Source organism: Arvicanthis niloticus, chromosome 14 (assembly GCF_011762505.2).
Source record: "Arvicanthis niloticus isolate mArvNil1 chromosome 14, mArvNil1.pat.X, whole genome shotgun sequence".
Lineage (NCBI taxonomy): Eukaryota > Metazoa > Chordata > Mammalia > Rodentia > Muridae > Arvicanthis > Arvicanthis niloticus.
Window position 1 is genome coordinate 26855394 of NC_047671.1, and position 143975 is coordinate 26999368.

Consider the following 143975-nt stretch of genomic DNA (forward strand, 5'->3'; position numbering starts at 1 on the left):
CTCTTTCCTGATGTTCTTCCTTGCCTTCAAGAAGTCTTGCCCTGCCCTCCGTCCATGAGGCAGCCTAGAAGCTCCCATCCATATGTATCAACATGATGTTCTGTGCACCAAATTCATCTGCAGAAAGGAGTAATAACTAGTCCTACCTCATGGGGTAGTTATAATAATTAACTGAGTTAGCATGGGTAAATCCCTTGCTTCGAACCTGCTAGACTTGCTATTATTACTTGCAGCCCTTGGTGGTAAGGCGTCTATCAGCAAGGACTATGATCACACAGAAGCACCATGGAATGTTCAGATATGGAGACTGCACATTAACTTTATCACCCACTGCCCCACCCCGGCCAGGTGTGATGTTTTCTCAACAGACAGGTAAACTCTTTCTATTGAAAGTGTATGCTTTGTGAAGTGGCATCTCTGGTACTCCTTGAGTCCATTCAGACAGACCTTCCTGGCTTCCATTCTCTAGGACTGGGAATGCAAATGGATTGCATCAACAAGGCTAGCCTATCTGTCTTTCGTTGCTGGTGATTCTGTGCACTTATTCTTCCAGTTAATATTTATTGTGGGCCTACTGTGATTCAGACAACATGCTACAGACATAGTAACAATCAAGAAACACCAGGCTCAGCCCTGGGGAGTTTGTCCTCTAGGGGAGTATGGATAGAATCCAATAGAAAAGAAAGATTCACAGGAGCTGATGTGGGAAGATGGAACGGCAACCAAGACACAGAAGTGAGATGCAATTTCTTCAGAGCTGGCTTTCAAAGACAAGCAAGGTTGTGACCTCAAGGCATGACAGGGATTAAGGGAATGATATGTACATACATATTTATCTAAGAGGTTCCAAGGACATTGCTGTTTGCAATTGTTTCTATTAATTTACTCCTGCAAGGACATACACTACTCTTTTGGCAACCAACATTTTCTTAAATAAGCTCTCTTATAAACAATTATTATAGGAACATTTGGCATAAGCACATGACTGATGTTAGCATTAATCTTCTCCTCATGATTAATAGGCCAGAGTCTTGTTATGCAGGACTTTTCATTCTGGGAAGTGAATTTGAAAGAAACAATAATTTCATTTAGAAAACATTGGCCTTGACTTTTAATCCTCAGGAAAAAACTAACAACTGAAGAAGTCCCAAGCCATAACCTTAGGTCTTTATTGATTGGGCTTCTCTTTCTAAAGCACTTTCCTTCTTCCTGAAGCAGAGGCTCCGGCAGCCACAACTGTCTGTATAGGACAGAAATACAATGTGAGATGTGACCTGCGGACTTAACATGTTCAGGAAGCACTTCTATTTATATTAATAACTTCCTCACTTTGTTTCTTTCTTTTCCTTGCCCCGAAGCATACTGAAATAAGAGTTGTTGGATCATCTCCATGGTTCCTGTCTGTTTCGTTTGAAGATGGAAAGACAACTATCTAGTGGTGGCTTTACAATACTCTTGGGACCACAGTATCACAATCTCTGCAAAGTCCATTCAGACAAGCAGCCTTCCCTGAGCTGGCCTAAAACCCCCAAGTGAGCCACTTGTCACTTGTCTCCTTCCAGACGCCTTGTTCTACCCCCAGGCATCTAAGAACTTGGAGTGTGTTCTGATAGACCCCCAGGCATCTCCCAACCCCACCCTTCTTCCCACTCTCCCACCTCTTTCCACTCCACATCCTCTTTCCACTCTTATCCAAAGCAGTAGTTTCCATCCCTGCTGTTTTCTCAAATCTGAATCCACGTGCTACCTTCGTGGCTTTAGGTTGGTTTAGAATCTATATGCATTGGGAAATTCTGTACCTATCAAAAGATCGGAGAGGGGTTGGAGAGATGGCTGAGTGACTGAGAGCAGGTTGCTGCTCTCATAGAGGACCTGAGTTCAGTCCAACATCTCTATCAGGTAGCTCACAACTGACTGTAACTCCACCCCTAAGATATCCATCAGCATCTTCTGGAATCCATGGTCACCTGCATTCCCACAAGCACAAACCCATACGCAAACATACACATATAATTAAAAATAAATATTTTTTAAAGACCATGAAAATAAATGCCCCATAGGAGATAGAATGACCCATAGGGATATTTTCAGTATGAAAACTAAATTTAATATGGTATGTAATATTTCACTTTAAAAAACTTCTGCATGATACATAGTGATAAATGTTCAAAAATACTTTCCATTTTTACTATTAACCTCATTTCTTTCTTCCCTCTGACTTATCCTCTCTTCTCCATTCCCTTCCTCTCTTCTTCATCCTCTCTCTCTTTTGCTGCATTCCTCCCAGCTCCTTCACTCACCCACATCTCCTTTGCCTCTCTCCCCATCCTTACCCAGACTCTTCCTCCCTACCCTCCCTACCCTCCCTACCCTCCCTACCCTCCCTACCCTCCCTACCCTCCCTACCCTCCCTGCAGCTGCTCCAGCATCGAGCCCGTGGGAGTTTGCTCCCACATTTGGTCACTGTTCCTACCAGAGCCAGCATCTGACAGATGGAGCCAATGCCAACCAGGTACTTGACTTTAGGGTACTTCTAGATCTTGAATGTACATTTGTCCAGCCACTAGCCAAACATTTTTGAAGACTGTAAGAGATCCAAAGTCCCTGAGGACTAGGAAAAGATAAATGTCCTACTGACCATCTTTGCTAAAAGGAGAAAAAGATTGACTGTAGACAAGTTAAGCTGTTCTTTTAATATCTGGGCAACTCTCCACCGCATTCTCTCATGGTCTTCATGTACCAGGCCTCAGCACAACCCAAGTCCCTCCCATCCATTTTTTGCTCCTCATTTCTTTCCCAGTCTGGATTTGGCACCACACCCTGACACTCACTTTCTCTCCCCTGTGCTGGTCTCTGAGCTCATACAGAGTACAGACTGGCTCTCAGTCCCATACCTCATAACAACTCCATGACACAGGGCCAAAAACAGAGGATTTAGATTCAGACAGAAGCAGGACTCACTTCTCTGCTGGCGGCCACTTTGCTTTTGTGATTTTATGAGGTTTGTACTTTCTCTGTGTCCATTTGCCAGTTCACCAATTTAACAAATATCCATTGAACACTCACTGTTTTTCAGGTACTGAAGAGGAGTTCAGGATGGAGACGTGAAACCTTTACCCACAAACAGCTTAGAATATGAGTGACTACTAACAACTGAAATCAAAAGAAAACATATGAAACCGAAGAGACAATGAGTCCTGTGAATAGGACACTCAGGAGCTCAGGTGAGTGACAGTAAGCTGAAGAAGTCAGAACAATCACGCATGTCCACACAGGGATGGCTTTAACTGTATTTCTCACCCTTAGTGCCTCTGCCATGGTAGGACCAGTATTACTTGGTGTTGGGATGGGCTGTCCTGTGCATTGTATGTTCAACAGCATCCCTGGTCTCTGCCCCCACCCAACCCCACTGTGACAACCCAAACATCCACAAATACTGTTAATGTGCTCTGGAAGAGCGGGTAAGGGGGCAGGATCACCCCAGTTGAGAACTGTTGCTTCAGAGTTGACATGCTTGAGGCTGTGTCTCTGCTCTGCCCCTTTACTTCCGGTGGTGATTTTTATTAGGAAACCGCAGTTCCTGAGCTTCTGCTTCCTCCTGGGTACAGAGAGAGATCATCAGCAACATCTTATGGTGTCTTTACAAGGAAGGAATAGATAAGAAAATAACCAGACCATAGCAACCATTGTCACCAATCCGTCTTGCCAAAAAGCTACTGGCTCATTGGGGACAGGAAAGACCTGTCACGTAGACACCTCTTGCAGCCCTCACCAAAGACTCCTTCAAATTTGTTTATCCTCTGAAGTCAAAGGAAAAGAGAAAATCTAAGAAATCTCTATCACGTATTAACCAAAGGAGACAAGAGTTACCAAATGAATGGCTGTTGACTCTGACTTGGTCCCAAAGTCTTCTAGTCCAGTCAAAGTTACCATCTGATTACAAGCTTTTGATGGAGAAAGAGACAGCCTTTCACTGCAAGCTCGGAGAAGCGTAGGAAAGTTCATCTCCCCCACAGGGAGTGGCTGATGAAAGATGATATTGCCTTCGTCTTCCTCTTCAACTCTGAACAATTGAAGGGGCCTTTCCTTTTCCTGTTTGGCTTGTTTGAAGCCCCCAATTCTCGTTGGCAATCAGATCTTACCTCCCTGTTGCCTTTGAGGCCCAGCCAATGACTGAAGGACATTCCTTTTCAACCGTCTGCTGGAGGGGGTGGGGGGAAGCGGGGAGAAAGCTGGTACACTTTGCCTCCGTGGTGCTTCCTAAGCCTCATAGAGGAATAGATTTTATACCTGGACCTGAATGGCAGTGTCATCAGCCCATGATTTGTCTTTCTCCCTGTCCATCTCTACCTCATCCCTCTTAAGGTCTTAAAGATCTGATAGTCCCAGACTAACTTATCTTTATAGAGCTCTGAGTAATTCCTCCCTGGAATAGATTTTTTTAAAAAATCCAGAAGGGTATCTACCATGTTAGTTTCATTTCCTAAAAAAATCATTTCCAGTACCTTCTCAGACCTTATTTTCCCTGTTTCTGGAATACTTGCTTGATTTTCCCCTCTGCTTCCAGATCCTGTGTTGAGTATTTTTGGCCAGAGTAAGATAAGTTTTGATTTAATACAAATTTAAAAAAAATAGTATTTCCTGAGAAATTGCATGCAAGTATGAAATTCTAGTCTAGGTACCTTGAAGGATACGACACAAAACAAGGCACACATGTCTGGGAGTGCCTGTATCACTTACACAAAAGCATCCATTTAAATGTGTATTGGAGGTGGACATGTACCAGACGTACAGGTGCTAGGACAGCCACCTGCCAGTCATCTGCCACATACAAGGCTCTTACTAGATACTCTAGGTGCAACAGTGAACAGACCATAATCCTGTGCACACACTGAGGCCAAGTGCAGACAGGAGAGTTCTGTCCACAGAAGACTTGATGTCATTTGACAAGGTAGAAAGAGTGTTCTGCTGATGCAGTGGGGGAGTATCTGCCCCTCCTGGAGCAACTGGGCATGGCTAACATGTCAAGACTGTAGCCAGTGGTGGAGGAAGAGCGAACACATATGACCCTAAGAATGACTGGGCCACACTGACCCTCTACAGTGACAGTAAGGTCCCGCCAGGTTGTCTGAGAGCCCATCAGGCTTGCTATGTGTTCTTACTCCTTCCTGTCCTGCATCCTTTTCCTTTTATAAGTATTGAGCACTAAAAACATCCTACAGCCCCAGCCCCATTTCTGTGTCTGCTTCTAATCCTGCCTACACCAGCATTGGAGACCAACCTGCAGGCCTGACTATGTTCCAACATGTTTCAATCATTTCCCTTCACAATACGACCATTCCTGAGGTAGTGTGTCCAGATTCTAGCAATCTTCAGTACCATACAGGCTTCCCACATGGTAGACTGAACAGTCCAAAGAGAACTGGATAAAACCAATTCTGTTTTTCTTCCCTCCATCCCCAGATCATTGTGGCCCAGCCATTTCTAATGTCATATGCCCCAGGCACTGCAGGGATTCAGGGAACATCAGGCAGATCTCTACAGCTGTGTAGACATGGTGGAGCCAGCAGCTCGGTAGGTCCTCTGTGTCCACCGTGCAGGCTCTTCAGAGAGAGACTTTCTACAGCTTGCAGATGTTTCTACATGGAAGAAACTCACCAGGATGCATTAGGGAAGTACTTGATGTCTTTCTCTCAATAGTCCTCCTCAGAGGAGAAAGAGACCTTATTGATTGGTCAGCTTAGGAGAGGAGGTTCCAGCCTTACCTTCTCTTCTCCAAGGATGGGCTACCAGAACAAAGGAGGCCACTTCCTGGCTTATGTTCATCAGAGCTATGCTGACCAGTTCTGACCTCCTCTGATGTTTTTGCCTTCCAGAAGTGGATTAGAAGCATTTGCAAGCCATTTGGCTCCACACTAGGCAGCTTTAATCAGTAATTATTCGGACATGTTGACCTTCAACTGACTCCTCTCGCTCCTGTTAGTGCTAAATTTGGACAAGGAGAAGGGATGTTACATCTCAGATCCTCTGAAGTACTTTAATAGCCTTAACAGTCCTTAACATACCAACTTCTCTACTCAAAACATTAGAAATTACTGTTAAATAAATAACTGGTCCAGGAAAGGCATATTGCTTTGCCTAAAAGACATAACCCCACTAACAGGAACTATATCTATATAATTTTATACAGTATTGTTTTTACTCAAACTCACACTTAGACAATATGCAAAAGCCTTAGGCATGAATCTGTGGACAGAATTATTGAATGACTGCTTTAAATCTTAGGAAAGACTATGGCCACAGTGGTGAGCCACAGTGGTTTTGTGCAAGGGAGAAGCCAGTGAACTTAACCTCAGAACATCTTACATCAGGAACTTAGCCCAACATTTGGCGCATGAGGGCTGTAAGACTTCTACAAACATTAACAAGACTCTCTCTCTTACGTCAGTTAAGTTGAAAGTTAACAGTGCTGGGGCACTGTAGCTGAAGGAATCCCAGAGCTTGTCACTGGCCCAGTGTACCAATAAGCTGTCTCAATGACCCCATTTAACTCTCTGAGCTTCAGTATTCCCATCTGTCAAATGACTCTAGCACCAGGCCTGCTGTCCAGAGAAGCCTTAGGAGGCCTGTTGTAGCTTGCTTTCTACTGGTGTGGTAAAGACTGTGACCAAAAGTGACTTGGGAGGGAACAGAGTTAATTGCACTGTACAGTTTACAATCCACCTTAAGAGAAGTAGGGGTGGGAACTCAAGATAGGAACATGGGGGTAGGAACTGAAGATGAGGCCATGGCAGAGTGTTGCCTACTGACTGCCTCCCCCCTCCCCTTGCACACATGACCACCTGCCAGGGGCAGCACCCACTCACAGTGATCTGGGTCATCCCACATCAATCATTAATCAAGAAAATACCTCCACAAACTTGCCTATAAGCATCTGGTATAAGCAAATCCTCAGGCAATGTTTTATTGTCCTGCTTGACTTTAGCTTGCATCAAGTTGGCAGTAAAGCTAGCCAGCACATGAACTAAGCATGTTATTTCCCATATCACTTATAGGGATCATGTCCTGGAAGTGGGCTAAGCGTTTTTCATCGTTTTTATACTTCATCTTTCATCTGGGGGTGCTACTGAGTATCCACGTTTAAGGATCAGGAGCCTGAGATTCAGAGAGCTTAGGTAGTGTCCCCAGGTTTCTACAGCTGGTAAAGGTGAGATTGAGCTTCAATGCAGATATCAACCCAACCCACCTACCTCGTGTTTTAACTGTTTTTCTGTCTTAAAGTGATGTCCTAGAGAGGAAAGGATACTGAACTTTAAATGCATCCCTAGCTCTGCTCTCAGATAAGTTATGAATACACATACAAGATCAAACACCACTCAAAAGTAGCTATGCTCTAGGTCTACGACGTTATACATGTTGAAGGAGAATTAAATTGTCAGTTAACTGGCCTTAAGATAGGGAAAGTTGCTTGGATTATCTGTGTGGCTTTTTGTAATCACAGGAACCCTCCAAATTGGAAGAAGGAGCTATAAAAGGAGGGATAGGATACAAGGATTCTGCTATGCTGCTGGCTTCAAAGACAGAAATGCAGCCTTGAGCCTGGAATACTGTAGCCTCTAGAAAGAAATTCAGTTCCAAAATCTTGATGTTAGTCTATTGAGATCTATGACCTACAAAGATGCAACATGTTCATGCCTTTACAAGCCATTAGTTGTCACTAATATGTTACATCAGCAACAGCAGACTAATACACCAGGCACATGGGCTAAAAATTTATTCCTGTGGGTTTTTTTACTTCTATAATAATATATAATTCTTTCTAATGCATTGGATGGTGCAGAGAAATAAATGACAAACTATTTGCCCTGAAATATAACTAGGCGCATAGCCAGATTCTCCATGCATGCCCTATCTTGAGCAGAGCTGTTTCAGTTACCCACAGCTCCAGCCAACAGTCCCTTCTTCCCATCTCCTCTTCCCAGTGGTTTGGAGCCAAAAGCAGACTGTAGTGCTTTGAGCCCAATGGCTCAATCTCTGTAAAGCTGCCTTTCAATGCTGCTTGGCAAACATTGCTCCAAAGCACCCGTTTATTTTAAAACAATAAGAAATTGGAAAAACATAGGAAGCACAGATAGCAAGTCCTAGAGTTTCACCTTCCTCTCCTTCATCTCCTTCTTTCTTCCTCCTCATCATCCCCAACTGCTACCTCACACGCTCTCACTGCATTATAAAACTTCTTGAATCAGAACCTTCCCCAAACACACAAACCTCTGCTGTGTGAATAGTGGCCACACATCACATTTGGGGAGCCATGGAGCCATAAAGGACTATAAAGGACACTGAGGATCAGCAAAGAGACCACGACCTGGAATCAAGTTGTTTGGGTATTTCCCAACTAAGGGGCGAAAGGCATTATATAATCCTTTTGCTTTTCTTTTTCCCCAACTACGTCTTAAGATAGACACCTGGTGCTCCGTGGCGTGCATAGAGTTTCTGAGCAGAGCAGCACAGGAGATATGAGAGCAACTCAGGCGGGAAAGAAATGGGCTTGAAGGTCTTGGCAGGGTAGTTGCTATAGCCTTTGGCACCAGACATGACGGCTAACTAGCACTTGGGTCTCTCATATGGCTCCTCTACTTTGGCCATAAATATAGCCCTCTTTGTCACTCCTTACTTTGAATTTTTCTCTATATGACTTTTTGCTTCAGAAGATTTAAAAAAAAAAAAACTTTATTTTTATTTTATGTATATGAGTACACCATTGCTCTCTTCAGACACACCAGAAGAGGGCATCAGATCCCATTACAGATGGTTGTGAGCCACCATGTGGTTGCTGGGAATTGGACTCAGGACCTCTGGAAGAGCAGTCGGTGCTCTTAACCACTGAGCCATCTCTCCAGCCTCAGGAGATTTTTTTAAAATTACTTTTCCAGTGGCTAAGAGTGATTTAAAGTCTGGATGTAGATTAGACTTCTAGTCTGGATGTCTGGTACTCATCCTTCTCCTCCCTCCTTTCTGTCTGGGTATATCAGAGGATCACACATCCCTAGGCCTTCTGCTCCATGCACTGCCTTGAATCGGGTGGCTCCTTGAATAGCTCTGATGAGTACGCTGTGGGAAGAACTAATGTGTGTCCCTTCTGAAGGCAGAGAACCAGCACTTCTTCCAACACGGAGACAATCCAAGTGGTGATGCTCAAGAATTCCCCTTGAGCCTGCATCACTGCGCCATGAGAAGAGCTACCCATGAGCTGTTTTCTGACAGTGATTTCCAGACCAGCAGCAGGAGCCTCACCGGGGATTCGATCTCTGTTTTTCCCCCAGACCCACAGAGTCAGAAGCTGCAGAGGTGAGGTCTAGCACCCTCTGTATGAAGGAGACCTCCAGGGGATTCAAATAAAAGGGAAGTTTGGCAAGCAATGTCTTAGACTTTCTAAAGCCTATAGGGTTAGATTGACTTCAACACACTTGGCATGGGCAAGAAAAAGTAGGGAGGTTTTATTGAGCTGCTGAAATCACAGCCTCTCTGAGGTGTTACATGCTTGCAAATGCAAGATGAGTGTAGCTTGTCAAAACTGGAAGATAACTATAAGTATGAAATACAGTACAAAAGCAATCACAATGAATTCGCCTAAGCATTATCACCTGCTGGAAGCTTCCAGCATAGGGTCTGCTCCAAGTTTAATAAAAGGGAAGGTGAGCATGTTCTAAAGAATGTTTAAAAGTATTAGCATCAAACTGATTTTATTTTTTGGCTTGATGAAGAACTGGCTTAAATTTGTGGCTGCAACAGAAAGCTTGCCATGTCATTCCCTGAAGCCACCCCACACACCTTTGTGGGGAACACTGATCTTATAGACCCTTTCTTCTGTAATAGAGGAAACCTTTGGCCCTGAAATACGTGTGCCTTTGCCTAAGGCTTCTTGCTGTCTTCATTCACTTCCTACTGCTACAACCGAATAATACAGAGTGGGTAATCTATAAAGGATAGAGACTGGTGTTTATCTATTTTGAGATTTGTTTTGGGTTTAGCTCGTAGTTCTGGAGTTTGGAGTCCAAGAGCACAAGGCCAACATCTGCTCAGCATCTTCTGAGTCCTAGCGTGACACACATCGCCACGCTAGCAAACACACTAGCCTCAGTCTCTCTTCTCCCTACAGAGCCGTGAATGCAACCCAGAGTTAACACCTTCATGGGTTTATCTGATCCCAATCCCTCCCAAAGCCACCATTTCCAAATACCATACTCATGCTGACCTGGATGTCAAGTTTACATAGGCATTGTAAACTGTGTTGGTCATAAGTAAATTGAATTGAACCCCCCTAGCCCAGGTCCCCCACATCCTGTAGTTCTAGGTATTTTTCATGCCTTCTTCATGTCTTTGAGAAGTCTCCAACTTTTCAGGAACCATGCAGCATAGATCTACAACTCAGCTCATGGTCTTCCTCCCCAGATCCTCCCCAGATAGCCTGAAATGGAAGGGGCTAAAGAATGGCCAAATGTACTAGAGTTGGGTTTGTTTTATTTTTCCTTGTAATATTCTTTTAATTTAATGAATCCAAGTATGACTAGTTTAGCCATGTGCCTTTTTCTGGTTCTACTTTTCCTTTTTGCCTTTTTTTTTTTTTTTTTAATTCCAAACAACAAGTTCTCATCCCGGCTCCCAACTCCTCCCAGACCCACTTTCCTTCCCCCTTCCTCAACTTTGTGTCCTGTTTTCTTTCTTTCCACCCGTCAATATACCCATCATCTGTGCTCCCAACTGCCAATGGCTCCTCTGCTAGGGGTGGGACTTCCTGTCCACCTCCTCTCTCCATCCTGGGCTTTGATTTGGCTTGAGCTTGCCTGGGACTTGTGAATGCTATTATAACTACTGTGAGTTTATATGGGCGGACACAACGAATTAATGAAATGAAGAATTGGTTCTTTAAAAAGATTAACAGGACCAACAAATCTCTGGCCAAATTAACCAGAGAAAGAGAGAGGAGCCAAGTTAATAAAATCAGAGATGAGAAGGGAGACATTACAATAGACACTGAAGAAATTCGAACAGTAAACTGGAGAAATCTAAAATAAACAGATAAATTTCTAGATGCATATGGCTTACCAAAGCTAAATCATGATAAAATAAATATTCTAAATAAATTCATATTATCCAACAAGTTAAAAATGGTCGTTTTAAATCTCCCAATTTAAAAGCGCCCAGGGCTAGATGAATTCATTCCAGAATTTGACCAGACCTTCTAAAAAGAACAAACACCAATATTCTTGTACGTATTCAGTAAAATGGAGAGAATACTGCCAGATCTGAGGTTCTATGATCCAAACCCTAAAGCACTGCAAGGACAGGAAAGGAGAAACGGATGAGCCAATCTCCTTTTCTCCCAGACCTTCCTTCTGTGGTCCTAGCTGCCAGTGCAGACCCCTTCCTTCTGGGCCTTGTTCACACAGGTTTGTCCTGGGTCCTCCAGATGATCAGGTACTTGCCCTGTATGTCAGAGTCTATAGATTGCATCATTTTTGTGCAGAATTTCAATCTCTCAATGAGCACACCTGTAATTGACTTAACCAATTGAAGTAGACTGGGCCCTGACTGGTAACCAATGCGTATTGCTGAGTTACTTCTTATGGCAAGCAATTAAAAGTATCCTAAGTAGCATTTCAGCTCTTTGTCACCATGACAAAACATCTGACACAATCTACTTAAAAAGAGGAAAGATTATGAGGACTCATGGTTTCAGAGGCTTCCACTCATCGTTGCTTAGCCCGGCTACTTTGGGTCAGCAGGAGCGCAGGATGTCAGGGTGAGGAGGTTTGTTCACATCATGGAGGCTGGAAAGCAAAAGGAGAGAGTTGACAAGCATGCAAGATCTTCCCCTAGAGCACACCACTCGTGACTCAAGTTCCTCTTACTAGGCCACCTTCTAGGATTCCCACCACCCTCTTAAGGAACAACCCTTCAAAACACAGATTCTTCAAAAACATTCAGGATCCAAACTACGGCAACTGTTCCAGAAACTAATCAGAAAGCCATGCTGCAATTTTAAAAATTAATGTAAGTCCCTATACACTAACATGGAAGCTACTTGAAGGAAAGAAAGTCACTGAGCAAATACTACTAAAAAGTTGAGCTTGTATTTATTAACAAAATCTGTGAATTTTCTAGATGTATATACATTAGCTATGTTTATAATAACCATACATGGGAGCATACACCTATTATCCCAGGACTGTGGAAGCAGGAGGATCAGAATTTCAAGGCCAGGGTTTGCCACTCAGTGAGTTAAGGTTAACCTGGGCTACATAAAACCCCATCTTAAAAAAGAATTTAATGTATGAGTATGTAATTAACAAAAAGATTTATAGTAAGTCATACATTATTAACTCTGAGGAGCAGAATTAGAAATGGAATCGGGGGAGACTACAGTAAAAGGAAACTTTAAATTTCCCACATTATCCCAAGGAAATGTACATGGCTTAGATGATAAAAATTAATTCCACCATACAGTCAAATAACAACTAAAGAAAATAAGCCTAGAAAGTCTATTGAGACTGTCCTTTAAAGCATCAAAACTTCCAGGTTGAAAGTTTGTGCTTTAAGAAAGAAGAAATGTGAGGTGTGTGCACGATCTGATCTAGGCTGCACTGTGTCCTCTTACGGCAGCTGCTGGGATGATCAGACAAGGAGCCATAGAAACCAGTCAGGGAGGTGCACGATCTGCAGCGGGCACTGTGCGAGAGCTGCTGTCCGCTGGCGTTCCCTCGCGCTCCAGCCACGCTGACCTTTCCCATCCTCGGGACTGGCTGTTCCGTGTTTCATGCATACAGTTCTTTATCCCTATTACTTCTTCCGCACCCCTCCCACCTTCACGTTCAACGTGACTGTCACTGCTTCCCTCCGATCTCTGTGCCCTCCACACAGCACACCCTTGGATTTGCTGCTGTTATTGCTGCTGCTGCGACTGTTGTTGTTTTCCAATACTTGTCAGAGAGTATGTCATCAAGTCTGTGAGTCTCTAAACTTCTTCATCTATTTACTGGTTTCCTTCCGTGTTCAAAACTATACAAACTTAACAAAATCAGGGACAGTGTTTATACAGGTCAGTGCTCTTTCCTTTAAAACCAGAAGAATTTCTTGGCACATAGTATAGGGGGAGAAGGACTAGATATAATAATCATAACAGGGACAGCAATAGTTACTGTTTACTGCACACATCTTATGCCCAAACATGTTTTCATGCACTTTTCATGTGTTAACATGCCTAGCCATCCCAAGAACCTTTTAAGTGGATATAATATTACCCACGGTATATGCTGGGTCATAAGAGGGTTGGAAAAAGTTGACCAAGGTCACACCATTGGTAAGTGTCAGAGCTGAGCTTCTACTATTAACACAACATCAACCCTCACTGAAAGATGAATGAACTATTAATGGCTTCTAGTATCCCTGTTGTCCTTGTGCTCAGATTAATCCCATCAATGGTGCAGTTTGTTTTTGGAGAACAGGGAATGATTAGCCTAATTGATGATGCCCCTGGGGAGGCACCAGTTGAGAAGAAGGCAGCTATTCTCTTCTGAGAGGCAGTGAGTGGACTCTAGCAGAGCTGCTGGCAGAGAGTGCTGGCACAGAGGTAGGGACTCACCCGGCTCCAGACCACATTACCTGCTTCTTCAGAGACCTCTCTGTGCCAAGACTCATTATAGCCAGGGCTCCAAGTACACATTCTGGGAGCCACAGAGAACTGGCTGCCCCAGGATGCTCCTAAGAAGTAAGAAAAAAAAACAAAAAACAAAAACCACGGGCCTTGAGACTTAACTCAGGCCTGGAAGATGGTTGTCCAGTCACTGCCTTTACAAACAAGAGCTTCCTGGGAGCCACACTGTAGCCTAGTTCCTTGTGAGATGAGTCCCAGAACTTCTGTGTATGGCTCTGTGTCTACAAGGTTCAGGAGAAAAGTGTACCAGTGCGCCAGCCAGATTCACAGCGTTCCCTCACTCATCTGGCACCGTCTGAGGGACTTTCAGTAGACTGACTCCTGTCATTCTGGCGACAGCCCTGGTGATTTCTTCAACATTGATTCTCTTGACAAATATTTGTTCAGTACTCTGTGAATGAAGTAAGCACTATTTTTAACTCCGTGTTACACGTGAGGAGAAAAAAAAAAAACTCGGAGATTAAATAATTGTCTGAGTGCTTTTCTGATCCTTCCTGCCTGTGTTACCTGCACTGCAGTCTGCCTGGTGCTCACACCTCTGTATCTCTGTTCACAATTGCCTTCTATGTTGGAAACCACCACTTATTTTTGTTGACTGGTGGGCACTGTACTGCAATCACAGCTAGAAATTATTCAATAAGAGAATAGTGCCTGGCCCACAGTAAATGCTCAGTATAGTGTGTGCTGTTCTGTATGATATATATATAATATATATATATATATATATATATATATATATATATATATATATATTACATTTATTTATTCCAGTGGCTAATTTGTACCTATTGGTCAGGCTGCAATACCCAATACACAGATATTTAGTTAAATGTTTCTGGATGAGGTTATGAAGGCATTTTCTCTTAGATAAAATTAAAGTTGAAATCAATTGGTTTCTAATTAAAGTAGAATACTATCTCTGGAGGCAGACTACTATCTATCTAATATGGACAGGCCTCACTAATCAGTTGAAGGCATTAATAGATAGATGATAGATAGATTGATAGATCGAAAGAAAAGAAAGGAAGGAAGGACAAACCCAGATTCCTTAAAGAAAGAAATTCACCAGCAGGCTGCTTTCTGACCCAACCTTTCCCCAGATCTCTAGTCTCTTACACTTTAGATTTTGAATTTGCCAGTTCTACAATAGTGTTAGACATTAAAATTGTGTGTGTATTTGTGTCTCTGGATGTATGTCTATGTGCATGTCTGTATGTATATGTGTATGTGTGTCTCTCTGTGTATATGTGTATGTGTGTGTCTGTATGTATATGTGTGTGTGTCTGTATGTATATGTGTATGTCTGTGTGTCTCTGTAGGCATATGTGTTTCTGTATGTCTATGCATATATGTGTGTATATATGTGTGTGTCTGTGTGTATGTATCTCTATGTGTATGTGTGTGTGTGTCTGTATATGTCTCTATATGTCTGTGTCTATTTGTGTCTCTGTGTATATGACAGTGTATATGTGCATGGCGTTGGATAATGGCAGCTTTCTCTTTTACTGGGGTTGGTCTCTATGAGAAGGAAAGGCTGCAACTCAGAATCATTCTCTAAATCCCAGTCCTGTTAAGGAACTTGGTTTACTTCTGTCACAAACACTTCCATTTTCCTAATTTGGTTAGAAGACTTGGGTTCTTATTTGTTTGGTATTTGGCTTTTGGCTTTTAGAAAGAGAATCTCAGTCATACCCAGGCTGGCCTAGAATTTGCATCTATCCTCCTGCCTCATCCTCCCAAGTAGTGGGATTACAGGTATGAGCCACCACATTGGCAGCCACGTTGTCTTTTGTGGTTTGTTGCTGATGACAAGTTCTCACTATGTAGCCAAAACTTGCCTTTAACTCCCAATCCTCCTTCCTCGGCCTTCAAGGTTCTGGGATTTCAGGCGTGGATCATAATATCTAAATAACTTCATATGCTAACCCCGGTTTTGCCCTTTCTTCTGCCCCTACATATCTCTTTCCAAGGCAAAATGTAAAGATGCAGTAACAACTCAACAAAACCCATGACTTTGTATAATTAATGCACACTAATAATACACTGGCCTACAGAAGACTGTGGATGTGCCCGACATTTGCATTATGAATGGAGATTGGATGGGGAGGCCATCGATGGTCACAGCCCTCCAGGTCTATCCCTTCTCACAGAGCACTATATGAGCCCAGAGTGCTGAGGGCAGAATACCTGTCATGAGTCAGTCCCAGGCACCATTCAGCAGCCTAAGATAGGTCTCATGTCTAGGCTTCAGTTGTATCCTAACAGACTGAGAAAAGGCTGTTAAAAAAAAAAGTCAGAATGAAGCCCAGCACACACTATTATGTTTTAGTTGTTTGTTTTTATTTTAGTCCAGGCTGTTGGGTAAAAAGAAGCATTTTCTGGGCTCTGAGTCAGAATAGGGTCAGCTTTTGGAGCCAGCATGGCTTCGGGTCAGCACTTATGCACCTCCTGGCTACTGAGAGGGAGCCTGGGGATGTGGTAGTCTAAGACTGTGTCTCCTGCTCTTTTAAAATGCTTCTAAAAATCTCCTTTGCTTGGGAGGCTGGGGATGGTCCTGATGCACACACACACACACACACACACACACACACACACACACACACACCAGTACCACCCCTGGTACAGGAGTTAAGGCAGAACCCATTCCAGCTAAAAGTCCTGTCCTCACCCTAGTAAGGTCACAGGCGACCACAGCTTGGCCTTGTGATCCAAGGCCAAGAGAGCAAAATGATATGGGCTTCCTCTGCAGCTGAGCCTCTCACACCACAGTGGGGTCACAGGAGACACAGAAGACAGAAAGGAGAAACTAAGGGAGAAAACAGGAAGTAACAGAGATTGTAATCCTCCCTACTGCGGCAGGGCTGCAAGCTTTTGTCAGCCGTCCTGTCCTCTGGATCCCAAGTGCCATGTGTCACTTTTCCCATTATCCTGGGGCTTAGGGGACAATGAAGTATATTTTCTATGACTAAACTCAGCCACTAACTCACTCTGGGACTGCCAGCCAGGCACTGAGACTTTCTGAGTCTTCATTTTTTTTTTTTTTTTTTTTTTTTTTTTTTTTATTCCACACAATATTGCAAAGCACAAGAGTTCCCCAACTCCACTATTAAGCTTCCAGGCTGGAGACTCTGCCACGTGTGAGTCACCAGCTGCTGTTGTTGACAAAATGCACTTCTCTGAATATATTTATTTCAAAATAAAATTCCCTACTACTCCCTAAATGTAAACAAACAAACAAAAACCCAGCCTTTTGCATTCATAGTTAATACATAGTTAAAATTGAAAAAACTCACAGCCTACAAATTTCCCTTATTATGTGTTCTGGAAAGAGTGGTCCAGATGATCCTTAAAGATTCTCCATTTTGTTGACCTACTGTGAGCACCCTGGTCTCCAGTAGCAAGGCTCACTTTTGAAGTCCCCTGTACTAGACCAGTTCCTTCTATACAATCTCTGTTAGGTTTCTCCGTGAGTCTTGTGAAGTCTGCCTTCCCTGCTGAAGGCAGTGGCTAGGTGTATTGTCCATTGCTAAACTCAAAGATGCCATTATTTCTGCTAGGATTGCATTCAGCCATGTCTCCAGACAGGACCACATCACCTCCTGTGGTGGTTTGAATATGCTTGGCCCAGGGAGTGGCACTATTAGGGGGTGTAGACTTGTTGAAGTAGTGTGGCCTTGTTGGAAGAGGTGTGTCACTGTGGGTGTGGGCTTTAAAACTATTGTCCTAGCTACCTGGAAGCCAGTCTTCTGTTTGTCTATAGAACAGCATGTTGAACTCATAGCTTCTCCTGTGCCATGCTTCCTGGACACTGCCATGCTTCCTGCCTTGATGATAATGGACTGAACCTCTGAACCTGTAAGCCAGCCCCAATTAAGTGTTGTCCTTATAAGAATTGGCTTGATAATGGGTCATGGTGTCTGCTCACAGCAGTAAAACCCCAACTAAGATACTTCCCAAGCCTCAGATCCTTTGTGTACACAGATGGGAAAAAAAATCTTTCTCCAGTAAGAAAAAAAAAATTGACCAAAAAGACAGAGAAAGGGATCTCTGAAAGGTTGGTGTAAAAGAATGGGTCAGCAAGAAGAAGAAAAGAAGCCACCCAAGATGGTTTTTCACATGCTTGTAGTAATGACTGACGCTTATTTAGAGGCTGTGAATACAGTGAATGCCTTTAAGCTTGATGATATTTAATCCTTACAATCATTGCTAGTCTCACATTGCATGCGAAGGAACTGAGACTAAATGTCACGAACCTTTCTCTGCACACACAACTAGGATGTGCTGCACAAGGACTGGAACTGAAGTCTATCTGGCACCAAAGCCCAAGTTCTCATTCCAGACACATGAGGTACCATGGGGACATCGCTATAGACTCAGAACTATCCACTGCCCTCCCCAGGCTCTGTGGCTTGTCCTATGACCAGTGGCACCCGACTCTTGATAAGAGGGTTTTTTTTTACAGCCCAGATCGTATCACCTTTGCAACTGTCAACTCCCTTGAGTTTCCCTTTCTGTATCTTTCCAGTGTTGATCCTTTCTCTGTGTGTGTCACCAGATTAATGACCTCTGGGCCAGGCCTTCATCAGACAGTAGCTCTTCTCCTGCCAAGGAGTCAATAGCTTTGGGTGGCCTGTGCCTCAAGGCAGCAGCAAACTTGGTGGCCTCAACTAGGGTTCATGGTTGAGTCTGAGAGAGACAGAAAGAAAGAGATAGATAGATAGATAGATAGATAGATAGATAGATAGAAACTGTGAGAGAGTGACTTACCTTTGTCTTCTGTTCCTCATGTAAAAAGTCACTAGAACAGGACTGAAAGCAGAAAACTTAATAACTCAACAGCATTAGGTATAGAGAGTGCAGACCTGGGCTTTTTTATGGCCACGCCACTGAGCTCTCCCCAGGCCTCAGTCTCCAGATTAAGGTGTTAGAACAACCAGCCTGCCTTGCAACTGTAATGGGGATCAAAGGAGTGACTGTGGACACAGAGTACATGTGTCAACACAGCCAAGAGCATCAAAGGAACTGTATTAAAAACAACACTTTTCTCTAGCATGTGTTTGTTCGTATATTTATTTTGGAGAGTAGCTCTCTTGTAGCTCAGGTTGGCCTTGAACTCTAGATGTAGTGAAAGAGGGCTTGAATTTCTGGTCTTCCCATCTCCAGCTCCAGGGTACAGGGATCACAAAGACATGTTGCTATGCTCAGTTCTCTCCAGCATTTGTAGCTTCTTTTCCTTTTCTTCCATGGATGACTTTCACTGACCTCCTGTCCCTGTTCATTTTATTGTATCTTTCTGGTCCCTCTGGACACCACCTCCTCCCTCTCCACTGATGTGAATTACATGGAGACTTTAGGCCCTAAATCCGGTTGACTGTCCTCTCTAACCCAGCCGTCTCGGCCATTGATTTGGCATGACTGGAGACATCTGTCGCTTGTTTACCTGGCCTGGTCCTCATTACCCCACCTTCCAGAGTTCTGGCTGGCCTAGAATTGTGAAAGCTGCCTGGAACATCTCCATCATTAATCCCAAACTTTCAAGGGCTATACAAGAGCGGCTGCAGCTCCGAGAGCCTCTACCGTTGGTCCTTCTCTGACTGAGTCCACCTTATACATGGAAAAACTATGTGCAAGTCAGGAGACTGGAACCGAGAGCTCTGAAGGAAGTGATTCCTGTCACAACCCAAGTCACTTCGTGATGCAAGATTGGAATGCATCTCAACCCCATGGGTGTTACTCCCAAACAGAAGCAACAACAGGACCTCAAATTCAAGGGGGTCAAGCTTTGAGCTGCCTTGAGGGGATGCCTGGCTGGTCTCACCTGTCTCAAGTGATCAATGACTATAAATCCAACAACAAATAACGCTTCAGTCTGAGGAGCTTAGTGCTTGGCTTTGGAATTTAATTTGTTTTATCCCCTGCTGCAGATCTTCCCTCTCTCCCCACTTTGTAGAGAGAAAGACTATGAGTCTTCCACAAAGTTGAGTTCTATGAACTTTCAAATGCATTTTTAAATTAAGTTGTCTGCCAGACACAGAGGTAAGCGTGCATTTAGGAAAACTAACACACAGGAAAAAAAAATGCCGTAGACACCAGGAATGGTACTTCTTTAAAGTGAGATCTCAAAGGGCATTTAGGATATGACTTGAGTTACAAGATATTCACCATAACCTCAGGTTTTCTGGAATATACTTAGAGCATGGGAAAAGGGCAATCTGAAGGCTACGTATTGTAAGTCCTTTCCACAAAGGGATGCAAGTCAATGACTGTGTTCTTCATGTCTACTGGAGTCACCTGGAGAGCTCATAATATTCAGACTTCAGGCCTTCCTTCCTCCAGGCCTGCTACTTGACCATTACAGGGAGTGGATAATGCCCCACAATCTACATACTTAATTATCTCCCCAGGTGTGTGTGTGTGTGTGTGTGTGTGTGTGTGTGTGTGTGTGTATGCGCGCATTTTGTTTTTGTCAATTTAATCTAGGAAGAGGGTACCTCAGTTGACAAAATACCTCCATCAGATTATCCTGTAGGCAAGTCTGTGGGGCATTTTCTTGACTGGTGAATGATGTGAGAGGGCCCAGCCCTCTGGAGACAGTGCCATCCCTGAGCTGCTGGTCCTGGGTTGCATACAAAAGCAAACCAGTGAACAGCTTTCCTCCATGGTCTCTGTTTCAGTTCCTGCTCCAAGTTCTTGTCTTGCTTGAGTTCCTGCCTTGCCTTCCCTCAATGATATAGAGTGTTCAGGATACACAAGCCAAATAAGCCCTTTGCTTCCATGTTGCTTTCGGTCACAGTGTCTATCACAGCAATAAGAAGCAAACTAGGACACCAAGTGATTGGGTCTACCAGCACCCACACCATACTTTGGAAATTCCTCTATTAGGTCTTAAAGCTCAAGTATTCCTGATATGCGTAGCACAGACTTACTCTGGAGTTCGGTGAAGCTTGCAGGTTCAATCCTCGCTCCATTGCCCTTCATTCTGAAAAGCCCTTTTTCAGCTTATATTGGGACCCAGACTCCAGTGATGACAAACTGGAAGGCCTGAAACCCCAGCTACCTAAGATCTGTATCTTCTTATCACAAGCTCAGGGTGGAGTTGTATATGTGATTTAAAAGATGGATGAAGAGAAAGCTTGGGAGGAGAAGGACTCGCCCTCAGTATGAGGTACACCAAGTGGGCTTGAGGAGCAGCCCACTGCTTGTGGAGATGCATATGAAATTACAAAGATGGATGAACAGGAAGCCTGGGAGGGGAAGGACTTGCCTTCAGCACCAGATACACCAAGAGAACTTGAGAAACAACCCACTGCTTGTTCCAAAATGGCTTTCTCTAAGAATGAGGTTAATAGAGCAAGTACTCCTATGAGGGCTTGGCCCAGGCTCTGCCCTTTACCCCCATATTTATTCTAGAGTTTATCTAATAAAGCATACTTTTTTTATTATTGTCTTCCTCTAAAGAAAATATGCTATATATAACAGGCACCTGTTCTATGGACCAGAAATTCTAACACCCAGTGTGAAGGATATTGGGTGAAGACTCAGGCAGAAGTCTTGATGATCTCTCCTATGGGATACAAAATAAGGCTATTGAATAAACTACCAAGAGAGTGGGGAAGACTGTGGGACACTCTCATCGGGCCTCAATGCCAGGGTTAAGCTAAACAGACCTGGGCAAGCTTTTCAACCTTTAACAGTCTATACATTTTAAGGTTTTATATAGCCTGACCAAAGAATCACCATCTTGCAAATATAACGGGACTGATGTACCTATAAATGTGACAGCATGTACAAGGCCTGTACAGATTCAAACCAGACAAAACTCCAGCCCTGGGGAAGGAAAGTGGACAGAGAGTCCCATCCCTAACCAAAAGGCTGTTTGTAATTGATCTTTACTGGGCAATCAATTTTCTGCAACAGAGCATCACTAGGTATACTAGTCCCACTCCAAGGCAGGCCCCATGCCCAGAGTAGTTGGCCAACACAGAACAGACTCCATGTTTTTTGTCTATTGTTTCATTTTGGTATTGTTTTGTCTTGATTTTTTTCTTTTTATCTAGTTTTTTTTTTTTTTTATCTTTTTGTTTTTTGGGGTGTTTTGTTTGGGAGTGATGTGTATATGTGTGTGTGTGTGTGTGTGTGTGTGTGTGTGTGTGTGTGTGAGAGAGAGAGAGAGAGAGAGAGAGAGAGAGAGAGAGAGAGAAGGGGAGAAAGGAGAGGAAGAGAGAAAGGGAGGGAGAGAGAGATAGAGGGAGGGAGAGAGGGGGAAAACAACGAAGTTGGGTGGACAGGGAGGTGGGGAGGATCTGGAAGAGTTAGTTGGCAGAGAGAAAACATGATTAAAATATATTTTATAAAAACAAGTACATGTTATCCAGTCTAGATGTGGGCAGTAGAAAGCCAAGGGGACTAGACTTTAGACTTTCACCTCTCCCTAAGGGGTTGGGGGGTCCCTGTAAACCACCCAGCTTTATGGCTGCACATTGCCCTCTAGTGACCAGGCTGTGTCACTATAATTTTATGATGCGTCTTGAAAATTGGAGTTTCTTAAGTTTACAGGTCAGGCTTGTGTGTAATTAATAACAAACACAGACGTCTATTGCCATACTAAACCCACTGAAGTCATGTATCACTTTGACACCTGATAACCTCATAGATAACATATATCCATCTATAGCAGATAAAAGGATATAGCCATGAACCTATACCCTCTGCCTGTAGTGCTTGCATACTTAAGAGGGGATAGGATACTTGGTAACCACACACACACACACACACACACACACACACACACACACACACACACAAATGTTAAAGTCAAACACCACTGTGAGGCTGTGAAGAGTTTGGAGAAGGAAACACACACAGCTAATGTGGAATGTAAAAAATGGTGGCTTCTATTCAGGGGAAAGTCTCCCAAGTGATGTCCCTGGGCAAGCTTGAGTTCTGTGCGCTTGTGGTATTGGGTATCTGGGATAGAGAGAGGTACAAGAAAAAGCTAAAGAGGCTGTCTTAGTTAGGGTTTTATTGCTGTGAACAGATACTAAGACCGAGGCAACTATTATAAGGACAACATGTAATTGGGGCTGGCTTACAGGTTCAGAGATTCAGTCCATTATTATCAAGGCAAGAACATGGCAGCATCCAGGCAGGCATGGTGCAGGAGTAGCTGAGAGTTCTACATATTCATGTGAAGGTTGCAAGGAGAAAACTGACTTCCAGGCAGCTAGAATGGCCAGAGAATGGCCTGTTTCATAGGAAGTAATGGCTAAACCCCTTCTCCTACATCCCCAGTCGGAATGCTGTCTCCTACAGCACTTGAGCTCCTAGGAAGTGCCTTCCACTTGCCCTGGGTTCTCTTAGTCTGTGATGCTTCAGTCACAGGTCCACATCATCACCTTGGAGCTCCATAAGCCACCTGGACAAGCTATGCATACCCCATGTACCTACCCCTGTCCCATGGCTGCCATACTGAGTTTCTACAGATGGTGCCCTCTCTCCCTGTGGAGCCTGACCACTAACAGTTCTCTTGTCTCCTGACTATGTGCAGTTCATCACCCAGCCTCAGCTTGAGCACGTTCTCTTCCAGAAGCCTTCCCTGTCTTTGCCAGGACCACTGAGAATACTGAATGCTGACAGTCTATCTCGCTCAGCGCTAGACTCTAGTGCCCAGAAGCTAAGGACTCGCTACCTCGCTGTCTCCCAGACAGCTTGCACAGTACCCATCACTTAGAAGGTACCCAAATTATCTAATCAATGAAAAGTGAATGAATGAAGATAAGTGGCACTAGCCTAGCTGCCTGTTTTTTACCATCATACCTGTGGTTGTCATTTCTGTGCCCCACCCCCTCTTGCCTCCTGGCCTCTTGATGTCTAACAGGGGCCTGATTACTGTTGTAATCTGGTCCAAGAGAAGGAAAACAGTCTGTTCCAGCCCAGACAGGGATGCATCAAGCTTATTACTTGTGGCAGCCACCGGTATCTCCTCAGCTCTTCATGGGGGTGGGCACAGTAAAGAGCTGTCCACATTTAAGAGTTAGAAATTCTCCTCTCTGGAATTTATTTTCTTCATGAATAAGACTATATCTGAAAGTTGGGTTTTTTTTTGCATGAATTTTTGTAGGGTTCTGAGGCTTGGTTCTCTGGGAAAGTATACAAAGTTACCCCACTCCCCCACCCCCCACCCCCTGCCCCAAGCCAAAATTCTCTACAAGGTATCTTATGCACTGTGAAGGGCTGCACTGTGAAGTAACATATTCTCCATCCCAAAAGCAAGAAGGATTCTGGTGATGCTTGCTAATGGTATGCATTGACCCTGGTGATGCTCACTGATGTATCTATTGAAGAGTTACTATGTCTCAGGCTGTCAGGGGCTTTCCATGTAAATGGTCAGGCTGGTCCCTACCCTTCTCAGAACTAATATTCTAGTATAAAATGCATAGCTGTGAAGGTTATTCGAATTATTCAATGGCAACTGAAATCAAACCAAGGTACAGAAAGTCAGAGAGGCGAGAGAACACAGCATGAGCTGCCTGGCCACACCCAAAAGTCAGAGCAGCCAGCCTCTCTGAATCAAAAGCCTTAAGACCAAGAGCTGAAGAGTAAGTAATGTTAGCTAAAGAGTGCTCATGTGTGCACTGTGTATGCATGTTTTGGAGCATCCATCTGCTACAACTATATTCTGTATGAACACACCTTTGTGTGTATGTGTGTGTACTTGTACACATGTATATAACACAAGTGCTATGTGTATTTTTGCATGCGTATACAATGTATGTGTATTCAAAGACCTTACTGCCACAAGTATATCAGGCAGAAATACATGTGTCTTTACACAAGCATATGTATAAGCATGCGTGTACCTGAGCATGCAGTTTGCAAAGCGCATGTGCATGGGAGGTGTCCCAGTACATGAATGTCTCAGGTAGACAGCCTCAGATCAGCTTCCTCGGCCTTCCAACCTCAGCCATTGCCAAGAATAAGGCAGACTTCATGGTTTCTCCACATGGAGCAGTATTAGCGAACCTCTCTGGTTCATAGATCATTTCAGTAGGAACAGAGATAACTTAAGCTCCCCTGGTTTACTTATGTGACAGTTATCCTGCCAGATATGATGAAGGGTCTCCACTTTCTTCTCCTCCAAACCAGGGAGTATCTATGCTTATTTTGCAGAAGAAACAGATAGGGTGGGGCACACTCTGAGGGTTGCAGCCGTAGCTTGAACAGGTCTGTATGTTCCCCCCAAGCATGTGCTCTGATTCACTGAATTGTTTCCCATTACTAGTGCAAGGGACAAAGCAGGGACCTCTCCATACTCACTACTCCAATAACACCCACAGAGCAGCACTCGCTGAAAAGACTCCTGCGAAGTACCAGCCCTGTTCAGCTGTGGACTCACTGTGTGGGGCTGGGAAAGTCCCCAATGTTTTTTGTTGCCCTGGAAAGTTTCGCAGTCTCTGCCATTCTGCATGGACAGGCTAGCTCCACCACCCACACACTGCAGTCAGCTTACATAATCATGCAAAAGCGGTCTCTTCCTCTCTAAAATGAAGCACACAAGTGGCACACTCCCAACCACTGCAGAGGGATTAACTGAGCTCGTGACCTCCTGGTGCACGCTCCCATGTACATGGCCATCACTGAGGCAGAGAACCAACCAGCTACTGAAAGAGTCAGCTGGGGGAACACTGACTGACAGGCACTCCCATGCCTGCCTGCCTGCCTGCCTTCAACAACAGGGTGACCTTGGCTGAGGTTCACTTAGCTGTCAAACCTCACTCCCTTGTAAAATGGGAATTAAAACCAGGCCTACTTTTTAGGTTTGTTTGAAGAATAAATGAGAAAGTGCCCTAAGCACTCTACCACTGTCTCTATATAGTGAGAGAAATTAGAAACGAAGATTGGTGTATGGTTTTAGTGTATGGTATGGTGTAAGTTCAGAGCGTTGGGGGGAAACATGAAACATCTAGTCTGATCAAGTTTACCAGATATAGAATTACTTGTAAGTTTTTATTCTTAAAAAAAAAAAATAGTTGAGGAAAAACAAACCCACCAAACCTAGTTCCTGGTCAGTGTACAGTCAGCCCCCTTGGTTCTGAGGCCATCAGTTGATCGAATTTATTCTGGTGTTGGCTCACAGTTTGGCTAGGTTTATGGCCGTGACCATGACTAAGTGATTCATTCTTACGAAGAAAAAAATGACAATCATGGTCATATTCTAAATATTTGTACTATAGGAAATCAAACCTGCCTGACCCTCAGGGGTCACAAGGGCCACTTTCTGTCTCTAAGTAACTCATTCATTCCTCTATCTTGGGATTCTTGACCATCCATATCCCGATAGATAACTGGCACCAGCCAGGCTGGAGCTGAGGGATGGGACGAGTTTGTGAGCAGCTACGGCTCATTTAGAAGACACACCAATCAACACCTTGGGGCGGCAGGTATTCTTTCTCTGTGCAGGGTCCTGAAGAGAAGGCAAGCAATATTCTTGGTGCATCTTCCAGGGCACTGTGTCCTCACTAGGAGAGGCCCTAGGTGTTATCTCAGACAGAATACATTTTATAGTTGGGGCACAGGAGACACTGAGGTCACTAAACCCACTCAGCTATCACTGCCTTGACTCAAAAGTCCATGTGTCTCCTGCTAGGCTCATTCCTATTTCCTCCATGACACAGGACTCCATCCACCCCATCCCTGCTCACAGGTAACAGGAGGACCAAGAGGGCAGGCTCACCAACAACATCTGTCAGCTTTCAAGTGATTACTTATGTCAGGAGGGTTTAGTGTCAACACCCCCACTTAATATTCTAAAACAACCTTAGCATACAGGTCTTCATTCTTCATTATCCCGAGTAACAGAAGAGAATACCAATGCTCAGAGAGGGAAAGGAAATTACCCAAGGTAACACAGAAATGGCAAGCTGACCTCAAGCCCAGGCAGTGCAATTTCCTCACATCAGGATAGAAAACACTGTCAACCAGTCTTCCTGGGTTCACTCGAACTGGCCAGGATCTGATACCTGAACCCTAGAGGGAGGAAGCAGGGGGATGCCGAGGAGCCTTGGAGCCTAGTGCTAGAATGGGTACCGAGTAAGGCAAGCTCAAGGGAGAGGAGGGTGGATAGAGGAGAAGAGCTCCCAGTGTTGGCCCTAGAGTCTGTGACAGCACAGTGCCATGTGACATGAAATAAACCATTCTCTCCCTATTAGCGAACACCAAGTTGCCACTGGGCCCAGGGCCTGGGAATCCAGAAATCCCAGGATTACATCGTGGCTCTGCATCATGACAGAATGATTTTTCACGGCAACTGCACAGAGAAAGCACCAGTTTCCTCCCACAGAGAATGAGCAGAATTGCGTGTGTTTCCTTGCACCACTGCAGAAACTAAATTAATTAATACAGGAAAGACTGTCAGAACAGCGCCTCACTTGTAGTGAGCTCTGTGTGTGTGTGTGTGTGTGTGTGTGTGTGTGTGTGTGTGTAAGACAGAGTATTTCTGTGTAGCCCTGGCTATCCTGGAATTCACTCTAGACCAGCTTAGCCTTAAACTCAGAGATCTGCCTGCCTCTCCCTTCTGACTGTGGGACTAAAGGGATGCATGCACCGCTACCACCTGGCTATACACATTTTTTTTTTTTTTAATTATAGAAGCTACAGGTAAAAGAAGGCTGAACATTAAAATTAAAACACAATACCTAACATAAAGTGGCTTTTTGTTCTGTTTTATTTCATTCAGACAAGCTTCCTGTTATGTAACACAGATAGCCTTGACTTCATAAAGCTCTTGTGTCAGCCTCCACAATATTAGGGTTATAGGTCTATGCTACCATTCCCAGCCCCAAAGTGACGTTAATAAACTGTATTAGTTTCTGCCATGTGAATGAAAATGATTCAAGACTGGTGCATATCCCCAGGAGCCTTTCTTTCCCTCTCCCACCATTTGACATATTACCAATGTCTTCCCTTGTAACCCAAGATGGCCGCCACAGTTCCACACACCACACCCCTAACAAAGTTACACCCAGAACCAGAAAGGAGGAAATAAAGAAATCTTTCTTACACCTAAATTGCCATCTTATAAAATAAGAAAATATCTCCCAGAAGCCTCTGAGAAAACTCCTTTTCTGTCAGTAACCAGAGCAGGCTCATGGGACCGCCTTCAGCTACCGTGGAAGGGAAGACTAGAAAAGTAGGGTTCTGGCATTTTCCATCACAATCTAAGGTTGGACTCCTGGGCAGGGGAGGCAGAGGAAAAGGAGTGGGTGGATGGGCAGCCCCTGGCTGCAGGATCTTCCTGAGGAGAAAAATGAGAGCTGAGAGCAGAGCATAGAAGCCCAATGGAAGAGAGCCACCACACAGGTTCCAGACAGCATTCCCCTGAGGGACAACAGGAATAAGTCAGAGCCTGCAGGTCAGACCTAGAGACAGAAAAGCGAAAGACAATAGGCTCGAACAGCCCAGATCTTACTCATGGCTATGGTAGGCAGGCTAGGGGGAAAAAGTACAGTATCTCATGACCCTGACCAGTAACGATGACATTGTGTGACCCGCTGACAACTCAAGGTCTAGAGAGCCAGGACTGCCAATTTTCCCCTCTCATCTTGAAGCTATTTTAATGGATTACAGAGGTAGACGAAAATGTCTGTTTAGAAAATCGCTTAATGTGGCTCGGTCTGGTAGCACAAACCTATAATCCCAGCACTTGGGAGGCAGAGGCAAGAGGATCATGAATCTGAGACCTTGACAGAAAAAAAAAAGGGGGGGGAAGGTCACGGAGGGGAGAGAAGGAATGGGAGAGAGCACGCCTAGTCAGGCTGCTTGACAGTGAAGGGTTAGCTCGTCAGTCATGCTAATTCAAGAGTGTGTGTATGTGTGAGTGTGTGTGAGTATGGTGGAAGTGTGTGAATGTGTGTATGTTATTGTGTGTACATGTGTGTATGAGTGAGCATATGAGTATATGAGAGTGTATGTGAGTTTGTGTGAGAGTGTGAATGAGTGTGTACATGAGTGTGTGAGTGTACACATAAGTGTGTTTGTGTGTGTGTGTGAGTGTGTGAGAGAGTGTGTACATGAGTGTGTGTGAGTATGTGTTTGCATGTGTGTGTGAGTGTGTGGTTATGAGTGTGTGTGAATGTGTTTGAGTATGTAAATGTGTATAAGTATACATGAGAATGTGTGTATGACTATACATGAGTATGTGTGAGTGTGAGTATGTGTGAGAGCATGTATGTGTGAGCTTGAGTGTATGAGTGTTTGAGTATATGTGAGTACATGTGAGTGTGTGTATGTATTTTCCAGTGCACATGTATGTGCATGTATACATACATGTATGCACATGGGTGTGGAGCTTAGAAAAGCATCTCTCAAGTGTCATTCCTTAGTAGGAACTCAGTGTGTGAGTCTACTGTGAACCACCTTATTTTTGAGACAGACTTTCTCACAAGCCTAGAACTTGCCAACAGGGCTAGGCAGCTGGCCAGCAGAGCCCACAGATCTTCCTGTATCACTTCTTCCCCGGTACACAGGATTACAGGCACACACCATGTGCCCAGCTTTTTTTTATATGGCTCCAAAAAATCAAACTCTGGTCCCTGTGCTTGCATGGCAAGTACATGATGGCAAGGAAGGCAGAGGAAAAGGAACGGGTGGATGGTCAGCCCCTGTCTTCTAACCCAATAAAATCAATACTGTCTTTCCATAAAGGTTCAGATGGTAAATATTTTAGGGTAATGGAGTAATATGGCCTCTACCCTCACTGACTCTTAATAGACAGTGGCAGGTGAATGGGCTGGATACAACTCAGTTTTCTGCAAGCAGGTAGGAAGCTGGTTTGCGGCCCTGGGTGGTATTACAGTCCTTGTTCTATACAGCAAGTTACATGAGACAACAGCCTAGGTCAAGGCACTCATATTCCACTGTCTATGGATATTTACTGGGGCCGTTAAGAAGTGAAGTGAGCTGAGGGAGGAGGCTGTGGCATGTGAGGAACTCATGACTCATGGAAAGGAGTCAGTTACAAACACCAGGGTTAGATCCTACCGCTTTTCACGTACAGATGGAATCTCCTGCTTATTGGGCATTTAAGATTTTAAACCCAGGAGCCTGTAGAAATGGCTCAGAGATTAAGAACACTAGCTGCTCTTCCAGAGAACCCATCAGTGTTCAATTCCTAGCACCCACATGATGGCTCACAAGCCTCTAGAATGCCAGTTCCAGGGAATCCAGCATCTTCTTCCAGCCTTCCTGGGCACTGAATGCACATGGTACTCAGACACTGATGAAGACAAGGCTACCATACACATAAAATACAATTAAAGTATTTATAAAAATACTTTAACTCTGGTATAGATCATCTGATGGCCAGGGCAGCTTGGAGGCAGTCAGTCTGTGACCTCTGGCCCAGAAGATCGTTCTTCCTGAGTGACACATCCAAGTACACATGATACATCTGAGTGGCAAGATCCAGGAAACTTAGCACGTTGCTGGTCTGAGCTTTGCTAATGGAATGTCTAACTGCTACCAAGCTGCTTTAAATCCAGGCACAGGAGAGGAGCCATTCGGCTGTGCCTAGGGTGTTCTGCCTCATTCGTCTCTGCTTTTCCACAAGCAGTGGTGCCGTCCTTACCTCAGATTCTGGGCAGCAGCCGTAGCACAAACCTTTGCCTCAGAGAAGCGATGAGATCACTTAATCGGCAACCCATAATACCACAGAGACAACAACTTAACCAGTTTCTGGCTTCCTCAGGCCCAAACACTAATTCCAAGGCTCCAACACTGGGTACAGTCATCCTGTGGGCTGTTGGTTCCCAGCCCAATGACATATAATAAAATCTGCTGATGCTGAAGCCTCTTATATAAAATGTAGTGTTTGCATGTAAGCTACATTCATTCATTCCTTGACATAACTCACATCATCAAAGATGAATTCTAATGCCTCATGCAGTGTAAATGCCAAATGGCTCTATTATTCAGGGAATGGTAAGATACAAGTATTGGTTCATGCTTAGAATAGACCCAATGCCATTTCATGTTTTCACACTGTGTTTGAATCCACAGATGCAGAGCCCATGTGTACTGGCTAGTTTTGTCAGCTTGCCCAAGCTAAAGGCATCTGAGAGGAGAGAAACTTAATTAAGAAATGCAAGCCTGCAGAGCATTTTCTTAATTAGTGATCAATGTGGGAAGGCCCAGCCCACATTGTGCCACACTGGGCCTAGCCAATGTGGGTGGGGTCATCCCTGAGCTGGTGGTCCCGGTTCTATAAGAAAGCAGGTTGAGCAAGACATGAAGAGCAAACCAGTAAGTCGCACCCTTCCATGGCCTCTGCATCAGCTCCTGCCTCCAGGTTCCTGCCCAGTTTGAGTTCCTGTCCTGACGTCCTATAATGTGGAAGAGTAAGCCAAAGAAACCCTTTTCTCCCACAAGATGCTTTGCTCAGGATGTTTTATCATAGCAGTATTAACTCTGACTAAGACACCACGATACAGAGGCTGACTCTGTCTCTACAGAGAGATTAATATTCCCAGCAGCATGAAAGGCAGAGCAAGGCACAAAGCAAAAGGACTCTGGTCAGACATCTTCTGGGAACAAAGATTTTGTAAGCTGTGTCCAACAGCAGACATACCGCCAAGCTGCAAACAGCTCAACCTGTGACACCCTGTCCTTGTCTGTCTCTCAGCCAGTATCTTCACCTATCGGCTGAATTCTTCAACTATCCTACGTATTCTGAGAACTGACAATACCCTGAGTTACTAAGAGTTGACTATAGCTCCTGACTGGGCTCTCTGTGGTTCTACTTTTCCCCTGTTGGCTGTTGAGCTCCTTAGTATAAAAATGAGCTGACCTGCCTCTTTCATTCTTGATAAATATGCCTGCTTTCTGACCCTCCAAACTCTTCTCTCCCTCTCCCTATCTTGTGTTTCAAGGCAGAGTCTAGCTATGTAGCCCAGGCTGGACTTGAGCTCTGATTCTCCTCCCTTAGTATCCAGAGTGTTGGGATTTATAGGTGCCCATACAGGTATAGGACAACGTCTAATCTTTCACTCTGAAATTAGACAGTGAAATACTTCCCAAAGCTGTCATAGAGTCTTGCTTGGTGCAGACCTTTGGGGCTGCCTCCCAAAACCCCCTAAAATATACAGAAACATCTGTCTCACCATTCAAGTTCAAGTTTCTCCCATGTGGTCTCTAGGTTTCTCCAAGAGATTGTCTTGTGGTACAGGCTGGAGCTGAAGATGAGGACAGTATAGGGGAGAGGCGTTTACCTTAGAGTACAGGGACATTCTGCATCAGCCTGGCTCAGTTTGAACCAGTACTGTGCCCTGCTGTAGACACAGCCAACAGACAGTAGATGGGGCAGGGCAGGGGGGTTTGAAGCGTCAACACTGACCAATTTCAAAGAAGCTAGAAAAGAACTGATGAGATAATCTAGAATCCTCAGTATCAAAACTTCCTGGAATGATGCCCATAGGCTCCTATACTATGCAAATGGTCAAGTTCATAGGCCTTGAAGTCAGACACACCAAAACTGGCAGGGTCACACAAAGACTCTAGCTAAAAGGCAGTTTACTGTGATAAAGAGAGAGTTACATGGGACCACGCATAAATGGGAAGAAGAAGCTCAGTGCATGCTGGAAGCTGACTGCCACAGAAGCTGCTGAGAGTCTGGCCCTAACACCAGAAGGGCAGTCGCTATGTGTTGAGGCTTTCTTCTGCTCTTGCTTGAGAAGCCGAAGATTTCCTAGTGCAAAGAGAACAATTCTAACTGAGCCTTCACTTATATTCTCTGGGAGGAGAAAGTTCCAGGCACCACAGAAGAAAGGGTTGGAATCCTGGTTCCTCTGCTCCTTCACAGAGAAAGATCCCCTCTAGAACACGCCTGCAGAAGCAATACTGAGGCTGTTTCCTGTGGAATCAATGCCTGGAATTGGGACAGCATCCTCTGGGAGATTCAGGAGTTTTACTAGTTCTCTTTGAAGCTCTGCCACCAGGGGATCCAGCAGCAAATACCTGGAGCTGATCCCAAGAAGGATATTGCACAAAGTCTACTCACGTCTCTATACAGCAGAGACAGTCTCTAGTGCACTCTATAAAAGCAATCACCTGTCCTTAAAAAGTTATTCACTAGTGAGCTAGAGGAATAATTAGAAGGCAGGACATCTGGCAAAGAGAGAGAGAGAGAGAGAGAGAGAGAGAGAGAGAGAGAGAGAGAGAGAGAGAGAAATTCTGGGTTCGAGTCAGGCAAGGGAAGATTCATCCAGACATAAAGGAAGATGGTTGCATAAAACTGAGAACCAGATAACCAGGATAATTGAGTTACAAGCTGGGTGAAACATACCAAAGCTATTGGCCTTGACATTTATTCATATATAAGAAGTCTCAAGAGTTGTGTTAGGGAACTTATGTGCAGGTGGGGAAAACCTCAGCTACCTATACCAACATCCTCAGTGCTGTCCTCTCTGACCCCAGCAGACTGGGTAATTTTAGGTCCTGGCACTCGCACTCACTCACACATTTTGATCAGGAGAGGGTTGGAGGTGCCCAGTCTCAGACACTTTTACCTCCTCTTCATATTTCTACTAGGTTCAGATCAATGTCCTTAAACCCTCATGCCAAACTCCAGACCATATCCCAAAGAGGGCACAGGGAAGGATGTACACTCCATCACCCCCAGTTGGTAGCGTCTTTGCTGCTCTGAAAAAGTCAGGGTCTAAAGGCATGTGTGCTTCTCTTGAGGCACTTTTGAACTTCTGAAGCAATGATGCAGAGAGGCTATTGGAAAGTTGATGGACAACGGTCTCCCCAGTCAACTCCACCATACCTTAAAGAACATCCCTAGACTGATGGAGAACAAGTCTAACACAAGGTCTCCGCACTCTTTTTTACCTCCATTTTGATATCATTGCTTAAGAGCACTCGTCTTCCACTTGGACACTTCTAGCCCCTCCCTATAAAGTGGTCACTTTGGCCATACACTCATCGACACCCATATACTGAGACCCACCGTGATCCAGTTTCTAGCTTAAATAGTAGAAGGACTGCTTTCAGCGGCGCACATTGTCTTGATTCATCACCGCAGTGGATCTGTCACATGTCTCTTTAAAATAACCGTGTATGCTGCCAAGCCACTAGAAACGGGAAAGCCTGTCTCTGTGTTTGTTGCACAGGGTTCAGCTTCCAATTCACATTTCCTGGGATTATGCTTTGTTCTCAGAAAACTTAATTAGTTGGTCTAGAGTGTTCCCAGCATGTGTGGTGTTTATTTGTAGAGATGCTATAAGCATGTGTAAAGTCAAGTGAAATATTTAAATTCTGGGCATAGAAAAAAGTATCCTTTGGTCTGGCTAGGGTTATATATCTCAGATTGTAATAATTTCCTCTTTGTTTTCAGCATTTGGGGAAGCAGCTAAATGTGCTGTTCTTTCCTTCTGTGAAAATACTGAAAGTTAGCTTTTCTTATCTACTGCTTCTGTGACCCCACCCGACCTCCAAAAGAAACATTAACAATGACCCAACAGCTGGGATAGAAGAAGAGGCAGAGACTTTAAGTGAAAAATGCTCATAAGCCCCGTCTCCTTCCCCCATCCAAAGGCAAGGCTGGTCCTTGAACATGAGGTAAAGGGATGAGAAACCCAATTTCTACCTCTCTGTCCCCTAACTCCAGTTCCAAAGGCAACAGCTCTCCATTACTACTAGAAATCGGAGCCAACCAGGGCCAGTGGGGAGAGGAAAGAGAACACAGACGCATCTCACTGAGAGTCAGTGATGCTCCAACCTGAGAAGACCACAGGCCCCTCACAGACTTCCAAGCCAAGAAAGCTCAACGGACCATTGTTACTGGGAAATCTTTTCATCAAGAAGGCCCCCTGCAGGACCAGCTGTTTGGCTGTGCTTAAACTGTCATTTAGCCAAGACAGCTTGGTGGCACGCCCGGCGCCAAAATCTGTTTAAAACATTTGAACCCAACAGCCAGTCAGTTTAAAAATACTCCGAACCCAAAGCCAGTAAGATTTGAAAAAAAGAGAAACTGACAATCAAACGGTGAACACGGTCATTGATTTGCTCATCTGCTTATAATTCAAAGCCCGCCTTTTCCCAGAGAGGAAACTGTTATAACACAGTATGTTCCACCGAGTCATGCAGGCACTGACACCCATCAGAATCATGGATTGAGCTCCAGGTAGGCCACCCACTACAGCAGACATTTCAGATGTACAGGTTTACGTTGCAAACAACTTGGTGACATCCAGCGAGTGCTGTGGACTCAGATAAGGACACTTGTCCTTCCAGGTGTTCACAGCTGGAAGGAGAGTGAGCAGAGGCCACTTGACCCTGGTTTTCTGAAAGCCCATCTGTCCCTGGATACTACCCCCACTATTTTTGTCACATGTTGATAGCATATTCATGTATTCCTTTGAATGTTCTCACCCATACAAACGCATTTGTTGTATGAGAAAACGTTACACGACTCCCATAACTTCACTGCTTGTAAGTAAAAGGCAACCTATAAAGAGAAATACTGTACCACAAAAACAAAGCAGGTCACGTTTTCCCTTAGCTTGATGCTTGCAGCTCCAGGAGACCCTGAGACCGAAGATCATAGTTACTTTGCAACAAGCATGGTGCATGATAGCTCAATTAATAAAGCACTTGCTAAGCACAAGTATGAGGAACTGAGTGTGAATCCCTAGCACCCTTGTAGAGAGCCAAGTGTGATCATACACACCTGTAATACCAGTACTGAGGACGTGGAGACAGGACGAACCCTAAAGTTTGATAGCCATACAGTCTAATAGGCAAGCCCCAGATCTAATGAAAGGCCTTATCTGAAAAAAAAATTGGGGGGATGGGGAGGGTGGTGATCAAGAAAGACATCTGACATCAAGCTATGGCCTCCCCATACAAAAAAAAAAAAAAAAAAAAAAAAAAAAAAAAAAAAAACCATCCTCGCAAACGTAAGGTGGTGACTGCATCAGCTCCGCACAGGCTGTCTCCTAAATTGGGAGCATTGAAGAGTTTAGCCAACAGGTATAACCTTCTACAGCATGATTCAGTGTTTTTAATACACGACAAACATCATGGGGCTAAAACCCCATTGTTCAAATCCCCTCATTATGCAAAAGTTGCTGGAGCCCAGAGGCACACAGCTCTGGATCAAGGTCATGTGCCAATGTGAACAGCAGAAAAAAAAAAGTTTTTGGTGTTTCTAGACCAACACATCCTGCTACACGTGGCTGCAAATCACCCAAATAATATCTGAATACAATTTTTGCTTGCCCTTTTCTTTACCACTAGTCTTGACTCATTCTACTTTCTAATAAAAGCCCTAATCCAAACTGGAAGAGGTAAGGGTGCATCTTGGTAATAAAGAAGGGAAATGTTTATTTCTTCCGTCTACTCACATGCCCTGTGCCGTAGTCCTTACAAGAGAAGCAGCCACTGAGATGCTAAGAAAAGTACAGCTTGTAGAGGCTAAACCCACACTGTAAGCAGGATGCCCAGGTAACTTGGTACAGTAGAGCGGGGGCTGGGACTCGTGGTCCCCTGAAGCCCCTCATTCGTTTAGCAGGTTCAGCATCTTCACCACCAGTCATCCACGTCTCTAAACCAAGCTTGGCAGATAACGAAGGGACCTCCTTTCCTACATAAGAGGGTCTCCTACAGTTTGCATGCTCAAATGTACCTCAGTCATGGTTTCCAGGGAAACAAATGAATGTCAGGTTACATACAGCCCCCAGCCTGAAAAGGTAGCAATGCCCTGGTGAAGAGCTGAGTCAGGTTTTCTGTGCTCCTCTTCCAGGTCAAGGGAAGGGAACAGATGAAGGCAGTAAATGAAACCTGGCCACTCTATCTCTTTTCTTTGGAGTTGGTACAGGAGAATCACAGGACTCTTTAGAGAGTCTAAAATCCACATGTTCTAAGGGTGACTCCAGTTCTCCCAGCCTCCAAGTAGGATGCCTGCTTGGCCTCCCAGGCTAGACTGCACTGCCCTAACTTATTTGAGCATCAGGATACTCCCAGGCTGGTGCCCACAAACACCCATGAGCAAAGAGAAGGGGCTCTTGTTCCCAATGTGGAACAGGCAGTACTTCCTCCCATGCAGCTGGCGTTTCCGCAAATAGAACAGGATTTGAGCAAACGGCTTTCACTGGGCCTGAGCTGGCAGGAAAAGTTGAGTGTGGCTCAAGGTTTCATTAGAGTTGATGACTCAGACCCTCACTCTCGCTTCCTCATCCTTTGTGGCTCCAACTCTTTCCCAGTTGTCATGCTCAACTGTCAGATTCCCTCTGCCAGGACCTGTTTTGCCAATGTCTGGTATCCTAGCAGCTCAGTCTCGCTTGGGAAAGGCCACGCCCCGTCCTCCTTTCCTCTTAGGTCACCTGCACTCTGCTCCAGATTCTATTTTGAAATTGATTAGGTCTTGATCGACAATGAACACGGGCCCATTTCCAGAACACCTCCTGCCCGCCTCTGCCTTCATTTGGGAGAGCTGAACACTGATGTTGACCTGAACCAGAGGCAGGGTGTCTTCTGACACTGTTTGCAACTTTGTGGACTGATGCTAAGTTGCTCTCAGAATCAGTTGGAGGAAAGTGTGTTCTGAGGGCTGCTGATTCAGCAAAGATTTCCTGAGACAGGCTGCATTCAACTGGCTCCATTCCCCAAATCTTCATCTCTACCACCAACAACTCTTTGGAAACATTTATTAATTATTTGTCTGGGTGCATGCACGTGCACACAAGCCAGAGAACTTAGGTTGAGGTCAAAGAATGAGCTGGGGGAGCCCATTTCCTCTTTCCACCATTTGAGTCCCAGGGACCAATTCAGGTCACTCATCTTGGCAGCAAGCACTTTGCACACTGAGACATCTTGCCAGCGTCCTCTGGCCATCATTGAGGAAGCCAAGAACTGTACTTGGGCTGCAGATACAGAAAGTTCAATTCATCCCAGGGTGGAAAGGACCACAACTGAGTTTTTCTTAGGCACTGATGGAATCTCAGAGAGAGAAGTGAGCCCTTGATTGAGCTCCTGCCCCACCCCCAGCTTCTTCACTGAGCTAGATAGCACTGCCCATCAACTGCTAAAGGTCTTCCCCAATCACCTAGCCCCTCCATCTATAGACTCTATAGTCCCATAGACTCTCCATCTATATCCCAGCAGGACTTATTATATAGCCTTTCCTCCCAAGAAGCAAAACCTCACCATCTGGCATGTCTTCATTATTTGGTTGTGTGTTACATGTTGCCTGGTTCACCAAAGCAAAATATAATCTGTACATGTAAGGTCTTTGGATCTGTGTCCACCACTGAAGCCTCAATATGTAAAGTGTGTATGTGGTGGCTGGGGTGGGAGTGGATAGCATTCATGGAGAAATGGCATAGACTCCATAAGGATGTAGCTTTAAGAAGCACAAAGGTGAACAATTAACAGGTGAGCATTGTTCATACAAAAGCAGAAAGTGTTAAGGAGCAGTTGGAGAGTGAATTGAAGGGTTGAGGGCTTCAGTGGAAGCTAGACAGGCCCTGGTGGAGATTTTCGGGCAGTAACTTTGACAGTTTCTTCTTTCCTACATAACTCTTATTGAAACCTAATCCCTTAATTTGCATGCTGATGGTATTTGGGGGTGGTGCCCTCAGGAGGCAATTAGGATTAGACCGGGTTAGTGGGTGGGGTTCTTTGTGATGGGACTGGCAATGTCGTAAGAAGAAGAAGGACTTGGGCTGGCACCCCCTTGCTGCCTTGCCATGTGATACCTTCGGTCACATTTTGGTTGAGGCCAAGGTCTTCACCAGATGTTAAGCAGATGCTGCCTTAGACCCCCTAGTCTCCAGAACTATGAGATAAGTGAGCAGCAATTCTTAACAAATTGCCTAGTCTCCTGTAGTTAATTATGGCCGAAAAAAATCAGACTAAGATTAGCAGTGACAAGATCATCAGCTAAACCCAAAGGAGATCGCAATCTTGTTTCACAAGAGATCCTCTGCCTACATAATGAGGGAACAGGGGAACTGCTGGGCCGCCTCCTAGGCTCAAGGGCAACACCCTTATTAATACCATCCTGACTGCTTAGTGATCAACACGGGGCAAGCATTTCACAAGTACCATCTCGTTTGACCTTCACGTTTTTAGATCTCTTATCTCCCTTGCTTGGCAGATGAAGTCGTGCAGACATAAAGAAGCAAATTATTTGCTTGGAATCTGCTAAATGGAATTTAAACTTCAAAGGTCCATCTTTACAGCCTCCAAATCCAAGACTGAAGAGAGTTTTCTGATGGTTCACGAAAAGATACCCACGATGGAATGTTCTGGATACTTTGCTATGCCTTATTATCCCACATGAGCCCATAGGGAGGCCCGCTACAGAATACCATCCTGCCTGGATAAGATGTGGTGTTTGCTTCCTATTCTCTGATACCTCCATTCTGGAGACATTCCTTGCAAAGGTGTATGTGGCGGTCCCCAATTAACTTCCTTGGGTCTCAATTTAATGCCTTGAGTATCATTTTATCCAGTGACTGATCTCTGTCTTCAAGGTTATTCCAGAAAAGTAGGAAAATAAGAAAAGTACCAAAGGCAGACTGGAATCTATGCTAAGGAGTTTCTATACAAAACATCTGCCAGTCCCTCCGCTGGCTGGACAGTATCCTTAGAGTAAAGACGATCTGGGTTCTCCCAGATCATCCTTCATATCCCCTGAGTGGCTTCAGAGACGTTTCTTTTTTATGTCAAATTTCTCTCCATTGGGCTCCCAAAGCAACCCCACCTCTTTCATATTCTCTCTCTCTCTCTCTCTCTCTCTCTCTCTCTCTCTCTCTCTCTCTCTCTCGGCTCACACCCCAGCAGCACTCTCTTATTTATATGGGTGATTATCTGCTTAACATCTGGCTTCCTCGATAGAAAGCAGGCTCCTTGAAGAGAGGACATGTCTGCTTTTCCTCAGCATGGCAGTCTCAAGGCTCAGTGCAGTGCATGTTCAGACCAGCTGTCTGGCAAACGGAGGCTGAGTGAATAAACACTGAGGTAGAGTCAGGAGGCGGTTACTGAAGAAGGACGGGGACGGCTATTTAATCCCTTTAATATCCTCGTGTACAATTTGTGTGACATCTGTTTTATGTCCTCTTTGCAAGACCATGAAATAAAACTAAGTGCTTTGTAAATCATTAAAGGCTATACCAATTGTTTCTAATAAGGATCCAGAGGCTGACTGAGTCTGTCCCTAGGACTTCTAGCACTTTCCAGAAAGCCAAGATCCAGATCTGAAGCTGATGTGATCAAGAAGGATTTTATGTGCTCTCCGTGTTTGAGTTCAGTGGCCATAGTAACCTGAAAATTTGGTCACTACCTTGTTACCAAGGACAGCCACCTCCTGGAGAAGCCATAACTAAACTGGAGTGTGGGCTGTGATCTTTGCAATTAAGCCTAAGGGCTCATGATTATTGTCAGAACAGATAGTCTGCATGAGTTCATGATCTGGAAAGGAAAAGTTAGACACCAAGAGGCACATCTGAGTCTCAGCCTCTGAGGAAGGGGATGCTCTGATGAGTGACTAGCTCCTGATATAGTAATGTAGCTGCCAGAGTAAACTTATCAACTTCCCAGGGAACTTTATCAACCAACTCCACCTATATTCAATTAGTGTCAGGCAGTGTCATTAGCAACCTTCTCTACTGACTGAGCCAACCCCTGATTTCCATAGACCTGGTAGGAAGAACCCCAGATTTTAAGAAGGAAAGCTGGATGCGAATTCTGAAAACAAGCTACCAAGAGTTAAGTACATGCTTTGTGTCAAGTACATGATACCACAGTGTCCTGCACTGCCTGAGCAGTCTTTGAAGAGAAGCCACTCCCTTTTTATAAATAAGGATGGAAGTCCACATACCCACCTAGTGTGACACAACTCAAATGTAAGCTAAGTTCTGCCCACCTGTCCTCAAAATGTAAAACAAACAAACAAACAAAAAAAACCACTAATAGGGTAACCATGGAGATCAAATCTAGACAGGGGTCATTGTCATGCAAGGTTCAGCTCCTCAGACCAGCAGTGTTCATAGCACCTTAAAGCTTGTTAGGCATGCAGAATTTAGAATCCTGTCCCAAACAATTGAATCAGAATCTGTGTTTATTCCCAGATGATGTGCATTCATATTAAAGAGCTGAGATCCTCAAGTGTAGAAGTCTATTAGTATGGAGATATAGCTTATGGCATGGGCACCTGCCTCATTACCATCTTCTTCATTAGGTTAGCAAGAGTCCATTATTCTAATCACTTTGAGACCAGTCCTTCTCAACATTAAATAAATACAGATCAACTAAGGGTTTTAACAGAGTGCAGATTCTTAATGGCGGATCCTGAGTAGCCTTCAGAATCTGTACTCTTGATATATTTCCAGATGCTGAATGGGTGGCATAGATCATGTTCTCTATAATGGACTGAATGAGATAATATGCAAAGTAAATATGAGATTGCCTTAGTCAGTGTTCCATTGCTATGAAGAGATACCATGACTAAAGAAACTCTTATAAAAACAAACATTTTAATTGAGGCTGGCTTGCAGGTTCAGAAGTTTGGTCCATTATCATAGTGGGAAGCATAGCAGTATGTAGGCAGGTGTGGGGCTGGAGGGGCTGAAAGTTCTACATCTTGATCCAAAGACAGCAACAAGAGATTGGCTTCTGCAGGCAACCAGCAGAAGGGTCTCTTCTGCACTGGGTGGAGCTTGAACATGGGTCCTCAAAGCCCATGCCCACAGTGATGCACTTCCTCCAATAAGACCACACCCACTCCAACAAGAGCACACCTCTTAATAGTGCCACTTCCCATGGGCCAAGCATATTCAAACCACCACAGAGACCTTACACTTAGGCTGCCCTTAGGGAACCAACACCTCTAATAGGTCACATCTGGGGGCAGTGACTGCAATAAGGGACAGCACCTCTATTAGGGCACACATAGGGCTAGAGGTATGTCTGACCTCCTTTGGTCTTAGCACCTTGCTGTCAATCTTAGTTGAATGAGTTAATTCCAGTCAGAGCTCACTTTCCCCTGCCTAACAGTGGCTAGCCCAGTCAGTGGCTTCTAGATACAAAACCCCCTACATTACACACAAGACCCTCAGAGTCCTACTGACCTGGCTCTTTCCTACCTAGCCTTTCTACTCCACTCCGTTCCCAGCGCCTTTCCCATTTCTCAAACACTGAGCCTGCTTGGTACCTGCTCTCCTCCCAGCCTGGATTGCCCTTTCTCTTGCGTATACAGAGCTGGGTTCGCCTTGCCCTTCATAGCTTAATTCAGATTTCACCTCCTCAGCTGGTTGCCCCTGACTGACCTATCTAACCTGATACATCTGTACCCCACCCCAAAACTACCATGCAGCCCTTTCTTTCTTAATTACAGCCATTATTAATTTTAAAATATTTTTAATTATGTGCTGTTCCTACAATCTACCCTCGGATTCTTTATGGAAGCATTGACGTCATCTATTAGCCCTGGTACACATTAGGTGCTCAGTAAATAGCTATGGAGGAATGGGTGGTTTAACATATTTGCATCTGGTGCAGAACTAGGGGAAGGAGAAACTGAGTACCATGGAAAGGAAGAAGAGCAAGCCATAGATGCAGTTGGAAATGGTGTTAAGTTCGCTCTAAAGACTGGAAAGGGTTTTCCAACAATGGTAGTCAGGCGACTGCCCGGAACAGTGTGGGCAAGCCTAAAGGCTCGTGAATAGTGCACACAGCTACCCTGTGGAGACTGTCTCTCTGTTTTGTATTTAGGTTCCTGCCTCGCCCTTGCCTCTGGGCAGGACAGCCCATTTTAGGTGTAGCAGGTTGGCAGGAAGTAGGATGAGGTCATTGCCTTTCTCAGGAAGATTTTTGTCACACTTTATCACCCCAGAGGTGACCAGCCTTCTGAGGTCAGACAAGAGGCACCAGGAGGGGACATGCAGATCTAGAACCTTCCACCAATGTTTGTCCAAAATCATACAACCAACCAGAGCAACTCACAAACACAGAGTCCCACAGACTCTCTAAGCATAGTTACTTCTGCTCCCCAACCCAGGCAGTTAGAGTCTAAGTAAAAGGGGTGTCCTATACTGGGAAGCACCAAGGTGGACAATGGGTTGTTTACCACACACTCAGTGAAGGAGGTCATTTACCTTACACCAGGCCTTGCTCCTGTCCTCCGGTATTAGGCTGACAGAGTATTTTGGGCACCAGTACATTTAGGGAACTGGATAGCTCTGTGTGCCTCTAGGGCTCCCTGGAACCATGTTAATAGTGATTTTAAAGTTCTATCTACATAAGCCAAGGCTTCAAGTCAACTCAGGCCAAAGTTATAATAGCAATGAGTAAATCAGTAATAATAATTAATAATATTTGTTAACTATGTAATACGCAACAATTAATGAAGTGTCTATTTGAGAAAACACACTGCTCACTTTGTCCATAGTTCTGTTGGCTCCTGAGGATCCCAGCCAGGAAGAAGTGGGTGGAATAGGCCCTTTCTCCTCCTCACACTCCTCTACTATATCACCTTGGAAAACTTTGCAGCTATAAAAACTAATTAATGGGATGGCAAAGTGGCTCACTGAATAAAGGTGCTTGCCACAAAACCTGGCAACCTGAGTTCGAGTCTCAGGACCCACATAGTGGGAGGAAAGAACCAACTCCTTCAAGTTATTCTTGGGTGTTCATACACATACCATTGGCATGTGAGTTCTCTCTCTCTCTCTCTCTCTCTCTCTCTCTCTCTCTCTCTCTCTCTCCCTCCCTCCCTTTCTCTCTCTCTCTCTACACACACACACATAATAATAATAATAAAATAATTTTAAATGGATAAGGATTCATTTAAACATACATTTTATTTAAAATATGTTTTACTCAGCAGAGATAGTCCAAGAAGATGAAGACCTGAGAAGACCTGACAGGGTGGTTCAGTAAGTACAGGCACTTCCTGCCAAGCTTGAGGAACTGGGTGTCATCCAGAATTGAATAAAGTGGAGCTGACTCCTGCAAGTTGTCCTCTGACCTCCATAGAAACATGTACATGTATACACATACAAATAAATAAATGTTTAAAAAGATTTAAAAAAGAATATACAGAATTCTATACTTTCAAAACAGTGGGAAAATATGTCATAGGTAGTTTGTACATGTAGAAATTTCCCTGGAAGAATGCACAAGAAACTAATTTTTAAAAAATACTGCCTATCAATACAGAGGATAGAGGCAAGAAAAGGAGCTGAAAGATTTTTCTGTCCGTGTGTTTAACTTTGATTCAGGAACTATGAAGATGCATTATATGTTCATGGAGATTGTTTAGTACACTTTTAAGGTAAAAATGAGTTATTCTGTTAGAACCATGTGACAGGTTGTTTCAGCAGGTCGGTTTAAGTGGCTTTCTGTTACTATAACACAATTCTTAAGATTGTCAACTTAAAAAGAAAGAAGATTAAATGGAGCTCCTGGGTTTGGAGGCTCCTCCCATCCTTGTTGGGCTGGCACTGTTGTGTTAGGGCATACGGTGAAGCACAGTACCATGCCGGGCAAGCTCTGTGGAACTGTTCATCTCATACTGACCAGGAAGCAAAGGGAAGAAAGGAAGAAATCCATGTATAAAAATCCCCTTTGACACTACACCCTCAGTGACCTAGTCCTCCAAATAGACCTGACCTTTTAAAAGTTTCCATCCTCTCTGGAAAGTAGAATACACCCCCCTTTAAAGCAGAAGATGCTGGTCCTGGTCCCAAATCTGCAATGAGATGACTTGCTGATGTCAACTTCCCATTCAGGTCTTCCCTCCCTTGGACCTCTGTGTTCCTATCTATCTATAGGGTGATCCAGAGGAATTTTAAGTAAGTACTCTTATTGAAACCAACATATGACATGTTTTCCCACAGTGTTTTAAAAGTATAGAAGTAAATAAAAAAGGATTTTCCAACTGCGCCTTGTGCTGGCCTTCTGGTGTCTCTGACTAGGCTGTATTAAGGTGGAATTACATCATATGTTCTATATATAGTACTGGTTTTAACTACTCTCCCTCCCTTCCTCTCCCTTCCTCTCCCTCCCTCTCCCTCCCTCTCCCTCCTCCTCTCTCTCTTTTCCTTCCAATCTCTCTTGACTTTGCTACTGAGAGGTCTCTCCTTGTCTCTGCTAAGCAGAAGGACCTATAGCCTGGGGGTATGGCAGACCTCCTGAATAGACAAATATGACCCCAAAGGAGACAGTAAGAGTCAAAAAAAAAAAAAAAAAAAAAAAAAAACCCTCCGTGGGAGTGAAGATCCCAGGGAAGATCTGGGAAGATCCTCCCTGGGATCTTCAGCCGCATGTTGGTCCTTTGTGCCCAGTGTCTCTGATAGATGTCCCAGGTAGCCAAGGGAAGCTTGCTTCTCACTAGAACATACATACATCAATGCTGAGTAATCCGAGTTTTGATGGTGTAAGGCATAGATTGGTTTCATCTGGCAGAAATGAGCATTCCCAGAAGGTCATTCCAGTTTCCTATTGGGAGTCATCTGCTCCTCATCATCCTCCCCCAACCCCCATCCCCACCCCTGCCCCATCAGCATTCCACCCCGTGCCCAAGGCCAAAGAGTCAAAGTCTACTTCCTTGCCACAGGGATTATCTGGTCCCAGCTTCTGTTCAAGGTGCTTGAGAAGAGGCTGCTGGCCCAGGGAATAGCAGCCAGGGAGATGCGGGGATGCTGGAGCTCCCTTTAAATTCAAGGGGCAGAGAGATGGAGAATGAAAGCAGAGACAAGCTGAAAACTTGGTGAAGCAGTCACAAGATCTTGGATCCAGCTCGGTTTTAAGCCCAGAAAACTTCCTTTCTTCTTCTTTCTTTCTTTCCTTCCTTCCTTCCTTCCTTCCTTCCTCCCTTCCTCCTTTCCTCTCCTACGTAAAAAGATCCTATGAACAGTTTCTAGTCTCTGAACAATCATATCTTTCCCAAGATATGAAAACTTTTTGAGTCCTTGTTTTTTTAAATGGGCTGTCTCTTTCTGGCTTGCTTCTAAATTGTGTGCTTCGCAGCTGTTAGCTTCCTTGACACCCCATAAATCCCTTAAGCTGTCTTCATTCTTTTCTTCTCTCTGCAGAAATTATCTGCACCATTTCAAGTGCTACCTCTGAGCTCACCAGTTCTTTCTTCTGCTTGGTCAACTATGCAATGGAAGTATTCTACTGGATCTCATTCAGGTTTTTTGTTATATGGCTTAAATATATGATTCATATTTGTTGATTAAAATAAATATATTAAGAAATCGTCTAAATGTTTTAAATAAATTACAGCAGAAGCTGAACAAGGAAAACGGTATAAAAAAAAAAAAAAAAAAAAAACCTACATACAAATGCCAACTCCAGGTGACCCAGAAGTTGTGACCAACTGACACAATATCTGTTTGCCTTTATTTTGTTAGAGATGGGGTCTCATAAGGCTCAGTCTGACCTCAAACTCCATTTGTAGCCAGGGCTAGCTTTGAACTCTCAGCATTCCTGCCTCTACTTACCAAGTCTGGGATGACAGGCATGCTCCTCCACCCCAGCCTGATGAGCTATCTGCAAAGGAACCTCAGGGGCCTGATCTGGGGTGTTGACTGCTGAAGAGGGCTCCTGGGAAGGAAGGAGATGTGGAAATAGTATAGACCCTGAATGAGATGAAACTCTGGACTCAGGCTGGGCCTCACTCAGGATCTGGTGGGGCTCCCTGGTTTCTATACCTTAGTCTTCAAGTTGGGAAGTGATTCAATGATGTGTATGGCCAAAGAGCAAGTTTCCATATGTGCTTCAACAGTTCACAGACACTTCAGCCCTCATAGAGCTGGGGTGCTGTGTTAAATATGTCTCAGTGCCTGAATTCACTGACGTCACATTCTGAAGAGGGAACCTGTGTGGCCTTGAATGCTTTGTGCTTTCTTTGCCCCCCTGACCTGAGAACTTTGCAACCTGCAACTTGGTATCTAAAGGGAAACTGGGGGTCACTTTCTCAATATCCTCAAAGAGAACTGTTTTAATTCAATTATAAGCAAGTGTCATACCCTAAGTCTCAGCCAAACAAACAATATGCTTTCTGTCCCTGTGAAACTGAGTATAGTACTTACTTGCTTTAAAGCCCAGGGTATTTTTCCACCTCTACAGGTTTGGTTTTGTTCTTTGAGGATCAAGAGAAACATATGTGGAAAAGAGCTTTAGAATCAGAAAGCAACTCAAAGGTCTTAAGTGTTAATGAGAAAAACATTCCTAGTGATTTCAGCTTTTTACTTCAATAAGTGTGTGTGTTCTTAAAGCCTAAGCACAAATCACATTACTAACTTAGAATTTAAAGAAATTTGGAAATTTTTCCCATCAAGTCCCACCTCTATTAGCATTAGTAAGGAACCAAAGGCCAGGAAAGGCCAAGATCACACATACCTGCTAGTAGCTAAGCTAGTCAGAGAGCTCAGGACCGTGACCTTCTGTCCAGTTGTCCTACACAGCTTTCTCCTAGAGGCTGCTCTGAACTTCGCCCCAGTGCAGTGCACTTGCAATAAATATAGCAGGACAGTCCTTCTGCAATGGAGCAACCACGCAACTTAAAGTCACCTCAGTCACCCTCGTCGGTTCCCCACCCTTCCCTTTGAGCATCCGTCTCATCTGCACCCTTGTCCCACTGGAAGTCATCCCTTCCAGGCAGTGAGTTCACTCTGTGTTATCTGTGTTGTCTGGCACACAATAGGTTCTTAATGATGTAGGTGGAATGACGGTTAGAAAAATGGAGTTTAAATGAATTATTCACACTCAATGGGCTTGACTCGATGGCAGGTAACTTCTTTGATAAGATGTTTGTTTTTTTTTAAGCCACTTGTTTAAGGATTTGTAGATACTGCAGCTGAACTGGAGCATGAGAATTGTTGGGGTGACTAAACGCAGGCCGTCTAAATCCTATGGCCATGCTGTCACCTTCCAGCCTTGTTCAGTCTTGCTCCTCTGAGAAACATGTTATATAAATGGCATCAAGCATTAACTTGCTAAATCGGTTACACCCAAAAATGTTGAGATTATTTAACAATGTGATGGTATGAGGTCATGCCTGAGCTCTAAGGAGAGGCAAAACTTTCAAAGACTCTAGTTCAATGCCAAGGAGCTATTGTTTAAGAAATAATTTTTTGGAAAATTAAAATTAACTCAGTAACTAATCTCCTTCAGGGTAGGTGGTAAGGCCTAATTCTCTAATTTGAAATTCTATATTTTAGATACATTCCATAGTCATCTTATTAGTCTTCATTTTTAGAAGAATTATATGAGATATATGGGGATTTGGGGGCGGGGTTGGTTAGTTGTTCTAGTTTGGTTTGGTTTGGTTTTTGGTTGTCTTGTTTTGTTTTCTTTGAGGCAGGGTTTTTCTGTGTAACCCTGGCTATCCTGGAACTCCTTCTGAAGACCAGTTGGCCTCAGACTCAGAAATCAGCCTACTCCTGTCTCCCAATGAGATTAAAGGCATGTGCCACCATCACCTGGCTAAATTTAGTGTGTTGCTTGTTAGCCCATTGCATTTGGAGGCCAGAAAAGGGTGCTGAGTCTTCAGGTACTGGACTTACAGACAATTGTAAGCTGCCATGGGAACCCAACCCTCTGTGAGAACAGGAAGTGTTCTCCCACTGAGGCATCCCTCTAGCCCATACGTTTAGTTAAAGGTCAACCCCTATAATAACCCATCCGTGTGGAGAAGGACAGTCGTATTTGTCAGCCATCTTCGTTCTACAGAGAGATCATTTGCACTTGCCCCTGCTCGTGATGTTCAGTGGTGACTTCACAGGGCTCTCACTCCGGGTCAGCAACTTTAGGCTTTTGCTTACTGGTCTATTTCTAAAGACTGAAGCAATACCAGACACTTGGAAGGAATGTGGTATTTTCTGAGTGAGTAAATCTAAAGAAATACAGACTCAAAACCTCCCATGACTTATCCAAAGAGATAAGGCTGAGCATCTAGCAAACAGCCCTCTTGTTTCTTATAACCCACATGTATTCTTACATCCATGGTCTCCGGGTTTCCTAGTCAAACTGGCATAATATTTTTTTTTCAAGAGCCTCACTGTAGGGATAATCTCTTGTGTACTGTGTGGAAGCATCTCCTGTCAATAAAAAGCCTATCGCTTATAGAATGGGTAGAATAGAAGGTGGGACATCTGGTAAAGAGAGAGAGAGAGGAATGCTGGGAAATAGTGGTGGTGGGGTGGGTTGGGGGAGATTCCCCACCCGGACTCATAGGAAGTTGGACATATGAGACTAGAAGTAAGTAGTCCTATGGCAGACATACAATAGTATAAACGGGTTAATATAAGTTATAAGCTAGCCGGGAAACAAACCTAGCTTATGGCCTAGGCATTTATTCATAAATAATAAGCCTCCGAGTCATTATTCAGGAACGGGGGTGTGGGGGGAAAGCCCACAGTTACACCACACTATCCACAGATACTGAAATGGGTGCCAGGAATAACTACAGAAATAAGGGGAAATGTCATAATATGAGAACCAGAGCTTCTCTGTGAGGATCATTGGATTAAGACTTAGGGAAAAAAAAGTAAGGTCACTCCCATGCACCCCACACCCAGTTATGTTCCTGACTGCAGCCTGTGGCTCTTCAGAACATGAGAGAGATTCTAAGAATCTCTCTCTACTCAGTGAACCCAGACTACACTCACATGATGTTTCCCCAACAGTGAGCCAGAAGTTGAGCATCCTGCAGATGTCTCCGGGGCAGTGCTGAAATCACGACTGCACCTCCTTCTAGCTAAGGTAGGGTTATGCCTACCACTGGCAGACACAAGTTACTTGAAGGATATCTTTTCAGAATTTCCTTGATAGAAGCTGATTTGCTTTGACCTCACAAAACCTAAATGCACATGCAAAGAGTTTCACTCTAAGAAAGCAAGGAAACAAGCCAGCTTTTATGAAGCAGCTTTTTCCATGGAAATTAAATTATTTTTTGAAACAATTTTAAGAACATCACTTTGGCGTCTAGTGCTAGGGAACCACACTTCCCAATATTAGTGCCATTGAGCATTCTGCTCTGGCAGCAGATCTGCCTAACAGTGTAGCAGGGAGAATCACTATGCCTTCTGGGGCTGGGTGATAGGAGACTTTGAGGACCCTTTCTTTAGTCTCTTAAAATATTAATTCATGAGTTCTTGTTCCTTCATATTTATTTACATTCTCTCTCTCTCTGTCTCTGTCTCTACAAAAATCTCAAACTATATCTAGATGTTCCAACTGACCAGAGACCCAGCTGAACTCCCAACCAACAACCAAGAGTCAACAGCTATGAAAGGGAGCCAGCCTGAATATCCAACCCAGAAGCACAGACAAATGACAACAGCCCCAGACACCGTCTGACTAAAACCACATGAGAGACCTTGTTGTGGAACACTATCCTCTGGGAATGACATGACTGTTGCCCTCTTGTACTTTCAGGCACTATGATATCATGCAATAGACCTACAAGAGATTAGACCCACCAAAGTTCCGTCATGCTGCATGGGTATTAACATGAGTATTTAGAAGGTAGTTTGAATGTTGGCAGCCAAAGTACATGGCTTGAACCTAAAAATGGACCCCCAGACAGAGTTATTAAATTAACAGGCTGGCAAGCCAAAGAAGGGTAAGATTCTGCACAGAGCCTCACCAAACTAAGACAGAAATGCATTGCTTTTGATAATGCATATTCCATGATGGGTAAGGAAGGCATTCTTATCAGAATGACCTAAGACAGGCTCAGTCTTGTTAATGAAATAAACAAGGGGGAGAGGCAGAGAGTCTTTGGGGCTGCTTAGCAAGAATCTGACATTGGCCAAGGACAAGGAAATGGGCTCCTTGACAGAAATATGACATTGGCCAAGGACAAGGAAGTAGGCTTCAGGCAGGAATCTGACATTAGGCTAGAACAAAGAAGTAATTTCAGGCAGGAATATAAATCTTATGCCAGAACAAAGAAGTAATTTCAGGCAGGAATATAAATCTTATGCCAGAACAAAGAAGTAATTTCAGGCAGGAATCTAAATCTTAGGCTAGGACAAAGATGTAATTTCAAACAGGAATCTAAATTTTAGGCTAGAACAAGGAAGTAGGCTACAGACATGAAAATGACCTTGGGCTAGGACAGGGAAGTTGGCTCAGATATTTTGGTCATCCTGATAAGCCCTTAGAAACAGTGATCTTGGGAGTCTTCATAGAATTTTATTGCCTTGTTTGTTCTTTGACTATTTGTGTTTATTGTCTTGCTTGTTCCTTGACTATTTGCATCTATTGTATTGCTAGACCCTTAACCTAGAACTGACCTGAATACTTGCATGTAATTCAAATGATATAAAAGCAAAAGGAAGGAGGGGGGATGAGATGGGGGGGTTCTAGGGAGGGGAAATGGGGAAAGAGGATAACATCTGAAATGTAAATAAACAAAATATCCAATAAAAAAGAAGGTAGTTTGAGTACATGACCATTTAGCAAAACAATCTAACCAGATTTACAGTACTCAGTGGGAGCTCCCACCTATGAAGCAATTCTAAAATCCAATGAAAAGTGGTTGGTTACCCCAATAGTAGTCGTGCCACTGTGGCACCAGGGAGCACATCTTAATTGGCAGGTCATTATCACATCTCATGGGATTCACAACTAAGTAAGACTATTGATGACTTTTCTTCCCTTCCCCCTCCCCCCAAGGCTGTAAAATACAGGTACTATCAGAACTATCCTGAAGGAAGCTTCCAGCTCATTTCCAGCTTGATTTCTCTGTGGTCTGCAAGTAAAGTGTAAGGAGTCCTAAACAATGGGGTTTGGCGAGCTGATTCTCATGGTCAATTAAGAGCAATGGTGAAAGCCTGGATTATTTGAGGACCCTCTGTGGCCTCCCTGAACCAACAATCCATAGGGAGTCATCCCACATCCAGCATTGAGTAACTTCTGACTTCTGGAAGGAGCATTATCTGATTGTGTAGGATGCCTATGAGGAGTGTTTTCTTCAGGGATGCAGATGCTCATAAGTTGCCTATGATCAGATATCCCTAATAAATCCCATTGGTTCACCAAGCTACAGTGGGGCAGAGTCATTTCTTTGGTCTGTTGTTGTTTTCTTCTTTGGAAAGAATAGATGTTTGCCTCCTCAGATGAAGCTCACACAAGTCTTTGAAGCTTAGTCAATACCTCCTACCAACAGGGAGTAAAATGTTCATGTAGATGACAGAGTTCAGAGGCGGATTGTTATAGAGCCAGCCATCAGCATCTGAAACACTACATCAGGTTTCTTCTCAAACTGTGTTCATTGTGAGCTGTTCTCACAGGCCCTTCATTCAACATGTGCCAGATGTGGTCCTTTCTTAGCAAAAGCTCACAAAAATATGTTTAAAATATTTCACAATTAAAATTTGAAGTTAGGGATTTTTTTTTCCTACTGAAATTGGAAAGGTTTCAACTGTATGTGAAATAATAAAACTAAGTTTAAAAATATACTTTAAGGTTTGTTGATATATCTGTGATTAAGGGTATATGGATCTTGTGATCATGTTTTAAAATGTTATCTTCCCATATTGTTTTAAAATAAAATTTTCCATAAATCACAGCAACTTTTTGTGTGTAACTGTTTAATGTGTGGGTGCAAGTGTGTACATATATATGTGCATATGGAGTACATGTGTGTTGAGCCCAAGAGTTGATGTTGAATATCTTTCTCAATTTTCTTTCTCTTTTGTCTGAGAAGAGGGATGTATGTATGTAACGTGTGTAATGTACGCATAGCTATGTCTTCACACATGTGCAGAAGTCACAGGAGGACATTAGTTGCCCTGGTCAAATACTCTATGCCTTCTTCTCTTGAGACAGGATCCCTCCCTGGACCTGAAGCTGGGCTGGCAGCCAGAAAGCCACAGCGATCCCTTTGTCTTTACCTTCCACTGCTCTGGAGTCATAGGCTTACATGCCGCCTTTTTACAACAAGCCTTTTACATATTTGTTAAGGATTTGAACTCCAGTCCTCATGCTTGTGTAGCCAATGCTTTTGCCCTCTGGGTCATCTTCCTGGCCTCCCTTTTATTTTTTGAGATGACTTCTCATTGAACTTGGAGCTCATCAGTTACTAGAACTAGCTGGACAGCAAGCCCCAGGGATCCTCCTATCTCTGCCTTGCCAATGCTAGAATTACAGGCATACACCTCCACACTTGGCTTTTTTAGGTGGGAAATGAGACTCAAACTCAGATCCCCCTGCTTCTGTGATGAGCACTTTACCAAGCCAACCACAGACACTTTATGACAGTTACAATTCTGAATCTAAACTGCCTCTCAGCCAAAAAAAAAAAAAAAAAAATCATAGAAACCCTATGTCAGATCTTATTCATGATATTCATGATAGAAAACTACAGAAGCAAAAGACACTCTCTCCCACCCCCACCCAGCTCTAGTACTCCAAGGATGCTTTTCGCTTCCTCTTTGGATTTTGGATGCTGGTTATCCAGTCTAATTATGTCCCTACTGAGTCCCAAAAGAAGGGAACCAACAAAACATTCACAGAAAGACACATAACACATACATAACAAGTCTTGAGAGGTAGGAAAATATGCTGACTTTGTTGTTCTGTAATTTTTTTTCTTTGTATATCTTGGCTCCTTCAGGAGCCATTGATGTCCCTTCTTGACCTCTACCCCACATCATAAACTTAAGTCACAGGCTTAGAGAAAACTCTAAAATATTAAGTATGTATTATATTCCAGTAATCACTCTAAGGACATTAAACACATTATCACATTGCATTTTTGGCAACTTTGAGATGCGAGTGTTCATTATCCTTATTTTACAGTTGAAAGAGCAATAGCTTCAAATGCTGGCGTGGTCCCTTATGGACTCACAGATGCTGAGACCATGTTAGAACCCATGAGCACCTCTCAGCAGCATAAATGGAGATATTAAGAGTCTCTGAGTTTACACACACCCAGAAATGATGTCACAGTTGCTAAAACATTGGGCAAAAGCCATAGATGAATGAGCCAATAGTAAAATGTGCCCTTGGAAGTCATGCTGAAAGAAGGATATATATACAATCTGAGGATTGGCTATTGCAAAATGCTGACAGCTTCCAACTGCTCTTTCATATTGGTAGTCATTAGCATATCTCTGGCATCTGAATTGTCCTAGTAGCTTCTATGTCTTATGGGATGCTCTTGCTGTCATTCTAGCATGTGGATGGTGGAACTAACCATTCGAGGAGAATCTGTTTTCTGGAACAAACACCAAAAAATTAAGTTGATTTTACTTCTCATTCAGCAGAAAGTCAGTCATCTCATTGACAAATGGGCTGTTTTCCAACTCTTTATTGCTCCACTTCCATTTTAATTATTCACAAAGGTATTACCCAACATTCATGTCAAAACTATATTTGTAATCCCATGGCAACCCTAATGAGCCTAGATACAAGAAACACACAAATCAGAAAATGTATTGTTTCAGGATTAATTGCCTATTCAAAAATTATGATGGAAATTCTCATCGCTTTTTGAAGGACAGCCATGGTTTTATAAGGAAACAGTGTAACGGCTCCCACAGCAGGGAGAGGTCCAAGTACATTGCCCATCATTTTGTTATTTGTGAATTGTGGGCTATACATTCTTTATCAAAAGGAAAATCTGTGTAGCAATAAAATCAAGACTGCCCACATCCACAGACATCCTTCAAAAGTCTCCCCATCTGTTTCAAGAAGACTGCCAGGACGTGCCACCGCCGCCAGACTTTTGGTCTACAAGAGGTCACAGTGGGCTAGGGAAGTGCCTGGAAACTTGAGGCCAGAGGAAAGGAAGGCGGGTGTTTACAGTTAGGGCTGGCTCCAAAGCAGCTTTTGTCTATTGGGACCTTTATTTATTTTCAAATCAGCCTAAAGCCTCTGACCTCAGTTTGAAGTTAAAGGACAGGAAGAAAGGTCTTTTTCCTTTTTTAAAGTTGTATTTAAATTTTTTTCAGATGCTATATTTTGATCATGTTTCTCCTTTCCCCCAACTCCTCCAAGACACCCAACTTCATGCCAGATAGATGGATAGATGGATAAATGGATGAATGGATGGATGATATGATAGATGATAGATAGATAGATAGATAGATAGATAGATAGATAGACAGACAGACAGATAGACAGACAGACAGACAGACAGACAGATAGAATTTGTTTATTTTTTAAAAGAAAGGTCTTTTTTCTTTTATGAGAATTGGCCATATCATTGCTGGAGAACTTTGGGATGCTTTGAAGGCCTAGCCTAGGATATCCCAGAACCCTAAATAGTTCTGTTGAAACTGGAAACAAAATTACACTACTTTACCATGACCCCACACACTTCTTCCTAGAAGTTGCCCATCCTTCAAGTCTACAGGATAACTATAATCACAACAAGTGGCTCTCTGTTTGAGGTCATGCTGGCATCCTAAAAGGGACGTAATTTATTTACCTCATTGTTTGATCCATGTGTAAGTAAAACATGTAGTATATAATTCATTTAGTCATCCTTTTACTCACTGAATAAACACTGAGCATCATCTCCCAAGGACCAGCCAATGTTCTAGCACCATGTGTGTAGTGGTGACATGGACTGACAACCCCTGACATCATGGAACACAACCAAATAGAAAACATGAACATGGTACTAATTTCACATTCAGTTAGTTTAAAAACTGTATCAATATTTTCTCTGCACACTACATTACCTTCTTGACTCAAAAATGCTATTATAAATTGTCTGTTAACGCAATAGTAATGTTCTACACCCTTTGAAAATGCATTAGCATCATTGATTTTTTCACAATAATCTCATCAATTCTGTTACTCCTTGCACTTACCAATGATAAGCTTCATAGCTGATGAGTAATGGAGTTGCCCAATGGCACCACCATGCATTAGACAGGGTGTTCAGATGAGCAAGATTTTGTAAGCTTGTGTTCCATGCCATTTAATGAAAGTCTAGCTTAGATGTTGAGCAATGCCTACAGTACAGGCCAGGCTTTTATTAGTATCCTCCCTCTATCATTTTTCTACCTGTGGGACTTGGGACAAGAACTTGTCTCTTGTTTCACATCTCTGAACTTGTTTCTTTTTATGTGCCAGATGCAATTAACTCCTGGGAAGACGATAAGAAGAATCAGTGCTACAATGAGTAGAATATTTAGTGCAGTGCCTGGGACATACAGGTTTGAATCTAAGTTGTCATGGTGATGATAATAAGAGAAAAGTTCATCAGAGTGTCCTGGCCTGCCCAGGAGCCCACAGACTCCAAGAGATCAGGGTCTGCCATTACCTTGCTCACTGGAGTATGAACCTAACACAAGATATATTGGATATTTGTTGGTTAGTTACTCAGTTGGTTGGTTGGTTGGTTGGTTGGTTGGTTGGTTGGCTGTTTGGTTGGCTGTTTTGGTTGGCTGTTTGGTTAGTTGACTAGCTGTTTGGTTGATTGGTTAGTTGGTGGGTGGGTGAGTGGATGGATAAGTTGGTTGATTGGTTGGTTGGCTGGCTAATTGTCTGACTAGATGTTTGTTTGTTTGTTTGTTTGTTTTGTTTTGTTTAACAGTGTTTGATTGTTGGGGGTGTTGGTTGGCTGTATGGTCTGGCAAAATGGCTAGTTGCCTGGTTGGTTGATTAGTTGGTTAGTTCAATGAATGGATAGATGGATGGAAGGATGGATGGATGGATTACTAAATAGCCTGACTATGGCCAACTAGAACCATGTTTTATCCTAGGACCTCCTAAAACATGTTTTCTCCAGTTGTGTTCTCGGTTCATCACTTTTGACCCGTCAGAATCAGTGAGTTGCTTTCTACCCAATGTTGCAAGCTGCTGAAACAAGTCTTAATCTGACTTCTAGATTATATGGTTATATCCACGATGCTGTCTCTCCCAGAGATATGGCCCCTGTCAAAAGCATATAAGGATGAATCAACTTAGTTTTATAATTCAGGCATCTGAAAGAAGTGAGATCAGATCTCACTTCAACCACTTACTACTATAGACTTAGAAAAGCCAACTCCATTCTCTAAGTCTCAGTGAAACTAAAAACAATAGTAACTCCATCAAAATGTGGGATTCCAGGGGCGAATCCTAACAAAGGCTTCGTATGATGCATAACATCCACACAGTGTCATCTGTCATTGTACACATACTTTAGTCTCCAACTGCTGTCCACCAAAAGGCATACAAAACTAAAAGCCTCACAAGAGACCTCCCTCCAGGTCAATATGTGTCAAACTAAATGTATATTTAGCATACTATGTACTTTTATTTGTGTGTGCAGGGGGGGGGGGGGGAGAAGGGGTTGGGGGTTTGGATGCCCTTAAAACCAGACTATGGTTGTCAGTTCCCCTAGAGCTGGAGTCACGGGTGGTTATGAACTGCTAAGTATGTGTGCTGGGAGCTGAACTTAGGTCCTTTGCAAGAGCAACAAGAGCTCTTAAGCACAGAGCCCTCTCTCCGTATCCGTATCCATACTGTATGTTTTTAAAGTAAAATAGAATGTTTTAAGTGAGTAAATCAAAGTCTACTCAGTGTAAGAAATAAGTGGTATTTGTCAAATATATACAGATGTGGTTACGCATACACATACTCATGTAACACAAAATATGAATCATGGTGATACATAGATATACATCATTTTAGAAGCTACTGCTCCAATCTGATTCGGAGCTTCTAAATACATTATATAGCCTTTGGTGGCACTGTACATGAAGAGTTAGAAAAGGCAGCACTGCCCCCTGCTGGACATCTTGATATCCTCAGAGACTGGCCAGCACCTATCTTCTTTGGAAACTCCACTGCAAGGGGATCTATGTAGATTTTTCTGGCCAGAGTCAGAGGCTACCTTAGGACCAGCATGTACCGTCTCCACCTTTAAAACCATTTTAAAATCACAGTGCTCTCCTCTGGTGCCTTCACTCAGCCTGAGAAACCAAAGAGAGTGGCCGAATTATGGAGTCTCAGCGATATGTGTCATTCTTGGTCTTATCTCTGAAAAGTTCAGTTTGACAGAGTCTCCATCCCAAATCCCCACCATCCCTGCCCCTCTGGGAGAAGACATGCCTCTGAGGAACATGAAACCGAGTTCTCAGAGCCAGGACACTCAGAAGCCTCCATTTTCTCCCCACTGAGTTCAAATGATTGATGACAGTCATGGGTGGTGCAGTGGGCATATACTGAGAAAGACATAACCACTCACAAGGCCATACTGTCATGGCATACATCCAGAAGCAAAGAGTACCCCTAACATACGTATACTTTGGGGATGGAAAAGAACCAGACTGGTCAGGAACCTGTTTAATCCTGCTTCACTGTGACAATCCCTGGAACTGAGGACACATACAATGTCACCCACCAATGGTGTTTCACTCTGTCTTAGTTAGGGTTTTACTGCTGTGGAGAGATACCATGACCAAGGCAATTCTTATACGGGCAAACTTTTAATTGGGGTTGACGAATAGGGTCAGAGGTCCAATCCAGCCTCAACAAGGTGGGAGCATGATAACATCCAGGTAGACAGGGTGCTAGAGACGAAGCTGAGAATTCTATATCTTGTTCCGAAGGCAAACAGAAGAAGACTATCTCCCACATGGCTAGGAGGAGGGTCTCAAAGCCCACCCCCACAGTGACACACTTCTTCCAATGAGGCCACACTTTCTAATAGTGCCACTCCCTGGGCCAAGCATATTCAAACCACCACACACTCCAGGCAGAGGATGAACTGTATTTAGTTAAGTAAACCAACTTACTCAGGTCCCTCTGTGAAGCTGTCCTCAGTCTCAAGTGTCCACACATGAAGGAACAGTGCACACACACACACACACACACACACACAGCCACAATGGAAGTCATTACACTTTTTAACACCAATGTTTACACCAAAAGGAAGGAGATCCAAAATACAACTACAGAGTGTCTGATGAAGCCTAGAAAGAACGAGTTCAAAGCTTAACTTTAAAATCAATGAACTGATGGGTGTAGTCAATAGATTCCCTTTTTAAATAGTCCCATTTGTTTGTGTTCTAGATGAGGTTTCTTTGTTCCTTGGGTAATAAGTTGTCCCTAAAGAAAGATTAGCTCCAGCCATTTCCTTGTCTATGAAATGAAGAAGGCAAACAAATCTTTATCAGTCCATCTTAAAGTTTATCCTCTGTGCCAGGTACTGTGTGTGCTGGGCACTTTGACATGTGCTGTCTAAACACCCAGCCTGTAAGAAGCAATTAGAAAGAACGGGGTAGGAAATCCCACTCCAAACCCTACCCCCTCGATCCACCCCTTGCTGCCTTTAACATACGTGTACTTTGGGGGTGGGGAAGAACCAGATATGCCAGGAACCTGAAGTACAGAATGTCCACATCACTCACAACTGCGTCTCCTGCAGTTTGATTTTGCCCTCAGGGTGAAGCCCAAACTTCGAGGTTTGTTCCCTCGCCCACTGCTGGATGTCTGTTTTTGCCTGTCTTCCCTGATTCCCCAACTCTGTTCAGGCCTCACATAATCCATTCCCACTTGGGAGCTTTTTGCAGCATACATCTAGTCTGTGGATACCAACATGCAAGCCTGCCCACAGGCAACATGCAAGAACTTAGATGTCACTCCCTGACACCCTTGCTCCCGTCCCAGGTAAAGTTCCCGTTCTTTAAAGGACCCACAGTCTCCTGGAACCGATTCATCCAACGATGCTGTGGATCCTATTTCTATTGCACAGGGCATCACCCAGCCAGGCACCTGCTTCCCTGTTCTAAGAGAGACATGATTGGACGCCATCTAACTCTATCCACGAGGAGGGGAGTCCGTTTTGCTGCTTCTGTTTCTCAGTAAGTTCATAAAGAACCTGATGGATGCTAGGCTGCCTATTACGCTTTGTCATTTGTTAATTTCTTAGGTTTTTTGAGCAGTGAAAGATTAGACCTAGGCAAGGAGCTTTGGGTAAGAAACAGGACTGAGCTTGAAGTCAGCATGTTGTTTTGCTCATTATATGTGTTATTATATATGTAATTCTGTTGATGACGAAACATCACAACTTTGTGTATGTGTGTGTGTGTGTGTGTACACCAGTCATCCTTTATAGAATTAATTTATATAAGCAAAGGAAATGAAGGGAAAGAAGAAAGAAGGGCCAGCCAAAGCCCCAAACTGAGTCGGTATAAACAGCTTAACAAATGGCTCTTCTAGTGTTGTATGTGATGATAAACTCAGGCTCAGGGTCATGTGAGACACAGTTGCACATTATGAAAGGGGCTCTGAAGGGCAGAAATCCTTATCATTCCCCAACACAGACCTTGCATCAGAAATCTTGGAGCACTGCTGTGTGTTGCCACTACCTGTGTGCCTGGGAGGAAAATGACTTTCTGTCTCTCAGCTTACTCAGCCATAGAAATGAGAATAAAATCAGGGTATATAAAAATCTGATCTCATCCGACAGATGACATCTCCAAACCTGGTCATGCAGGACAAGGACAGAAACTGGTGGGAAAGGAGCAGTCAGGGGACTGACCTCAGAGGTCAGAGCTCTGAGCTGCAGAGTTTCCCTGCAATTAACACCAAGTCAATGGTTCCCGTTCCCTGGTGATCTCTTCCATTTTTCTCCCTTCACTCCTGCATATTCCCTCCTCAAATAAACTTCCAACAAATGAATTACATTACATTCACTTAGCAGAAGCACACACAGACACAGACAGACATACACATGTGCATATACAAATGTCTGTATCAAGATATAAGCACAATGTCTGTAGAAGAAAAGCACAGGGTGGAAATTGGTTTCAGGATGCTAGCACTATTGGACAGGAAAGCGGTGCTCCTGAAAGCACCACTGATAAGTGATGAGGAGCCTGAAATTAACAAGGTACCTAAGCCATGGCTATGAAATTTGTAGGTCAAGCCTACTTCCTTCCAATGTCTGTAGATAATGGAAAAGAATTAAAATAAAAGAAGATCACCACAATTCTAAAAGAAACGACCCATATTGATAATGGTTATGATTCACATCCGTCACAGCCATTGTAATAAGTGACTTATACATAATGTGTAATGATCATAATTATCTGATATAATAGTTTAGTTATTTTTAAAAAATGGCCTGACTCTTGTCTTTATATAATATGTAATGACATTATATATTATAAAACATGGTAATCATTTATGTCTGATCTGGTTACAGGCAAATTTACTGGATTTACAGATAAATCAAAATGCACAGAACATGTTAGCCAAAACTTACAATGAAATATAAAATCCGCATAACGCCCTTCATGTACAAAGGTGTAAACGCATATGTGTATACATGCATGGAGCATGCACACATGAAACAACTGAGGAAGATCTGATGGGATGGAAGTTCCTTTGTCAAACGTCCAGTTTTACAGCATTACGGAGCTCAAAGTGAAGCATCCGCTATGGCTACTGAGGGGACCGATCTTAGTAAGGCTTAAACGGTAACATCAAATTACATTAATTACAGTTAACATTCCTTAATGGTCTTCACCCTCCTCAACAACATCAAAAGCCTGAGCAGTTTGGAAGCAGCATCTGCTTGGACCAGAGGATGATGAGCCGTCAGCAGGAAAGAGGAGACATTGAAACTTGAGTCAGATGGGGAATGGCCATCGTTTGGCTTCCAGGCCAAGAGCCTTCTTCAAATATAAGATGTGTAACTGCTCTGGAACTTGAGTGCCTTGACCATCCCTCAGGAATGTTTTTGCAAGGACTCTGCATGGGAGATTAGGCCAGCTAGCCTCAACCACAACATTCCTTTCAGTCTCCTTAGATTTTACAGCTTGTAGTGTGGGCAGAATTGTATCTTTCTTTTTTTTTTTTTTTTTTTTTTTACACAGGAGCAGATTGAGTCATTCTATTTCCTTTCTGGGGAGGAACACTCTGGAGCAGAGAACAGCCGACAAGGATTGAACACTACCCCCCCCCCCAATATATAAGTGTGTGTGTGTGTGTGTGTGTGTTGATGTATCTATAACCTTGGTGGCTTGATGTAATGGTGACTCAGTATACCCACCCCCACCACACAGACAACATCTAGTCATCTGAAAAGTCTAGACACAAAAAGCACCTGGTCCAGTTGGTCAAATCTAAGTAGCTATGTGCAGGTGAAGAGAGTGATGGCCAGACCTCCTCAAGTGTTACACTGCTCAGAGCAGGTATGAACCTCCTGCCTCATGATCCCTGGAGTTGCTGTCTCAAACTGCATGCTCCTGGAACATGTGACTCACTCACTAAACCAGAATTAGAAGGAGCAGGAACCAAAATTTCATGGTCAGCTTGTTCACCGAGCAATTCACACACTGTCTAGGAGCTGTCCTAGAACAACATCTCTCATGCTTCACTATGCACTTTAATGTCGGGGGGTGGGGGGGGCGTGGTGAGAGGTAGGGAATTGGGCTTCAGGGGTTTCCATTTGTGTATCTTGGGTACAGACGCAGAATTTGCACTTCAGCTGTCCATCATCTGACACCGACACGAATCAGTGAACATTGGTTTATCTCACTGCCCAGTTCCATTTCCAAAGAACTCAGTTACGATGGTAAGCAATTCCAGAATGTTCTCATTGATCCCTCACCTCCTGACTTCTGTGTCTTGCTAGCCACCCAGCCATCTTTTGTGGAAGTTGATCCTCTCTGAGGAACATGCCAAGTGACCTTATAATAGACACAATACACAAGACAAATGGGTACCCCTTCTCAATTTGATTATAATCTCTCTTGCTTGATGTCTCTTTTGCCTCTCTGCCTTGCTCATTCTGATGACAGGAGCTATCATGTGGTGGCCTGGCCTACATGGCACCAACTGTGGCTCCCTTCTGGCCAACTGTCAGCAACACCCAACTGGCCAACTCCTGCCAACAACCATGTGAACCAAGTGGAAGCAGTTCCTTCTCCAGCAGAACCCAAGGTGACTCCTTCCCCAGCCCACTCATTGGTTGCAGTCCTGTAAGCTACTCTGAGTCAGAAGACTCAGCGAGGTGACACTTGGATTACTGCCTTCCAAGCACTATGAGATAGATAATCAATGTTGTTGCCAGCCACTCAGTGTGGTATGTGGTTACAGATAACTCACAGAGGTGTTTTGTAAAGGAGTTGCTCATCTTCTCTCTCCCCACCCTCAAGATAAAGGAGACAAAAAGGTATATGAATGTAAATAGCCAATATTTAATAATATACAGTATTTACATGTGATGTATGGCAGAATTCTCAAGCCTTAGCCCTGGGTAAGCTTTACTCCAGTTTCTGGGAAGTCTTACAGAAGCCATGCTTCCAGGTAGAACAGAGAATATGGATCCAGTTGGACTCTGGGCACTCCACCTGACCCTTCTGAGGCTGCATTTCCTGAGCCAAAACCATGCTGGACCCAGCAGTCCCCATGAGCACCGAATGCTGACTCCTTTTGGTTTTGAAGAAGACAAGAAAGAAGCGATGGGTTCTTCCACAGGCACTGAAGGGTCTTTCCCTGAGAATGCTGGTGAGGGTACCAGGACAATCTGCTCACACTTTCCCCAGTGCAGTGCCTGCTTTGCTCCTTTCTCCAGAACTGAGTTGAGAGAAGGCATCTTGGAGCTATTTGTGTAGAAGAGTCACAGTGACCTGGGCAAAGTTCCGGAGGCAAAGTGTGGAGCCAAGATGCCTCTCACGGAGCCCTTCTCCTTCTGGCCATTGCTCTCCATAAAATGAGGTGATAACTTGAATCCTCCCAGCCCAGATCTAAGAACTTGGGGCAGGAAGGCAGCAGCTAGCCATAGCAAAGTGGTCAAGAAGGGGATGGGTTTCTTTAGAGGGCCAGGCTCCCACCACTGAGCCACCGTGCCCTCTCTGATGAGCACCCCAAGGGATTGCTGTGCCACAAGGGACTCTGACAGATGCTGTCTAGCCTGTTCTTAATGGTGTCCTGCAGCTCCTCGTCACCCACCAGGACCGCAGCTGCTAGTGCCAGCAGAAAGTACTCAGTAGCATCATGGGCATCCTAACCCCATGGGGCAAAGAAGAGACATCATTAGCAGTACTTGTGGGAGAGGCTTAAGTCTATGCTGAGAGCATTAACATTGTTCTGTTACTCCATCCCTATATCCCAGTGCCTCAAGAGAGATCTTCCCTCGATGTACTCTGCCGAGCTCCAGTGGCATTGCCCCTACTCAGGCACAGAGACAGCATGTTCCCCATCTCCTCCAATCATGATACAACATTGCATTGGACATAGCATTTCAAGTATGTATATATGACCCAAACCTGACCGGCCCAGCCCTTTCTGGGACTTTTTGGTGTGACCCAACAAGGAAAATGGCCTGAGTCCTTTTGGATATGGAATCAGCCTCCTAGGGGCTGGCAAAGAATGAGGACAAGAGCCACAGAGTAGGAACATATAGGAGATGAGAGGAATCCATGAAGCTGATGGAGGAACAGAATCCAGAGGTATCCGAAACTAAATCTGTACCTCAGCTTCCCGTTATGGGAGTCAGTAAACGACCTCTTCTGTTTACAGTTTTTCTAGGTTTTTTCCCTTTGCAATACCTAGAGTCCTTGGCTGATGCAACCAGACCATGTATTCTCTGTCCCTGAGTCACTTGCTCTGGCTTTACAGCGTGATGGTTAAGTGGGCCTTCACCTCGCCTGTCCCTCTCTACACACAAGGATAAGAAACAGATGCTTCTCTGGGGAGGATGCAAAAAGAGATTCCTGGTTCTCATTATCCTGAATAATTATTTCAGGCCAGAAACAGTCTGACCAATCGGGAAAGGTCAGCAGAGCTGCCCTGAGTCTCCATTTGTGGTCAAAGTTAGAGGAGACTCATGAAAAGCCACTGTGTTAAGTTCATGGGTTATGCTGGGGTGATAAGGACTTTTGGAAGGGGAAGGCAAACTTGAGGACACAGTTTTGGGGTCAGAGTTATAATAGGATTAAAAGCTACCAACCCAGTTCCAGAAGCCACTGGGAGTTCTAGATTGGACTCCAGCCCAGCAAAGAAGAGAATCAAGACAAGAACCTTCTCAGGGCTTAAATATCCATATATCCATGATGGCCATACATGATTGTCTCCAACAGACTCCTGTGTGTGTACATTCCTTATATGATGCAGTTTCCTGAAACTTTATATGAAATATGGTGCAGTCGACATTAAAGTTTTCACAGGAGTTTTAGTAGAGGAGAGGTGTGAACTTTCTTCTCAACACCTTTCGCTTCCCCAGTGGGGCTTACCAGAAAAAGGCCCTCATGCCCCAGAGAAACCATTCCCTACCCTGTGAATAAAGCCTGATGTCTTGACCCTGTAGTCCTCTCACCTCTACTCCTAAGTCCCCCTCACTAACTTTCTCAGCAAAGAATGGCTGAACAGTAGCTCTCCAAATATATATATATATATATATATATATATATTACATATATGATATATATATGTATTATATATATATATATATATATATATATATCCATCATGAAAGACAGCCTCTTACCTTCAGCTGGTAGAAAGTGAGTCGGCCCAGGCGACAATACACCTTGGCATAGTATAGCGCTTCCTTGGGACTCTGCAGCCATGGTGGGCACAGAGACAGAGTCTTCAGGTAGCAGTCTTCAGCCATCTCATACATGTTCAGAGAGAAGTACACAGTCGCCAGGCGGTGAAAAGCCACCAGCTCCTGCTTCTGATCTCCTAAGGGTGACAAGAGTGAGGGATACCATGCAGCCAGCACTGGGCGTCCTTCGCTCATCTTCAGCCCAGAAAACTTCCTGAATCTACCAGATGTCACAGATTAGGGGCCTAGAAAGGAGCCTAGAGCAGACCCCTCCCCTCATGGGACCTGATGTTTCAGAGCAATGAATTCCTTAAATAATCCCACAAATAGAATGATGCCCTTATAGAACGTGCTACAGAGACAGCCACAAAATGCTGGGATGTCTGACTTATGTGGGGAATGTTTTCTGTGTTACAGATAATGCGGTGATTCAGTGTTAAGGGGGAGCTATTTCTTAAAACCTGTGATGGATTATGATAGATGACAAGACAAACTTGATTAAGTAATTAGGAATTCCTGTCTTTGAAGAACACTGGATAGCAACCGTCCTTTCCACATGAAGTCTCTCCTCAGAAAACCCAGTGCCATTGCAGCTCCTTACCAACTCTCGGTCCCATAGATTCTACAGCGACCCATTTGCTTTTAGAACAGTGGCTTTGTGTGTGCTTAGGGCTTAAGGTGTTTGAAGTTTGTGTGAGTTAATGGTTTTAATAACTAACCACTTTAATACAAAGTACTTTTATTAATACAGAGAACAAAAGTTCCTGGTCCAATCCTGCCTTTGGAATGCTTGCAAAGTAGCTGTTTGATACCATCTTTAAAAAAAAAAAAATTGCTTTTAAGCTTCAAAGACCCAAAAGCCAAAATTATAACAGCAGTCCAAAGGAAAGAAAAAACTGTCTTATCTGGGAGAACACAGTCACAGAGACAGCTGAGTAAGGTGAGCCCAGCTGCCTAGAGCTCCTTCCAGGAAGCAGTATATTCATGCAGAGACTGAGCTGCCCAAGGCCCTCGGGCCTATCCTGAGGTCAGCAACAAGCCTCTGATGAGATTTCCTGCAGTTAAAGTGGAGGGAAAAGGGCAAAGAGTTCTCTGGTACAGTTAGAATCAATAAAAACCCACCCCTTCCTGTATCAGATGACCTTGAAAATGCCCAGAAGAACCTTCTAGAACTAATGGATGAGGTTTCCATCTACTCCTGACACCAGTCAAGTCTCCGATAATCAAGACTGCTTTTCCTCGGGCATACACAAGCTCAGGACAAAGTTTGTTTACAGTATTTTAAATTTTGCCTTTCCCCCCTGCCAGCTGCTTTACTCCTCGCCAGCTTTCTCTGTAAGTGCAAGCTCTTTCAAATAGGGCCTGAGTTAGGTTAATGGCAACTTGACCTTCATTTGCATTTCTACGGGGGGGGGGAGGATATGTTGCCTAATTATCAACAAATTAAAGATTCAGGGTAAAAAGTCTTTATGCAATAAAGACATTACCTATGCATAGGCTAAAATGCCATTTACCCCATGGGGAGACATTACTGACTGTGATAGAACAGGTTAGCACTGGCATCACTGACCTCAGAAAAAGGACGTGTGCCTCACCCTGTGCTGCCACCATAATATACACAACTATTACTTTTTGTAACTGACCGGGGGTAGACACTCATTTGAAAACTGTCCTGTTGGTGAAGAACAAAACTTAAGAAAACTGATCCTGCTTCAATTACAGTTTCCCTGGCTGCTGAACCTGGGATTAAAACCCACACAACCCTTCACTAGCCATGCGTAAGTAGTGTTTATTCCAGGCTCCGTGCACCTATGGGTTAGGACTACCTACCTGTGAGGACACTCAGCCTGGCAGCGAGGGTGGCAAATTCCAAAGCTTTCTCATAGCCCTCAAGGCTGATCTGCAGTTCCGTCAGCTTGTTGAAGATCCGAAGCTCGGTTCTCAGTGCCTTCATCCTCCTCGCTAAAGGAACAGCCCCGGCCTGAGAAACCGAGGCACAGTGATCTTAATCTACAGACACACCGCACTCCCCAGGTCTGTCTTTTCCTGGAGGGATTGTGGTTACCAGTGTGTTCCCATGTTGCCTTTCCTTAACTCACTCTCCTCTTGGTACTCTGCCCAGATGTAGCTAGTTTAAGAACTAGAGGTCACTGAACCTTCTAAAATTGAGGCAACTGCAAAGCACAAAGGAAAGTTGACTTCCTAATGATGAGGACAGGAGACAAAAGATTGTCTAAGGCAATTTAGGGGCAGGGAATCCAAAAGTAAACAGTTCCATTCTTTGTTTGTTGAAGACAAGGTTTCTCTGTGTATCCCTGGCTATCCTAAAACTCAACTTGTGGACCAGATTGGTCTCGAACTCAGAGATCCACGTGCCTCTGCCTCCTGAGTGCTGGGATTAAAGGCATTCGGCACCACTGCCTGACTCAACAGTTCCGTTCTTGCTTGTCCTTCACCAGAAACAGGACATGTCATCCTTGTCTCTCCAGCTAGGATTGCCAGAAGGGAGCTCTGGTGTCATCACCTCTTGAATGAGCACCTGCCTGCAGCCATTGTAAGGTTAAAGGTAGCTACAGACACTGAGCCCTTCCTGTGAACAACTCTGAAATGGGGTCTCCGGATTTTCATGGTGAAAAATGGGTTATATTCACTGCCCAATTTCAGACCAATCCTAAATGAGTTTAAGATATCAGCTCTTGAAGAGGGAATGGCCTTGGAGGTCATTGGGTCATCCAGGCTCTGTTGAGGCCCTATTAAAGAATAGAATCTTCCTCTGGCCTTGAGTGAAGACTTGGCATTCTGATCTGCTCCAAAGATTAGGGTATTACAAACAATTGTCTCCACCTCTAAGGGTTAATCTATCAATAAAAGAGGCAATTGTCCCCTTAGTGAGATAATATACTTTCCCTTCCCAGAAACCCTGCCCCCCAGGGCAGCTGCCTGGAGGTCTTCCATCTGACAGCACTGCCAAACTGCCAGGCCACTGCCACGGCCATGTAGCCATGTGACCATGTGACCATGTGGCCACACAACCTAGTCGCTTCTTTGAGTCCTAACTCAGAAAAAACGAAAGGTTCCTTTCCCTTCTTTTCTCTTTTCCTTCCAGATATTGGAAATGCCTGGTCTCGCTTTCCAGCTGCTCTGATCTTTCTTAGTCTTTCACTAAACCAAGTGCTCTCCACTCCCCCTTCTTGGCTCTCTCCTCCCAGTGCTGCCAAGATTTACAGCTTGTCCACCTTGTTTTTCTCTTAGACTTTAATAAAACTGTCTTTGGGCTTCTTTATAAGTCAATTTTGAAATTCTTTAATTAGTATAATTAACAACCCAAAAGAGGGGACTCTAATTTCCCCAGTAATAAATGGCACCCAGTGTGGGGCTTCCCAAAGTTTCCAATAACTCTGAGGTCACCTGGGGAGTCACTCACCTCAGGCGATATGTGGAATACTTGTATGAGCCGGTGTCTGATAGTGATCAGGAAATAATCATTTCCATTGTTTTCATAATTCCAGAAGTTTAAGCATGTCACCAAATCTTTGAGCCTTATTTTTTATTTTTAACCTTATTTATTTTTTATTTTATGTGTATGAGTGTGTGCCTGCTTGTATGTGCACCACATGCATGTAGCATGTGAGGAGGCCAGAAGAGGGTATTGGATCCCCAGAGGCAGTTATGAGCCGACATGTGGGTGTTGGGAACCAAACCCAGGTCCCCTGCCAGAGTAGCAAGTGCTCTTTACCAGAGCCATTTTTCCAGACCCAAGCCCTGGTTTTATTATCCACAGAATGCATATGAAAATTAGCATCTCATTGGTCAGTGAGGTTCTTCTTGCTCCCACCTACACTCAGTGTCCAGCATATATTTGGTATCTAATCATGTCTGATGAAAAGCAGACAACTGAGCCCAGAGTACATAACCAAACAAGCAAAGGTCTAGGACCAAATACTTCAGTCAGGTGATAAACAACAATTCATGTATCTGCTACACCTGGACATCACTTCATTAGTATTGTTTTCTGGTTTCATCATTTGCAATAATAACTGTAAAATCGTCATTTGATGAGCTGGTATTATACATTTTAAATTGTTTGTTGTTTTTTGACACAGGCTTTCTCTATATAGTTCTGGCTGTCCCGAAACTTACTGTGTACACCAGGCTGGTCTCAAACTCAGAGATCCACCTGCCTCTGCCTTTTAAGTGCTAGGATTAAAGACAGGCACCACTACTGCCTGACATGTGTTTTAATTTTTAAACACACTTTAATCCTTGTTTATTATAAGCACAGCAGCGTATTTTTAGTGTCTGTGGTAAGGAGATGTCTCCCATAAGTCTTGGCCAAGCATTAGAATACTTTGTTCCCAGATGATGACTGTCTGGGGAGGATTAGGAAGAATGGCCTTACCGGAGAAGTATGTCACTGGGGATGAACTCTGGGGTTTCCAAAGACTCGCCACTTCAAGTGTGCTCTCTCTGTTTCCCACTTGCATTTTGAGATGTGCGGTTTGAGATGTCCCTGCCTGAAGTCACACGTCTCTGATAGGATGTTACACTTATTCCTTCAGAACCACAAGCTCAAATGAAACCCTTCTCTAGGTTGCCTTGGTCATTTTATCCCAGCAACTGAAAAGGTAGCCAATTGCATCTACCCATGCATTCCCTTGGGTCATCTTTCATAGGCTACAGAACTAAGAGGAGAATACTGATAATCTCTGTATGCTACTACTGCAAAGTGCTATACATACAAAAGACCTAATTACTCTGATATAACGTGGCAGCGTAGCTCATATCTCAAGCCAAAGAGTAACTAAGTTGATGAAGATGTGAGTTCTAGACAAAGAAGACAAAGAGGGTTCCATGTAGCTGCTCACATTTGTGCCAGGGTCTGGCCCAGCACACTAGGAATTCAGGGGCTTACCCGGTAATACTCCACAGCTCGGTGTCTATGGCGGGTCCCATTGAAGAACACATCACCTGCTTCTTCGTAAAGCTTGAGAGCAAGGGAGGGCTCTTCTGACCTCAAGGCTGTCTGGATGGCCTCCTAGTGGGACAAAAATGGCTGTCAAAGGCAGAGAAAAGGTCATCCAGGGTTCTAGGAGACAAGCTATGGGAGGATCTAGAACATGGTCAGAATCCTTGAATCCATTGTGTGGTCTTGGCCTTCACCCGTGAGGCTGGTCAAAAGACTCAGATGTGATCTATCTGAAAGTCCCTTGTGGGAAGAGGATATTCTTCTGGTGGGACTTGGGGAGCTCTTAGTAGTGCACAGATAAACAGTCTGTTTCGATAGTTAAATATTTATTTTAATATGTTTCAGGAAAGCCTTTAAAAAATGAGTCAAGCCAGCGATTTGAGATGTTATGTAAAGTTGAGTGTCTTTGAAAGGTTGATTTGAAGTGGAGTCCAAGAAAAATAAATAAATAATGGTTTAAGAGGGTGCATGGATTTAGCAACAGAGCCTACTTAATGTGCAAATGACTGAAATTGGAAATGTGGGACCCATCCCGGCAAGTGAAGGCAGCAAGACTGAACAAACTCCCAACTCCTCCTCCGAGCTCAAGTCACTATTAGCCACAAATGTTCTGTGCTCAGTACCCCTCCCCCAACCCCACAAGCTCTCCTGTCTCTGCCTTCAATCATCTTAGCGAGTACAGCTGCCTCCTCAAGTGGCTGAGAGGAGAGAGTTAGCACACTCGACCTACCTGCAAATACAGTTCCACCAGTTCATCTTCCTGCATGAGGTAGTGCAGGCGTCCGGCCCCCAGCCAGGCCTCAGCAGCCTTATCTCTCTCCCCTAGGTCAACGAATATACGCAGGCTCTCCTTTATGCAGGCGAGGGACCTTCTGAGGGACCTGAGGACAGAGGTAGACCTGTGAGCTATGAAGGATCCAAGAGCTCGGAGGTCACTCAGCATAGGAGGACCCGGGTTTCTAGAAGAGTACAAACTTGCTGCAGACCGCAGAGAGAGTGGGGGCTTATTTGAGTCTCAGCTCTGCAGGCTGTGTGATCTTAAGACAGTATAGTACTTACCCAAGCCTGCGTTTCCCCATCTGTAAAAGGAGAGTGTAATTGATTGTTCCTGCCTTAGATTATTATGAGGACTAAGAAACATAATCCATCTGGAATGTTTAAACTGGTGCCTACGAAGTAGGAAGCAGTTGATCAACATTGAATTATCACGACCACCATTACTAACCCACATCCCTCAACTTTTAGTCTATACTGCAGTACGCTTCTCATAAGCACCTGAGAAGACACCAAATGTACTTTTATGAAAGTAATGCCTGAGTGGCCATAGAGATAATGTACAGTAACTTGAAATCATGAAGACGATTTTGATCTTTCATTAAGAAGAACAATCCAAACAGACTGATTTTTTTTAAAGATGGTACTTGATCCTGCTTTAATTATTTGGAAACTCCCCGACCCCTACCACCTCCCAACCCTGTGGCTTCCATCCCATCAACATTACCTTGAGAGCTTTAGAAAACTCCAGACTCCCAGAGCTACCTGGGAACTAACTAAATGGAAGCATGGCAGTCACAATCCATAGACCCGAGTTCCACAAACACACTCTGTTTTATGGCCACGTGCATCCACGTCGAGAACACGCATCTTCTAGAAACACCAAATGTTATCAGCCACAACTGTGAACACGGACACAGGAAGGACTCGAACTGAGCACAGCTCCCAACTGTTGTGCTTTTGATATGGCTTGGCTTACAAAGGTTAACGTGTTAGAGGCTTGATTTCCACTGTAGCAAAACCGAAAGGTAGTGGGGCCTATAAGACATAGGGCTTAATCTAAGGTAATTGGATCACCAGTTATCTGAGGCATTGTTCACAAGAGGGATTACATGGCTGTCCTGGAACATTGGTTAGTTCTGATGAGAGCTGAGTTGTCCTGAAGAAACAGCATAGGTCTGGTTCTTTATCTCACCAAGAATTCTTGCCACTGAGGTACCATTAGCCAGTAGGCCTATGCCAGACCTGGAGTAATGATGACATCATGCCCTATTGCCTAGCCCAAACTGTGTTGCAATACCAATGGAAAATGAATTAATATGTCAGCTCATCACAGGCAACTCAGCTGCCAGGCCCTTTTTCCAATGAGGGATGCAAACATTGCCTTGAACTGGTGCTCGCTGATCCTTTTTGGCAGTGACGCAGCTTTTGGCTTTCTGAAAAGAGTGCCCAGGTATTTGGCCCATGCAAGAGCTAGGAAAGAACTCTGGTTGTCCCTACTGCCCTGCCCTTGACATAAGATGATGGGCATCCCGGGTGAACATTAGACTCTCTCAAGTACTACAAATCTGAAGCTGGGACAGTGCTGAAAGCTGAGAAGCCATGTGCATTACTGTGCTGGCCACTGGCCTCCCTGGTTAGGTAGGAACCACTGTCCTCATAAGACACAGGAAGGCCTGACCTTCTCTCTCCAAGTCTGGACAAAGAGAGTTAAAGCAGTCCCGGCCTGGCTCCACTGCGCTCCTCATTCTGACCGGAACGAATGGTGAAGACAGAACTCATAAATCTCATCTTGATCCTATTTCCTGTTGTGTTTTTTTTTTTATTACCACTTACTGTCCTCGGATGTCCTTGTTCTGAAATTTCTGACTCCACATCCTCAGGGAACAAGATTTAGATCCTCTGAGGATAACACACAGAGTAGACATTTGCTTCTTTACCAGGGAAAGAAGAGTTAAGGATTTCTAAGAAACACCCCAGGGTGGGGATGGGAAGTAAAACATGGAGACCTTCATATGAGCAGAGGGTTTCACCAAGACACACGTGTCTTTTTTAAAGTGCATTAATAGTCTAAACTAGGAGCCTTTGTATTTTTTTTTATCAATCCTTACCACCCCATTATAATAAATCCAACAGCTGTGCTGTGTTATACACAGGCCTGACTTAAAATGACCCAGCATCCTCTTGCCACTATCTGAAGGCTCTAGACCTGGTTTGTCATTCACACACACACACACACACACACACACCACCACCACCACCACCACCATCATCATCATCATCATCTGAGTTATGATGATGAGTTAGCATTGACTCACTCATGTGAGTCCTCCGCCTGACCTGTCTTCATCACACTTCCGTTTTAACCATATTTCCTGTCCACTCTTCAAGTTCACACTCTGAGTCTCGGGCCTTGTTTCTTCTTTCCTGTCCAAACAGGTGAACGGCAGCAAAGTGACCCCAGCATATCTGTATTCCCAGATAGCATCCTCCCATCCCTGCCTGGGTGACCCTGCCTGACCTCTAACAAAGCCTAGACTCCTGGTCCTTCTGTCCTTTTGCTCTATCTAAGAAGAGCCCTATTTGCAGATGGCTGTCCAGGTGGCACCTGGGTAGGTACCTTTGATGCCATCCTCTCGTTCTCCAGCCATATAGAACTTTAAACTAGCAAGGTGCTTAGCTGATTTTACAAATAAACAATGTCCCAAGAAAGAAAACAAAAAAGCATTCCAAAATTCCCCTGTTTGTCTCTAATTTCTAAAGCTTTATTTGAAACTCTTTGCTGCTCATTGATTCTGGTAGTGGCAATATATTGTTACCTAGAATGTACTGGGCATTTAGCATGCCCCGGGCACTTTGTACCCATAAGCTCAGTCAATCATCACAGTAGCTCCAAGAGAGCAGTATTACTATTACTGTATCCATTTCACAAAAGGGAAAAATAAGAGCTAGTGGAAGTGTGGTTCTGTGCGTTAAGACACCTGCCACCAAGCCTGAACATCTGAGTTCCATCCCTGGGACCCACATGGTAGAAGGAAAGAACTGACCCTGAAGGTTGTTCAGGGTCACAGACATCACAGACATGCTATGTCTTTCTCTCTCTCTCTCTCTCTCTCTCTCTCTCTCTCTCTCTCTCTCTCTCTCTCACACACACACACACACACACATACACACACACTCATTCACACATACACACACACCTATATGCCACAATAAATAAATGCAACTAAAAATAAAAAAAATTAAGGCTCAGAAAGTATAAGTAACTATGGGCATGTAATAAGCCATGCTTAAACCAGACTCTAACAATGTGAGTCTAACCACATATTCGAGCAACCCTTACTGAACTCCTGGCTTAGCTATCAGTTTGTGGGAAAGCTTTGATTTCTTTTGCCACTTACAAAACAAAAATGAAATTGTTAAGGACATAAATGATTGCAAACCTTGAAAAAAACTTTCCTCATCTGCAAAAAACAGGTGGTAGTGAACCACAGCCTTGGGATCAAGTGTGGGCATTCCAAATGCAGCTGTTTCTTCATTTAAGATTGCAGAAAGAATTAGGGATTAGTCATATTCGCTATATTAGAAACCAAATGTTGGAGACTTTTCTTGTTGTTTCTGTTGCTTGTTTTGCTGTTTTTTATTTTAGGTCCACAGAAGCAAGCAGAATAGAATAAAAATAAAAGCCAAGAGGAAACCAATCCTACACTGGAATCAGATTCACATGCAGAGACTAGTTGGTCTCCACAAGGGCCTGCTACACACCCTCGTTCTAGTTATATTATGTGGATGTGTTTACCACACTTTCTTACTGTGGTAGTGACCATTTTCTGTTCTTTTTACTATTCTGTGAGCATAAGTTTGGGGACTGTAATGCCTTTATCTAATTTCTAGCTACCTGTCTGGGCCATAGAAAAATGATTCAAAAAGATACATTTGTTGAGTGGATCCAATAAAGTCACAAAGTCCTTCTGAACCCTGTCTGGTTCAACTCTAGAACAAGGGGTTGATCTGTATAGTCGTTTGGATGAGAATGGCCCCATAGGCTCAGATGTTTGAATAGTTGGTCCTAAATGGTAGAATGGTTTGGTAAAATTAGGAGATATGGCCTTGTTAGAGAAGGTGTGGCCTTGTTAGAGGAGGTGTGGCCTTGTTAGAGAAGGTGTGGCCTTGTTAGAGGAGGTGTGGCCTTGTTAGAGGAGATGTGGCCTTTGTTAGAGGAGGTGTGGCCTTGTTAGAGGAGGTGTGGCCTTGTTAGGGGAGGTGTGGCCTTGTTAGGGGAGGTGTGGCCTTGTTAGAGGAGGTGTGGCCTTGTTAGAGGAGGTGGGGCCTTGTTAGAGGAGGTGGGGCCTTGATAGAGGAGGTGTGGCCTTGTTAGGGGAGGTCTAACCCAGGGGTGGGCTTTGAAGCTTCAAATGCTTCCCATCATCCCCAGTGCACTCTGCATCCCCCATCCCACTGCAGTTCTGAGATGTAGGCTCTTAGCTGTTGCCTCTACCACGCCTTTACTCTGTCATGATGGACTTCAACCCTCTGAAACTAGAGCCCTATTAAATGCTTTCTTCTGTAAGCTGCCTTGGTTGTGGCATTTAACCACAGCAATAGGAAAGTAACTAACACAGTCTGCACGTGTCAGATTAAGGCTGAGAACAAAATCCACAAAGACCTCTCCCACCTGGAGACTGAAACACTTGGCCCCACTCCAATCTAGTTGTCACCTGGAAGGCAGAGAGAACATTACTCCGTAGGTACTGAACAGTGGACCAAATCTTTTATCACCTACTAGCCCTGCCCATTTTAAACACCAGAGGAAAATAATTAAATTTAGCAATCATAACCACCAAAAAGGCAGAAGAGGGAAACCCCCTTACATTGAGAATTTGAGGTAAGTCCAGTGAAGCCAAGTAACATGGTGAGCCTGGACACCAGCAGGCAGGGACAGAGCTGATAAAAACTAAGCCACTCTCAACCCTGGAATCCCAACATGCCATCCTTATCTAGGGTGAGAACTGTTAGCAGAGAAAACAGAACACACACAAAGTGCTTGAGTCCATGTACTATAGACTGGGGTTGGCAAACTCTGACCCATGTGCCAAGCACACCCTCCTGTCTGCTTTTACGAGTATCGTTTCTGGAATACAGCCACCGTCATTGTTTATGTACTGCCCAGAGCTGTTTTTGCGCTACAGCTGCAGAGTGGAAGAGCGCTGATGGAGAACATATGGCCCACAAAACCTGAAAACTGTACTATTTGACTATCTTTATAAGCTTACTAATGTGGGAATGTGGTAGCTCATACTCATAACCCTAGCACTTTCGAGGCGGGAGCAGGAGACTAAAGGTTCAAGGTCACCCTGCTCTGGGAGACTCTGTCTCAAAAAAATAAGAACCAAACAAGTTTGCCAATACTGCTGTAGACTCCATCTATTGGCAACAACCCTTGCCAGGGGCCTCAGGCAACACGCTGGACTACTTTAAGCTCTCGACTTCCAAACAACTTCTTGCTACATTTGTGGTTGCCCTGAAACAAACACGTTGCTCGGCAAACAACACGTGTTCAATAGAAGCTTTCTGCTAACCCAGTATTCTCTTTATGGATGCTTAGTGTAAGTCCAGAGGCCTGCTGAGATGTGATCCCCCAGCCCACCCAACTCTGCAGCCTTTCTTAGCCAAGGACTTCTCTGCCTGAGCCCCAGTGGTCACTAGCATCTGTTCACCTGTTACTCATACCTGTTACTCTGTTACTTGATCAGAAATGCCACTTGTTACCACTCTCCTCTTCCCAAGCATCATACTTAGCCCTCAGGACTCTCCTCGAATGTTTTACCCAGATGTCTTCTGTCACACAGACCCCCTTACCCCTTCCTAGAATTGTTCTATCCTCTTAGCCTGCCTTTGCTTGCTTTACCTTGAGTCTGGTGAGAATGGAAATTCTTTGAGGGGAGCTGAAGAAATCTGTCCGTGACAGCGGTATTCAACCTAGGGGTTGCCACCCCTGCATGACCTTTTCACAGGGGTCGCATATCAGATGTCCTGCATGTCGGATATTTATATTACAATTCATAACAGTAACCAGGTTACAGTTATGAAGTAGCGACCAAAATAACTTTATGGTTGGGGATCACCACAGCATGAAGAACTGTATTAAAGGGCCACAGCATTAGGAAGGTTGAGAACTGTTACGTTTCAAACCCGGGACAAGCAGCTGAGATGCTTATTTAACCTATCAAAGTGGACCTGGCCTCCAGGTTCTCCCAGCATCCTCAGTCCCTAGCGGTTGGTTATAGGGTATGGCTGCTATACTCCCACCCTCTACCCTGAACTCTCCAGCCCTCCCCCCAGAAACTCTTTCCTATGTAATCCAGATACTTTAGTTACCTGCCCTTTTTGTACCTTTGGCCTCCTGGCTGCTGTACTTGGTTCCCCCCTCTCTCTTCTCCTCCCCTCCCCCCCCCTCTCCCCCCCCCCCCCACGGCTCACGGTCGTGTCCACTCTGGACTTTCCCAGACATGTCTACCTCTGGCTATGCTCCACATATCCATAATAAACTTTCTTCTCCACTACACCTAGAAGCAGTCATGGCCTTTCCTTTCCTTTTTATTTCCTTTTTTCATTCAGAAACCAGGGGTCCATGACAACATCAAGACCTGCTTAATAAATTCTTCCTGAGAACCAACACCAGTAGAAAACTTGCCCCGACAGATGTTTATGTTCTTTTATCTGACAGTCAGAACTTCATAAGGCTCCTCACTTTTCACTTCAGCTCCCAGGAAGAGTCATAAGGAATAAAAGCGGCCACACCCAGCAGGGTGTGGCGACACCTGTTCATCTGTCTTTGTTCTCCGCCCTTTCCTTTTTAATTTTAAAAGCGCTCTATAGGATTGATGATCTATAAATGCTAAGTAACTACAACATTCCTGTGCATCCTCCAGTGAAATGGCTACTTCACAAAGGAACAAAACCTTTCCATTGTCAAAAGCTTCCTGTGACACCAGAAGTACTTCTGAATACTGGAGAAGTCAAAGTTGATTGCTAGTGAATGTTTCTTCCAAAGTATTTAAATGAAAATCTTGACAATCGGAATGACTATATACTAAAATTAAAAGTCCCAGGGACTGGAGTGACGGCTCGGTGGCTAAGAGCACCAGCTGCTCTTCCAGAGAACCAGAGTTCAGTTCCCAGCACCCACATGGAGGCTTACAACCATCTGTAACTGCTGTTCCAGAAAATTCAAAACCCTCTTCTGGCCTCCACAAGCACCAGGCCCATAGTGTACAGACACACCACACATGCAGACACACCACACATGCAGACACACCGCCCAAACACATAAAATAGAAACAAATACAATTTTTAAGAATTAAGGAACCTGGTCCGGCTTCTAGTGCAATGGAGCAGGGATCTCAGAAAGTCCAGGCCTGGAGGGCCACAAAAACATGAGCAACGACTTTTCACAATAAGCCTTTCCCCAGGAAGTCTGCTCAAATCTCACCCTAATTTTGTCGACACCTGTTGCTCTCTCACCTAGCCTTGATCCTTCCTGCTCACCCCAGACCTGTAGCAACCATTAAACAAAGCCTTTAAGATCCATGCTGCAGGGATCAAGATGAGTTTGGATTACCCAAAGTTTCAACCCAGAGGAGGGTCAATTTGACCTGAGGATGGTCTCTGAAAGCCTGTAGTTACTGAACTTATTTTTATTGGAGATTACTTAGAGTCCATTCTAATTAATTAATTAATTAATTAATAAAAACCCTCTTTTCTATGCATTTTGCCAAAACAAACAAACAAACAAAAAAAGAAGGTAAATAAATGAACACCACCACAGTCTGACAGTTTTCTCTTTTACTGTCTATTGTAATGTTAACTGTGGGTACTCAAGACCTGGAGACACCTCTGTGATCCTGCCGCCAAGTTAATTCTGATTGGTGAATAAAGATGTTGACAGCCAATAGCTGGGCAGAAGAGACATAAGTGAGGTTTAGGTTTCACAGGCTTGTGGGAAAGGAGGACCAGGAGGGAGAAGAAGAAGGAGCAAGAGAGGAAGGAGAAGACACCATGGGTTAAGGATCAAGAGAGTGTGGCCCTGGGGGCTACCCAATTGGAGTTAAGAGCAGCCCAGATAGAACATAATAAATAGTAAGTAATAACTCAGGGCTATCAATAGTAAAGTAGATTCTAACAGCATGGAAGGTAGGCAGTTGTCCAGTTAGTGTGCTGCTTAAGGCTTATTGTGAATATAAAGGCTGTGTGTGGGTTGTTTTTTTGTTGTTGTTGTTGTTTTTCTGTTTTGTTTTGTTTTGTTTTTTTAATCCAGGAACTCAATAACCAAAGACAGGGAAGAAACCCCAGGCCAGATTTTTTGTTTGTTTGTTTGTTTGTTTGTTTGAGACAGGGTTTCTCTGTGTAGCCCTGGCTGTCCTGGTGTGTCTGAAGACAGTTACATTGTACTCAAATACATAGAATAAATAAATCTTTAAAAGGGGGGTGGTGTTAGTTATTCTCTAGAGAACAGTATTTGATTCCAGACCCTTATCTCACCTGAACTGCCAGCCTACAGGATGACTCCCTCTGTATTGGTGGTGGGCCTTCACAGCTTAACTAAGTCCCTCTGGAATCCCCTCCCCAGTGCACCCAGAGGCATGCTTTCCTAATTGCCTTAAAGTGACATCCAAGATTGACCATCGTGAAGAGCATGCCTAGTTCTCTGCTGCATGAGGCAATCAAAAGAGCAAGACTGGGAGAAAATGTCTGCAACACACACATCTGATGACAGGTTTGGGTCGTTTTTTTTTTTTTTTTTTTTTTTGAAGGGAGAGAGAAAAAGAACATAAAAATTGAGTGGGTAGGAAAGTGGAGAGACTCTGAGAGGACTTGGGAGAGGGGAAAGCATGATCAAAATATGAAATATTGTGAAAATACTATTAGTATGAAACTATATTTTATTTATTTCAATAAAACAGATTTTAGCCTCAAAAATTGCTGGTTCAGCATTTCATAGCATTTCAAATGGAAAAAAAAATGCAAGCAAAAAGTACACTGCATTGTATAGAAGTTTTACCATAATCCTTCATGTAACTAAGGTATGTGTATATTATATTCACTATACTGAGAACTTAATATACACATGGGCTATTAGTTGATATTTTTAAATTTTTAAATAATTACTTCTGGAGAATTTGGGCATAGGAACTTGCAAAGAGATCCTTATTGTCAATACACAATCTTCAATGTTGGCTTAATTTAAATTATTTTTTTTACTATAAGTAACTAATTTTAGGGGGAGGGAATCTACATTCCTTAGTTGGGGAGCAGTCACTTTGTCCTAATATGTATTCAATACATGGTTCCTTATCGGTGAATACTCTCTAAGGAGGGATCCACGCTGTTTTACACCTGATACTGAACTCCCGTTGATGCATTGACCACTAATCTTGTCGCTAAACACTAGAAAGCCTGCCTCCAAGCTTCTTTCTTTCCTTACCTGAGCCCTGAGCAATCCAGTCAGAGTCTCCTTTTGGCGACAAACACCCTCCTCTCTGTTAACTATCAGCATGTAGGGCAGCACACCAGTATACCCTGTCACATAAGGGTAGTGTTCCCTTGGGCTAAAACTCAGTTATCACTTGCCCACATAAGCACATAGCATAGTTCTGCACTTGATACAACATCTGCCTACAAGAACTCTGACCATACTTTGGAATGTTTTAAACCCTTCCTCCCCACAAAAGCCCTTAGGTCTCTGGCTCCATGGCGCTATCTAAAAGGCCCATAGCTTTAAGGCTCTGCCTCTTTGGAGGCACTAGGAGCCTGGAAACCAGTGTCAGATTGATATAGTAAGCTGGTCTCAGACTCATCTGGAAGATTCCTGACTCAAATTGACTCCATGAACACAGCAACCAAGACAAGTGCCTTGTTAAGGACATGTGGTTAGGTCACAGCAGGCCTTGGTTTCCAGACTCCTAATTCCAGCCAGTTGTCCAGGTTTGTAGCTGCTATCTTCTTGTGTGGTCCCCACTTCATGTCTCTTCTGTATCACCTGCATCATCTGAGAACAATAATTCATGTTCTCCCTCCTTCTGCCCACCCACTCTCCTCTCTCTGTTTCTCTCTCTCCCTCCCTCCCCACTATTTCCAAAATATCAGTATTTTGATAATACTAAACCATAGCTGAGAGCAAAGAATGGCAGTTAGAAGCCAGGCACCATAATAACTGAAAATACACAGGAAACACAGTAACAAGAGGCAGCTGGAAGTCAGATGTAAACTCAGCGCCTTCCCGTCCTTTCAAATCTGACTTTCCTAAAACCCAGTTCCAAGATGCATGTGACTATTCTAGTTCATCTCAAAATTTCACTGAAACCTATCTTTTAGGTCTGTCCAGAGGCATCCATGCTCCTAGAGTGTGTAGAAATGGAGGCAGGACAGGCTGGGCACGCATTCCTTTGCCTCCCACAGGCTGTATATGTCAAAATTCTCTCTCTGGCACCAAAGACAAAGGCAGTGGAAAGCTCAAAAGATGTCTGATTTTTGTAAGAGAACAGGAACAGAAAGAAATACAGGGAATGGGGAGAAATACATAAAGAACAAGAATTCACCATGTGATTAACTATTGTCTGATGCTTACATACCCACGGTTGCCATGGTACCAGTGCTGGCTACTTGTATGTCAACTTGACACAAACTAGAGTCATCTGAGTGGAGGGAGCATCAGGCTGTAGGCAAGCCTGTAGGGAATTTTCTGAATTCATTATTAACGGAGGAGGGCTTAGCCTAATGTGGTAATGCCACCCGTGGGCTGATGGTCCTGGGGTCTACCAGAAAGCAATCTGAGAAAGCCATGAGGAACAAGCAGGTACACAGTACTCCTCCATGGCCTCTGCATCAGCTCCTGCCTCCAGGTTCCCTCTGTCTGAGTTTCTGTTGTGACTTCTTTAATGACAGACTACGAAATAAGCCCTTTCTTCCCCAACTTGTTTTTGATCATGATATTTCATCTCAGCAATAGAAATCGTAACTCGGGACGTGTCTATAAAGCATAAGCTAGCCTTAAACTAGTGCTCCCTACAATGTCTCTCTAATCAACACTAGCAAGAATCCCCACTCTATTTTAGTAAGAATTAGAAACATAACATTATGACACAAATCTGTTGCAAAGTGAAATGAGAGGTTTTTAAACCTCTGTGGCTTTATGAGACTTGTTAGAAACAGAACTGCAGACTGCCCATCAGTAAAGGAGAACCCTGATGGCCCTAGACTGGTGTAAGCAAAGAACTCCAGCAGATGGCAAGATGCATGGGTGAGGAGACTTTGAGTACCAGTAGCCTAAGGGATGCTTAAATATATTTGTGACATACTTTTACAAAACTGAAGGTTTTTCAGAAAGCATTATGATGGTTTGAATGAAAACGGCCCCATAGGCTAGTAGAAACTGGTGCCATTGGGAGGTGTGGCCTTGTTGGAGTGGGTGTGGCCTTGTTGGAGAGGGTATAATGTTATTGGAGGAAGTGTGTCTCACAAGAGAGGGCTTTGAGGTCTCAGAAGACCATGCCAGGCCTAGTGTGTCTCATTCGCCTCCTGCTGCCTGCAAATCCAGATGTAGAACTCTCAGCTACTTCTCCAGCACCATGTCTGCCTGCATGCTGTCATGCTTCCCTCCATGATGACAATGGACTAAACCTCTGAACTGTAAGCCAGCCCCAATTACATGCTTTTTTTTAAAATAAGAGTTACCATAGTCATGGTATCCATATGCAATAAAACCCTAACTAAGACAAATGCCAAAAAAAAAAAAAAAAAATCACAAAAGGAAGTGCTATATACAGTTTCCTCACACAACCAACTCCACCCTTCCACCCTGTGTATTTATTCTGAGGCTTGAGCACAGGTGAAAGCAGACTAGACTTCCTAAGTCCCAGTTCCTTTTTAAAGATGAAGGTCCAATCAAGTACTTTTTCATTTACACCCCTGTTTCGTGGCATTTATAAATACTCTGTGTCCTTTCTCAAATCCTAATTGTTTTTAAATAGTGAAGACCTCCTGAAGGGGCCCTGGTGCACAGTATAACTGGCCCCTTTGAATTCACTCTCAGGTAGTCAGGATAGACCGATTGCTTTGAAAACACACAAGTGAAAGTAGTAACCATGACAGAGACTGTCTGCATTTCGGGGACTTTAACTCGTTCACTTCTCACAGTAGTAATGTAAGATAAATGCCATTATCATCTTCCTCTAACTGATGAGGAAACCAAGGTATAATTTGTCGAAGGCCATAGAACTCCCAACCGATGGGAGCATTGCCTGACAGCTGCAGGACCTGCAGTTTCCCAATATAGTATCCATGTACCGTGTGCATCTGGACTTGCCTTCTTGAGAGAAAGAATACCATTGTTCCCTAAAGCAGGGACTCACCTGGATGTATTTAGATTCCTATAAAGCTGCCCAAGGGATTCCAGTAACCGCCCTTCCATCTCCCGGTCCCTGAGTTGCTGAGCCAGGGCCAGCCAGTGTTCATGATAGGTAATGCACGCATCAGGGTTTGGCGACACTGAGCTGTAGAAATGGCAGAGGGATTTGGTGACCTGAAGCTGACCTTGAACATAAAGCAGGGACATGATGAGACACTGGCATAACATGCACCAACACATTCTTTTTCCCAATGCTCCCAGCAATACGGGCATACTCACTGTTCAGGTGTCGGTGCCTTAAGCCAAACAGCAATGCCATTTCATAACAAAGGCGGCTGTGGACCAGCTGGTGTCCAGACACCAGAGCTTGGCCCAACCAGAGTAACACTTGTACCAATTCCATGTCTGTCTCCTTGCTGGCTTGGAGTTCAGAATACAGCCTGACAGCCTGCAGGAGATAACCCCTGGCTGACTGATGCATACAGGACTTGAGGGTCAAGTGTCCAAGATTGGCCATAGACACAGCCTGGTTACGTATATTCCCCATCTCCCGAGCTCTGATCAAAGCTCGGAGATAGCTCTTGGCTGCTCTGCTTGTCCGGCCTTCGTCTTGAAATGCAAGTCCCAGGAGGTTGTGGACCACTCCCCTCTGCGTCACACACTCTGTCTCCCTCAAGGAACACAGTAGCGGTTCAAGGATTTCCAAAGCCTTCTTTGTCTGCCTGGCTAAGAGATAAGCCCATGCCAGACAGAGAGAAGATTCAAAGGCTTCCTCTTCACCCAATAGTTTCCCTAAAACATGGGCTTGGCTCAGGTAGTGAATAGAACCATCAGGAGACCTGTGCTGGAGGTACATTTTGGACAGGATGAGACACAAGGTCCTCTGGATGTTCTGATCACTCTGTTCCTCACAGGCAGCCAGGGCCTGCCTGAGAGTTGGGCAGGCCAGTGAAGAAACTTCACACCAGCTTGAAGAAGGAACACCCAGGATCTTAGTGGCATTCTGGAGAACCAAATAGGCCTGCCAAATGGAAACAGAAATCCCCCGGGCACTCTGGGGACCACTTTTCTGAACAGAGGCCACTGCAAGATGTGGAAGATATTTCTTGTCATACAGAGAACTCAACATGGTGGCTGTAACCTCCGAAGCAGGAGGGTGTCCAGAAAGGAGCTGCAGACGCTCTGCAAACGGCAGAACCTCCTCATGGCGGCCAAGACTCAGGAGCAACCGGATGGCCAGGAAGCAGGACCTAGCCTCCAAAGGGCCACTCCCCACCACGATCCCTTGGCGAAGCACATAAGCCACCACGTCAAGCTCATTCTTGGCACTGAACTCACGGTCTGGCAGGCAGGCCAGCAGAGCACCTGCCTTTTCAAGCAAGGTTGGCCCTTTATGTCTTAGCCTCTGTCTCAGGTATATGGCTGCCAAGTTGATATACAGAGCAGCCACCAGGGAGAGGTCCTCAAATGCCCCATCAAGGACTCGAATGGCCTCCTCAAAGTATACCCTGGCCTGGGAAAGTTTGGTCTTCCTGATGCTTAGTCGGCCCAGGAGGAAGCAGAGCCGGGCATGGGCCCACGTCATGTGGCTCATCTTGGCCCACTTCCTTGAAGTCTCTAGGTAGGCCACTAGCTCGTCCTCCTCAGAGAAGCTGTAAAAGGAGGAAGTAAGAAAAGAGAAGGAGAAATCATAGAGGCTCTTAAAGTGGTCGGTATAGCCTTCGTGGTCGAGAAAGGCCAAGATGGGAGCAAAGTGCTCCACCTCATCCTCTTCCAGGCTAGTGCTTAGGTCCATAAACAGTTCCGGGTCATCGAGGTCATCAGGCTCTGGAAGGTGATAGCTGTCTGAGGAGGCTGAGATGAGCTCATCCTCAAGGCTGGAGTCTATAGAACTGCTGGAACGTCTGGAGCCCGTGGTCTGCTGCTCCATCCAGGTCCCACCAGACCTGGCCTCCCTGAAGCCCTCAGGCTGAGATGCTGTAAGGACAGGCAGAGTTGAGCACCCCTGAGGGCCTGCACCTAGGGTAGTCAGCTCCTGGCAAGAGAATAGATAAGCTGACCCAAGGACAGGAGGTCGGGCTTGACATGATCTCTACTCACCGCTCAGATCATTCTGAAGATTCTGGATGGATTCAAACTCACCTAGGCAGAGATGAAGAAAAGATTTAGTATTAGGTCATACCATGTCACCATGATGCTGACCCCTTTGATGCAAATCTATCACCAACCATTGATCGTCTCCCGCACCCAGAACAAGTACTCCTTGGTGTTCAGAACTCTGCTCCCCTTACCAGGAGCGCCTCACAGCTCTAGCTTCCTGCCTGAGTCTGGCAGATCTTCTACAACAAGGAAGTTTTCTAGGGCTTAGTGTTTATAGCTGGGGTTTGTATTCTTCACAAAGGCTCCCTGTACATGAAGAAAGCCTCTAGTTCCCTCTCTTCCAAGGAACTGGTCTGAGAGTCCCTTGTGGAGAATCTCTGGCTATCCCTATGAAATGGCAAGCATCTAAAGTCAGTCTCACAGAAGCAGACATACCATCACCAAAGAGGTGAGAAAAACTAACCCATCATCAGCAACATCAGTGAGAGTAACTGTACTTCCTCCACAAAGCAGTGGGCCTTTCCCATCATAAGGAAATTATTATCATTCATTTGCTCGTGCATTTATTCATTCATTCAACTGTGACAAAAATTGCACGCTAAGCAAGGTAGATCCACTCCTGAGATTGATACATCCAACAACCCAGGGTCATCCTGTATCTGGGGTGGTGTGATGAAATGGGTGTCTTGGCTAATAGGTATCCTGGTTCAGGTACTAATATTCTTGGGCCTCAGTTTCCTAAATCTGTACAATAAATGGAGAAATTATCTCTGAGGTCTCTTTCCAATTATCTACATGATGTGTGATTTGGTACCTATCACAATGTGACCTTTAGTCATGACTCAGGAAGCTCTCTCTTCCTTTCCTTGGGATGAAAGGCCAATCCAGCTAACCACCCATGGTAAAAGCAAGTTGGTTTTATCATGTGTCATAGTAGCCTGGTAACGCAATGTATGCAATCCAGAGATCTACAGGGAAACTGCTAATCACGTATGAACCAGGTCATCAAGTGGATAGTGATTGCAGCCCCAAACTCCTAGACAGAAATAGAATGAAGAGAAGTCTATTCCTTTCTATGGGTTCCTTTCTGGTCTTTAGGAGCCTGGGCTTTCTCTGGGGTCTAAGGAATACTCACTCAGCCTGTAAATAGAAGTGATGTCAGTATGAGCAAGCGAACATAGGAAGCCAGAACACTCAGCCTTCCTGTCACTTCCTGGGGACCAGAGAGAACACCGTTCTTCATCACTGAAAAAGACAGAGTTCTTGCTCCTGCATGGGATAGAAAACAGACAAAGTCAGTGCTGGGCTTCGACTCCCCCTCTTCCTCTCTCCATACAAGGATAGTAAATCTTAGAAAGCCAGGCTTGTCCACGGTGGACATCAGTTCCTCATTGCTGCAGTCTGAGCTTCCCTGCTGGAGAAGAAAGGGATGTCATGTGGTGGTAAGTAGGTCAAAGGGGAGATAGAAACATCCTTCTATTAAAATTCCATCTCCCCAGAAAAATCCCCATACCTCAACCGCCAGTGGCATCTGTTTGTAATGGCAGCAGCAGGGATTGGTGCCATGATGGTAAGGATTTAAGGAAAATACAAGAAGTTTTTTTTTTCTCCTTAATTTATTTCCAGAAGTCAGGGATAAATGGTACCTGTCTAGAGGAACAGCAGAGAAAACTCCCCTGTGCTTTGAAGGACTCTTACACAGTTGCTAAGGTCTGCTTCCAGGACACAGAACAGTACTGTGTGACACTAAGAAAAGAAAGGAATTACTAAGGGACAGAATATGAGTAGAGGCAGGGTCAGGGGGCTGGAGAAACAATGATAAGCAAAAGAGTTCTTTAAGGGCGGCCTATCTGCAGTCTACCTGTAAGGTCTAATTTGCTTGCTAGAGCTTATTTTGAAAACTACAAATGGCTGACAAAGCACTCTATCTAGCATTTAGCTGACCATGCTGTAATCCCATGTGGAAGCTTACCCCTGTAATCACAGTACTCCTTGGGAGGCTGAGACCAGAGAGAAGATTGCCTTGAACTCAAGGTCTGTCTGGACAGTGAGGTCTTAGACCAGCCAGCCTGGGCTATAGAGTGTAACTGACTCAGGGGAGTAGGGCAGAGAGCAAGGCCAGGAAAGCCTTTGGCAAAGGCAGGAGAATTAACACAAGAGAAAAAAAATTGGCAATGATGAAGGCCAGACACCCTCAACCACATACCACACACCCCACACCGTATGCCCTTAGCCAAGGCCAGCTAGGACTGGCTGGAGCTACTGGTGTGAGTGCAGAGGCACTCCAAGGTATCAGAAGGTGACCAACCTGTGGTTCATTATAAACGTCATGTCTACAGAGAGCATACACCAAAGATGCCACCCTGTTCAAATTACTCCCAAAAAATATGGAATACTGGGATGAAAAAGTCCCATTCTTTTTATCACATGACCCTTTCAGCTTCTAAAATGTCCTCCCTGCTCTGGCCTTCTTCCACCTTTGAAAACTTATCTTTCTTTCTTTCTCTGCTATCTACCACATGTGCCAGTTCAGTTCCTTGTTCTGAACCTGGAAATTCCACCAGGTGCCAGTTCACAGATATCACTCCTCCCAAACAAAACAAAACAAAACAAAAAACAAAACAAAACAAAATACAGGTTTCTTGTTTGATACCAAACAACTTAAAACAAAACCCAAAATTTCATAGCAGCTAACATGTTTGAAGGATGTTGCAACACTATTACTTAATCTGCACAGTTGCTCTTTAGGTGGGGGCTATTCTTATCCCCTCCTGCAGATAGAAAACTTATAGGCTAATAAAAAGCTTAAGAGTTGGTGAGTGGGAAATAAGAGAGCCTGTCTACTTAGGGCAGGAATCTAGAGAGGCTGTGACAGGTTGCTCTGATCAGTCCCTTGCTGTCCATCCCCAGAGGTCAGGCAAGAGCAGCTGGAAAGCAGGCAACAGGCCAGCCAGCCTCGGGAACTGCTCAAGGACACGCCACTCCTCACTCACAGACATGCACTAGAGTGTGTGCTGACACTTGGCCCAGAGTTTTTCCCCTACATGTATGAGACCCATCTTTAGCCTGGACTCCAGATTTTTCCTAGTACCCTCAATTTTCAGCCTCAAAATAACATACAATTAAAACCTTGGGTTGGAATAAGAATGTATAAAGGTATCTAGAGAGATGCCTCAGTGGGGAAGAGTGCATACTATTCTTATATGGGATCTGAGTTCAGTTCCCAGTACCCACAACTAGGTGGCTCATGACCACCTGTCTTTCCAGTTCCAGGGACGAAACACCCTCTTCTAGCCTCCATGGGTACCCACATGTACATGGTACACATAGGTCCATGCATACTCACACACATATACATACATAAATAAATAAATCCTAAAATATACATTACATATTGTGTCTATATACTACATATATTATATGTGCATTTACATATTGTGTATATGCTTTTATATATACTATATAAAACCTAAGTGTTTTAGAAGCCTTAAATGTTACAGCATGTTCTGAATTTGCCCATTCATTTCATATTCATAGCTCTCTTTGTAAATTATTTTTAATCTGTGTTTGCTGATGAATACGATTCAGAAGATGCTCAGAATCGTACTGTGGTGGACAGTGGTGCACTGTCCATCAGCAGGCCATGTCCGTTGCCTCAGAGCTGATCTGCCAGCATCCTGTCTTCCAGGTGTTTACAGAGAATCTAAGAATCATGACAGCTTCTACTCAATACAAAACAGAGCTAGGGGACATAGCAAAGCACCCAGCAACATGGCATGCACTCCAAAGCTCTTCTCCCCTACACACATTCAAACCCTGCAAGACACATAAGAACAAGCTTAACAAATACCCTTAAACCTCAAGAGAGGAAGGGGAAATCTTGGGGGTAAAGACAAAAGGAGAAGCCAAACCCAGGGCGAGAGGTGAGAGTAGACACCCAGACTATAGTAGTTTAGCCTATGCATTGGGCCTGAAAACTGGGGCTCCCCTGAGAAAGGAATTTGAACTTGAGCTTATGTGTAAGAAGGATCTGGACACAAGGGCCTTCATAAAATCCACAGTCTAGAAAGGTAGCCACTTCCATACAGAGGGCTGCAAAACATCTTACTGCCTGCCATTCCAATTATACCTTTCACTTCATTGAGTCCTGGAAGACACTGGATCCCAACACCTACACCACTGGAATGTGCAGCATCCTAGTGTCCATGCAGGTACCACAGAGAATGTATACAAGGCCTAGACCATGAATTCCTGAGACTGCAGGAGAAGCAAATGCAAAGACTCCTCTTGGCAAGGAGGTTCTCTTCACTACAGGATTCATGCAAGGTCTCTTAAATTGTTAAAAAAAAAAAAAATAGTTCACATAACAAAAAGTACAAACCAAGAAATGTGAATTATAAAATAAAACCAGCAGAATCCTAAAGAAGTCAATGCTGGTGCAAAATTAGAAGCAGCAGTCACCAGAAGACTGACGTACAAAAGCTGGGTTAGAACAAAGAAACAGAAGCAGGGAGTCAGTGCTCCAACAAAAGGGTGGATGGTTTTCAGCACAAGCAACCCTCTGAGGAAAACGCAGCTCTGTAATTGGAAATCGAAGCCATGCACATTAAGAATGGCAGAGATGAGGTACATGGCAAGTTCAGCTGCAGCAGAGGAGAAAGTTAGAAAAATGAAAGCATCCCCCAGAACATGGCCTCCAACAACAAAGAGATAACGGGAGGTACCAGAACTTATTCAGAGAGATTGATGACAGCGTAAGTCCGTACCTCCACTGGGATCCCAGGAAAGAGACTAAAAGATTGAGAGAGAGAGAGAGAGAGAGAGAGAGAGAGAGAGAGAGAGAGAGAGAATATTCAAAGGGAGAATGACTGAGAACTTTCCAGAATTGGAGAAAGACATGAGGAGTCTTCAAGGTGAAGAAGCACACCGAGTCCTGAGCAAAACAAATAAAAATAGTATTTTTAACAAGGAATCCATTTTTATAGGCCTTTCCAAATTAGCTTTCTTTTTTGTTTTTGCTAATTCTTGCTTTTGAGTTTAACCATCCACAATTAATTTATGTATTAAATTTAATGACACCAAAGACATATAAATGACAAGAACACACACATCCGAAATAGAAAACCAAAAGAGAAAAGAAAATAATCAAGGCAATGTGATTTTAGTGCAGAAAACACAGACAGCAAGAGAAAAAAAAATATGGTGGTCTGGAAACACTACCAGAATGGACAAAGGCCTAGAACAGTAGCCCTGCATTTCTCTTGTTACTTTCCCATACGTGTATACTTTGAAAATGTTCTTCTAAGCCTAAATAAATTATCATTCAAGAGTATTAAATCCAAACAAAGGCTGAGGATTTGATTGCAGATGCAGACTGGCACCAGAAGTAACTGCAAACCAGTGAGCTTTTGAAAACAGCGGTGCTTAATCTGCTACCAGCACATAATAAGCACTGTTCTCCGTAAAATTGTAAACTATCAAGGTCCGAGATGAAAAAAAAAAAAAAAAAAAAAAAAGACTGCCTACCTACAACGCCATGGCTCTATCACTAACAGCATAAGGTCAGTCAGCAAAAGCAGATGTCATGAGGAACAGAATCACAAACAGAAGAGCAGAAAGTGCAAAACAAACGGTGCAACACAGGATAGAGTTTTTAATGCTATGAAATCCGAGTTTTCTCCTCTTTTTCTTGGAGCCGAGAAAATGGCTTTCAGTTTAGACATCCAGGTGCATTTCCTGCTGGTTGGTCTTTATTAAAATGCACTTTATCACTTTGGAGATATGTTTGCTAAGAAAAAGTCAACATGTTTGCCTCAGGAGGTGCCTGCTCCCTTGTTCAGGAAGGCTGTGGAGACCCTGAGTGGTGAGCGCTCCAATCTACAAAGAGAACGCTCAGCCCAGAAGAAAAATTTCCTTCATACTTTCAAGCAAAACCATGGTCAATCTAGACTTTGACCTATCCTCACAGACAGGAACAACTGGAGAAGGGAAGAGGCTCAACCCAAGGTGACCGGTGAGGACCAGATCCTCAACCAGATTTGACAGTAAAAAATAAAGCAGTTAATTCTGGCTGCCTCTGTGGTCTTAAACACTGAACAGGAAAATATAGCCCAAGATTAGGATGACTTGTCTGTTTCCTCCCTGAGAAACAGCCCAAAGGATCATACACAGCAGACACTAGGCTTAACTCCATATGAGATGTCAGTAGTGATTTCTATTTTCTTAGACAGAGTCTCACCATGTAGCTCTGGCTATCCTGGGACCGACTTAGCAGACCAGGCTGGCCTCCCAAGTACTGAGGTAAGAAAGGCTAATGCTACCATACTAAGCTTAATGATTTCCTCCTTGTTAAGGAGAATTTACCCAGACATTAGGACTTGTTAAGGAGAATTTACCCAGACATTAGGACTTGTTAAGGAGAATTTACCCAGACATTAGGACTTTAGCTCAATTCAACACTACAGCATCTGCCTTCAACCCAGAAAGACAGGCCCACTGTTTTAAGCTACAAATTAAATGATGGCCAAAGTATTATTACTACTTCTTTCTTCTTCTTCTTCTTCTTCTTCTTCTTCTTCTTCTTCTTCTTCTTCTTCTTCTTCTTCTTCTTCTTCTTCTTCTTCTTCTTCTTCTCTTCCTCCTCCTCCTCCTCCTCCTCTTTCCCTCTCCTTCTCCTTCTCCTTCTCCTCCTCCTCCTCCTCCTCCTCCTCCTCCTCCTCCTCCTCCTCCTCCTCCTTCTCCTCCTTCTCCTTCTCCTCCTCCCCCTCCTCTTCTTCCTTTTCCTTCTTCTCTTCCTCCTTTATCTTTTTCCTTCTCTCTCTCTCTCTCTCTCTCTCTCTCTCTCTCTCTCTCTCTCTCTGCTATCTGGTTGGGACTTCTTACTGATTCTAGCAATTACAAAAGCCATCAAAGTGTCTGGAACCATCCTGAGTCCATCCTTCACTCTCAAGTCCAGTCTTGGAGGCCAAAAGAAATAAATAAATTAAATAAAGCCAATAGATAGATTTCTTATGAACCCATCAAGACAGTTTTATATTTGGAAAATTTTTAAACTGTCCTGTCCTCTGGCTTCTCCTGGATCTGTGTCTAGTACTTACAAAACTGTTTAACTTCTGCCCTTACTTCTCTCTCACATCTCTTTCCATGAACTCATCAAAGATTTCCTCTCCTCCCTATATCTGACGGTTATACAAATAAAACAACTGATGCTTTTTTGGTATCTTTTAGACAGGGCCGCTGGATGGGGTACCCCAACTGCTACACCTCACACCCACATTCAGCTGGAATAGCCAGATCAGTCAGTTGAATTTCATAATGGCAATTAGGGTTACCTCTTTGGAGAGGGGTGATAAAACAGGAAGTAGAAATTGGCCAATTTATCTAAATGTGTAAAAAGACCCTAGTCTCATTCTTAGCTGAAAACCAGAAATATTCTCAGGCCTCTTGACAGCCTCATTCTTGCTAGAGGCCAAAGAAGCCAGAATTGTTTGGGGACACTGGTCCTTAATCGGGTTTCTAAGTGATTTTAGGGTTACTTATTCAAAGTAGAGAATGTTAGAGTAGCAATAAAGTCCCATTGAGAAAAAAAAAAACTTGTGGATGCTGGAAAGATGGCTCAGCAGTTGGGAACACTGGCTCCTTCTCCAGGTGACCAGGTTTGATTCTTAACACTCACAAGGTGGCTCACAACCATCTGTAACTCCGATTCCAAAAGATCTAGCCCTATCTTCTGGCATCCACAGACACCAGGCATGCATATGTTATACAGACATACATGCAGGCAAAACATTCATTCACATAAAATAAAATCATAAAAATTAAAATAAATTCTGATCAAAAGAATACGGACGGCCTCTGACCTAGCATTCCAGTTGAGCCAGATCGGTCACGTGGCCGATGGATCATGCATGGAAGGCAGGTTCTCATTGAACCATGCTGACGAGACAGGCAGGATAATTTATCCTTTAATGAGATACTATACTCTTTCCTTCTAAGAATACCTACCTCTTATGCAGTAGTGCCCTGGGCTTCAGCCATGTGGCTTCTTAAATCTGCTCACTTTTCAAAACTATCCAGAAAAGTATCATTTTCTTCTTTCTGTCTCTTTTCTTAGCACAGTGTAGTTTAAGCATTTCCAACATTTGGGGATCCCTTACTCTTTCTCTAAAGTCCCCTCCCTTCCTCCACGAGGCCACCATGTGTCTGATCTCCATGCTGGCTTTTAAATGGCAGGTTTCCCCCTCTCCTCCATTCTCTTCCTCTGGGTAGCTGTTGAGATTTAGAGCTTGCAAAGCCTGAGTATTCTTGATCTTCATTGTCTTTTCTTTTAAACCCCACTAATTTAATTGGGTTTAATTCCATTACATTTAATAAATAAATCAAAAATAAAAAAGATTTTAAAAATTGATCTTGAGCTTCAATAAAATAAATAAATATGCAAAAATAAATAAATAAATAAATAAATAACAGGTTTACAGGCTTGTTTTCCAGCTGCTGTTGCTGTGAAACTAAGTGATTGGCATTAAAATGCTGTAAAAGGGAAATTCATTGATCCACTTCCTTAGATAAGCATGGAGGCTTGGCTGTGTATCTAAAGCACCAAGTAGAAGGTGATTCAGAAGGTCAATCCTGAACAGATATCACTCTCAATACATGGACAATTGGGTGTGCATACAAACATGTATATGGTCACATACTCACACACTGTACAAACTCACATACATTCACATAGTCACACCCATTATGGGACACTAAACCAGCACGGGGAGGAAATCTGCAGGAAGAGTCTGAGGTAAGGAAACAGTGATGATATCTTTCTCAGAAACTCTTCATAAATAAAGGAGCGCAGCCTAAGAGTGACACCCTGTGGCGTTGACAGGCACATCGATGGCACTTGGATGGCACACTGTGAACCTCAACAATGTGCTGACTGGCCACCCAGGCCAGATTACTTGTCTGTCACACCTCTGAGTATGATCCCTGTGCCCAAGGTACACCCTTTATGTGCTGTGGTTCCGGGACATCTGTAGTCCAAAGAGTACTTCTAGAGCAACAAGAACCCAGGGCCCCTCTTCCTCTCCCACTGCTCCCTGGGTCCTGACTCTCTTTTCCCTTCCCACCAAACATGCAGCTTCAGATGCACTGTGTCCCACAGGACCACTACATCCTTCGATGTGGGAGATGTTCTTCCTCACTATGAGAGGGTGCCCTTGTAGCCAAGCATCAAATCAGCTTAGGGAGACTAAGTTGTTTGAGCAGTGTTTGAGTCACAGAAGTCCAACTATTATATATATATTTGAATACACTATAGCTGTTTTCGGACACACCAGAAGAGGGCATTGGTTGTGATCTGCCATGCAGTTACTGGGAATTGAACTTGGGTCCTCTGGAAGAGCAGTCAGTGCTCTTAGCCACTGAGCCATCTTTCCAGCCCTAGGACCTACTTCTAACATCCTATTAAAACTGAACCTCAAAAATTACCATGCATGACATATGACAAAAACATAATAATAAAAGCCAAAATATCGAACGCTAGCACTGTGCAACCAGGCTTTGCGTGCTCTGTGCACGTGACCTTATTTAAATTCTCGATGATCCTATCAGGTAGCACCAGCATTGCACACATTCTACAGATAAGAAAACTGCGGACCAGAAAAATAAGTCACTATGTGCAAAGTCAGAGCACTGGTAAGCTTATGAAGACATGGGATTCACTGCCTATCGGTGTGTTTTGTCCAGCTGACCCACAAATCTGAAAACCAGTAAGTTTCTATGCCTCTAAACTCATTCTCCAATGTCAACCACAGGCCTTTCCCCAGCCAGCCCTGCCTTACCCATCAGTGTCACCAACAGTGTTAACCTGTTAACCGCTGCAGCCTCTTCTGGCCAGCGCTTTCCTTGTGAGCTCTTTTGTATTCTTTCTTCTTCTCTCCTCAGCTATAGAGATGGTTCTTTCTCCATTAGGTTTCTGCTATTTTCCTTCTCTCTCCCTCTCACCTTGATGTCAGAATTCATACCCTCAATGCCAGGATTCTAGTGTTTTAGATACAGAGCTTTGGATTCAAGCCCTTTACTCCTGTGGGTCCCCACTAGTCCCTTGCAGCAAAATAAAAGTCATTTAAGATGACATCTTTCACCTAGAGGACAGGTAGCCTCAACTTCTGTAACTATCACTGCCCAAGACCTTCTCAGAACAATTAGACAAAGCCTGGGGGGTGGGGGGGCAAGACACAGGTACCCATATTTGCAAGTCTCTCTGATTCTTTAACTTCTCATTCATTGGTGCTCATCACTAGCATCTCCTCTCCCTTGCCTCTCCTCCAGGATTCCAGCCTTAGCCTTATCCCTGGACTCCTGCTTCCTGGCCAGTGTCCTATTGATACAGACCCAAAGCTGGGCAAGCACCCATCATCTCTCATCCTCTGCAGAGATCCAGACACTCAACATCCTCTGCAAAGTAAAGGGCACACCCTACGTGGCTTCCCCACCTTTTGCATTAGGGAAGCCATACCAGTGTTAGCTACAGCAATGCTCTCATGGTAACCTCTCATTTTCCCATGATGCAAAGCGTAACTCAAAGATCTCGCTATGGGTCTCTCTCTCTCTCTGTCTCTCTCTCTCTCGCTCTCTCTCTCTTTGTGTGTGTGTGTGTGTGTGTGTGTGTGTGTGTGTGTGTGTGTGACTATTAAAAGGTGTGGCCTTTTTGGAATAGGTATGTCACTGTGGGTATGGGCTTTAATACCCTAGTCCTAGCTGCCTGGAAGCCAGTCTTCCACCAGCAGCCTTCAGATGAAGATGTAGAATTCTCAGCTCTGCCTGCACCATGCCTGCCTAGATGCTGCCATGTTCCCACCTTGATGATCATGGACTGAACCTCTGAACCTGTAAGCCAATCCCAATTAAATGTTGTCCTTATAAGACTTGGATTGGTTATGGTGTCCGTTCACAGCAGTAAAACCCTAAGACAACATCATTTCCCCCTCCCTTTCCTAATCTCCTTCCCCTTCCATTTTCCTTGCCTAATTGCCTCTCCTGAGAGATCCCTTGACAACTTGGTCCACTTTATGAATCTGCCTTCCACCCCTCCCAAGGCATCAAGGATTGTTCTTCTTATGCAAGTATTTGGATTTTACACTTCTGAATTTGATAAATGACCTGTCTCCTCTCAGGAAGAGGCAGAGCATAGAGGGAACTTCTGCCCTTCTGCCTTCTACTCTCTTTATTGCCTCTTTTTATGAGAGGGAATTCTAGTATAAAGAGTGACAGCATTAGATATTCCTGTGTAGCCATAGATATTCCTTATGCAGCCTTAGAGTCCTCGTGTAGACTTAAATATTCTTTGTGTAGCTTTTGATATCTAAGATAGCTTTATATATTCTTCATGTAGCTTCAAACATCCCCCAGTGTGGAATATGTGGCCACAGCATCTCTATGTGTGTAGGCATGTCTTTTCTCTTTTCCTTTGTACTCCATGACCCCAACTTTGTGCTTTCCTATTACCTTTTGAAACCCACCCAAATAGACTGTGAAATACTGCCCACCTCTGCTCCTCCCATGAAAAGGGGGTTTGATAGGCTGGTCACCCGCTGCTAATTCATCTGCTCCTCAGAACCAGCCATTCCAGAATCTAGGCAGGGAGAAGGAGAAGATGCCTCTGGTTCTCCTTGTCAATGCTGACTTCACACATTCAAGTTTTAGCCTGAACACTAGTGTGTGAACATCTTCAAGGGAACTACAAAGGAGAGAATGTCATTGACCAAGCCAGGAATCTACCACTGTCTATGTTCATTTTTTGACAGGGTCTTGTGATTGAACAGTGAATGAGGGGACTCAAACCCTTACTCTTAACCTTACTGCACCTTTCTTTGGTGCACAGCCCTTTTGCCTTGAGACTCTGCTTCTTTCTTTGAGCACAGCCAGGCTTCAAAGAGCATCTGTTGAAATAAACTGGCATGATTTGGGTTTTTTTTTTTTTTTTGATCACTCATCCTTCCTAGAACTTTCTGTGTTCACCATGGATGTAAGAATGAGTTTCTCTGGCTCCACATTCAAGGCACTGCACTCTCTGAAAAGCTGCTCAGAGGTGTACTGGCTGGTTTTGTATCAATGTGACACACTCTAGAGACAGCAGAGAGAAAAAAGCCTCAGTTGAAGAAATGTCTCCATGAGATCCAGCTGTAAGGCATTTTCTCAATTGGGGGGAACCAGTGATGGAGAGCCCAGTCCATGGTCGACAGTACTATCCCTGGGCTGATGTCCTGAGTTCTATAAGTAAGGAAGCTGAGCAAGCCATGGGAAGCAAGCCTGTAAGCAGTAATCTTCCATGGCCTATGCATCAGCTCTTGCATCTAGGTTCCAGCCCTGCTTGAGTCCCTGTCCTGATTTCCTCTAAAGATGGACTGTGATCTGAAAGTGTAAGCCAAATAAACCCTTTCCTCCCCAGCTTTCGTTTTGGTCATGGTGTTTCATCACAGCAATAGAACCCCTGACTAAGACTAAGGAGAAGGAAGTACTGGGGAAGGTAGCTGGGCCCCAGAGCATACTCACACTGGGGAGCAGGAATCAAGATCTATGATCCTGGTGGGGACAAAGCCCACTTCTCCTGAGCTCGTTGACTTCCCAATGAACCACTGCAGCCCAGGTATGACAAAGCCAACGACCTCAATGCTTTCACCCTGGAGGAAACACAGTTCGTCCCTTTCCTCCTGTTCGTAATCCATCAGAGCCTTGCACCGTCCTCTGCCTGTGGGAAACAACACACGGGTCAACTGAAAGCCTTAAGGGAGTGAACCTTCCCTCTCTATCGATACGATACAGACTAGGGAATCCTAGCCTTAGGAATTTCAACAATTTGGTCAGTCACCACACACACCAAAATCAAACCCAAAAGAATGGCAAGGGATGGCTGGATTTATATTTTGCCAAACTAGGACAACCAGAAAGGGAACTACAACCCAGATGCTTTTGATACCATGTTTTAAAAAGACAAGAGACTTTAACAATTATAAGAAAGTATTTTCATGCATGCCTTTAAACTGGGCAAGCTTATGGCAAGCTGGAATGTTCTTTGTATTGTCCTCAACTGATCCTAACACCTTCCTTGTGATGATTTGTTCATGCTTGGCCCAGGGAGTGGCACTATTAGGAGGTGTCGCTTTGTTGGGTAGATGTGTTACTGTGGACATGGGCTTAAGACCCTCATTCTAACTGCCTGGAAGCCAGTATTCTGCTAGCAGCCTTCAGATGAAGATGTAGAATTCTCAGCCACTCCTGCACCATGCCTGCCTGGATGCTGCCATGCTCCCATCTTGGTGATAATAGACTGAATCTCTGAACTTATAAGCCATTCCCAATTAAGTGTTGTCCTTTTAAGAGTTGCCTTGGTCATGTGTCTGTTCACAGCAGTAAAACTCTAACTAAGATATCCCTGCATATAAGACACTCTTGCTTGGCATAAGACCTCTGAGCACTGTATGAGAATCTCCACACCAGAAGTTGCCTACACCTCCTTCCAGCTGCTCCAGCCACTGTGACAGCTGATGCTTACAAATACTGAAGTAAAAAACAAACTACAACATGCCTGGTACCTAACCAACTCCCAGCAGATGTTACTGCACAGTCACTGGTAGAGCAGAGTGCTGTGAGGAACCCAGGCAGGGGGAGGCCGGGGACTCTCCTTATGGCTATAGTAATTGCCCAGTGTGATGAATGGCTCACCTAGAATCCACTAACAGTGTTTCTGTGAGTATTGTACTGTCTAGTTTACAAAGCACATTTCCATTCCCAGATCTTCCCAAGCACCAGGCAGGGTACCCAGCAGAATACCTACTTCATGGATGAGAAAGTAAGAGGCAATGCTGAATGATGCTCTAAGAAGCTTACAGGTGGCAAAGCTGGGTCCATAGTGAGGCTTCTTGGCTACTTCCCATCTCTCTTGTCCGTTTGCTTAGTTCTTGTGACAACTGGCTTGATTATACAACTTCTTTATTGAGAAGGTAGAAGCATCGTGAGGGCTGGGAGTGCTGGTGTCAGGTTGTGTGTGACCCATAATAGACTCCAAAGCCCCATAGTTCTGACCATACATAAGATGTTGGTCATGTTGCTTCAAAATGCTAAATATCTTGTTTATGGCCAATTACTACATAGTTCTAATATTTTCATTCTGTAATTTCTTCTAGATATTTTTAGTGTTATTTGGGTTTGGAACTAGTAAGACTGTTTTGTTTGTCTGTCTGTTTGTTTGTTTGTTTGTTTGTTTGTTTTTGCTAGAGATACAAGATAAGAAACGTGCCAGAACAGGAGCTGCAAGGACAAAGTTTCAGCGGTGTATTTCAGATGTTTTGTTATCTAGTAAACTCATATACTTACCAACATGTGTGTGTACAGAGATTAGCAGACATGAATACGTGTGTGTGTGTGTGGACAAAGGGGTGTGTGTGTGTGTGTGTATGTGTGTGTGTGTGTGCCTATAGTTCATTCATCTGTTCACCAGTATCTACTGGGCATTCACTATGTACTAGGCATTCATAGTTACCCTAAACCACATGACTCTACAGAAAATCAGAAAATGTTTGGGTAAGGAGTGGGAAGCAGGTCACAGTTGACACATGCAAGACTTTCTTTTCTACCAGTCTATCTTTAAATCTCTCTCACCCTCCCCCCCCCCATTCCCTAACACCTCTCTCCCCACCCTTTCCATACGTGTGTGTTCTGCCTGCTTGGGTAGGCAGGCATCTGTTTCCTCAGCCCTGGCTTGTGACCTTCAGTTCACAGGCAAAGACCCCAAGTGTGCAGACAATAACTGGCTTCCCACATCCTGTCGGTGAGATTAGGAGGCAGGTAAACATCATCTTCCTGACAATGCTGTTTTCAACTCATACCGATCTGACCGGAGCCTGTCCAGTCTCTCTTCCTGGGAAGGCCACAGATTCCTGGGTAATTCTTCAGGAACCATCTGCCAGTGGAAACATGGAGTTTCAAAACATTAGGACAGCGAGCAGAACAGTCCCATAGAAAAATGATGATGGTGGTATGATTCTTGCGCATCTTATTTTAGTGACAGCCAACTGAGAACTTACTTTATAGTGTGAAAAATGAACACTCAGCAGAATGGGGTGTTTCCTAGCTCTGCAATTATTCTGCCAGCTAAATAAGTTACACACGGCCCTTAGTATTCTTGTTGTTGATTCTGCTAGGGCCAAGCAGAATTTATAAAGCATGAGATAATGTTGTCACTCCCTAGGCTCAAGTTTACAGCATCCTCCAGCAGAAAGCTCAAACTTTAGTGTGAAGGACATGCCTGGGAAGCTCATTTAAAGTAGGGGTTTCTGGGCCCAGCACCAAGAGAGTCAGAGGAGGGTTGGGAGGCTGGATCTATAGTAACACACTGAGGTGATACTGACACAGGGGTCCCAGTCCATGCATTGAAAAGCATTGCAAGGAGGTCATATATTCCATACTATATACTATGTCCATCTGAAATTTAGAGATTTCCCACACTTTCATCAAATAATACAAAATTTAGCTTAAAAAGTGGGGGATAAAAAGCCACGCCAATTTTGTCAGCTTTTCCAAACACTAGGAATATCATATCTCACAGGACCTCTATTCTATTCTGCACAAACTTTAGTCTGCTCTGGGACCCTCCCCCCAGGGAGTGGGCAGCAACTCACTGGTGGAAAGGGACAGGCAGGGGCTCCAGGGCTGACACAGGCACCAGGCCCCTCTGGCCCGTCACTAAAGACATGCCTTCCCACTCAGATTCGCCTCCGGGGAGCACGGAGATTAGCTCATTCTTGCACAGTGTCAAATATTCTCCTTCCTTGTCAGCTGGCTGAGCCACAGAGCACATGGCTCTGCAGAAGAAGTGACCTGTGGAGAATGAGAAAAACCCTTCCAAGGAGTAGCTGGAAATGAGCGGATCTCCTATAAGGTAACACTTAGATGCAAAGCCCAGATAATTTTCTTCCCCTATAGAAAGTCCACTGTCCAGCAGGAAGCAAAAGGTTCTTGTGCTGTAATCCCTGGGAGTAGAAAAGTCACTGACAGGGAGTTCACTTTAAATAGATACTCACCATTCTGAGTAATTAGTGAGAATAAGGCTTAATTGAACTTTACCTCAAAAATGAGATGAGACAAAGACCCAGAGAAATGCACGCGCACTCACTAAACTCTGGCTGGCCTTGTAGCCCTGTGTTTTGTTCAGAGCCACGATGAGAAAAGGAAGTCCGTCTAGACTAATGCAATGGCTCTGAACAAGCTTTGAAATGGTACCGTGTGAATTGTGCCCTTTCTAAGAGCTGTTCAGTGGAATCAGAAAGAGAATCGCTTTTGTAAAACTATCCCAGGGCCCATCTGGCTTTCAATATGTATCAAGTGATCAGACTTGACCACCTCCTAGTCTGATGGAGTCTGCCCCTGTGGAAAGATTGAGGGGTGCTTCGGCTGGCTCCTCAACATGCTGCTATTGGATTTCATGAAGTAGTTCAGGTTTTCTGGGATTTATAGATGTATTTTACAGTCAAATTCCATCATGTGTCTGTAGGGCTGTTGCTCAATCCTGGGGACCATTAGAATCACATGGGAACTTCATTTTTAAAATGCCAGTGACAGGCTCTCTGCCTCCAGGAACTCCACCATCCTAGTTAGAGCCTGACAGGGCCCCATCTTAAACCCCGAAACAGCCTGAACATGAATCCCTCGGACCAACTGGCACAGCTGTTTGTTTGAGGTAGGGACTGAGCTGAGAAGGATGCTTGAAGTTTTTTTTAATAGATGTATGTCTTTACCATTCAGAGATATTTAGTTATTTAGTTATTTTGCCTCTTTTGGTATCTTAATTATCTGAGGGTCTCTGGTAACAAATATCTAGGCAAGGCTCCCATCCCAAATCCCATGCCAAGACTCACCTTCCTGCAGCAGGAGACCCAGGTATATGTTTTCCAGGTGATTGTCATCCACAGACACTTGGATCTCTGTGTCGTCCACCAGTCTGCTGTTGAGCCAGTACGTGTGGTCGAAGAAGAGGTGTTCCAGACATGTGGATACATAGCCTAGAGGTCAATCCAACAAGGCTGAGCCAGATGAGTTCCACCCTCAGCCACCACAAAAGAGAAAGCAGGCTCCCCACTGCCTTCATACCCAGACCTGTCATTGAGACGGAGCAAAGCACTAACTAGATACTTTCTAGAATGAACTGATTCTTCTCAACATCTGTTAGAAAACACAAGTTGAGTGTGAGTTATGTTTACCATTCTAAGCACTTCAAGGTCTTCATGAATGCATATTTATCTTTTTTTTTTTTACATTTACTCATTTACTCTGTGTGTCTGTGTGTCTGTGTGTCTGTGTGTCTGTGTGTTGTGTACGTATGGGCACACACACACTTGTGTGTCACAGTGCCTGAGTGGAGGCCAAAGGACAACTTGCAGGAGTCAGTTTTCTCCTTCCACTTCCTGTGGGTCTCTGGGATAGGACTCAGGTCATCAGGCTTGGTAGGCAGGTCCTTTATCACTCAGCCATTTCATTGGCCCTCAGCCATTTCTTTTCTAACACAACAGTGGCGGTCTTCCAGTTTACTGTGTTGACTCTGAGGTTTCCTGGCCTCCCCTTCAAATTGTAATCTGAAGTTCATACTTCTGGACCCTGATGACAGGGGAGCTGTGGCTGTCCCTAGCCCATGGAGTTAGAACTCCCTTTCTCCCATCTGCTCTGACTCTGACCTCTCCCACAGCCTAGGAAGCTCTGCCTCATGATGAGCCGAAATGGCTGGAGATGTAGCACAGTGGTTAGACTGCTTGCCTAGCATGAGCAAAGGTCTAGGTTTGACTCTCAGAATTGAAAAAGGGAAAGAGGACAGAGAGAGAAAACTTAAAACTGTGTCAATTGTTAAAAAAAAAAAAACTATTAAACACTATTATATGACAACCCTGATTCTTCTAAACATTAGTTCTCATGTTGAAATTCTGCATTTTCTTTTGAGTCTTTTTTCACCATTCCCATAGTGCAATAGGCTGCCATCCTCCACCCACACTCCTCACCACAAAGGCTTTCTTAAATTTGAAAGTTCACACCTGGGAGTCTTATAAAAACACAGACATTAATTCATAGGCCTGAGCTAGAGCCTGGGTTTCTGAGTCTAACACCAGGTGCACTACACAGAGCAAAAATGTAATACTGCCCATCTGTAATGGTCACAGGAAATATGGCACATAGAGAGCAGAAAAAATCACCCTGGCTCTAAGTTTCCCCCTCTAGCCAAGGGTCACTTTGACCCTCAGCACATCTCAGCAGAGTTCTCTACGTATAACTGCAGGGAACCCAATGTTTTCTGTAAATTAGGTGAGTTGGCTTTGAAGCCATCAGTTCCTGCCAGGAGATTTTTTTTTTCTTTATCTTGGACCAGAGGATGTAACAGTGCCTACTTCAGAGGCAGTGACACTGCATCCTGACATCTGTGACCTTCTAGAAACCCTTGAAGTCTGCGGCCATTTTCCCAGCTAGGTCTCCCATCTCTTTCTTTGCCTCTTTTGCAAATACATGCCCCAGAGCATCCTGGACTTTAGCATTCTGAGCAGCTTCTCCATCTTCCTCAGGAATAGTTGTCTCTCTCCTTGATGAACTCCACATCTACCTTGCTGCTTCCAACTCAGTAGCTCACCAAGCCAATTATGTAACTAAAGAAAAAATCTCCCTGGACATAGGAAATGACATTCTATTTCCTTATGGGAAAAGACAAATCCATTCATAAAATGTCTTCAGATGACATCTTAGAGTAATGGGTAATATTTATTTTAAAATTAGCTTTAGAGAGTTTATGACATTTCAAAAGCTAACCATCAATTTCGTGGTTTCATCTCTTCTAACTATCGGAGACAAACCAGTTCCCCCAGTATCAGGCTCAACGAGCCAGTTAGATTGAGACAGATGTTCCCCTCTACCTACCCAGGGCATACCTAAGTTCAGGTACGTGGAAAACTTCCAGATTTCCTCCAGGGTCTTGAAGGTGATGAGGAACTGGTCTTTCTGGGACTGGACACTCACCAACCTTGCAGAGAGATCCTGTACAAGAGCAGCAAGTCAGCCTGGGGTAACGGAGTCTTCTGTGAGGGGCTCACGTAAGTATTCAGCACCACTCGGCAATAGACAAGTTGTTGCTAAGCAGCATGTTGTAGTGTAAACCATCTCTTGCATCAGTGATGTAAACCATAACTACATTATGGTTGATGCTTACAAATGCCATCCATTCACATTTGGATTGTTTTACAATTTTAATGCCCTAAACACACTGGGATAACTACCACAATAGGTAAATCTTTATGCACATTCTGGCTTGCTTTGCTATGTGATTCTAAGAAGCACAATTTCAGTGGAGAATGTTTGCATTTTCTTTTTTTTAAAGTATTTATTTATTTATATGAGTGCTCTATTTGCATGTATGCCTGCATGACAGAAGAAGGCATCAGATCCCATTACAGATGGTTGTGAGCCACCATATGGTTGCTGGGAATTGAACTCAGGACCTTTGGAAGAGCAGTCAGTGCTCTTAACCACTGAGCCATCACTCCAGACTCCTGGATTTTCTATTCTAAAATTCAGCCACTCAACAACCTCCAAGTAAGCTCGCCCATTTGTGTTCCTAAATAGAACAAAAAGAGGCCTATGAGCAAAGGCTTGAATCCAGCATCGCTTGTATCCGCTCAGTCTTTCTAGTGGTTGTTCAGAGTGATGGTCTGAGCATCCTACCCCAGAGCCTGCCATTGAGAGCAACTGCTAGACCCCAGTCCTTAGGGAGTAAGGGGAAGAAGATCTGAAAGAAGAGCTCTGAACTCAGCAAAGTGGGAATCTATATCCCCTTAACACCAGAGACTCAGAAGCCCCAGAGATACAGAGCCTGTATAGATTCTGTGAGCAAGGAGGGCCGCTTGGGGGAACAAAATAGTTTATAGAGAATTTATCAGATATCAGGCCATTGCAAGGCAAATCTTCATAAGCAACACCTCATTTGGCCCCTACAATAGCCCCCCTGAAAATCATGGTATTTAATCCATTCTAAGGCAGGCTTTTGTTAACATCTAACCACTTCTTATAAGAAAGACAAAGTACAGCATCCTGCCTAATAGATATGGTGTGCTTTCCCTAGAACATGCACTAAATAAGGATGGATGTTATGATTAATAGTACCATGGAGCCAATAGCATTCCATTGCCCCAGTTTTGTAAACAAAGAGATGCGGACGAAGAGAGGTGAAGTAACTGGCCCGGGGTCACCTACAGTGAGTAAGCTGTAGAGTTCTGACTGGATACAGCCAACTCCTGGCCTCAGCCTCCACCCTAAACATACTTGGTTCAAGACTTGACCTAACAGGCAGCTCTCATCATCAAGTCCCGCTCCCACTCCCGCTCCCGCTCCCGCTCCCGCTCCCGCTCCCGCTCCCACCCACAGAAAAGGTGACTTTAATTAAAGGGAAATTCATCAAAGTCACCAACAGCTGTTGTCTTCAATTCCTAAAGTCCAGGTATTAAAATAGAATAAAAGATCAAATTTAAAATAGAATAAAAGATCAAATTTAGATAGAGAAATGGCTCAATAGGTAAAACCACTTGTTACTTAAGCATGAAGATGTGAGTTTAGATCCCCAGTGCCCACATTAAAAAAAAAAAAAAAAAAAAGTCAAGTGTAACCCCTGTACCTGTAACCCCAGTACTGAGGGGTGGGGTAGAGGCTGGAGGGTTGCTGAGGCTTGCTGGCCATCAGCCTAGCTCCAGAGTGAGTAAAAACTCTCTCTCAACAGAGTAAGACGAAAGAGAAGGACACCTGATGTCCCCCTCCAGCCTCCTTGCATGCCTGAGCACAGTGGCCTGCACAGGGGCGTGTGTGCATGCGAGCACACGTGCACACACGCACATGCACACACAAACATGCACGCATACACATCCTCACACGTGCACACTCTTAGCTGCTAAATATAAAGCAGATGCCACTACCCACGTACAAAGCCAAGCTCTCTACAAGTGTAGCCTTGCCTTCTCCTAAAAACAGCCAGCCAGCCACTCTGCTATGCTGCTATGTGAAAGCCATAGCACTTTTCTCCTTTCGACCTGTACCAGATTAAGAAGACTATGAAAATAATAAGACATATTATGTAAAGCAATGCTTACATGCCCCACCACCAACAGCAACAAATTGTCTCCACTTGTGACTCTCATTGTTTGGTAATAAGAAACACAGTTTGACTGGTAAACATATTATCTATGTACTATGAGAAATGTTTAGTTTGTTGCATTGTTCCTCCCATCGCAATATTTATAGTTATGGTTTTTCATTGGCAATATTGTTACTTTAAAAACACGTGCTCAGGGCTGGAGGCAGGGCTCAGCGGTTAAGAGGACTGACGGCTCTTTCAGAAAGACCTGGGCTCAATACCCAGCACCCATGGCAGCTCACTCCTTCTGTAACCCCAAGATTGACACTCTCTCACACAGACATACATGCAGGCAAAACATCAATGCACATAAAATAAAAATAAATTCTTTAAAAACATGTGCTTATCAAGACCCCGAGGAAAAGGGGACAAATGGACAGTTGTTCCTGAGTGCAGAGATTGAATTTGGAGTAATAGAGTGGATGGAATGTTCTGGAGACAAACATCATCTGAGTGAACTGTGCATTTTGAAATCACAGTGAGAAATATATGAATGCTGTAGCCAAGTAACAAAATAGAATTCAAATTGGGCACACTAAAAGGGGAAAGGACACTTCTGAGGCTGTGGCTGGAAACAATCCCACTCTGTGTAGTTCAAGTAACTTGCCCAAAATCGGGGGCTAGGGGGAGGCAGCTGGGGAGAGGGGGACAGAGGGAAGGAGAGGAGACTGGATGGGGTGGGTGAGGAGAGGTGGGGTTGGGGTTGGGGAAGGGCATGGGGGGGGGAGGGGGCGACAGGACACAAGTTTTCTCCAGGTTAACTCATACATCCCTGTTAGGCAGAGAATATGAACGTAATCACTCCCACCCTCTGTCAGCCAAATGTTTTCTTGGGGACTTACTTTGTTCCAGGCACAGTCCTTGCTGTTAGGGACCCGATATCCAAGAGCCAGCCATCCCACCTCACCTTAAACAGCGCATGGACTTCATGGGCTTCATTCTCCAGGGCCCAGAGCCTCCTCCGTGCAGCTTCCTGTAAGGCTGCGTTGACACACCTCCTGGAACGACTCTTCACACAGAATGAGAGCACCAGGTCTGAAAGAGAACAGAGATGCCAGGCTGGGCACACAGTAAAGAAAAGCGAGAACTCAGGGCAGGGCTTGGGGGGATATTTCCCCAACAAACACTGACTTGGCGTCCTCCATGGACAATAGATCAGAGTAGGCTAAAGAATCCTCTAAGCTCCTTTCAAGTGCCCCCCCCCAGCCCCCAGGGGCAGGGAAAGATACTGAAGGCCAGCAGAGCTCAGGAGAGGTGCACAGTGGTTATTTTTATGTGTGCTAACACAGAACCAGCCAGGGCAGACATTGATTCTAGTGGATAATGTGCAAACGTTTGGAACAAAAACCACTTTATCCAAACTGAAGGGAATGCATTTACACAACTAATTTATAATAGATAATAAACTCTATCTTATGAGTTGTATGGTGTTTTGAATAGGAATGTTCCCCATAAATTAATGTGTTTGAATGCTTGGTCCATAGGGAGTGGCACCATTAGTAGGTGTGGCCTTGTTGGAGGAAGCGTGTCACTGTGGGGGCAGGCTTTGAAGTCTCAAGCCCAGTGTGGCACACAGTCACTTCTGCTGCCTGTGGATCAAGATGTCAGCTCTTTCTCCAGCACCATGTCTGCCTGCAGGTCACCATGATGATAATGGCTTAAACCTCTGAATTGTAAGCCAGCCCCAATTAAGTGTTTTCCTTTATAAGAGTTTCCTTGATCGTGGTGTCTCTTCCCAGCAATAGAAACTCTTAAGACAAGTTGTCTACACACATATTCCCGACATGTTTCCCCTGATCCACTATCAACGTTTCTCATGACAACCAAGGAGGATGTTAATGGCCCATCTTTAATTTCTTCAGAGTGCGTGTTCTTTTAACAAATACTCCTTGAGAGTCTATTTAGATGTGTGGACAACACAAAGAGTACAGTTAGCTGCTGTTCCCGTGACTGATGACTGATGCTAGGGATAAAACTAGCCTGCCCAGTATTCCCTTCCACAGAGAAAAGAACTGTAGATACAAGAACCTGTCATAGGATCAAGAAACAGTGATATCCAGTTGCATACTATTTGGAGGTGTCAGAGGGGGCCACAATGGATATCCCTTTGTTGCAGTAGTTATCTTTTCAGAAATAGCTTCTTCAGATGTTAAGTACCCTTTTTGTTAATAATAATCCAACACAAAAAACAGAAGCACTGGGCTGGATTCACAGAAACCTCTCTTTTCCTCCCAACTTGTCCAAAGTCAAGTTAAAAAAATGACCCCTATCCTGCAGGTGCAGTCCACAAGATAGCCTGGTCTCCACCCTATGAAAGGCCCATTTTTAACATAGAGATGCTGGAAGTGCTGTCTGTGGCCACAGGTCAGCTCCTACACAAGTTCAAGGGACCTGCATCAAGAGTCCTTCTTCAGAGCAATTTTAAAGGCGTGGTTTCAGGAAATAGGCTTGTATGCCAAAGAAATAGATACATAATTGGAGCATGGGGAGAGAGTTGGAAATAGAAGATGAGATTAGACAGGTGGGAAATGGTTATGTAGCATCTCCTAGTCCGTGTTGGGGAGTTTTATTTTGACTTAAATGTGGGTTTTTTTTTTCAGCATTATGTTATTGATATTTGAGACCAGATAACACTTTATTGTGGGACCACCCTGTCAAATCTAGGATGTTCAGCAGCATACCTCTTCAAGATGCCAATGTCACTCCTTCATCCCTATTCCCATGGAACAGTTAATAATCTCCCTAGTCTTTGCCCTATTTCTCCATTGACGTCAAACACACACACACACACACACACACACACACACACTCCGGAGAAATTCATTGGAATATTTCAAGCGAAGGGATAACTTCAATTGTGTTAATAAGCTACCAATTCTGACCCTCTTTCTTTGCAGAATACATCATTAAAAGCAAGAGTCAGATAGAACCAAGAGGCCACACCTGTTCGCTAACTGTTAATTGATGGGTTGAACAAATCTGCTTGGTAGGATTGTTGGGAAGTTCAAATTGTTTTTTAAAGTATTGAGAATTCACTGAGGTATATAAGTTCTCAGTGAATAATGCCAGGAAGAAGTTGGATGGAAGTCATGAGCTCAGAGAAGAATTTAATATTACATTTATTAAATCCCCCCAAAATTTAAGTTTTCAGAATGTGTGTTGCAATAAAGAGAACCTATGAACAGGGGGGAAAAAAGGGTCCTCCTCCTCCTCTTCCTCCTCCTCTTCCTCCTCCTCCTTCTCTTCTTCTTCCTCCTCTTTCTCCTCCTCCTGCTCCTGCTCCTCCTCCTCTTCTTCTTCCTCCTCCTCCTCCTCTTCCTCCTCCTCCTCCTCCTTCTTTTTCTTCCATTCAAATCCTCTCTGGCCTGTGTTGCCTCCAGTCAACCCAACCCCTTAATATCTAGCAAGTCTTCCCAGCTTCCCGCTGGCATCCCTACTTCATGCCAACCTGCAGGATGAGTGATAGCACAAACAAGAAGCCAAAGGAGGAGTCTCAGCACCTCAGGTTCAGGGCTTAGCTCTGCCCCTTAATAACTGTGCTACCCTGAACAGTTAACCACCTCTGCATGCTTGATAGTCCTGTTAGATAAATGGCTTTGACCTGGGCTCATAGGGCCTCACAAAGACTGAACCAACAATCAGGGAGCCTGTGTCAGACTGACCTAGGCCCTCTGCATATATCTTATGGTTATGTGGCTTGGTCTTCTTGTGAGTCCCCTAACAGTGGGAGCAGAGCTGTCTCTGACTCTTTTGCCTCCTTTTGGGAAACTTTTCCTCCCAGTAGATTGGCTCGTTCAGTCTTGATGTGATGGAAGGTGCCTAATCTTATTACAACCTGATAAGTCATATTTGATTGATACCCTGGGAGACCTTCATTTTCTGAAGGGAAACAGAGGAGGAGTGGATCTGGGTATGGGGGAGGGGGAAGAGGTGCTGGAAGTAGAAGGGGGTACTGCAGTCAGGATACACTCTATATGAGAGAAGAATTATTTTTAAAAGGAAAGAAAAATGGTTTTGGTAAAACCTGTTACACGACTTGAAAGAGTCCTTTTAAATGAGCTATGTATATGTCTCTTTTCTTAGTTCCTGGCCCATATTAAATGCCCAATACATGCGAGGCTTCCCACCCACCTCCTACCCCCAGTACCCCCAAAATTATGGTTTACCAATGTCCTTATCTGATAATACTATTAACCTTGACAGTAGTTGATACTATGACTTCTGTTCTGCCAAACTCCATCTTTCTCCTGCCTTCCAAAACCTGATGCAAACTCCCTCTTAGTATCTCTTACAAAGCCATTGCTGCCCACTGGTGGTACCCTCAGCGTGACTTCCCTTATGGTATATGAACCCGTGTATACAAAACGGAGAAAACCTAAGATCTTTGAGATCTTAGTTACTATTGAGAGCAGAACCTCTGCGCAGGTGGGACCCTGTAGTACCGCAAATCACCACACGGGGCAGTAAGTCCATTTTACTCCAGTGAAGAGGAAAGCACATTGTATCCTATTTTAATCTTTCTGGAAGCCAGCCAGTAATCAGAATAATGTACTGATTCTGTGTGAGGTCGTCTGGCATAAAGCAAGGTTGGCAGCTAGCACCAAGTCTCCCACTTCCACACTGTGACCTTCCTGCAAGCTCAGCCGGCAGATTGGGTTTCACCTTATGATACCCCTGTTCATCAGTTTTCATGTGCTAATAAGGCAAAATGCTGACTTCGCCGTCATTCTAGAATGGCGGATGGCTATTCAAGGGGTTTTCTGGGATGGCCCAAGCTTACAAATGTCAAGCAGGTGACCCAAGAGCGAGATTTTTCTTATTATTGCTAAGATGGCTTGTCATGCCTGATGACCTGAGTTTGATCCCTGAGAGACACATAGTGGAAGAGAACCAATTCCCACATCCTTGTGTGCATGTCCACATGCATACAAAAATACACAGATGCACAAGTAAATGTAATAAATTTTTTAAAAATAAAAAATTAACAATTTCATTATCTCTTTATCATATATATATATATGATAATTATATCTATTAACACTGTTTGTTCCTTAAAAATACCCAAAATGGAACTCTTTCACAAACCCTGTGTCACAAGTAAAGGTACATTTTTTGGAAGGGTGTGGATCATGATGGCTACAAACAGGACAAGGCAGTAGACAGCTATTGTTGGACTAACTGGACCACAGCCCTGTTATATATAAACTCCTTTTATATCAGTTCCTCTAGAGAACCCTGAGTTAAAAAAAAAAAAAAAAACAAGAGTTAAGCCTCTTCCTCATCACACAGTATATGACAGTCAAGTCACCTTCCCTCCTGAGATTCTGCTAGATTGATTTGGGTACCACCGTATAGAAGAGACTGTCTAAGAAGGGGGCCATGTCAGACCTCCTGACACAGGATCTGCCCTCAAAATGGGCTCTCACTAAGCCCAGTGTGGTGGTACATACCTTCAATCCCAGCACTAGGAAGGCAGAGGCAGATGAATCTCTGTGAGTTCAAGGCCAGCCTAATCTAACCTATGTAGCAAGTTCCAGAACAATCAAAGTTTAAAAGAAAAGAAAAAATGGTTCTATGGTGGTTTGAATAGGTTTGTCCACCCATAGACTTAAGTGTTTGAATGCTTGGCCCACAGGGAGTGAGACTATTAGGAGGTGTGGCCTTGTTGGAGTGGGTGTGGCCTTGTTGGAGGAAGTGTGTCACTGTGGGAGTGGGCTTTGAGGTCCTATGCTCAAGGTCTGCCCAGTGTGAAAGAGACCCTCCTGTTGGTTACCTGTGGAAGCCAGTTTCCTACTGCTGCCTTTGGGTCAAGACTCTTCCAGTGCCAAGTCTACCTGCATGGTGTCATGCTTTCTGCCATGATGATAATGGACTGAACCTCTGAACCTGTAGGCCAGCCTCAATTAAGTATTGTCCTTTCTAAGAGTTGCCTTGGTCATGGTGTCCCCTCCACAGCATGAAAACCCTAACTAAGACAGGCTCATGGTGTCTGGTCACAGCAGTAAAACACTCACTAAGACAGGTTTCCTCTATCACATTACAGAAGCTACACTTCTGCCTGTCCTCTGGTTTCTGCTGTAAGATTCATCTCAGTTACAGCATTTTCTAGTGAGAATTCTCTCTTTGCAGGTTTCACTGGAGTCTCAGAAAAGAGGGCCTTATAAGATACTTATTTGATGGATATTTTCCATAATGTTGATTTTCAAATCTTTTCTAAAATATTTTGCTTCTAAAATATTCACTCAGATGCCTTCTACCCAGCCAATCTCTCAGGTCTCAGTCTCATTCTATACAGGCCAGTTTTCATTTTATTATTCATTTATTTAAGAAATATCTACTCAGAACCTAGACTATGTAAGAGACTGTGATAAGCGTTATATAGAATATAATCAGGCTCTCTGCACATCCATTTCTCAATCTGTGTCTTTGTTGTACATTTTCTGGACACCAACTGCATACAGACAACTCTTCGAGGTTGAATGTGCATTTTATTTTAGATCTAACCATGTCCCCTATCATCTTAAAAATCTAAGCAAATACGTTTCTCTAACCCAGAAATTATATATGGAGTTCCTGACCTGTGCCAGATTCTAAAGAGCTTTGAGTAAGAGCCTGGAAGGTTTGTGAGTGTGCTAATATGATACACACACACACACACACACACACACACACACACAAATGCACTTGGAGGTAACAAAGACGGGGCAAGAAGGGAGAATGCAGATGGACAGACGAGGAAGTTCCTTAAGTATTCTGCCTATGTTTTTTTTTTTTTTAATTGCACTTATCTTTGAGATTTTGATACCTTGAGTCATATTCTGTGGCAGGAAACATTTTCCCTTGTTCTCAAGTGAGGACGTGTCCTCAGTCAATCCAGGTGGGCTCTTAGAAGAAGCTTCTTTACCTGAAGAAAATAAACCAAAAGATCGTTTGTAAGAGTATACACAAGTCGGAAGTACAGATTGCAAGTTCCTACCAAGGGTCAGTGGCTTTGGCAGGACGAAGGGCCTGAAAGAATTACTATCATCGCCTGATAGCTACTCTGTAGCCAGCTGTTACCAAAAACTGCCACTGCCGTGTGTGCTATCTCAATCCTACAGCAGCCTGGGTGTACCCATTTCATTAAATACTCCCACCCAGAGGTCAAACTAAGTTCCAGGGCTTAGTGCACTGAAGGTGCTCCAGGCATGTGGGGTCTACACAGTTCATATGGCTCTGACTGCAGCTAGGTATAAGAGGACTGGAATGGCATGAGCAAGAATGCTGTCATTAGAGAGATGGCTGAGGAACAGTTGTAATGACCGTCCCATGCTGCCCTTGGATCTGTACACAAAATAGGGTCCTGACCAAGAATCTCTATCCTCCCAGCTCTTAAAATCCTTACTTTATTTTTGTAGTTATAGAAGTAGAGGAAAGGGCATGGGTGTAGTTTTTAAAGAGAGCTTGCCTAACACAGACAGGCACTGGGCTCCATCACTAGCACCACTGCCACCAACCACCAAAATAACAGAAGACTGTGGGCTGATGGGATGGCTCAGCAGGTAAAGGCCATCAAGCCTGACTTGACCAAACCTCCTGATTGCAATCCCTAAGGAGACAGATGTGACATCTGTAAAGTGTCCTCTGACCTCTACACACACACACACACACACACACACACACACACACACATCTATTCACACACACACATCTACTCTTTCTCACACACACACACATACACACTCACACAGAAACACCTACACACACTAGGTATACATAAATATCAGGAGGGAGCTGCAGATTGGGACACGGGATGGGGACTGGGGTGAGGTGAGACGAGTGCTGTTTCGCTTGCTTGAGGTAGAAGGGAGAGCAGAGAGTGCAACTAAAAAGCATGAAGAAGTAGACAGAGAGTGGAGACATTTACCCATTGCTTTAGACACATACATGGTGTGTTCACCCACCACCCCTGGGCCATGTACAGTTCAGGGTAGTTCTTTAGTTCTGTGGTGCCCCAATGAACCATGGTCTCAGTTTGGAGACTACCAAATAATACATAGTCCATGACGGGTCTTCACACAGTATGGACCAGAGAACCCAAAAAGTTGGGTAACCCTGCAAGTCTGGCCTCTTTGATGGTATTGTCCAAATACAAAGGAGCTTGTTTCTTTAGCACCTTAATTGTAGACCCTGGACTTTGTCCTCTCAGGACAAAATTTCTCAAGAACTGAACCACTGGACCAGAACTCTTAAGCATAACCCACTCCTAGGAAAAAGGGTTAGTGATCTTGTCTCTAACCGTATTTCTGAGTCATTCATTTACTCTGCACAACTGTCTATAAAATTTAGGTCAGAGGTGTGCAGGCCCATCCAGTCTGGCCATCTGGACCTGTAGTTTAATGGCACAACCCATGCAACAGTGGTTGCACACGCCTTTAATCCCAGCATTTGGGAGGCAGAGGCAGGTGGATTTCTGAGTTCAAGGCCAGCCTGGTCTACTGAGTGAGTTCCAGGACAGCCAGGGCTACACAGAGAAACCCTGTCTCGAAAAACAAACAAACAAACAAACAAAAAGATTCCAGCAGTCACAATCCTCTTAGCCAATGTCAAACTGCAATCCTCAAACTGCTGCCAAAAGGCTTGGTTTCTCTCCACTGTGGGACTCCATGGTGGCATCTTAACACCCAGAAGTCTCTCCCTATCTTCGTGGTGGGAGCAGTTAGCAAGGTTGATGTACAGTAAATACAAAATGGATGTCAGCTTGAATAAGCACAAGGAAGTGCAACTCTTTGTTCAGGAAACGCAGTTGGCTGCTCAGTGCTGAAAGCTAAGCAGCTTAGTGGGAAATCTGGCCGGAATGAGTTAGAGTCGAGCAGGAATCAGAAGTAACTAAAGCGGGCTCTCGGTGGAAATCGTAAGACGTGAGAAAGAGCACAAATCAGACCGCTCCATGGACTGATTAAATGACATTGGACAGGGCATTTGCCTCATCCACTTCTGAGGTCTTACCTGTCTCCAGTTATTTGGGAAGGAGGTGCCCAAATCAGAGCTTCTGAACCCTGGTTGCTTGCTTATTTGAGACATACATACATATGCACATACATGTATGCTTGTGACATCTGTTTCAAAGATTCAACAGTGTCCTCTTCACTCTGAGAGCTCAAGATGTGCACACACACACACCATAAATCTTTTTTAAAACTCTGAATAATACCTGTTATTAAAATTACAGTGAGGAAAGCCTTGGAGTTGGGGCAGGGAGAGTGGGGAGCAGTGGAGAGTGGACTGTAGAGTTCGTGGTGCGATGGGAGAGAACAGGGTAAATGATACTGTATTTTGAAGTAAGAAAAAAGAAGGCATCCTGACCTGCCAAATCTTGGAGATAAATACGAGGGAGAAACAATCACCACAGAAAACGAATGTTGGGAAATTTAGGGCCAGAAATGAGTGCTGATTTTACCAATGTCACACAGCAAGTTATCAGAAGAATCAGAGCTCGCCCAAATCTTTGGGAACAGACTTTGCTATTTCTGCTATGGTAGCTGACCTAGGTAGGACCTCTGAGGTCAAAGGTCTCTGATGAGAAAAGCCTCTCAATGCAGAAACTTGCTGGAGATGGAGTCCTCCCCGCTTCTCTGCACCTACTGCCAACCCCAAACATAAAGAAGATCAACCCTGAAGGCATCCCAGCATGCTCTTTATTACTTTGCCCACATTTTTTTCTCTTTGACCCAGCAAACACACCCACACCATCAGCAGTTTTGTGAGGTAAGCTCACATCTCCTCTGGGGGGTGGGGGGGAACAGACTTTAACTATAGTTACATCCATCCATATGGATGTAGCTCAGCGTATAATATAGAGGGTGGGCAAGCAAGTTGCATAACAGAAGCACTGTGTTCACATTTAAAACTGCCAACTATTTTTTTTTTTTTTTGCAATGACTGGGTGTGTGGGAATAGGTAGTAAAAGGGAAACGCGCACACACACACACAGATTTCATGATTTTGCTGAGTGAGATGTGAGAGTCGGATTGGAGAGAGTCATCTGGGGACTCCCAATTGTGAACTCAGATTTTTATTTATTCAAAAGGAGAAAGAAATGAAGACTTCCTGGTGGCACAAAATAGAAACATGTCAGGGTGGATGGGGCTTGTTATTCCAACACTCTGTAGCATCACCATGTTCAAAGCTCACTTCATTCCTTTAAATTCTTGATGCTCTGTCTATTCCCGAGTATTCCCCTTCTCCTGTAATTACCTCGACTCATCAGTCATACTAGATAGCTTGAAGAGAGAGAGGCAATATCTAAACACATCTCCCCTGCATCTTCTATATAAGAATTTCTGCCAAATCTCCTCAAAAAAGTACCGGAGATAAGGGACAGTGACATGGCTTCCTTTGTGCTGTGAAGGGGGGGGGGGCTTTTGTTGGTGACTAACAATGGCAAGAAACCCAAAGCACAGGAGTCACAGATACTGGCAACTGGCCAGGACCTGCTCCCCCACACACACCCCTCTCCATGTGCTACTAGAAGATTTTTACAGAAAGTGAGAAACGTCACCAGGAGAAGCTACCAGTAGGGTCTACAAGAAAGAACACAACTTGCTGAGGCAGCCCGACCTTACCAGGTCACCACATAGCAAACCTGGGCAGCCATCCAGGGCCCCATATTATCTCAAGCCTTCTCCTTTGCCTCCCCACACGCACAAGGACACATGGTTTGTTCCTCACTGTCAACTCCCGCCTAAATAGACACCATAGCGGAAGCAGCCAAAGAAACTAGGACACAGACATCTCTCCACTAGAGAGTAATGCATTAAAGGTGAGGTGTGGCCATGTTAGCGGACAGCAGAACGGCTGTCCATCGCTGAACTTCATGTGCATGAGACACAATGTCCAATCTAATCCTCCCCAAGGTTCCTGTGATTGGCACCACCACTTAACGCCAGCACGCTCTCACATAACTGCTAGTCAAAGGTCTGAGAGACTTGCCTACGGTCATGCAACTGTTTAAGTCATTTGGAGAAGCTTAAGTCGTTCAGAGAAGCGTCTCAGACTTTGTGACATTTCCCTAGGATCTACCAGGAGGCTGAGATGAAAATATTTACACCATCTGGCCTCAGATGCATCCCTAGCAACTTCCCTCAGGAAAAGCCTGGTGGGTGGAGAACACCTCAGGAAGAGTGACATGGAAATTCTAACAGAATAAATAGTAAGCCAGCTTCTGATGAAACAGTGAACCCGGGGCTCAGCCGTGCCAGCATGAAAAAGCAAAAAGAATAAAATTACTGGATGACGGTGTCGTGGAACCTCAAAGACACCTTTTCATATCAGCTTCCTAGTTCTGCACCGCAGAACACTTCCCAAACGGGACTCAAATCAGCAGCAGATCTCCACTCATGGACACTGGAGTTAGGCATCAGGGACAGAGCCTGGAGGGTCTCCACTAGCAGCTTACAGCCTCAGGTTTCCTAGGTGACCATGTGGAACCCTGAGGATATGGTATGCTACAGTCACAGAACCATCATTAACAGGCCTGGTAGCCACTGCACATGATTAACTATGTGCTGGGCTGTTTTCTATGTTGAAAGTGTAAACTTGGGCCCACTACAACCTTGTGAGGAAAGCATGATATGTCATCAAATCCAGGGGTGAGGAAGCCGAAACAGGGGCATTAAATAAGTTACTCGAAGTGGATAAAAGAGTCAAGCTCAAACTCAGACCTTTAGGCCTGAAAGCTGGAAGTGGCTGACCACAATGATACGGGCCTACCTGGAGGCAGACGGAGTTAGACCGGGGGCCCAGGTCCATGACTTCCAGACCTGTGATCCCAAGTAGCCCTCACTATGTCTGTTCCCAAGGGGTAACAAAAACAACAGGATTGGGGGGAAAGATTTGAAAGGTCTATAAACCTGGAAATTTGGAAAGACAAAATATGTCATGCCTGTTGTGATGTTTGGAGTTGGTCTGTTTAGTTTTGGGTGGGTCCTTGGTGTCCCTTGTCTAAGAAGTCCTTGTTAGTGGTGTCAAAATGAGTAGGCCAGAACTTCTAGCTTGCTTCAGGTTCACTTTAGAAATGAGAGAAAGAAGGAGAGAGAGAGAGAGAGAGAGAGAGAGAGAGAGAGAGAGAGAGAGAGAGAGAGAGAGAAAGAGAGAGAGACAGAGAGAGAGAGAGAGAGAGACAGAGACAGAGACAGAGACAGAGACAGAGACAGAGACAGAGAGATATCTTAAGTCCTTTTGATGAGCCCAGGTCACAAGACCATAGAGGAAAACAGTCAGCCAAAGGAAAAGCCCTTAGCGAGGGGAACCTCCCACTGGGCTCACCCAAACCACGGGAGTGCTACAGGAAGACATGTGACCCTAATAAAGGTGCAGAACTATGCCTATCTCCTCCAGCCCAGCCCTTTTCCCTACAGCCACCACTCCTCCGGAAGAACATCCTACAGTGTAGGAAAAGTTGCAGGAGCTTTCAACAATATATCCAATTGTCCTGGTTCACTGTGACCCATGGTCTGTGTTTTAAAACTGACTACATCCCAGGAAAGCCCTCGGTCTCAGGCAAACCGGGAAGGCTGGTCACCGTGCCCAGATCACTGGACATCTTCTTAGGACAATTTTCCATGACCTCAACTCTACAGGTCAAAAGCCACCACAACAGGTAGGAGGGAGGAACCCGCCCGTGTTTCCTTAGCGGCAGACGCGTGATGAAAATAGCGCTGAGTGACCCAGGCCAAATTGATGACCGTCATGGGCTACAGAGGAACTCACTGCAGAGCCTTCTTCCTGTCCCAGGGAATCTTGGGAAGAAAGGAAGGAAGGGCTTAGTCACACACTAGGAGTGGCTGCCAAGAGCAGCCTTCACTCCCTGTCCACAAAGCACAGCCCCAGCACGCAGCTTGCTTCTTGGGGGGAAAATAGATGCTCCGCGGATTTCATTGCCTGTTTTTGCGCCCAGAATGGGAAACTCCAAACTAGAGAGGGAAGGAAGAGAGGAAGCCAGAAATTACATCCTTCTCCCAATCTTTGGAAGGACAGTTTTTCCAAAGTACCAACTCCCTGAACCTTCCCTGGACCAGCACTCTTACCTAAGCGCTAAGCCAGATCCCCTCAGGAAACTCACCTGGGCCCCAGGGTAGACTCCGCTCCCCAGGGATACAGAAGCAGCCACCCATGTGTGCACCATCCTCCCTGGGCCAAGGCCCCTGGGAACGCCAGTCAGGAGAACCTTGGGAGCCTCCCATCGGTGGTGTCCCTCCTCCCCGCCTCCTCCCTGGCACACGAGGGGGACCGAGGCTGTTCAATGCACAATGCAGCCTTTGATATCCGGCCTGCCGGCCTGCCGTGGGGAGGCCAGGGAGGGTGGGAGGGGCCACTCAGCCTGCAGGCCAGATAGTCCTTGCACTGTCAGGCCTTGGCCTAGGGAGCAGCTCCTCCCTGCCTTTCTACAGATTGCTTCATGCCTATCAGGCTGTGGCACATTCCTCTCATTCTAGCATCCAGATACAGTCAGGTTCTTGTGAGGGTGGCCGGAGCAGAGGAGGGCAGAGAGCATCCCACGGACCAAGGGTGTTGTTCTTTCTCTCTCCCAGATGGACTTGGCCCACAAACACCCCTGCCAGCTCTTAGAAAGCCTTTCTACAAATGCTTGGATGTTTGGTAAAGCCAGACCTGTGACTGAGCACCTGCAGTATCAGAGAGCCAGTACCGGCCAGGGAATTGTGTGGAGTACATGCGACCCCCAGTTGTAGACACCCCACCACCACCACCCCAGTTCTGGTGGGAGAGAATCCAGGAAATCACCTAGTGTTACCAAAGACTTGATGGCTGAAGGACCAGACTATGCAAAACATTTAAGGTGTCAGGCATTCACAAGAACTGGTCATGCTAGACCAACCTCTTTTCTGTTTCAGACGGGCAATGAAGCAGGAGAGTGCATACCACACAAAGAGGCTGAGCCTCAGAAAAATCTCTCAGGAGATCGCTTACAGGAGGGAGAGTGAACAGGCTGCATACCCACAAGACTGCTCAGGAGGCATGACTGCTCTAACAAGCCATTCACGGGATCACTGGGCACTGACTTCCCTCCCTACCCAGAGCAAAGGTCTGCAGGAACGCCCAGGGACAAGAAGGTACTTGCTGAGAGAGGCAGGGTCCTGGCTGGCTTGTGCCTCAGGCTCTCTGGAGAGAGCTCTCTCTCAGGGCTCACAAAGCTTTTAGAAAGGGCAGTGTCCTGGTCAGGTTTACATTCCAGGAGGAGCCTTGGGTGATGGTGTAAAGGACAAGAGTGTCCTGGAATAGTCAAGAGAGTCCTCAGCTTCTACCGGATCAGCCTAGGGACACACAGCACACAGGATCTCTCTCCAACAGGCCCCTACTACAGCTTCAAAGACTGTATGCTAATTGGTTATGTGTCCATCAGAGACTGTTTTCTATGAACTAAACACTCATTATATATTACTTAAGTAACACAAGAGCCCCATAATGTTAGCATTGCTGTTTTCTTTTTGATAAGGGAGAAAAGAAGTGAAGCATTTAATTTGCCCAAGTGAGTACAAACACACACACACACACACACACACACACACACACAGCCCATTTCCAAATGTCAGTCTTAGTCCCTGGACCCATCCAAGTTGGTTCAATGGTTTGAAAGTATCACCTTTCTGACATGTGAGTTCTTCCCACAGTGATAGATCACAATGAACCCTCTGGACCAGCCTCCATAGTGGAAGACATAGTAAAAGAGGAGGGCTGGAGATAACAAGGACTCACAGGGGTGTGGTCCCTTGATCCCAGCCCCCTCATGGTGGGCGTTTTGTCTATGCACAACTGTTTCAAGTATGTTTTCCATGACGTGTATGTACCATGCCCTCCCCTAACTAAAACCTACTCAAGAAGAAAGGGTAAGTGTTCTTTAGAAAACATCCATTCAAAGACTCTGAGAGGAACCCAGAAACTCGACAAGCAAATGGGTAGGCTTATTCCTTCTGTGGGACTTACCCACATACCACTCTCATACAGGGACCACACAACCAGAAATATGAAGGACCAAGATCCATATCCACTGTCTTAGAGGATCTTAGATCACTGTCTTAGATCCACCCTGGGGCAGCTGTTTGAGACAGACATTTTGGCAAGTCTGAAATGAACTGCCCATTCTTGAGGAAGTCCTTACTTCCCTTGAGATGCAAAGACCTCAGTTCTCTTCTTGAATTGTTCTGTTGAATCTGTCGGAACAAAGAGACTTCTGGGCAGAGAAGTGGGAGGAGCAAAGGTCCTAGGCAGATGCCTGGGTTGCATGATACAGGAAGCACAGTGGTCCGAGTACAAGGAGGAAGGGATTTGTGGATGAGCACAGAGACCACAGCAGCAAACCGCTCTGGTCTCTGTGGTGGAGCTCTTGAGGACAAAGAGCCGGTGTTTGGTGAAGTCAATGAAGTCTTTTACTTAATGTGATTATTTTCTTTTGTTCTCGCCTGCCCCCCCCCCCCAAAAAAAAAAAAAAAAAAAAAACTGAGCATCAAACCCAGGGCCACATTCCTGGCAGGCCAATACTCTATTATTGAGCTGTACACTCCCAGCCTGTATCATGTTTTTTATCTTAGGATGAATTTCTTGAGATGTAACTCCACCCTGGGGGCCTCTGTAGCTACCTGTATGCTGGTGTGTTGGCCAAATACCTGTAATTGTTTCCCGCTGAAGATTACAATTCCCAGCCTCCCTTGAAGACTACGGATGTCATTTCTGCCCCTATGAGACCACATTCCATCTTCACTGCAGGCATTTTGGCCAGCCATACATGTGAGTGTTAAGGCCCCGCCTTCACCGTGAATAAACACAGCCGTCCGAAGATCAGACCAAGCCCCCCAGCCCCCCAGCTGCTTTTTAAAATAATCTAACAACTTGGACACCAGAAGCTCCACAAGTTGGCACAGAACTAACCATTCCAAAGGATGTAGCCGTAGTCTGGGTGCATGAGGGGACAAACCCGTGAAGAGTTTGCTTTGTGTTTCTCCCTGAACTAGTGAGAGTTGTTGTGTTGGGCCTTGAGAAACAAGCTTTGGAAGAGCTGACTTTCTATGTGGGAAGTTCAAGGGCCTTTGACATGTGTGTCTAAGAAAAGACAGAAGCAGGAACAAGAGCTCAGAGAGACATCAACCACTGATTTTGGCAGACAGGATGGGGCCAGTAAAAGGGTTAAGTAAAACTGAGTCCCTGGGAAGAAAGTGTCTTTACAGCAGGTGTGTTGGCTAGTTTTATGTCAAGTTGACACAAGCTAGAGTCATCAGAGAGGAGGGAAACTCAATTGAAAAATATGTCCCCATAAGATCCTGCTGTAAGCTTAACTAGTGATTGATGGGAGAGAACCCAGGTCATTATGGGTAGGACAATCCCTGGACTGGTGGTCCTGGGTTCTCTAGAAAAGCAAGCTGAGCAAGCCATGAGGTGCAAGTAGCACCCCTCAGTGGCCTCTGCGTCAGCTCCTGAGTCCAGATTCTTGCCCTGCTTGAGTTCCTGTCCTGACTTCCTTTCATGATGAACTGTGATGTGGAAGTATAAGCCAAACAAACCCTTTCCTCCCCAAGCTGTTTTGGTCATGGGGTTTTATCACAGGATGATCCACAGTAACCAAAACAGCACGTGACCCACTGTGTCTGTGCTACTAACAGAGGAGAGATTTAGGGAGAATCTGCTGCTGACTGTCTCCACAGAGAAATGAGGATAACATCTTCACTGAGGGGCAGGGGGATTCAGGAGAAACAGGGGAAATCCAGACATAGTTCATTAGCCACCAACACCATCACCAAGTGTTTATTCCCTTAATCTTTTTTGGTGGCAGCTGGTGTAAGTGAAGCTTCCTGAGCGACAAGTGCCAACCCACCCAGCTGGGAAGCATCAGGGAGAGGTGCCTCTGTCCAGCCTTGGGAAACCCCTGCTGTGCCCTGGGCTAGGGGAAACACAGGACAGGCCACCCAAGTCAGCAGGTATTCTGGTTTGTCCCAGAGACCAAAGATCCAGATCTGCTGATGGAGTTTCCCAACTTGAAAATGTCACAAGCTAATTCAAAGAAGTCTTCTAGAGCTCAGTACACCCAGAACCGAGACTGAGCAGATATCAGGGCAGATGCTGCAGACCAGACCTAGCCAGAGAGCCACTGGGTTTACTGCACAGTGGAAATATATCTTCTCTTAGAAATCTCATAATCTTGTGAGGATAATGCTAAGTGGGTGGAGAGCATAGCACCTGCCAAGCATGAGAAGACCCTTGCTACAGCATGAGAACCAAGAAAGAAAGACAAGAAGGCAGAAAGACAGGGAGACAGGGAGGCAGACTGCACCTGAAGGGGAGAACTGAAAAGACTCTCTACAGGTTAAACTATGCTCTCTGGGAAAAAGAAACAAAAACAAAACAAAAACCAGAAGTTCTAAGTGCCAGCCTTTAAAATGTGGCTTCCTTGGAAATCAGGTCATCGTAAATGTCATTATATAAAGTAGGATACGTTCCTACCAGAGCACAGGAGAACTTTAATCTTATATACTTGTCAGAAAGGAAGAAATAGACAGAGAAAGAGATAGACAGAGAAAAACAAACAGACAGATAGACAGAGACAGAGAGACAGAGGGAAGAAAAAGAAAAAAACCAATGGGAGAGGGGAGGGAAATATGAGCAAAGTGCAGTAACACATATGTGGGCAAATGTCACAATGAAATCCATTATTTTGTACGTTAACTTGAAAATTAATTAAAATAAATAAACTTTTTCCTAGTCATAAAAGTTTTTACTGTAAAAAAGCTGAAAGCAAAGACACATAAGAAAAAAAATCAGTGATGTCATCCCTTCAGGAAAGCCCCTGTAACATCCACATCTTGTATAGAAATTGTGTCTATTCTTTGTCCAGCCTGACATTACACTGTAATCCATTTTCCATCTTTTAAAAAAATTAAATTTGATTTTGTTTAATATTTGTACATTTATGTACTTATTTATTTCAAGACAGAGTTTCTCTGTGTAGCCCTGGCTATCCTGGAACTCACTGTGTAGTCCAGAATGGCCTTGAACTCACAGAGATCCTCCTGCCTCTGCCTCTGCCTCTGCCTCTCTGCCTCTGCCTCTGCCTCTGCCTCTGCCTCTGCCTCTGCCTCTGCCTCTGCCTCTGCCTCTGCCTCTGCCTCTGCCTCTGCCTCTGCCTCTGCCTCTGCCTCTGCCTCTGCCTCTGCCTCTGCCTCTGCCTCTGCCTCTGCCTCTGCCTCTGCCTCTGCCTCTGCCTCTGCCTCTGCCTCTGCCTCTGCCTCTGCCTCTGCCTCTGCCTCTGCCTCTGCCTCTGCCTCTGCCTCTGCCTCTGCCTCTGCCTCTGCCTCTGCCTCTGCCTCTGCCTCTGCCTCTGCCTCTGCCTCTGCCTCTGCCTCTGCCTCTGCCTCTGCCTCTGCGGTGCTGGGATATTTATTTTACATGTGTGAGTGTTTCTCTTGAAGATGAGAAGTTATCAGAGTCTCTGGAACTGGAGTTAAGACTGGCTGTGAACCACCTTGTGGGCTCTGGGAACTGAACCAGGTCCTCTACCAGAGAAACAAGTGCTCTTGGCCACTAAGCCATCTCTCCAGCTGCATCCATTATTTTTAATGACTGCATGATAGTCTATGGTGTGGTTGTGATGATCTGAACAGTTCATTCCCTAATATTGGGCATCTAACTGGGTTCTTTGTGTTTTGGAGGAATTGTTTTAATTTTATTGTTACTGTAATAGACAAAAATGTATAAAAAAGAGAGAATGAGATAAAGAACACTCCCCTGGGCCAACAGCAGAAGAAATGGGGTGACCCACCTGCACCTCAAGCAGGGCAGAAACCTGGAAGCAGAAACTAAAGCAGAGACCATGGAGGAATGCTGCTTTCTGGCTTGTTCCCCATGGCTTGCTCTGCCTGCTTTGTTACAAAACCCAGGCAGAATCAACTGACCAGGAATGACACCGCCCACAGTGGGCAATCCCCACCCCCATATCAATCATTTCTCAAGAAAAAAAGCCCCACAGATGTTCCTGCAGTCCAATCTAATGGAAGCATTTTCTCAGTGAAGTTTTCTTCTTTCTAGATGATTTTAGCTTGCATGAAGATGACAAAACCAAAAAACAAACAAACAAACAAACAAACAAAAAACCCTGCCCCACACAGGCAGCTGAGTTCTCTTAACCAATGAGCCATCTCTCTAGTACCATCTGCTGACACTCCAGTGTGGCTCTCTGACCTCCAGAGCTAGGAGATTGTAGTACATTTCAGAGTGTGGCTAACTTTGCTTACCTCCTCCTGTCTTAAAATCAGGTTTCCAAGTCATCAGCAGGTGGGCAAGCTGAGGTTGAATTGATTGTGTGTGTGTGTGTGTGTGTGTGTGTGTGTGTGTGTGTGTGTGTGTGTGTGTGTGTGTGTGGCTGATGACCCCAGCCAGGGCTAACACTCCCTACCACTCCCAGACAAAGGAATTTCTCTTTGGCTGTTCAGATCAACTGCTAGAGGAATTTGAATCTCAGGCATCAGATCCAGCAGAGTGGGTGGGGAAGAGCAGCCTGCTGGCCAGTGAGTTCACCTTGGTGTCCTTCCCTGAGGTATGCTCACACCTGGACAGACATCAGGAGGCTGAGGGAGGAGGCCAATGACAACACGGTAGAACAGTTAGGCATAGCTATTTAGTAGCTTGGAAGAAGTTGGTGTCCAGAGTCAAAGGAGTCTGAAGACATCACTATGTGACACATTTCCATGTGATCAGAAAAGTCTACTTAACACACAGAGACAGAAGAAGTCTTGAGTGTGTGTGTGTGTGTGCCTGTGTGTGCTGATCTATTCATGACCCATCCTCTGAACTGAGGAGGAGCCAGCAGGAAGCAGAGTAGGCGATTCCCCACTTCTCCCAGCAGGGAAAGGGAGTAGACTGAGTCTCATGGAGTGTGTGAGCTTTTGTGTTACTGAAAAAATTCCAACTAGAATGTTCCACAACAGTCTTCATGTTGTAAATATAAAAGGGTGTGTGTGTGTGTGTGTGTGTGTGTGTGTGTGTGTGTGTGTGTGTGTGTGTGTGAAGAGGAGAGAGGTGAGGGAATGTTTACATATAGACACGGCCAGTCACAGGTTCCTATAGAAGGGAGGTCTGGGCATATCCCAGGCTACCACACTCCTCACCTGACCTAACCCAAAAGATGCTGGGCATCACAGAAGTGATGACATGTCCCAAGTGCCCCAACCAAGAGGCACAGTAATTGGGAGGGAGGGAAGAGGCTACACTATCAAAGAATTTTCTGTCCCAGGCATTTTCTGATAACTGGTGGTTTCTGGGCTCCCCAGTGATATGAGAGCTGCCCAGAACCCCAACTGATAAAAAGTTTACTGCTCCCTGGGGCAGGCAGTATTTTACAGTCAGGATCATCTATTTGTGGTGGAGACAATGAAAGAAGTTACACTGTCTTCCATGTCTCTCTTCCGATATAACTATCTCTAATACACCATCTCTAATGTCCATTCCGAAGATGGCAATGTTAGATGGAGTCCCCTAGGGTGTCCTTAAATCACTGGAGGTGGACATCTGGGGTTTGAGTACCTCATCCAGTCCCTTCTCTCTGCTTCCTGGCTCCTGCTGTTGCTGTCTCCATAAAGTACTTCTCACCATCACCAGATCCCCATCCCTTGTTCTCAAGTGAGGACGTGTGTGTGTGTGTGTGTGTGTGTGTGTGTGTGTGTGTGTACATACACATATACATACATTATGCCTGCAATGCTTCTGTGCTTCCTGCTATGTTGTTAATGGACTAAACCGCTGAAACTGTAAGGCAGCCACAATTAAATGTTTGCCTTTATAAGGGTTGCCTTGGTCATGTTATCCCTTCACAGAAATAAAACTCTAACTAAGACAATAGCCAGATAGATAGATAGATAGATAGATAGATAGATAGAGATAGATACATAGATAGATACATAGATACATAGATGTATAGATAGATAGATACATAGATAGATACATAGATACATAGATAGATACGTAGATACATAGATAAATACATAGATAGATACATATATATACATATATAAAGTGAATATATGTATTTATTCCGTCAGTTCTGTTTCTTTAGACTCTGAAATTTAGAAAATGCTGCCTAATATGAGAACCAACTCCACCGGGACATTCATATTCTAATAGACTTACTCATTACACACACACACAAGCACTCTGTGGAGGTGTAGAGTGAAAAATTATAAAGGCCATTTTATGAAATATGTGTAGATTTTTTGCCTTACAGAACTGAAAATAAGATTTCAGGCCTTCACATTCCAGGTGAAGGACACTTGCTGGATTACATTCCTCAAGCCTCGCCCAAGGCAGGAAGGCATTCCTGATTACAGATAAAGATGCTACCACCTAGGTGGGGCCCTAGCCCTATAGCCGAAAAAAGTAAAGATAGCAATCTGAAATGGCCGGATAGGGCACAATGGCATGGTAAAAACCACATTTTTGAGAAGAATGCAGGGCGATTTCCACATGACACTAATCATTTAGAGTGAATACCTCTGAATTGTTCCACTGTTTTCATGTTTTGTATCTTTAACAACCCCATCCCACTCCCCTGGTTTGTGGTTTTTCCCTTTAAAACCCTCCAAGGACTGGCCGAGGGGGTCGGACCTTGACTCCAGCGCGAGTACCTGGTCAGACCGCTGGCTGCCAGCTCTTTCCCTAATAAACCTCTGCTGATTGCATCCAGGTATGGTTTCTTGTGATTTTTGGGTGGTCGCGATTCCGGAGGCTTGAGGAAGGGTCTCCCGAGTATGGGGGTCTTCAGAGGCACTATTACTAACCCCATCTTACAAATGAAGAAGTTGAGGCCCTGGAAGGCTGAGTGCATTGCCAAAGCATTGACAAAGATTACAGGCCACTCTCTGAAGGTCCCAGAGCCTTGAACAGGGAAGTTTCCCTTGTTTCTTTCTACTGCATTGAACTTTAAGGAACCCCTGCTGTGTGGATGGGAGAAAGCCTAAGGATGACCTGGGGCAGTCATTCAACAGTTACTAAACATAGGCTGCTGAGCAAATATAACCCCACCCAGAGAGAAAAAGGGGGAGGGGTCAAGACTTCCAGAAAAATGGGCCCCTTTATGAGTATGGGGGGGGGGGGGCGAGGATGCTACACAGAGCAGGAAAACTGGAGGCATCCCAGTATCTCATTCACTGTTCCAGCTGCCACGTGCTTCAGTTCAAAACCAGTATACACTTCAGCCCAGAACCAGAATGCATCCAGCTTGTCAGCCCCAAGCCGAAATGAAAGCTCTCCTTCCACAAAGCCAGTCTTTTCTTCTAAGCACCTCCCAGTGAAAATATTGCTTCCTTATCTCGGTTCAGATGCAGAACAGTGGTGTCCCCAGGACATGAGAAGCCCTTTCACCCACTACCCACAAGACACTGAACAATGCAAAGTCTGAGGCACACACCTATGTGTCCAGCAGGTGGCAGCAGTGAGCTGCTCCCACTCACCCACCTACTCCAGTGTTGCCTGCGGAGCCCACATCATGAATGGAGATGCCCTGGCTCTCACTAGCATCCCAGACCCCAGATGACCAGTAGGATTCATATGCTGTTTTCAGGGACCAGGCCAGACTGGAGCATGGAGCTTCCAAAGCTCGTCATGGGTGGGTCTGCGTGACCCACTGCCCCTGCCCTGCCTTCCTGTGGTCCATACCCTCTTCTAGCTCTTCAGCGGTAGTGTATAGTAGAAAGAGATGTACACACACACTTAGAACCCTCCATTGTTAGATGTTTCTTCCAGTCCATCTCATCTGCTTCGAAAGCCTATGTCTAATAAAATAGCACCTGTGACATGATTAAATGTGCCTTTCTAGAGCCTCCTCTGAGACTTGCTTTGAGCAGGTCTCACAGGCCCTGATGTGCCAGCCCTACTGCTCTCCTGGGATGGTCCGTATACCTCCAGCTTTTGCTGGGCCCTTACAAGACCCTGTCTTCTATGATAGCCATCTGCTCATCCTTACAGACATAGAACTTCATTTAGAAAAAAAAAAAAAAAAAACTTCATTTGTATTCAGACTCTTGGTGCCTTCCTGTTTTGTGATTCTTTATTCCACTTACTACCTGCTCTATGGGATTCCTAGGCTTGTCTGCTTTTGAGTCATCCTGCTTAGCCATACTAAGTGTCTGTATCCAGTACTTTGTATCCACAAAGTATCTGCAGAATAAAGACGGTGCTAGTGAGCTTTTGTGCACCCAGCATGGAGCCAGGCTCCAGAAGCCTTGCTTGCCTTCTCTAGACCCATTGAACAGATACAGGCTCTCCTTGATGAAGCTGAGGTGCCTGGTAGGTAAGAACTCACTTACAGTGGATGAGGTCACAGGGTAAACTCATAGGTCACTCAACATAGAAGCCAATTAAGGCTGTAGGAAGAACAGTCTGTCCTAGAACACAGTGAGGTAGAAACCTGATTGGAAGCCCATGTATGTCCCCCAAAGAACTGTGTGGCCTTGAGAAAATACGAAACCCATCTGAGCTTTGGTTTCTACTTCAGTAAGATGGAATCTGACGAAACATGCCTCAGAGGACCATTGTGCAGATTAAATGAAGTGTTTAGAACTGTGCCTATAATGAACAGTGTCCATTATGACATCATTATTTTGCTGGGAGTTGTAGTCCAGGGATCTTTCTACCTTCTTCATAGCAGTTTAAGAATAAATGCCTAGCACACAGTAGATGCCAATGAGTACATTTTAACTAAATGAGCCCGGTTTACCCATAGAATGGTTACATACATTGTTATACACTGGTGCTTATTGACTAGTAGACTATCTGACTCACTCTATGTCAAAAAATCTTTTCTTCTGTGGCAGGGCTGAGTGGGAGAAACGAAGCCTAGGACAATGCAATATTCATTGCACAGGTTGGAACTTTAGAACTCTGATGAATATTGGACATCAGCAGATCATCCTCACCCCAGCTTGTGGCTTAATCAGTTTTCTATGCAGGGATAATTGTGGCCAGCTCATCAGTGGAGAGCAGAGCTGAGCAACAGCTGAGTTGGTCAAGGTGGGAATGAAACTGCCTCCCTCTGGTCTGCTGCTTCACCGTTGTACCGAGTTGGCCTTTCATCTTGTGTTGTGCCATTTATAATTCTCAAATTATACCTTAGGACACAGATTAGTAAATAAAAAACTAGAAAAAGAATCTCAGCACAGGAAATATTCTTAATAAAACAAGGATAGAAGTTCTGGGGAAATCCAGACAACAAGGCAAGCCACAACGAGAGTCGGGAAATGCCCACAGAGCTAATGCCTGAGTCACCTTCTTCTCAGGTTCCAGAGGCCACTTAACTAAGCACATTACCAAGAAAGACCTGGGAAGGCTTGCTATTTCAAAATATAGGCATATATTTCAAATATAAGCATACACACACATGCACACACACATATATGTGTGTATATGTATATGTGTGTGTGCATGTGTGTGTGTGTAATAAGCTTGTTTGGTACTGTATAAAGTGACAACTTTAACAAAGCTATGTAATACAAACTATCTGAGAAAGATCCTTTTTATTATATTATAATATATAAGGATATATATTATATCCTTTATATTATAAAAAATAATACCCAATCAAATTGATATCAGATGACCCCACAACATCTGATGGCTAATATAGTAAGTCTACATGAACAACAGAAACATACATAAAGGTAAATAAATAAGTCTACTTCTTCAATTAGAGTTTCTAGAAAAGAGTTTTGAGCGTCTTGATGTCCACCCTGTACAGAGGCATTCGGCACAGCAGAGACTCCATCGATGGCTTCAGAGAATACATGACAGCAATGTTTGTATAAAGATAGCATTTTGCAATTTTACCTTTGTATTCATAGGTCAGCGGTGGCTGTTGCGTGTAAAACTGGTCTTTTTCACAGCCCAGGGAGCATGAGACAAAGCTTGTCTAAATCTTTCCTCTAGGTAAACACTTGACCATCCTAAAGCCAAGGGTCTGGATAGAGGATGAGTTAGTCGTAGCTGGAAACAAAACCTTCTGTAACATCTATTCCCTTTGTGAGGTTACGTGGTCCCCGCTTCCACAGAGCTGACAGAGGCCAACAGACAGGTGTGGTTAGAGAGGGAAATTTATTATATACATTTGTTCATTTCTCTTTCTTTGTTTTTGACCTATGTTCTGCCTATTGACCTATGTGGCCCTAGGGATTAAGCCTGTGTTCTCCTACACACTAATCAAGTGGATTGCCTGAACCTAGAGCGTAAGTAAAACGCCACTAGATGGTTCCTGCAAACACCTAGGGACAGGTGACAAACTGTTGAGGAACTAAGACACAAAAGGGAAGCTTGGGAGCTACTGAGAACTGATCTGCCACCTATGGCAAGTTCATCATCAGTCATTAGGGAAAGGATGCAACTGCTAAAGGTTGGGGAGCTGGGCTTGAAGGAGTGTCCTGGCTTGGAAGAAATCCATGATGATGCTCGGGCTGTCACTCCCAGGCTACAGAGTTTCTAGTTTAGCTAATGCTCACTTCCTATTGCAGAGAGATGTAGACAGAAAGAACCCTCAAGACTTCAGAAAGCATCCAGTTTAGAAAACATCATTTTTAAAGCCCTTTCCAGACTGAAAATCGATTTTTTTCCTATTGTTGTTTTTAGCTCAGGGCCATTCTGTTTGTTGTTTGTTTGTTTTCTGTTTTATTTTTGAAGACAGGATTTCTCTGTGTAGCCCTGGCTGTCTTGGAACTTGCTCTTTCAGACCAGGATGGCCTGAAACTCACAGAGATCTTCCTGCCTCTGTCTTCTCAGTGCTGCAATTAGTGGCGTGCCCAGCTCAGAGCCAGTTTTAAAAGAAATAACTTGGAGCTCAAAGGCTTGGCACAATAGTCATTGACTGGGCTGTGTGAGCCGGGCTCTGGTCTGCACTTCGGCCTCCCTTCATTCATACCATGCAGCACACCCATACGGCAGGGCCTGCCAGTGTCTCCTCACAGATGAAGGCGACTCAAAAAGACACCACACCTGATAGACTCACACCGTGACACTGCCTTGAAGCAGGAAGGAACAAAGGCTGTCCTGTGTAAGCAGTTGAGGACCGAGCTGTAGTGGCAAGGATCTAAAAGCCTCTGCACAAAGCATTCTGTGCCCAGATGAGCCAGTCAGACAGCAAACTGAATCACTCCAGGACAAGGTAGGATGAAATGTGAAAGACATGGGTTAATATATTTAGCTCTAAAGAGAGAAAAGGGAAACCCTAGGAGTCAGAGGCAAAAGTCAAAGTCTCTGCACAAGTGGGAGCAGATGCCTTGAGAGCCTGGTACTCCTCTGAGCTGGAACTGAACCTTTTCTTTTCCCCCAGATGATGGCAATCACCCTGGGCTTGTGTGAAGCCAGGAAGTTAGTAATGGCTCTTGCCAAAATACCTGAAGACTGGAAGGGTCACTGCTCAATCAAAAGGGAGTTAGACAATGTTCTTCCGCCTTCTAAAGATACACTGAAGAAGCACGGTATATCTGAGGCCCTGTGTGGCAACTGACAAACTACAGGCTACTCCATGAGACAGTGTAGGAACGGAATCTTCCTCTGTGGTGTGGAAACCCTACCCAGAAGTGTGAGTCTGAAGGAGGGGCTTTGAGTTCCGACTCTCGACAGAACAGCCACTCCCGAACAGACTAGTCCTTTATGACTTTCACAACGAAGTGTTCCTGAGATTCCCGTTTCTAAAACTTAACTGAAGAATGGTTCAGAGTAGTGCACAGTTACACAGATTCAAATCCCACAAGAAGTTAGCCACCAAGAGGTGGAAACAGGAGCGAAGCGAGGGGGGGAGAACACACAAGAGCAGAGTTATCCAACTGGTTACTATTCTACAGTCCACGACTGGGAAACAAAAGCAATTCATCAAGGTGTGGCCAGATCTGAGGCTCCACCTGTGTGGCACTCTCCTCACGCCTGGAGAGCATCCGTAATGAATCCTCCAAGGAAGGCTCAAGGCCTTGCCTCAGCTCCCAGCATTCCAGGACCTGGGAAAGGAATGAAAGAGCGAAAGAGAGTCTAAGCAAAGCCAGCAATCGGGCCAGTCGATTTCCATATCTTTATCTCCACCCAGCTCTGTCTCCCCCTTATGTCCTTTTAACACCCAACGCCATTTTAGCAAGCTAGCTCAGCTCCACTCCGTTCTCACCACATGTCACTTTTCCCCCTTCCCTATGTTCATTCCACCAGTTGAGAATAAGGCCGCTACCAGAGTTTAAAGCCAAATTTGAAGCAAACTTCAATTAAATGCTGGCTAAGTTGGCAGACTGTCTGATCAAGACCATCTCCGGGGTTCCAGAAAATAGCCGAGAGTCAAGCCTTATAGAGGCTTTAAAAGGCAACCCTGCAAGGCCACCTCATTGGCAGAATGATGGTAAATACATTCAGGTAAATGGGAGTCATCATAAAAGATGCCTGAGTTGATTCAAGAGAGCACAAACAATTAAATGAAATAAGGAAGCCCACGCAGGATACAGAAATGAAATTCAATAGACCTAAAATGATAGAAAACAAAACTGAATATGAGGCTGTCGATGAAAACTTCAGTGTTAAATAGTTGACCAAATAGACTAGTCAGAAGAGATAAAGGTCACTGTGAACCAGATAAAGGAACAACCCATCGAGAGGCTATTAGGATTCTGAACATATATGCACCAGATACAAGTGTAGTCAATTCCATACAGTAAACACCACTAGATATAAAGCCACAGATTAGCTCCAACACAGAAATAGTGAGTGACTTCAATACCCTACTCTCACAAATAGACAGGTCACCCCAAAGGGGGAGAGCAAAACCCTGGAGTTAAATGGCATCAGATCAGACAGACTAAATAAAGCATTCTATGTAAACATTACAAAATATACATCATTCTCAGCAGATCTAAAATAAGGGTGGATATTATTAGGGCAGGTAGGTGTGTATCATCATACCATCCTAGCTCCAGGTTCATTACCCACACATGTATACACACTACATACACAGGCATCACATTCACACACACACACACAAGAAATTGTTGTCCTGCCAAAACCAATCTACAGATACAATGCAGTTTCTATAAGAACTGGAGCACTATTCTTTACAGAAATAGAAAAAAACCCACAAATTTACAAAGCATATGGAAGCACAGTATACCATCCAACAGGGAGACAGCAGACCTCTGAGAACAGTTAAGCTATGCTGCCACCTAGTGGTTTGCCCACGATGGATCTTAAAGGTCTTCAATCCTCCCCTACTGAGGCCCATAACAGTGTTAACCAGGTATCACAAAGGTAATGACTCCAGCTGCAGCTATGGCACCAGACGTGGTTTCCCAGCTTGAGCAGACTAGCACATCTCCTGATATCTGGTATACAGTTTTTTTCTCTCAGGTGTCCCTAAGAACCACCAATAGCTATTTGCCTATATCTGGCAAAGCCAGAAGTACAGTTCTACAACTCCTACATCATAATTTGGTTTTCAGGGACCTTGATTGTCTGTCTCTTCCATAAGATATCATAATAGTTGTTTGTAGAGGTGACAGGCATTATGCTGACTAGACTAAGTGAGCCGGAGGTAGCGATGAAGGGACTTGAGGGTAAACCATATGCCATAGCAAACCATACCAGAGTGGGGATAAATCCAACTAAAATTTAAAGGCCACCTCAGCGAGATGTTGATGAATCCAGGGTTGAGAAAGACTAAAAGTTATTCCTTCTAATGTGAAGATCAGTTGCCGCACATGACCCCTCCCACCAAGGAAGAAGCAAGGCATTAGCAGGCAATCAGGATTTGGATGCGGCACATTCTGCCTCGGTTGTGTTATTCTGGTCCATCTACCAAGCGACTCAGACAGCTGCTGGTCTGATTGGATTTTGGAACAGGAGAAGGCTCATCAAGCTTTTTCAAGCGCCTGATGCCTTATTGCTACCCATAGCCACCCTACAGCATAATAGCACACCATAACTTCTTATTCGTATCTAACAGTAACTCAGTACCCATTGATAAACCTTGCCCCAGCCCCCTCAACCCTATCTATTCTCCTCAGCTCTTGACAACCAACCCCATTCTACATTCAACTTGTATGAGATTGGAATGTCCAGGTGGTATGTGTGGTATTGGGTGGCACTTGTCCTTCTGTGCCTGGCTCACTTCACTTAGATAATGACTACCAGTTCCAAGCATATTGTCACAAACTATAAGACTTTACTTTTTTTGTCATTTTTGGGGTCAAATATATTGTCTCTAGCTGTTCATTCCGGGATGGACACTTGTGTTCTGAACTGCAACACTGTTCTACAGTAACAATGTTGCAGTCCATATACGAATGCAGCCATCTCCTGGCAACCTTTGTCATCATCCTTGGTATCAGGGTCTCTGGATTATGTGGTAGTTCTATTTTTAACTTTTGGAAATTACAAAGGAGCCCCTTTTCTGTGCCTGGCTCTAACCTGTTTTCCACAATGGCAAAGTATAGTTTTTAAAATATGTCTATGGGGTCTTTGGGGTTAAGTCCGGTGTATGAAGAGACATTTGCCATGCAAGCCTCCAGCCTCAGTCTGATCCCTAGAACCACATAAGACTAAGGAGAGATCTAACTGTGCATACTCGTTCTCTGACCTCTTCCCATACAAGTGCATAGTGTATGTGCCCCTACACATATACCACACACACATACACACAAAAATATGCTTTTTAATTTCTTTTTAAAAAATTATTTATTTTATGTATGAGTACATCATTGCTCTCCTCTCTTGAGACATACCAGAAGAGGGCATCAGACCCCATTACAGATGGTTGTGAGCCACCATGTGGTTGCTGGGAATAGAATTCAGGACTTCTGGAAGAGCAGTCAGTGCTCTTAACTGCTGAGCCATCTCTCCAGCCCCCACCCCACCCAACCCCACCCCACCCCACCCCCACACACACAATATGTTGAAACCATGCTTTGGAACACTGGTTTATTCTTGTTTATAGTGCCTTTGTTCACACCAAACTTTTTAAGAGGGAACACCTAACTCTTCTGCCCTGAATGTTTCTGTATGTGTATACTCCAATAATGTTCCTTGCATTCTTTAGTAGAAGTCTTGATTTCAGTAAGTAGGGGAGTTGAAGGGACTAGAAAAATCTCCCTCAGTGATTAACAGAAGATGCAGACAAATGGTAGTAAGATAACACAAGACCTCATCCAAAACTCTGATCAGCTCAGCCTAATTGGCATTTATACAACACATCACCAGAAATGAGCTGAACAGATACTCTTTTCAAGTAAATATGAGTCAGCCATCAAAATAAGACACATTCTGGGACAAAATACAAATGTTGATACATTTTAAAGGGTTGAAGTCAGTCAAGCGTGTTCTCTAACAAGGAAGGAATTAAATCAGAAATCAATAAGAGAGCTACATCTGGAAAATGTTCCTAAGTATTTCAGGGAACAGGAGAGGAATGGCGAAGGAAAACTAGAAAGTGGGGGGAGGGAAAAGGATTGCGGGAGGGGGGGCTGGGAGGGGAGCAGTGAGTGGGATGTAAAGTGAATACGTGAAAAAAAAAATAATGGCAAGGCGGCAGAGGAAGTGTGCAGAGATGTGATGGCATCAGATTCTAAGATTCAGACAAAGTCTCGAACAGGGCAAGCATCTAAGCAAAGATGCAAATTTGTTTAAATTTTGCATCTAAGCAAAGAAATTAAATCCAACACAAGGAGCATATAAAATGAAAATAATAAAGGTAAGAGCGGAAGTCAAATGGAAATCATCAATGAAAACAGTTATCTTATTTAAAAGAGCAATAAATGTTTCCTGCCCCAGGGCCAGCTCTGCTTCCTAGAAAAGCCCCTTTAATATCACCCTCCTTCCAGGACTGTGAGGTCAAAGAATGTGAGTGCTGGGCGGGGCTCCTTTGTGACCACGCTTCCCCCCTCCTCTCACCTATTAGACATACCACAAACCGAAGACATGGCTCTTTGTGACCCACAATGTTGTGTATCCAGGCAACAGTAGGGAGGTAGGAAAGTGGGATGGGCAGCCACCTGCTTCCACAGAGCTCAGGAGCCGTCAGGCCTTGGCCTGGGGAGCAGCTCCTCCCTGCCTCTCTGTGGATTGCATCACGCCTATCATGCAATGGAACATTCCTCACATTCTAGGATGGAGAGGCACGGTTTGTGGCGGCTTTCAGAGTGGAGGAGGGCAGGGAGCATCCAATGAATCAAGTTCTTGCTTCTTCCCTGAGTGCCAGCCCTTGGAAAATAACCCCACCCAGGCTCACTCCGTAAAGCCCTCCCTTGGCCTTCTGGTAAACCTGAAGATAAGGGCTCAGAGTTTCACCTGAGCAACAGTCTCAGCCCGGATCCAGCTCCTCTCTTATGATCACCCGACCCCTCGGGCACTGTGTCTGAAGGTGCAGTGCAGACCAGCGCTTCCCACATGATGAACTGGAAAGCCAAATACCCTTTAGGCTGCAAGTGTGTACAAAATCCAGTCATACACGGCAAATGAATACATCTCCTGGTATCTGGTATGCAACTATTGGTCTTTCAAATGCTTTCTTAATACCATCTATAAGGACAACAGAAGGAACTTGCTTTCAGCTGGCAAGGGAAAACCTTTACTATTCTACCTTTTGGGGTGTACAGATGAGCAGGAGAATGCAACTGACACCTGAGTTGAAACCTGAGCTCCCGCAAAGAGTAGAAAAGACATGGGCAGAGTGCACACGAGAAGAAAGATGACTTACAGATTTAAAGACCTCCAATAAATTACTCAATACTTCCTTGAGCACTGTTTTCTGAGCAGATTCTTAAGCTTAATTCTGATTCTATTCATGTAGAGGGAAGAAAGTCCTTGTGTACACAAGTAAGCACTGGAGAAGCCAGAAGCACGTTCCTCATCGACTGCTGGGATGGATGTAGTTGACAACCCGGTGACCCTTTTGCTCCCTGTTGAGGCAGGCTCCACCCATGTCCCATAGAAGATTGTTTATCCCAGACCTTTACCCCTAAAGCCTTGGGCATTCCTTCTAGGGCATAAAACTCATCCTTGTGAGAGATGTCATCATATTTTACAATAGCGTAAGGGACTTCTCTGTTATCTTAGGGCCAGGCCAAATCTGACATCCATAGGTAACTGTGTTTACCTCGGTCATTCTACTTAGACCCTTCTCCTGGGTGTTGTTTCTGAGTCAACTAGAACTCATCTTACAGACAAAGCCATGTGTCGTTAGTAAAGACCTTCAACATAAACGTGTCTTATGCTTTGTGGTATTCATGGTTAATGATTATCAGAAAACATTTCTCCAAGACTGTGCTATACGTAAAGACGGTAAGAATAAACTAACTGTTGGTCAGCCTCCAGAATTCCTGGCCTAGCACTGGTACCTAACTGAGCTTCATTCCTTTGCCTTCATGGATCACTTCCTTGCCTGCTGAAAAGCCTACAAGGACCCTCCACACATTCCAGGCCAAAACTCAACAAAATCTTAGGTGAGGGCATAAATTTCAACCTTGCATGGATACTGGATCTCTGTCCTGGGCACTCATGAGCCCGCTGGGTGAAATCGTGCAGACCCACAACATCATAGGAACATGGAGATCAGACAAAATTATGCAATGAGAGCTGTATTGGGTGCCATCAGACCACACAAGATGGGAGCTTCACTCTACCAAAGCCAATGTTTGCTGGGTACCAAAACCAGATGAGGAGAGAGACAGAGAACAGAAATGAAAGAGAGAAAAAGAGACCATTTTCCCTGATGAATGTATGCTTTTAACTTCTCAATAAAGCTCTTGTGAATTATATCTAAAATATATTTTAAAAGATCATATACCATGACCAAGTTTGTTTCATCCCAAGGATACATGATAATCACCAGTCAACACACTTACTATAACAAAGAGGCAAGAATCACATGATCATCTCAATAAACACACAATGGTATTTGACAAAGTTCAATGTGTCTTTCTGGTTTAAAAAAAAAATGTCCTGAAGAAATTAAGAATGAAAGGGCTATGTCTCAGCATAATAATAATATACCCAAATAGTATTAATGGAGAAACATTGAACAAATTTTCTTCACAATCAGATAACACACTATGAGTACCAACTCTTGTTGCTATTATTCAATAGAGTGCTTGAGTCTTAAGTAGAGCAATAAGAAAAGAGAAATCAACAAAGAGAACACAAAAAGCAAAGGGAGAAGTCAAGTCTGCAGGTGGCAGGACTTACACTTAAATGATCCGGACAGTGGAGCTGGAGAGACGACTCAATGGTTAAAAGCACTGACTGCCCTTCCAGGGGACCTAGGTCCTGGCACCCACATGACAGTTCACAACGGTCTGTAATTACAGCTTCAAGGGCTTCAATACACACACACACACACACACACACACACTCGCAAAACATAAATATACATAAAATAAAAATAAATCATTTTTTTAAAATTAGCCAGCAGCAGGAGCAGCAAGGATCTTGAGGAATCATGCAGTTCTTAGAACAGCCATGTTTAAGGGGAAAAACGAGATCCTAATACTGCCACCAGAACTCTCTTAGCTCTGATAAACACTTCCAGAAAAGTAGCAAGACATAAAATTAACATACAAAAATCGACAGCATTTCTATACACCGATAGTGAATTTGCAGAGAAAAAAATTACCATGCCCAATAACTTTTTTAAAACACCTAGGAATAACCCTAACCAAGTTCATAATTGCTAAGAAATGACAACAGCCTAAAGTGTTGTTTTCAGACCAATGGTTTTTCACCTTTACGTGAAAGATTCCAATTCTTGACACTGAAAAGGTAACTCAAAATAGAGTTGAACACTATGGAAGCCAATGCGTAAGTGGGAACTAACTCGCCTACCAGCCAGGTCCAGCCTAGTGGCTCTTGTGATGGTCTTCCCCTTGAAGATCCCACAATATAGATGCTGAGATTTAGATTCTACATGTTAAGAAAATGTGGAATTATATCCACTGAGAGATGAAGACAAAGGGCGTGCTGTCTTTACTAATTCAGCCAGCCAGCATGTCTCCATCCCTGAGATACACCAGCCATTTACCCTAGTATAGCGGTTCATGAGGGAACCAACAGACAAGTCCCTTCTCTCAGACAGTGAAAATAACGAATAGAGTATTCTGAACTACAGGTGATTAATAATATTTTTATAAAAATAAATGAAGTGTACTACATGAGGAGACCATTTTCAAACCTGTGGGTAAAGTTAGTCAGTCAAGCACCAGGCAGTAAGTGGATGACTTTAGCCTTGTCACACCAGAAGGAGGCAGCAGAGAGCAAGATTGCTTGGCACCTGGACCTGCAAACTGGCTGCCAAAGAGAGAGAAAGGGCTGCTTACCCGGGTGTTAGTACAGGTGGTACAACTCTTGTTAAAGGAACACAGCCAGGCTTAGAAGAGAGTAGATACCCAAGCCTCTCAGCAACCACGCCATCCCAGACTAATCAATACCTGCTATTGGCTACCCAAGTGCCTGTTGGCAGGGCTTGTTTGAAGATGGTTACGAGGAAGAAAGCAAGGTAAAGAAGGCTTAAAAAGTAGGTATAACAACACAGTACTGTAATTTTGGACCTCCAGGGCTGAGACAGGAGGATAGTGAGGTTGAGGCCAGCCTAGGATATGTAGCAAAACCATGTTGAAAAGACAGAGAAGAGGGAGGAGGAGGACAGGAAGAAGAGGATGAGGTGGAAGAGGAGGAGTGAGAGGAGGCAGCTCAGGATGCATGGGAAGAGCTGGGGGTACAGTGGGAGACTAGTCGGAGGGATACATGGTTTATAAAGCCTGGTTGTCTATCTTCAGAGTGCTGGCACTCACACTGAGGGAACCATGAACCACTCTGGAAAACTTAGACTGGTGGATTTGATGCATGTTTTTACAAGGAAACACTCTGGCCGCTCTGAGGAAAGGGATTGTGGGTAGAGAGGGGGCAAAGATGAAAGTCACTAGCCCTGACTTGGAACATGGTAACAATGGGTTAATGAGATGTCACACATAGATCCAACTCGGTAGATATGAAATGGACTACACCCAGGGTATGAAAGATGCTGAAACATCCAAGATGGCAGTTCCACCTGGGCACTAAGAAAGATGGGGCTGCACTTAACTGACATGGAAGAGCCTGTGAGCAGAGCTGACTTAGCTGAGAGGAGAGTGAAGCATGTTAATATCAAATGTATGTCCGAACGGAGATACTGAAAACACAGGGCAGAATCTACAAGGAAGATATGGGACTGGAAATGTAAATGTGTGATGCAAAAAGCCAAGAAAGATCCCAGAAATACAAAAGGGAAGATGGCACTTCCAAATGGGATAAAGGATGAAGTTATAACTGCAGATATATGTGGATGGTGCATCCCAGATGAGGGGCTCACCACCAGTGAGTAGTAGGGCATGTTTGGGGAAGCAGAGTTGGGAAGAGCCATAGGCTTGGTTTTCAAGGAAGTTGGGCAGAAATAAAACCAGTCCTCGGTGCCAATTCTCCACTTGATTCTTGCAGTTGTTGTCTAATTAGCACATGTTTATTGAGCACCTGTAGGACTCTGGTCTGCTCCAGATGTTAAAAATAAAATCGTGTATTAAATAGAAGAAAACTCCTGTTTAATCCTTGCCTCTCTCTAAATGAAGATTCTCCCCAGTCAAAAGATAAGGAAACCAAGAGTCCCCAGTCCTCTTAGCCTACAGGGTAGTGCAGAGTCAGAATTAGAACCTGACAGTATGACCCCCGGGGGGGGGGGAGGGGACCTTTGTCCTTAACTGTCTTCTTCACTGCTGGGACAGGATAACCCGCCCAAGCATCTGTCAGGTGCAGGGCCAGCAGCCATTGAATTACTGATTGAGAAGCCAAGGGCCAGCTCAGCTTTCAGGACACGACCTTATCAGAGATCAAGTGGGGAGCCAGAAGCAGCAGCTCCAGGAGGGAAGGTGGCTGCTGACCAAGGCAGAGGTCACCAAGCTGCTGTTCTGGCCTCACCCGAAAGAGCCAGTTGCTCCTTCCAAAATGTCCGTTCGCTGTTGCTTGACTTCACAGCATACTAGGGTGAAGGATGGACAACTGAAATCCCTTACTGAAAATGAACATTGAAGTGCCCTTCAGCAGCTGTGAGCCTGCCTTTCTGCCTCTCCTTCTCCTCTAAGCCCATTTAAAGACAGAGAAACTGAGACCCATACTTTTAGACAAATTCTGTGGCCAAGCCTGACTGTATTCAAACTCATATCTGAAGACTTGGTTAATTGTCCTTGGTCCACAACACAGTAACATTTATGGCTCATGTCAAAGATTAGGCTCCCCACAGCAGACTGGAATAGTAGTGTGTGTGTGTGTGTGTGTGTGTGTGTGTGTGTGTGTGTGTGTGTGTGTTGTTTGCCTGCATATGTCAAGTTCATGTCTCCAGCCCAGGGCTGACACTCCCTACCACGCCCAGGCAAAGGAATTTCTCTTCAGTTCAGCCCAACTTCCAAAGCAGTTTAGGACTCAGACATCAGATTTAGCAAAGAGGAACCTGCTAGCCAATGAGTCCACCTGGGTGTCCTTCCTTGTCCTTCCCTGAGGGATGTTACTTAGCACCTGGGTTCCAGAAGGCTATGCAAGGAGATTGCTCACAGCATCATGGAAACAGTGGGGGATGAGGAATGAGAGTGGCCACTGAGGTGGAGTGGTTATTAGCAGTGAGAACCAAGTGGGCGTCAAGAATAAAGGAAGGAATCCAAAGATAAGATATATTATGCAAGAAGGAGAAGGGGAAAGGAAACAGACACCGCAGTACAATGGAGCCAATAGGAACCCTCTTATGAAAAAGTGCATGTGCATGTATGATGTTTACACAAGGCTGTGCAGCTGTAGCTGGCAGCCGGCATGCATCTGTTCCCTCCAAGAATGCGCTGGATGCCTCCTCTGCTGTGAGGGGAGCCAGCAGATAGAATGGGCAGCACCCTGTCTCTCACAACTGTGCAAGGAACCGGGGACAAGACGGTGTGATGGTTCATCTTTATTGCCAACCCTATACAATCTGCAGTCACCATGGAAACAAGCTTCTGGCACAAATGTGACGGATGATCTAGACTAGGTTGGGCGAGGTGGGAAGACCCACCCTAAAGGTAGCAAGGACCATCCTCTCTGGCTGGAGACTTGGACTGAATGCAAAAGAGAATTGAACTTTCAGTCTGTCCTTCCTAACTGCAGATGTCCTGGGACCATCTGATTCAGGCTCCTGCTGTCATGATGGACGTTTCTCTTAAAGTATAAGAAGAGCAAAACAAAACACTTTCTTCCTTCAGTCAGTTG

The 143975-nt window shown here is 44.4% G+C and overlaps 1 protein-coding gene and 1 long non-coding RNA gene across 2 annotated transcripts; one reads left to right on the top strand and one right to left on the bottom strand.

The window, feature by feature from the left end:
• Nucleotides 1-2379: 2379 nt before the first annotated feature.
• On the top strand, nt 2380-9751 carry LOC143434291 (uncharacterized). The gene is made up of 3 exons (XR_013103661.1): nt 2380-2512; nt 3077-3224; nt 9146-9751. It is a non-coding gene; the product is annotated as an uncharacterized LOC143434291 (long non-coding RNA).
• Nucleotides 9752-62859: 53108 nt separating this feature from the next.
• Sh3tc2 (SH3 domain and tetratricopeptide repeats 2) lies at nt 62860-119943 on the bottom strand. Its single transcript, XM_034518691.2, has 17 exons — nt 119782-119943; nt 113485-113583; nt 107587-107714; nt 104431-104536; nt 102385-102528; nt 101149-101347; nt 100357-100430; nt 98024-98219; nt 86613-86746; nt 85478-85519; nt 83657-85354; nt 83382-83562; nt 70928-71078; nt 70144-70266; nt 67062-67212; nt 65172-65368; nt 62860-63688 (listed from the first exon to the last, which is right to left on the bottom strand). The coding sequence occupies exons 1-17, from the start codon at nt 119900-119902 to the stop codon at nt 63497-63499; spliced, it is 3936 nt and encodes a 1311-aa protein (XP_034374582.2). The 5' UTR covers nt 119903-119943; the 3' UTR covers nt 62860-63496.
• Nucleotides 119944-143975: the final 24032 nt, after the last annotated feature.

Coding starts and splice junctions, on each gene's coding strand:
- Sh3tc2 (XM_034518691.2), bottom strand. CDS start 119,902: ATGGGAGGCTCCCAAGGTTCTCCTGACTGGCGTTCCCAGGGGCCTTGG. Junction 104,537..107,586: donor AAGTCCATGCGCTGTTTAAG/GTGAGGTGGGAT, acceptor GCTCTTGTACAG/GATCTCTCTGCAAGGTTGGT. Junction 70,267..70,927: donor TGGTGGAACTGTATTTGCAG/GTAGGTCGAGTG, acceptor TTGTCCCACTAG/GAGGCCATCCAGACAGCCTT.